The following is a 136,898-nucleotide window of genomic DNA, read 5'->3' on the forward strand; positions in this document are numbered from 1 at the left end:
GTGACTTGGTTTGAAAAGATAGGTGTCTGCTAAGGAAAGCAGGAGTCTCTCTTGAAATGGAAAATGTAAACCCCCTCCCCACTAATTATCATAATTTTGAAACTAAGGGGGACTCTCAGGTAAACATATGGGAGTAGGAATAACAGTTTTTTATTAGGGAAGAAAATAAAAATTAAATTAAAAAGCGGTAACACTGACAGAGTTAGAATACAACCTGACACCCTGTGGGTCAGGGTGTTGGTAGCAGTCCCATTAAATGGTGGCTGCAGTCTTCCTGCAGTGGCAGTTGTGGTTCTGTTGAAGCAGTGATCTTGTAAATGGTGCAGTTTTCTTCTGGAGATCTTGTGGTGGTGTAGATGGGCCTGGTGTTCCTCTGGGAATCCAGTGAGCAAAAGCTGCCTGTGGTGTTCTCAGTCTCAGATTTTATCCAGGTAGGAATGCTTGGCTCCTCCCCCTGGGTGGAGCATCTCACAATGTGATGCTGTAATTTTATCAGCCATGCAGTGAGACTCAATGGCCCATTAACAGCAGGCATCTCCCTGGAGAGAGGGCTGGTTGTGGAAGAGATAAAGTAAACTGCCCAATTAGCAGAAGATAACTGCCCCACCTCCAACAGGTGGGAAATAGAACACACACCCCCCAAACCACATCTTACAGCCCAGGACAGTCGGTCAAGGAGTGAATCAGAGATCTGAACACTGGTGTGTGGTGCTAGGTCACCCACCTGTATTCAGCTTCTCCTCCAGAATATCTCCCACAGGTCCTGTTTAGTATTGACCAACACTCAGCAAATGTCTAGGATAACCCAGGTCACTAAAAGTGGCTCTGGAAACCAGAATCTCCCCCTCTAGATTCCTGAGGACCTGCAGCAATGGCGTCACTTCCCATCTCCAGGGTTTTGCTGGGATGTCTTTCTTCTAGCTTTTAGTCTCTCTGAGGACAGCCACTCAAGCATTCAGGCTGTTCCCAGCACCTGGCTCACACTGCTGTCTCTCCAGCTGACAGAGCTGAGCTGCATTTCACACTGCATGAGCACTGCAGAAACCCTTGTTTTGCCAACACATTTATGTTTCCCTCAGTCTTGTAGGGCTTGAAAAGGCCTGAGCCCTGACCAAAACTAAGGGGTCTTTGAGCACTGGATGGCAAGCAGAAGCAGCAGGAGCAGGACAGCTCATGTGTTCAAGCCAAACAGGTGCTGGGAAGGAGCACTACGTTCCCACCTTTCCAAGACTGGGAGTTTGTGGTAAGACAGGACTGGGTTTGGCCAGCTGCAGGACCTGGCTATGCTGTGCTGGCCATTTGGCTCTGTGGAGGAGCCTCCTGCAAGCAAGGGGAAAGCTGTCTGCCTCCTGCTCTGCTTTCAAATGGCACAAACACAAAGGCAGCAGGACAGGCTGTGGGAGCGGGACAGCAGCTACCATCTGCCAGGGTGTTTTTATTAGTCCTTCTTGGCTTCCCAGTGTACATGGAGGGTCAACCAGTCTCCTTCACTTCCATCCTCAATCCTGCAGAGCAGTCAGGTGGTATTTCAGGTTTGGTGGGGATGGAGGGTAAGCACCAAAACAGGGAAGGCATTGTTCAGACAGGAGGTTGTGGTGGCATCGTTGATTTGAACCAGAGGGGTCAGTGCATGGCTCTTGCATCTCCCCATCCTTACACAAAATGTGTCACCCCACCACAACTCCAAGCCCCTTGAGTGGCTTCCCAGGCAGGGAGGAGGTTGGAGAGGCTCCATTTTGGTTTCCCCCTCTTTGTGCTGGGCTCTCACGCCCCCACTCACACACACACACACATGGGAGCTGTCTGAGGCTCTCTCCCACAGGCTGTCTCACGCTCTCACAAGCTCTGACATGAGCACAAAGACTGCAGGACCCATGTCTCTCAAGTGTTGTATGGGATCCCTTTCCCCCAGTGTCTGTTTCACACACTCTCCCTCTCTCCCTCACACTTGTGCTTTCAGACAACTTTTTTTCTTCAGTCTGTTTCATTTTGGCCTTGGTGGGAGTTTCAAGGCTCTGTCTTATTCACTCTGTTTGCAGTATCTCACTCCCTGCTAACCTCTATCACTTGGTTTGCTATATTACCATTTGGTTTGCTATATTACCATTTGATTTGCTTTATTACCATTTGGTTTGCTTTATTACCATTTGGTTTGCTTTATTACTATTTGCTTTGCTCAGGACTCAGTTCCCTTCCCTCAAGGAGGAGCCAAACCCTTATGGCTTATCCGAAACATAAGAACGTGCCCCATTTCCTAGGATTCACCAAGACATGCCTTCATTGGCAAATCCATGAGGGTTTTGCTTTAGACCCTGCTCTGTTTGGCTCTATTACCTGTCTGAAAGTGATGCTTCCAGCGTGTGACAGGCTCATGAGTCAACCTGAGCACCATGTGAGCTCAATGTGAGAACAAGCCATACTGTAGCAAAGATCAGCTCTGAAAGATTAACTGTTGAACTGCAGTTCAACTACCTGGAGGAACAGCTGATCCTCTTCTTCCTTACTGCACGTGTGGATTATCACAGTGGGTACTCGTATGCAAGGACATCATCAAACAAACCCTTAATCTTTGGGTTCCTTTTCTCCCCAGGTCACCAATGAGTGTAGGGAATGTTGCTTTTACAGCTTGGCCTTTGTGAAAATAGGAATTTAGGAATTTATATTTTAAGCTCAAGTGTCATGTCTGAAGATGGTAGGAGCAGCAAGGTTTGTGTGAAGGATCAGCTCAGATACAAGCACAAATAAATGGACAGCTTGTCAGGCCCACAGGAGGAGGTAAATGCAGCAAGTCCAAAAGGAGCTTGTCCATTTTTACTTTTAATTTGGCTTGTCTAAAAAAATTAATTTATCTCCCTCTATAAACCTTGCCTCACTAACACTGTTCCAACTTGGCAGGAATCAGAAATGCATGGATTCCTGCATGCAGCATCACCCCTCTGTTCTAACACACCATTAAAACACAGAAGAATTTCAGTTCCATCCTTTCCCATTGGCACAGTACTTTCCATGACTTCCTATAAACTGAGACTTCCATAGGGACATTGACATTTCTCCCATCCTCAGGCACTTCTCCTACTCACCATGAGTATTCAAAGATTATTTGGATTGACCTTGAAATGACACGAGCCAGCTTCCTTAGCACTGCTGGATGCATCCCATGAGGGCCCATGGACTTACACTTGTCCAGTTCGCTCAAGTATTTTCCGATCCTCTTCCACACAGGTGAAGTTGCTCCCTATTTTCCCCCAGTCTCTGGGCTCTGGCATTTCTGAAGGCCAGTAATGTTACTGAAGACTGAGCTGGAGAAATCACTCAATACCTCAGTGTTTTCAATGCCCTGTCTCACCAGGGCACGTGCCCCATTTAGCAGTCGGCCAGCATTTCCCAGGCCTTCCTCTTGCCTCCCATAATTTTGTATTCTTGTGATTTTTAAGGTTCTGGACAGTCATGGGGAACTCACCTGGAGGTTAACTCAGGGACACTCAGCACTGTGTCCCACGGGTGAGTAGTACATAGCGTGCCTGCCATCTGCTCGAGAGAGGACCTGCAGCTAATGGCAAACAAGGTCATTAGCAGATCCAGTATAGCCTGACACCTCCCAGCATCAATCCCACAGGGACTTCCCTGTCTCAAGACCTATCCTGGTTCAGAAGGGGCTTAGGGGCTTTCGGTCATGAAGACATGTGTTTCAACTTTTTCCTTGTCTATTTTCACCAATAAAATCTTGGGGTTTTTCTGTCCTACCACTTCCCATACGTACTCCTGTGTCAGCAATCATTGACATCAGCATTCTTGTCATGAGGCAAATTTTGCTGCTTAGAGGATTCCACTGCCCTGGTGCCATGCCTGTCCCTCTCTCATGTCATCTGATGTGCCTGGACTTGGTGACAACACCTGCCTATGTGGGCACTCTAGTCCCCAAGGCAAGCATGTCTCCAGAGGTATGCTGCCTTGTATGTTTTTATTCAACAAGAAACCCAAACTAAATGTAGTCCCTTCTCCTGTTCATTTGTCTGATTGCTGCTCTGTACCTTTTAACTTTTTTTCTACCTGTACATCCCACTTGCCCTTTTGGCCCACATCAAATAGTTTTAAGATCTGAATTTCATGCAGTGCTAAATGGTGTGCTGGGAGAACTGGAAACAGCAGCTGCAGAAACTCTGTTCTGAGTCTCAGTGCTGCAATGCTGGGAAGTTTCAAATGCAGCTCTTTTCCCCTCAGGTCTGTCAGATGATCTTAGTATCAGGCTAACAGTTACCTGGCATGTCAGAGCATTGCAGCAGCCTTGCTGGGCAGACCTTGGCACAAGGCTGACAGAGGTTGGATAAGACGTGCAATAATGCAGAAGAATGGATGTACTGGATTGTCATGAAGGTCCATCTGTCCCAGTGTTCTCCCTCTCCTTAATACTGGCCAACAGCATTTCAAAGACTTTCAGAAATTTGGTTTAAACATTTTGGCGAGGAATTTCATCAGCTATTTCTTTACTATGATACTTTTTCTTGAATTTTCTCTTAAGCTAGATGTTTAATTATTTCAAGGATACTCAATGTTCTCACTTGGGAAGGAATAGCCAGTACATTTGCCTTGTTTGCCTTCTTCAGATCATTTGTAATTTTAGAATCCTCAGTGGAGGAGAAAATGCAGACAGCTTTGATTTATGCTGATATGGCAAATTTTCTGCTGCTTTTCCACAAAATATTTCCTTCATTTGAAGAAAGGTCACGATCCCTGCAAAGATAAATTTGCTGCTTCTGCCTGCTGGTCACCTGGAGATGATCATACAGACCAGAAAACCTGTGCCTTCCTCCAGTGGGCCTTTTTCCTGCCTGAGATCCCAGCAATGGAGGAGTAAGCAGTGAGGGCTGCCCCATCTGGAGGATGAGAAACCCTGATTCCATGGCTGTCTGCAGGGAATGTTTCTGGCAAGAGCCTTCTGGATGTGTGCTGTCCAAGGAACCCTGGTGCAGATCCAAGGAATCTCTTCTGTGCAGATGGTTCCAGGTGGTGACAGTAGAAGGAGTTGCCCCATCAGGGGAATCCTTTCCTGCCCACCAAATCCCCTCATTTATAACAGCAGGTGGGAAGCCCATGCTCCACATCACAGAGCAGAGGAGCCTGGCTGTAGCCCCAGAGCCTGGTCACAGATCCTCACACAGGCAGCACAGCCACAGCCTCTGCAGGGCCTAGAGATTGCCCCACACCAGAACACTCAGCTTGGCCTGGGATCAACTGGGGAGAGACCTGGTGCCCTGCAGAGAAACACCACACCCTCTCAAGGTCTCTGCTGGAAGGCACATCCCATTGCCACCCCTCTGCCAGCTCCTCTCCCAGTCTCCTGCCTGTATGCAGCCTCAGTGTGCATCAGGATCCAGCTCTGCTCCACCATCCTTGCACCACAGGCTGTCCCAAGCACTGATGAAGCAGATGCCTGTTCTCCCCATCTCCATGGATCCCAACAGGGTTACACAGTGATTAAGCCTAAAATCCAGCTGTTCAGCTGGATCAGCTGGTTCAGCTTGGTTCAGCTAGATCCCAAGACATTTTTCTTGTAATCAAACATCTTGTGTCTCTCACCGCAGCACTGGCAGACTTGGGTTTTCACCCGAGATCTACCTATTAACTAGGAATCTTTGGGCTCTGGCTTCAGGGCTCCTGTTAGTGAAGCAAAAAGTCCCATGAGCAAGCTGCTAAAAATATCAGGATCACATGGGATTAAGGCTGTACTTGCTGTACATAGAGGTATGGTTTGTTTAATAGATCACTGAAACAGAAAGGCCTGCGGGATTCATTGAGATTTTCTTTCTCTGCCCACCAAAGCTGCTCTCTGAGTCATTATGTGTGGTGCTGAGTCTGTCCCCTGCCTGCAAGAACAGTATGTTACTTTCTCTCCTTCAGTCATTTCTGAGGTGATGCCTCTGCCCAAATCTGACTTCCTCTGTACTGCAGTCTTTGTTAAGAAATTCCAGCCTGTGGGTGATGCTCAGGCACTGCAGTAGGTCATCTCTGGGGTCAGGGTGTGGAAGAAGCTGGTTACAGCTGAAAACATTCAATAAGAGATCTGGAGATCCAGCAGGGAAATGTGTCTGTAGGGCAAGGTGCTTGATCCCTCCTGGAAGTACTTTCCAGGGAGGCTTTGAGTGTTCACCAGGCTCCTGTGTCTGATGGTGTGGCACTGTGTCAGAAGAGGCCCCCTGCCCTTCCAGCACACAACCACAGCCATTTCTGAAAGAGTCACTGCTGGAGTAATTTGGGCAGAGACATCACCTCTGAAATGACTGCAGCAGAGAATATCCAGCTGACTTGCACACTAAGTTTGTTTCATGCACTGATTGTATCTCAGCTTCCCCCCAGATTCCCCCTTCTGTCTGCCCCAGTGCTGTGCAGGTTGGCCCCACTGCAGTGCCTGGGAACCTCAGCAGCATTTTCAGTGCACATTGATGCAGAAATGCTCTAAACCTAGTTGTGAATATTGCTCATGAAAAAACCCAAGTTTTGGCTTTTTTCATCCCTTTCTGAACAATGAGCTGGCTTTTGCTTTTTTTTTTTTTTTGCCTTTTTTTTTTCTTTTTTTTTCCCAACCCATATGGTCAATATTTAATTTTTGGTGAATAAAGATATTTCTCACATTCTGTTTCCCTGTGGGAAACCATTTCCTTGCAGGTCTGGATGACTCAAGATGTGAGGAATTATATTAGACATTATATGAGAGGGGAAAATATGTGGATATGGGAGGAGACAGAGGAGGTTGAATGGAAGGAAAGAAATGGAGAAATGGGAAAAGGATAACATAAGATGGTGAGAGAAAATATTAAGAAAGTAGAGGGGAGGAGAGATAGAATAAATCATTATTCTCCAGTGAACAAAGAGGTGAGGGTCAGTGAAGGAAGGTGGAGAACAGAGAAAACAGGAAAAAAGGAGACTGCGAAGGGAGTGGTTAAAAATTGTGAGGAAAGCACAGTCTGCAGGAAAGGAGGAGGGAGTTGATGGCCTAGAAGGTAAAGCAGAGGTGAGAGGAGACCCTGTGTCCTGTTCTGACAGTGTTTTGGGTGACTGGCTGGTTCTCACAGGCAGCCAGGCAGAAGAAGCCCAGAGGTTTGGCTGCCATCATGTGCTGCTTCCCTCCATCCACCACACTGACCAGACTTGGGACTTAGTGGTGTGAAGAGAAACCAAGGGAGACAAATCTCTTCCATTTCCCAAAGGTGTTTCATGAACTCTATCTGGGGAACAAGGGATGTCACTTACCAAGAGATCCAGGCAAGTCCATTCCTCCCTCAGAGCCAGAGGGGAGTTCTTCAGTTTCCTCAGCCCCAGGATGGTGTGTTATGCTGTAACTGTGAACTCACAGATGTAGTGACCTTGCAGATTACAATTTTCAGTGGAAAGACTCCATAATATGCCAAAGTGATGGCTCCAAGGCCTTCAAGCAACGAGTTTCTTATTCCTCTGAGAAGGCATGGGGGTGTAGAGAGGCTGTGCTGGCAAATCCAACCACTTCAAAGCATCCCTGCATAGCAAGAATTGAAAGCAGGAAGGAGATCTGTCATCTAAATCTTCTTTCTGGGCTGGCTGAGGTGCCTCAGGCAGTTTCACCTTCAGGCACACACACTGCACAACAGAGCTGGGGAAATCAGTGCCCCCTTCTCTGTACAGCATCTGGGAGAGGGTGAGGGAGCAGGGTCTCCTTATCAACCCCAAGGTCACACCACCCAGCACACACAGAGTGAAGGCAGATGTAGACAGAGGAGCACTGAGACAGCAGGAACAGCAAAACCTGGAGCATCTCCTCTCTCCCTCTCACACTCCACCACTGGGCTGGTGCTCTCCCCCTGCTGCACACTCAGCCACAGGCAGGACAACCTTCTTAGAGAGGCAGGACTGGGCCCATGGTGCCTTCTTAGAGAAGCAGACTACTCATCCAGGAGCAGAGCTGTCATCTGGCAGTCTTAGGTGCTGAGGGGTTTCAGAGGTCACTCAAGCCTTGCTCTCTCTGGACATTGCCCTGGCAGTTCTACCTTCTAGCTCAGCTCCCTGCAGCAGTGGAGGGAGGACCAGTGAGGGATCTGGTACCCAGCTACCCCTCCAACATCAGACCACAGCTCTACATGAGTTTAAAAACCCTTCACCTCCACCCCACCAGTCTGTGTCCAACCTTGCTTCTCTCTCTCCTGAGTTGTGTGCTCCACCCCACCTCTAGTGCCACTAAGGAGCCAGAATATCCTTTTCCTGGCCACCACAACCACCATCAATGCCACTGACACCTCCTTGCTCCTCTTCCCCATAAGCACTGTTTCCTACAATGGCCCAAAAAGGAGGGCACCACTCTCATGGGGTATGATAATATGGCCCTGAAAAGCCTCTAATTAACCCTTATTATATAATTCACAGCTTCATCTGGCAGCTCCTGGCACAAAGGGCTCAACAGACAGAGTCAAAAATACCAATTATCTCCTTGGCTGCCACTAGAGAAGCAGAGAAGCAGAGAGAAAGAGAAACAGGTGTCACAGGTAGGAAATATTGTGGCTGACAGTGACACAAGACAGCAAATGTACAGCAGAGAAACAGAGGCAACAGCTCTTTCCCCACTTATCATAAAGGGATGAGAAGCTGGAATCTCATGTGTCTTCTGGCCCTATGCCCAATTTGAGCAAAGCCTAAAATGAAGCCCCTTTTCCTCCAGACAAGCAGGTATCATGACATTAAGCAGCCACCTTCTTTATCTGAAGGCACTCACATACATCAGGCACAGACTTTATAGATTTAACCTGCACCTCCTTGTCCTGCTGAATCCACCCCATGACACAGCTTGGCTTGGCTTGGCTTGGCTTGGCTTGGCTTGGCTTGGCTTGGCTTGGCTTGGCTTGGCTTGGCTTGGCTTGGCTTGGCCACCTTTGTCAGCTGCATCATTGTCTTGCAGCTCAGGACCTCGGTCCAATGATGCCATTTCTGGATGTTAGGAATCCCCAGTCATCAACTCCAGATGCTCAGGAAGGGAAAGAACAGAGTAGAAAGAAATCCCCAGGCGTGTGTTGTGTTCTGGCAACAGCAGGCAACTGAGGCAGGTTTGTGCCTATTTGCTCCCAAGTCTGTGGGCAAGTCTGACTCTTCCTCATGCTCCACACCTGGCTATGCTTTTCCCTCCTTCAGCCACTTCTCCCCAGAGGTCCCCAGATCCCCCCAGACATTCTTCAGGTTTCATCTTATTATTCAGGTTCCATTTGCGCCTCGATACTCATGGCAGAGCCTCCACTGTCTTTGGAGCTGGAGCAAGACAAGTGGGACAAGGCACCAGGCTGGAAAATTGGGTGCAGAAGTTGCAATGAATTCTTAATGATGCCCTTTCTGGCAACAGAAGGATGGAGCAGAATACTTTTCTTTTTTGAAGTGTTTCTTATTTAAAAAGTGATGAGGCCTTTGATTCATTTTCCACAGTAGCATTGGCTGGGCACCTGCTTACTTCTGCCTTGCTTAGCAGAAGTCACCAAAACAGCTCCTCGGACTCATTTTAGATCCCATTCCTTTCTCCTTTGGGAATGCATGTTAACTGCCAGTCTCTGAGGAGCCTGGCAATCCTACTGTAAGAGGTATCACATAACCATGTTGTGATAGACAGACCCTGTTCCAAGGAGCCTGACAAGGGAAGGGAAGACACAGATCCCTGTTGAATATTTGGGAAGCTAAGGAATGGAGCAGTTCTGCACACTGCCATAGTCCCACACTGCCATAGTCCCACCAAATCTATGGCAGAATCTCAGGTTTGTCCCTGTAGGGGTCCAGCAGTGATAGTGACCTAGCCATCATCTTAACAGTGCAAGGAAACCTTCATATAGGTATTCAAGTCTACATTTCATCTCTCTTATCCTTTCACTCCTAAATATTTCACTTTCAGGCTGGTTGGGTTTTCTTTCTCTAATTTTGTGTTTCCTTCAAGGGTCAGAAGGAAAATGTAGAGGCTGTTCAGTGACATTTCTCTGCTCCCCTACTACAGGTGAGCATGGCCTGTGCACTTAAAATCCCAAATTCCCTTGGGCTCTGCGTAGCTCTCAGTCTGTCCTCCAGCTCTGCACAATACACACATTTGTGTTTTAATTGAATAGGCATCCAAGATGTGGGGAAAGATGTTAGCCTGGTCATTCCCTAGAACTGCTCTCATCCCCTTGAGAGACAGCCCTCAGGACAAAGGTCAGCAGCATGACCCTCACACCTTCAACCACATGTTCACTGCCCTTCACAGCTGTTGGTTACTGGTTCCATTGGAGTCAACATTATCTGGAGAGGAGATATTCCTCACTCTGCTCTCTTAGGAGTCATGATGGCTCAGGATGCCCAGGCACTTAGTGCTGCAGAAAGTATCTTCTAATCCAAGCTGGCTATTGTAAAAGTCACCAAGATTTGGATGGGAAATCAAGACCCAGAAATGTTGTTAGCTCTGCAGTGGAAAGAGGATTGTTCTGCCATTCCATGAGGGATGCTCTTCCAGTGCCTACAGTCAGCCCAGAAGAGGGCAATGTTGCTACTTGCCTGTTGGTACCACAGCACAGAGGCACATGCACATGTCCACATGGGCAAGGAGATGACAGCTATCCCATATGACTTCCAGCAAAAGGCTCTGGGGCTAGGTCAGGTCTATCTGTGCTGCAGCAAATTATGGCTTGGATAAGTCACTGAACTTCATAAGGGTGGAAAAGAACCACGTCAGCACAAACCAACCACAAGAAAACACAAAACAGTCTTCCTGAGTCTGCAGCCAACCAAATAATGAGGCTGTGCAAAGAACCCCTGTTCTTCCCCAAGTCACTCTGGCCACCCTCATACTGCACACTGCAGCCACTTCCCTGTTCACAGTCCTGGGCCCTTCTCTCACTCCATGATGCAGACATCATGGTCCACCAAGCAGGTTCTGGAGGCAAAGGTCAGAGTGGTTTGCTGCAGTAACTGCAGTCTGTTGGACACAGTTACATCCAGAGGCACTTGAGAGAATTATGCAGACACACAGACACAGCTCACACCTCATGCCTTCTCTGGACACACACCATCTCATACAACAGTGTGCAGAGCAGAGGACTCCTAAGCTCTCTGACTGGAATCAACCAAAGGCAGTTTAAATACAAGCACTGCTTAACTCTTTCATCACAAATCATTTTGGCCCAGAGGGCTGGCTACAGTTCCTCCACGTCCCCTCAGCCCAACAGCCCTCACCTGGCTTCAGGACATTGATGATGTCTTCAGCCCTGACAATCTTCCCTTCCCAAAGCTTCCTGCTCCCCCTACACAGCATTTGCAAATACATCTTGTCCTTTCTCATCCCTGTGGCAGAGCAACCAAATGAAATGCAAGGACTGTGGAGACAAAATCGAATTTAGCAACAAAATAAACAGCATGGGGGCTCTCTACTGATTAGATTATGCCTCTTTATAATTTATGCATTAATTCCTCCCAAGGTCTGAGATTCCCTGTCTCAGAAGGTCTGAATCCCTGCACTGCAGAGATGCAGATGCCAGGAACATCACTTTGACTGAAACATCCACCTTTCCACCAAGCAGATGAAGCTCTGATTAACCCCAGAAGAGCTCCTCTTTGTTATGCATCATTGTCCACCCTCCAGAGATACACAGTCCAGCACCATTCCTTCCCAAACTCATTCTTTTCCCAAGTCTAGTAGAGACCATGTCAGACTGTGAAGCATGTGCCTGTAGTAGCATCTGCTCCTAGGTTTGCTCTCAAATCAATTCAAGCATTAATAAGAGTCATCAGCTACTGCAGCACATGTATGCAGGAGCTGTTGTGTCCATAGTCACAACTCCCTAGAACCATTAATTCCTGTCCTTTGCTACACAAGGAGCAGAGACTGTGAGCTCAGCACACTCAATAACGAAGCCTAGAAGCCATGGCTAGATTTGTCTAATCAGAGCTGGATGGGCAAGAGCAAAAAAAGAAACCCTCTGAGCCAAGGAGCCATACCACTCTCAGGAGAAAGTAGAAACATTAAGAAACAGGAGGCAGAGAAGAGACAAGACATGCAAGGGAATGGCTGCTATGTCACCATACACAAATTGGCCTAATTATGTGTATAAATGCACCAATAGGCATGGGTTTGCTGGCTGTATTCTTGACTTTAAATATTGATGCTTAGGAAGAGCTGAGATCAGGATATCTGCTGGTGGATTAGGCTACAGATTGCTCAGTCATTACCCACGGCTGGATCACCTGCCTTGGATTGCCTTCTTCCAGAGAGCTCTGGAGCTCAGACAGAGGATTTCTTGTGTAGGGCATGGGCAAGGAAGCTCTGCCTTACACCCAGGCAGAGCTGACTGCCTGCCCTGGGTGGGGCAGAACCTGGGTGCTGATTGGTGCAGGAAAGGACTGGTATCATGACAGACCTGATGACCAGGTGAAAATAATTTGGTGTCCAAAACAGGCAATAGCCAAGGGAAGAGAAACAGTGTGTTTGGGAGAAGCAAGTGACCAATGGGTGCCTGGGACAATCTTCCCATGTCCTGACCCAACTCTCTCAGTTTCACCCATACCCTGTTTCCTCCCGTCCCGTCCCATCCCGTCCTGTCCTGTCCCATCCCGTCCCTCCCATCCCATCCCATCCCATCCCATCCCATCCCATCCCATCCCATCCCATCCCATCCCATCCCATCCCATCCCATCCCATCCCACCTTCTCTACCAGACAAATCTGAAACACATGGACTCAGAAGCAGGTTTTTATAGTTTTTGCTTGTTGATTTTTTTTTTAGGTTTTTTCTTGGTTTTGTTTTTTTTTAAATAAGAAATTTATTGCAAATATAGAAATTGATTTTCTCCATACAGGAATCTCCGAGTTGAGGAAAAACGATTTCGTGCCATTCAGTTTTAAAACAGGAAAAGAAGGAAAGAGAGAAAAAAAAAGAAAGAAAAGAACAAGAAAGAAATACAATTCTAAAAGAAGAAAAGAAAATAAATTCAAAAAATAAGAAGAAAGTAAAGAACGTAACTCCAACTTAAATTTGTCCATACACAACCAGGGGGTCACAGGGTTGTTACGGAAGGAGGAACACCAAAGAGGCCACAAGGAGCCAGTCCCAGCAGCTGCCTCCCAGGCCCTTCCTTACATTCATGGGCTGACACCCCCTTCTCTGTGCCCGGCAGCTGCCCGCCCCTTCCCACCCCCTCACCCCAGACGCTGTGCTTGTGGATGGACCAGCCGTACCAGCCCTGGAGGGTCTGGCCTGACCCGGACAGGCTCTTCCTCTTCCCCCCGGGAAGGTGGAGAGCAGGAAGGTGGGACAAGCCAGCCAGGAGCAAGGCCTCACAGTGGCGGTGGTAGTTACGGGGAGGCAAAGGCCAAGCTGAACGCGTAGGGATGGGGCATCGGAGGGGGCCGTACAGGGGGAGGAGGGAACTCGACCCCTGGTGGGGCAGGGAGGAGAAGGAGCAGGAGAAGGGGGAGAAGGAGATGCCAGGCAGAGGATGCCCTCTCTCCACTCAGGAATGGGGTGGGTTGGGGCAGCCCTGCAGAGAGCTGCCCCAGTAGGATGGCCGGGAGAGGGACAGAGACACGTCCCCGGGGCGCGTGGGGGGACAGCCAAGGGCAGGCAGACCGAGAACGCCCCTCACAGTACAAGGCCAAAGCGGCTGAGGGACAGGGCTGGGAATGCGTGCGTGCATAGGGGGGACACAACAGATGCTCCCCTCTGTCCCTTCTCCAGGGAAGGACCCAAGAGCACCTGCTCAGACAGGGTGAGCAGGTCACGGCTGAGGTGGGGCAGGCTCCACCAGCCCTACAAGAAACCCCCATAGCCCGGTGGGGGGTGGCACAAAGTGTCCATCCCACACCAAGCCACCCTGAGGAGGTTCCCTCCTGCTCAGATGGTGGAACGGCAGCAGGCTGGCTCCAGCAAGAGGACATGACTCCATGAGGCTCTTCTTGACTGCATCTTGTGTGGAAGGAAGTGGTGATGGTGGAAGGGATGTTCTCCAGACTCCTGGAGGCTGTGTGTCCTTCCTCACGTAGCTGAGCTTTCCAGTCAGCAACAAGCATGGCAAGTGTGCTTTTGGGGCCCTGGGTCCAGCTCCTACCCATATGGCAGCTGCCCACCCTGTAGCACTGAGCTCTGCCCTACAGAGAGGGGTCACAGCTCATCATGAGGTCTGCTCAGATTGTTTTCTCCAGGCACTGCTGACTTATTCCCCACCTCCTCTCAGAGAGCCTTCACTCCTGCACTCAATCCTTTTCCTTGCTGTTCCCTTTGTCCCTTTATCATCCCATTCTTTCCACTGTAGCTATTTCTTCCCCAGGTCCTTTCAGCCTGTCCCTCTTCTACACCTTCTCCATCTCCCTCTACCTGTTACCTCCTTGTCTCACCACTCCTTGGTCCCACCATACCTTATTCACCCCTTCTGCCCCTCGTCTCTTTCTCAGCTCCTTTTCCACCTTCCTCCTGCATCTTCCCCTCCTTCCTTCAAGCCTGCCAGGCAGAGCCTCCCCCAGCCAAGAAGGCTGATTAGCATTGCAAACACACAGAAGCCTCCTCAGCCCGACATAATTCTTCATTTGTCAGTCATGAATATTTCACACCTGCCTCAAGAGGGATTTATTCAGTATGGAAGAGTGGGGAGGGGGAGAAGGGAACATGGCAGCATAAACTGGGGCAGCACCAGCAGATATGGGAAAGAGCTCTGCCCCACTGTGAGGAACAGAGTCTCACCTTCACTCTCCTGGGTGCAGGACCCCATCCCAGGCTTCTCCCCTAGGCTGTTCTTGGGGATAGAGGGCAGGTCTGTGCCCAACCTCATTCCTCACCCTCCACAATGTCCAGTGAACTGAGCCAAACCCCTGTTTTCTCTGCCAAGAGTCACCAAACCAGAAATAAAGTATGAAAGGGTTTGGTCTTGGTTTGGCCCCAGAAGTCCACTTTGCCCTGGGAGAAGGCAGCATTGAGGGTCTTGCCAAAGCCAAGACTTAGAGGCCTTAGAAACATCAGGCAGTCTCTCCACATTTTCCCAACAAAGAGGTTTTTGAGGCCCCTCCCTCTGTCAGGCCAGCCAGGGTGGAGAATGCATAGGATAGACCTAATCCAGAGGTCTATGCAACCAATAAGAGGAAGGTGGTGGGAGATCTTCCAAGTGATTGTAATCATCTGCACATCAAGTTTTCACTGTTTATCAGAGGTTTCCCTTCAGCTAAAGCACTCCACATTCCCTCAAGAATAACCTTGCTTTTTGGGAAAGAGCAACCAGGGCAAAGGGAGGGTGGTGACCGTTTCTCTTACAAGATCTATCTTGACAGGCCTCACTCCTGTTCCTCAATAACAAGGAGAAACGATGGCCATTAGAAAGAGCAGGCCTTTGGTATATAACACCTACCCCTTTACACACATGACTGTGAAAAGCAGCTGAGAGACCACGTTTGGAGCAAGAGAAAGAGTGACACTGGAAAGAAGAAGAAATGAGGTTTATGGGGTGATTGGTTTGGGGTACGTTCCCTCTCAAACTGGTAGGAGTCTCTCATAAAATCACATCAGAGATCAATGAAAGGAGCAGAGAAAACAGGGACAAGGACAGGAGAGACTTGGAGGGAGGAGGTTAAATTCCAACAAACTGGCACATACACAACAGGTGTTTGCTCAGAAAAATATAGTAAAATTGTCATGCAAATAGAACATTAAATCTGCTTTCCTCCAACAGGGCTGGCATCACTTTGTGAGCCCTTATCCTGAGGGAGAGAGCAGGACAAAGAAGAAGGGAGGAGGAAGGAAGGTGAGACACTTTGTTCCCCTTCCTTGCCCTCTTCCTCCCACAGAACAGTCCATCTTGTGCAAACTTCATCCAATGGTTTGAAATGGGGGCTACGGCTGGGAGAGAAATGGCTTTTCCCTCTTATCCAGCCTTACCCCACCAGAGAAAAAAGAAGGGCCTGATGATAGCTGTATCCCTGACCTTTCTTTTCTGCCTCATTGAGGTGCTGAGGGGAAAAAGTAGAAACCTTTATAAGTTAATGCTCCCCCTGAAGTATTGACTGAGCAGAACTGTTTACAAGACCACACGGCAGAGAAGCACAGGGAGGGAAGAGTTGGGGAGAGGAACAAGACTCCATCCCCCCTAGCCTGTCATCCCCCTTTTTCTGATAAGTTCTGTGCCCCAGCCATTAGTCTTTTCTTGGATGGTTGCCGTGCTGGAAGACCACTGAGCCTGCCCTGTGTGGTAGCTGGGGATATCTCTGTTGTGCCTAAGCATCTCTCACAGCATTTACCTGTCTTGGTTTGCTGCACGGCCCCAACATGGAGGGACACCTGCCAGCAGTGATGTGACTTCCCTTTGCGGCTTCCCTTCATCCTCCTGCACACGGGTGCACACACACATGTGCACACACACCCCTTCCTCTGGGTTGGATTGGCTCTTACCATGTGGAGTCAGTCCCACAAACACCTCTGGACTCAAGGGAAAATAATGCTTTGACTGTGGGAAAGCAGGCTGGCAGTAAAAAGTCTGAGGCAATGGGGTCAGGACCTGGCTTAGGATTGTTACCATCAGCATCCCTACAAGGAAGAAACTCCACAGATCTTCATAGGTTTACACTCTGGGGATACCTGCTCTGGTTTTCATGCACCAGACTCTGCCTACTGCTCCACCTCACTTACAGACAATGAAATTGTCATGTGTGGCCAAGAAGCCAGCTCTCACAGCTGGCATTGCTACTACCTGGCAGATAACAGGCAAGTTTTCTGCATGCAGAATGTAAATCCCTCCTAGAGAAGCTCCTACACCCTCATCCTTCTCCCAGGGCCCCCAAAAACACTGGGTCTTCTGAGGAGTGCCTCAAAGAGGAAATAACTACTCAGGGAGGGCCAACAAAACATAGGCCCTCACCCTCATTCTGATAGAGGTGAACTATGGTCAAGTGTTGGGCAGATCATGGAGAGGAGGCTCACTGTGCTGCATAAAGACAAGTTCAGCAGGCAGCCCTCCTGCCTGACAGAAAAGTACTGGGGGAGATGGTGTCAAGATTGTGCTTTATTGCGTTGCTCAAAAATGGGAATAAGTGGAGAGGGCAATAGGCTCATTGTCAACTCTGTGACAGATCTTCTATGCAAAAGGCAGAGGCTGGGATCTAGCAAGTGCAACTGGAATTTTGTCAAGACATGACAGTATCCCTAAGAAAAGTTTGTCACACCTGTGAGGATTAGGAGATTATGTGTTGTTCTCACTCTCACGAGGGCGTCTAAGTAGTCAAAGGAACACTGCCATCCAGATGCTGGAGTCCTCCTCTATCCTGGCACACATAGTGTGGCTGCACACCTAAGGGAGCTTCTTCCAGGCCATCCTTCTTGGGCTACTCCCAGGCCCCATTCTCACATCCCATTTGTTCCCTGTGCTCCTGTGTTCACCCTAGGCTGTCCCCTGTCCATGCCAGAACGTCCACAGCCTATACAAGAGAAAGACTCTTTGTGAGGCCAAGCCAGTAAGGTGAGCAGCTGAAATCCTGTTCTTCACATTCACCTGGAAGTGAGGAGGTTGGATGATACTCTTCTCATGGACACCCACCCCACAGCCCATGGTGTAAATCAGTTGGGAAGAGCTGCAGAGGCTTCAAGGAGAACTTGTTCTGCTGAGGTCCTCTCCAGGTCCCTTCCTCATAGTAAAGGGGACGTGAACAGAGAGTTTTAAACTGACTAGACAAGGGCAGACTGAGCATAGGCAAGTGGGGTGAGGAGGACCTCTGACCTGTAGCACTCGTGGAGAAATGGGAACCCCATACATCCCTGATAGACCAGACCTTCCCGCCTTTTCCTCCACCACTCCTTGAGGACCTGGCTTGCCATGCCAAAGAGAATATTCACAACCTGTTTCTCCCCACCAACTGGCAGAAAACTGGCTCTGAGAAGGCCTGGAGAATGCCTGTCCCTCCATATTGCTGGTGTTCATCAACAGCAATGTGGCAGGAGAAGGGAAGGAGGAAGAGCAGCAAGGGCACAGAGCCTCTTATACGGCAGGTCCTACCCACCTTGGTCCTTCACATCTCTTCTCCTTCCTCTGAGGAGGACAGAGGTTTGTGAAGTATCTGGACAAGAAGTTCAAGCCCAGGGACCCTTAACAGAGAGGATAGGGAACGGCAAAGGAAAAGAAAGGAGAGAACTTCTTCCAGCAATTCCCACCTTTTTTTGGAAGGAGACAGGAGAAAGAGAAAAGCCTCCACTGCTAAAGAAAATGAGGGAAAAAGTTAGTGATGGAAGATTTGGCATAGCAGGTGTACAAGGTGGACAAGGAATCTTTCTAAACCGAAGTCCTTCCCTCCCACCCAAAAGAAAAATCAGCCTTCAACAGGAACAGAAAGATGAATAGTTCACAGCTGAGTTTCATGCCCAGTGAGTGTCCATCTTTGCCCTTCTCCTGCCAGCACTGCCACCCACTCCCAGGCCATTCCCACCCACCCACATTCCAACATTGTTACCATAGTGTCAGTGCAGGGCGCTCCTCCCAACCATCTGTGGGCAGAACAATGGTCCCCGTAACACAGTAGAGACAATTCGGCGTGTGTGTGTGTGTGTGTGTGTGTGTGTGTGTCAGTGTGTGTGTCTGTGTGTGTAAGAGTTGTTGTAAACTTTAAGAAAAGGTTTTGTCAGTTTTGTATTTGTCAGGAGTATTTTCTTGTTGGTTTATTTTTCACAGTCAAGTGGCTTTTTTTTCTGGTTGTTGGGGGGGGAGGGGTCTTGGTTTGTATTGTTTCCTTGTGAGGAAGAGTCACAGCTTCTGCTGAGCAGAGACTCCTTTCCAGTAATCCAGGATGTCATGCAGATCCTCATCCTTGGCAAATTGAACTTTCTTCCGCAGGGCATGCCCAGCTGCCATGTAAACCTCCTCCCTGTGATGCTTCTTGTAAGGCCGGAATCGCTCCCAGATCTTGTGGGTGCTCTCTGAGGAGTACTCGGGGCTGGAGGAGTAGCCCGAGAAGTAGTGTCTGGGGGAGAGCTGGGAGTACGTGGAGTCTCGCTTGGACCGGGACAGTGGCTTGAGGAATGACACCCGCTGGCTCAAGGTGTCAGCGCTTTCCTCATAGTACAGGGCCGGGAAGGAGTGACGGTGCTCACTGCAATGGTAAGAAGGCTTGACCTCCAAGTGGTGGATGGCGCTCGGAGACACCAAGGGAAGACGATCCAAAGGGCTGTTTAGTGGGCTGCCCTTCTCAATGTACTTGGAGTCAGACTTGCTGAGTGGTGGGTGGTCAGGCACATCCAAGCTGAAGACCTTGGCGCTCTTGATGGAGCCACTAGAGGAGACACTGCAGGTCTTTCTGGCCACAGCAGCATCAGCACTGAGCTGGCGCTGCAAAGGGTGGTGCGAGCTTTCTTTGTAGGGTGGGGAAAGAAAGCTGGGCCGCTCTAGCCCACTCGAGGAGCCGGCTGGGATGGACTGGCACTCAAAGGCCATATCTGAGTCAACACCAGTCCCACCACCCAGGAAAGATGCTGTGTCCAGCTTGAGGGCATCAATACAGTTGTTGATGATCTGGTTGACCTTGTCTACCTCCTTGGCTATAGTAGAGATCTCAGCAGCTGAGCCTTGCCCATTGTCAAGCTCCCTCAGGTCCTCATCTCGCTGGGTTCTCTCCAGCCCATCCCCACCACCTGTCCGCACCTCAATGTAGTTACCTTTAGTGGTGACTTTGGGAGTCTCCATCCCAGCGTCCATTGACTTTGATGGGGGCAACTTCTCCCCAATCATGGAAGGGATGGAGGACATCCGTGAGACAGGAATGACAGGTGGCTCACCCAGCTTCTGGGAAGGATGGACCATGGTACTGGTATCAATATCTGATCCATAGCGCATTTCTAGAATGGTCTTTTTGACATTGAGTGACTTCTGTTTTTCCTCCTGCATCCTCCGCTTCCGCAGGCAGTAGTACACCACCCCCAGGACAATGACCATCCCAAAGAGGCAACCCAGGGTGGTCATAATATAGTGTGTAGTGGTGGAAGTACTGGAAATAGGATCCTCCCTGCCTTTGCTCCGGGTTGCAAAGGTCAGGCAAGTATGGTTGTAACGCCTGTTGTTGCGTATAGAGGCCACACAGAATGTATAATCAGTGTGGGCCTTCAGCTTGTTGACAGTGACATATTCCTTCTTGCTCTTCAGTGTTGCTATGTCAGAAACATAGCTGTTGTTGTATTGGACCAGCACATACATCTTACTGTAGGGCATGGGGATGGTGACCATCAGGATGGCTGAAGTGATTGTGACGTCATGTAGTTTGATGCTGGGACTGAAGGAGGAGTCAGTGGTGGAAGAGGCTGGAGGCTTGACTGAGAGGAAATCCCCAGGGCTGATGGCTGACCCCTCATCCAGATCTCGCTGGGAGTCAGGGGTGTAAGGAGTTGGGTTGACCCTGGAGAGGGAGGGGATGGTGCCCCCTCTGCACATGGACTGGAAGATGGTGATGGCATTGCGGTTGTGGTGAGGCCGGGGCACCAGAAGCGGATACCCAGCAAACTCCCGTGGAGTCTCACACTGGAGGCGGTCATAGTTCTTGGTGACGTTGTTGAAGAGAGCCAGCCAGTTAAGGAAGCCATAGAGGCTACAGTCACAGTTGAAGGGGTTGCCAGCCAGCTCGCACACCATCAGGTTGCTCAAGCTGGTGAAAGTGTTGCCCTCCAGACGGCTGAGGCGGTTGGATGACAGGTCAATGCTAATCAAGCTGGGGCACTCAGAGAAGGCAGTAGGGGTGACCAGCTCAATTAGGTTATGCTGCACAAAGAGGAACTGGAGGCGGGCCATGCCCCGCAACATGCCCTCTGTCAGGTTGGTGAGTTTGTTGTAGCCCAGCTGTAGGACCTGGAGGTTTGACTGACCCATGAAAGCCCCATCTTCAATGTAGGAGATCTCATTCTTGGTCAGGTTCAAATCAGTCAGGTTGCCAAAGCGGTTGAGGGAGGAGTACAGCACCACCTTGAGCTTGTTCTCGTTCAGACGCAAGTCGTGCACCGTGCTGTTGATGTGCTGGGGGATGGTCTCATAGGGGGGCTGGTTCTGGCTGCAGATGGCCAGCCACACATACCCTTTGTCCCCCTCAATCAGCCAGCAGTCACCTCGCACGGTGCCAGGGGAAAACCAGCAGAGCAGGGCAGCTGCCCACAACCCCAGGCACAGCATGGTCTGCAGTGGTGCCCTCATCAGGATGGGGGAAAAGAAATCCCCAACAAAAACCAACGCCAAATCTCAGGACAATGGCAAAAAGAAACTAGGGGGCAAGAACGGAGGTTTAACAATGGAAGGGAATGAGCACCCCAGTCCTATGAGATGTCATCACCATTATATCTTCTTGCCCTCTGGGTCAATCCAGGAGCATAGAGGAAGGGGAACACATGCAATATTCTTCCAGAACACTCAAAAGCTATGACCATGGATGTTTGGTCTGGAAGGGAACTACCTTGTGCTTCTTTTCTAAACAAAAATTCAGGCCAAGGATAATGAATCTTCTTTGATGCTCATGAGCGACTCACACACTTTTTCCCCTTTTCTCCCCTCCCACCCACCCCCCACCCACACCAAACCCACCCCAAAACAAACCCAAGTTCTCCCCCTCTAGTCTTCCCCCGCCCCTCCACAGTGTGATTTGGAAGAACAAGGCAGGGCTGCCTCCTGTGTCGCTCACGCTCCCTTGGTTTCTACTCCTTCTCTTCCTTCTTTCCTGGGTTCCCTCTGAGAAGCTTCAGAGCTTCGGATCAAACATGTCGAAAACAAAAATACAGAGAAGGAAAGAGCAAGTGTGCATGAGAGAGATCCATCTGTCACTGGAATCTGGAAAAGGAAACACAAAAGACAAGAAGAGGCATCATTTGGAAAGGTCTTTGAGATAAGTGTATAGACAGCAATGTTTCATGAGAAGAGGGAGATGGGGAGGAGACACCTTAAGGGGGGGTGCAAGCAAGAGAGGTGTGGTACTGCCTGCCGTGCTGATAAGCCTTTGAGGAGGGAACCCTCACAATGTATAATGTCATATCAGGGATATGCAGAAGGGTATCTGGGATCCCTTAAGTAGTGTGATCACAGCCAGGGACCCGGGGGAAGGCAGTGGCGTGGGAGTAGAGGGGAAGGGAAAGGAGAGTGGGAAACATAAAGCTGTTATTGCGGGGGCTCAAAACCCCTAGTGTAAACAAAGGCAAGCCCCAAGCACAGCCAAAGCCATGAAATTTCAGCTGCCTGGAAATGATGTACACAGAATGCATGAAGCAGGGAAAATGCAGACAAGCTTCTCCCTCTACCCCCCCCAAAAAAGCCAAACACTTTTTTCCTTTCCTTCCTTCCTTGATGCAAGAGGGATAAATAATTCAAACCACGTGTAACCACTTCTGCTCTAAAAATTGTTCCTGACTCTTGGTGCATGGACAAGGCTGTTGAGGTGAACCAGTCTGGCTTGAGCACAGTGGGGGGGGTGGGGAGCAGGCAGTGTGTCAAATACCAGCCTCCAGTCTCTCACCCAACAATGCCAGAACTCCTAATCTGAAGCACATCACCCATCTACCCCCCATCAAAGAGTGGTGCACAGTTTACACCTTCATACTTTACTACCTCTACTTTGGGGCTATGAACACTGCCCCTTTGTAAGAAAACACACCTTGCAGACAAAGTGACGTTTGCCTGTTAAACCACAACAAATGTGTTTCTGGGCTCTGGGCAAGCTCCTGGTTCTGACTGCAAAACACAGCCTGGAGCACCTTTCTCTCCAGCTACAGCTTCAACCCTTCTCCCACTGTGCTGAGACAGGAGCCTGGCAGGGGCGTCCTCAGGCAGCACAGAGGAAATAATTTCATACAGTAGATAAAACACTGTAGGGCACTCTGCTATCTTTTTATTATTATTAATTTTAATTTTGAGGAGAAAGGAAACAGTAAAAAAACAGAGAAAAGGATCCTTGGTTAATGAAAACTAAAGATCCCCTCTTGCCCCTTTTATTTTGGGGGGAGGCTGCTCACTAAAGATATCGCTGAAGCTTTTGCTGCAAAAGCTGAACCAATTTCTAGCACAGAGACACAAAGGGCAGAAATAAAATGAAGGAAGATAAATGAAGGAGGAGTGAACCCTTGAGGAACAAGGCTTACGTCTGTGGAGAAATCTGAGCTGATTTGGGTCTGTGGAATTACCAGGCCAGCTGGATTAAGGGATCAGAGATAGTGTCACAGAGAAACACTTAAATATTCAATAATCCAAAAAGTAAAGCCAAGACTGAGAAAGGAAGGGGGAGAAGAGCTGCACCAATGGAAAAGACAGAGAAAAACCCTCAATTCCCCACAGCTCATCGTCTGAGGCCACCAAACTCATGTCACTTATGACTGTCACATGATAGCCTTCAGCTGCTGCCTCAGCTTTGCCTCAGCCAGCAATGAAGCAGAAGGCAGAGGTTTTTACAGTCTGTTGATTTGTTTCTCAGCCTTGTAATCCAATGAGAAATAATTTCCTGATGCTGTTCCCCCAGATGCCAGCTAGGAGGCACATCTGGCTCTCCACAGGCTGGGACCCACAGGCCTCTGATATTCCTCAGCATCAGTCCCTGCCTTGTTCCTCCATTTCCAGAGGTGACTCCATGCAGAGACACAGCCAATTCCCCACACCATCTCTGTCCCTTTACCTTCATCTCTACCGTTCCTTCACTTTGCCTGATTTCTTCCACTGAACAAAGGAGTGGCAGATACTATCATGCTTTTTGCACTTTGGTGCCCAAAGTATGTCCACCCAGGCAGAGGCCAGGGGCACCCCCTGAGCAAGCAGTGGAAAGATTTAGGGATTAGAGATTTTAGCCACCATCATTCTCTGAGCATTCTGTTCTGGCCTGCCTGTCTCACCTCACCAATTACTCTGCACAATATCCAGCTCCATACAGTCACATCCCAGCCCACTTGCTTTGATCCCTTCTGCTAGGGCAGACTGCTCCAAAAGGTGTGCTGAAGTCACCATTTCCTGCTGTAGCTTGTTCATGGTGCACATGCACAGAAAGAAACTCATGGCCAGGACCATGTTCCTCTGCAGCGAGCCCAGCAATCCCTGAGAGCCACCCCATCCCACTCAAGGAGCTGAACTCAGGCAAGATAGAGAGGGTTTGGAAGGGCAGATGTCCTAGTAGCCTGGAAAGGAAAGAGATGGGCTAGGGATAGATAGGAAAAAAGGTGGTGTTTATCATTGCTGTTTGCCAAAACCAAGGGGACCATGCAGAAATTCCTGCTTCCTGCCTACCTCCCACCTGGGCTGTGTAGCCTTGCCTCAGCCACAGGCCACAGGAAGGATCAAGCCACTCCTCAAGCCAAACTCATTGGTCCCCTTGGGTCCCCAAGGTAACCATGTATGAGAAATACACAGACCTTGACATTCTTCTCCCAATGGTTCCTGTCACCCCACCATCATGCTGGTTTTGAGGGCACTGAATCCAGCCCAATCCATGGCCTACTGCACCCCTGCCCATGGCCCAGCACCCCATTTCACCTCAGCCCAACACCATCAGACCCTGCTACAACATTGCTGTAGGAGTTGTGGTCTCCAGTTCTACCACAGCCATGTCCTGCCCTCTAGGGAGCAGCTGCTCCCTGACCCTGGCAATCCATAGTCAAAGGGAGGCCAGGAATAATGAGCAGCACTATTGCACTCCTCTAACTGTCTACAGCCAAAAGAACATAAATCACACAGCACTGGAGTCCAGCAGCACAAGGAAGCAACACTCTGTCCTTTTTGCTGGCCTGAAAGGTGCTGACAATGGAGTTGGCTGTTTCCCTCTCTTGCTTCTCAGGCAACAGAGCAAGAAGGCACAGGACAGGGAAAGCAAGAATGAACAAATCCAGCATAGCAGAGAGCCAAGGAAGGGGGATGCAAGAGTTGTGGAGAACTTATGGGCAAGAGAAAGAGTTAGAACATGGGATATGTTTTATAAGGAAGGTACAAGATAACCACCTCCATGTGCTGGGCTTATTTAGTTGTAGGGTTCTCACACTCTTCAGTGTCACCAAGAGTTACAGCAAGCCCTTGGCTCCTGGCCATCCTCATGTATGTGTGAACGTGAAGGAACAGGAGTGACATGGCACCCATGAAAGCTGTGCTGTCCTTGGCTGGCACAAAGCCAGCCTATCAGCTCCCAAGTGATTTCCCTCTGCTTTACTCTCTATTAATGGATGTCCCAATGTTATTGGCATTTATCTATAGCATGTCGAAGAAGAGTAGAAGGCCACAGGGATAGTTCCATTGTTCAAAGGAAAGAAAAGAGAAGGGAAAGTGAAACAGAGGGTGGAAAGCCCCAAATCTGAGTCAGGAGGTAGGTGCCAATGGCCACAAACATCCCTTTGACTTGGAGCTCAAGGTAGCACAGGGGATGACAAAGGATTGAGGTCATTAGTGAGATGGCAGCATAAAGTACAGCCAGTGAAAGTATGGACAGGCAGGATAGGAGGCACAGAGGCAAACTGGAGCCTGAGGGAGTGGAAGGACCAAAACTGAGAGAGAATACAAGGCAATCAGAAAAGTCACATACAGCTGCAATTTGGGCCTAAAATTCTGACCTTGTCAACCTTGTCCTCTTGGGGCCCCATGCACTGGAAAAACCAGCACTTAATTCTACCATTGCTTAAACGGTGCTAAGAGCCTCCCATTTGAAATGCATGCATTAAAAACCTGCCAAACACTCTTGACTCCTCTTGGGACACCCCGAAAGCAGGCCAAAGCTCCTGCTGCTTTCTTAAGCTTCATGCTGCAGCTGAGCATTATCCCTCTTCCCAGCTCAGTGTGCTGCCTGCTCCTGGCAGGCCTCAGGGCACAAACACCATCTCCAAGGGACTCTGCCTCCTCTTCTTGGCTTTAAGGTCCTTCCAGGATTTCTCTAACTACTTTCTGAAAGAGGAGCCTGTCCTAGGGGTGCTTGGCACTCAAAACTCGTGCCTTTCTTGAAGGGACTCTCCCTGTCTGCTGGGTAGTTTCTGTAATTCACAGTGGTCTGAGCATCACTGCAGCCACCCTAAATCACCACAAAAGATTGTCCTTGCTTTTGCATCTGGCTCTCATGGAAGCATAGTGTCATGGGAGAAGCTTGAAGCACAGCTGTGGCACTCACAGGATAGCAGTCTCTTCCCTCTCAGGCCTGCTTCTAGGGAATTATTGCATGAGTTACCTTCAAGTCATGCAGCAAAGAACCTGTGACTGTGCCCATAGGTGCTCCAAAAGCTCTGACAAGTCTGGGACCAAGAGAAGAGGGAGCAGGAAGCCTGATGGCCGGTGGTTTTGTGGCATGGAAGACATTTGAGCATGCATGAGAGAAAGAGAGAGAGAATGCCTTCTACTGTAGATTCTCTGATGTTCACCAAGGGTTGAGCTCCACAACACTCTTTCCTTTAATGGGTCTCAATGAAGGTTTCTTTCTCACATTCTCTCTTCTCTAATTTATCCCCTATCTTCATAGAACACCTTGTAGGAATTTTTTAAATTAGAACAATTTAAGAAAGTTATAAAAACTGATTTATCTCTCAGTTCCATTCCAATGTACCATTTGTTTAAAATCAGCCCTATAGCTTCAAAACTCCAGAGGTCAAAGGAGCTGTACAGCCACTCTAGAAAGTCATGCGACAAAAGGTGCTCCCATGTCGCTAACCAGACAAAGCCTTCATCCCTTACAGAAGTTGAACTGAATTCAATGAGTCCTGCTGAAGGGTGTCTACTCAACCTTAGAGGCTCTGTGAATTTGGCAGTGTGCTGTTGCAAGAGAAATCTCATGCTTCAACTCTGGGCAGGTTCATTTCACTCTAAACAAATCCACAGTGCCTGCGGGTACAAAACTCGTTCCTCTGAAAGCTGGTCTGGCCCCACTGTAAGTGGGGAGGAAGATTGCAGATCCCAAACTCCAGCTGTCCCTGACATCTGGAAGCCCAAACCACTGGGATCCCAGCAGGACACTGGGAACCTAACAAGATCACAGCTGCTTCTCACAGGACACCACTGCAAGGATACTCACAAAGCTTAAATTCCAGCTAGCAAGGATGGGACCCTGCAGAGAGGAAGGGAAAAGGGATGAAATATGGGCTGCAGAACTGCCCCAAGGACATGATGCTCTGCACTCCTGCCCTTTGGCCAGTTTGGGGCATGGGAAGGAAGAATTCAGAAGGAAAAATTCAGAAGGAAGAATTCACACACCCAGGCTCAAACAAACACACTGCCATTGACTCCAAATCTTTGCTGGGACAAACAGCTTAAAGACTAACCGTGAAAAAAAACCCAACACATCACTGTAGATAAAACCCCTGCTCTCCCATCGTGCCTTCCCAACAGCGATTAGATGCCTAATTTGTTAGGCAGCAAGAGAGAGAGAATGGGAAGGCTCAAGGGAGAAAAATGAAGCGGCTCAGAAGCATGAAAGAGAGAGCTTTAGAAGCATAAATCTTATTTTAGAGTGATAAATACTGGCAGAAAGGTCTTTCATATGACTGTGGTTCCCTGGCAGGCCAGAAAGCCACTTTTGTTTTCCAAAGTGAAATGGTTACCTTTTATATTAATATGATTATTGAAGATTAAGGCGGATTTGCATCAAGCCAGCTCCACCCAGACAGCCTGCAGCAGCAATCCACAGAAGCGTGTACATGGGGGTAGGCTTGGGAAATAGCCTGCTCCAGGTAGAAGAGCATGTCAAGAGATTAAAGGTGCCACAAAAAATACTATCACCGATAAGGCTGCCTTCAATTCTCCCCCTCCAGAGCCAGGAGGGAGGCCTGGGAAACATACTTCCCTTTTCATCCCATGAACCCAGACATGGGGCAGTAGAAAGGCTAAGAAGGAATTCTTGCTGGCCATGGGGAGAGAGCATGTGGTCTGTGTGAGGCTCTGTAGGGACCTGCCATAGGGAGTGTGACAGCCAGAGTGGCTCTGCCTAGTGCACTGGTGTGGGTGTGAGTCACTGTAGAGAAAGACGTGGCCCTGTCGGCTCCAGGAGCCCAGGGTGGAGGGGGTGTGTGTGCGGAGGAGTCACTGTAGGTGATGGGGTGGATGTGTGGGCTGGGGCTGGATGTGGTTTAGTCACTCTGTGAAGCAGAGAACCGGTGCTGGTTCCTGGGGAGGGAGGAATTGCCATGGAGAAGCAGGCAAAGGCTGTTTGTGAGTTTATGTGCGTGTGCATGTGTGCTTGCATGAAGCAGGCACCTCGGAGAAAGGGGTGGGAGTGTTTGGCTGTGTGAGAGGCGCTGCAGGGGACGGGGTGGGAGTGCAGGCTGCATGTGGGCGTGCAGGGATCATGGGAGACAACCAGTGTGTGCCTGGGAGAAGGCTCCAGGGAAAGGGGTGGGAACACTCCTGCTGTGTGTGTCCCTGACGTGAATCACTGTAGGGAGCAGGGTGTGAGGGCAGGCTCTGTGCATGTGCATGTGCACATGTGAAGGAGCTGCTCTAGGGGACAGGGAATGACCTCTGCTCTCTGTGAGCTGTTGAGGGGTAAAAGGACAGGAATGGGAGTTCTGTAGGAGTTTGTGTGCACGCTGCTGCAGGTAACAGGCCAGGAGTGGGGGCTCTGGGAGCACGTAGCAAGCAGGGTGGGAGCACTGGTGCTGTTGTGTGCTCCTATGCAGCATGTCCAGCCATGAGACAAAGAGAGATCCTTGGGCTGTATGTGATATCACTGCAAAGATCCCCCACCTCCTCAGGGTCATTGCGATTGCCTCTGCTGTCCTGTGCTGGCCTTGGTGCCCTATTTCCTTCAACAAGTCCTGGCTCTCAGCAGTCTGACTATGACCAGCAGGAAGTTATTTGAGGGATGCCGCTCACTCAAACCAAGCATACCTCCAGTATTTCTGGATGCTAATAATATCCCCAGCAATCCAGTAGTGCCAGTTTAGAGGGCCCCCAAACATGCTACCCTGCAAGTAGGGTAGGAAAAGGGCATGGTCCTTGAATTACAGCTCACTACAGTCGCTTATGGGGAGGCCTCAGAGCCTAAGGAATCACATATGTCCTGGAGCAGCAATCACTTCCTGACATTTGCCCTGTGTAGGAAACCTCCAGGCCTGCAAACTCCTGCAGGGCACAGGCATTGGCATTCAAGCATCCTTCAACGTTCTCTCACCTTCCAGCCAACCTTGTCCTGGGTGGCCACCTGAGAGAGATTCCCTCACTGGCAATGAGACTCTCAGCCCCTCAAAGCTCTTCCTCTGGTCAGTGCATGCCTAGATTCAGCAAGAGGAGTAGCCTCACACTGGACAGGGCATTCTGTTTCCACACGGATGCTTCCACCTTCCTTCCATCCTCCACCCGCAGGCAGTGGCACAGCTCAGCCTGCTGGGGAGGGACCCTCCTCCCGGCCGGCTCGCCCACCTAGATTTCAAGCTAGCATCTGACATGCATTTTGACACAGCCGTGCCTCCCCTCTCTTTTCCCCACTACCTTGCCTTGTTTAGAGCCTGGTTTTTTCTTCCATTGCCAAAACACAATGACTGTTATAATTAACAGATTATCTCAGTGCGACAGCTGCAGTCCTTTGAAAATTAGGTTGAATAACAGGATCCTGCCGTATGGTAATTTCTTTTCATCTCTCAAATATTTTCTCTCTCTCACTCTCGTTTCTACCTCATTTCTATTTTTCTTTCTTTCTTTTCTCTCTTCCCTCCTCCTACATTCCACCAGCTCCCTGACTGCATGAGCAGTATCTTTGGGGTGACACAGGCTGAAGGGCTCTCTCTGCCTTCATCAGCTGTTTTCATTCCCCTTCTTTTACTACCACACCTCACAGAGAAGCAGTGCTTGCAAGCAGGTTCATAAACACGTCAGGAAAATACGTGCCCACCAGAGGCAGTGGTCAGGAGTCCTCTCTGAAGCCCCACTGGTTCAGAAAAGCACCCCAGAGAATTTCATGGGGAGGGGAGAGACTGGGATACAGTAGCCTGAACCTCTGCCTGCAACTTTGCCACAGGGAACTGAGAGCAATGTTGCAGCTGAGTGGTTTGCACAGAGTTAGCCAGGGTGCTCTACCCACCCACTACCCCTCCGCCTTCTTGCTGACTCAGTATCTGCCCCTGACTCACCACTTGCTCACTGAATGGGGACTGGCAGTACTTAAACGGCATCCTTCTCTCTGCTCAGGCAATAGCTCTGCCACTTACCACCCCCTTTCCCATTATCCACCTACATCTGTCTCTCTACCGACTCAATCAACCCAAGACAGCCAGAAAAGCAGCTTGCTGGGGATTCGGGGTTTCAGAACCAAAATAAGAACTGCTCCCAGCTGGACCCAAATTAGAGGCTCTGGAAATCTCCTCCTCCAGGACTAGAGATCCCCTGGCCCTAGCTGTAAATGGGACTGATCCATCCACAGAAGTGGCTGGACTCCTCAGTCTCTGCTTGGGCAGATGCACTAGCACACAGCATTTCAGGCTGTGAGGATGACCAGCCAGACATGTGGGATGGGTCTGTTGGAATGGCATCCGGCATTTGGCAACTGAATGGTTTCAAGTTCATTATGTTCTGGACTCAAGAAGTCTGCAACTTTGTTGTTGACTGCACCGGGAGCATTAGTTAATTATTGTCAATGCCTGGCTTGAACTCATGCAAAATACCTTGGTCCTGCACTGCTTCTTTCAGCCATGTCTGGAATCTATACAATATCATCTGTTACACTTAAACACCGCTTTTTCCTTCTGAAAAACAGGGAGGGATTTCTCCATACAACATGTCCATCACAACCTAACACACCTCTGCAGAAACCAGTTCCAGCTGGGTCCTGGGCCCCCTCCTGCCTCCTCAGCACAGCCATTTCCTCTCCTCCCATGGAGTTCCACTTCATTTATTTCTTTAATCCCAATTCAGTAGAACAGAAACTCTTTGTCACCATTATTCTGCCAAAAGCCAAGTAGTTTTATAACAAACACTCATCCATTCCATTGTATTTCAGCAGTCTCCAGCAATGCTTCTCCTCATCGTCCATGATCTCTCTCTTTTCATCCTTTGCCATCCTCAAGCCCGCATTTTCTCTCTGCTTTCACTCCAGGCCCTGTGATAGCTCATGGCATTTATAGCACATCTCCTCATTCATTCACTGTCACTTACCCAAATGTTACCTTCATTTATTAATTCTTCTTTTTTCTAGTAGCATCCCTCTTCTGAGTGCTTTGTACAGTCCTACTTACGTATCCAATAATAGTATTTTCCCAATGAGTGAGTCATATACCCCTTTGCTGACATTTAGAATTCTCCTTGTTCTTTGAAACACGTTTATTCATTCCCCATCTCTACAATTATATATGTCTACTCATGGTGTTGCATTTCCTACAGCAGCTGTGCAGCGAACAGATCATTTGTGCCAATAGCCCAGCAAAATTCTTTTTCCTCCTGGTACCTTGACATCCTCCATTTTAATTATGTAGGCCAAAGCTAATTCAGGCTATGATGCAATCAAAAATGGGGGACAGCTCAATTTAAAAAACACCCCACCCTTTCCTTTGTTCTTGCTCAGTCCAGTTTTCCATCTTATTTCCCCATCTATTCTCTGCTCTGCCTCTTTCGATGCTGTCAGTAGCAGAGTACATAGAGGCTGCAATTGTTATTGGGCCTCTGATTTCATAGGTACTGAAAATATTTTCAGTGAGAAACAAACTTTGCTTCTGACTGTTTCTGGGCTGAAAGGACCAAAAAAACAAAGGAGCATTACTCAGCTAATAGAGGCACATAAATGTCTTACCCACTAACCCACCTAATAGGTACTTCATGGCCAGGGAATGATGCTTATTCCCCTAAATCTCTCTCCAGGTAGCCCTAGAAAGCAATTAATCTGGCAGCCCCTCCTTGTTCCTCGCTGTGGCCCTATTCCTTCCCCACAGTTCTTTGTTTCTCTTTGAGTACTTAGTCACCCTTGCATATTCCATATTTTATTTATTCCTTGCTACTCCTCTTAATCTGCATAGTCCAAACCCTAAGCTCCAGAGTCACCCTGACTCATTTCCTCCCCAGGAAAAGCAACATTTTATATCAGTGGGAAAGCCTGTGATGTCAATCTGGACAGAGACTGATTCTGCACAGGGACTCCCTCATGATTATTTCTTGTTCTCACTCATTCAGGTCTCCATTTAGCAACACGCTTAAGCATGCACCCAACTGTAAACCCATGCAAGTCCCATTCAGCTTCTCAATTGCTTTCTTCTGCAACATCTGTGTTGATGGTTCCCACATCTTCCAAACACAACAGATTCTCCCTCTGTGCTTCCTCTTCCTAACCTCTCTGCTACCCACTCACCAACATCCTTCCTCTTGCTTTGAGAAATTTCTTTTATTCCATTTTTTTTCCTTTGCTTGTTTGGATTTTCTTATTTTCATTGCTTCCAGAGGAGTCCAGCTTGTAATTTCACCTCCCTGTTCCTGAGATTGCTATGTTGAATAAAACACTGACTTCCCCCTCTTCTCTCCAGCATTCTGAAATACTGAATTGGGCCACTAAGGAGAAAAGCTATTAGCCAGGACTGCTGTCTCTGATACTGAAACAGAGCTGGCAGCAATATTTACAGGCGACTTTGAAAGTTCCAAGGATGGCTTGTGGCCAAAGCTGATGATATCCACCCCCTCTCTTTTTTAATGATGTCTTCCTATGACTCAGTCTGGTCCATAAGTCAAAATAAGATTTTTTTTTTTTACCCATCTTCCCTTTAAGCAATGAGAACAAGAGCCTAAGAACAGAACGCTGTAGCATCACGGACAGGACACGTTACGTCACGAGTAATGCAACTTGGGGTGTCCTTGGTAGCTTAAAAAGAAGCAGAACAAAAGGCGTGTGTCCTCTTTCCGGAGAAATGAGTTTTGGCAGAGCTAAACTGGCAATTGCCTGAGTTTTCTAAACTTAGTTTTATCTGTAAGCAAAGCAAGAAACACGCGGGAAGCAGAGACACGGTGACCTCAGGGGCTCATGACTTCCCAGGCTCAGCAAGGAGCTGCCATGCCCTTTATTATCCGGCATTGTGCGGAGGCAGAGCCTGGAATAAAGGGACGGTGTCGGGGGAGCTGTGGCAGCTGTTTCAGAGGGGGCTGTGCTGTACCAAGCCAGCCTGCCCACACAGCCGTACCTGTGCCTCCAGCCACGCAGTCTGCAGTGACAAACAGCCCCTCAAATGCCTGAGGAGTGAGCAGTTCAGCATGAGACCACTTCATTTGCTCCTTCCCTTCCTTGTCTGCCAGTGGCAGGGAAAAATGCAAGTTTGGAAATTGGCAGTGTTGTGTATAGCATTACCAGGCTGGAGTTATACTGACTACTAGACTGCTACAGGAAAAAACAAACAAAAAAAAACACCAAACAAACAAACAACAACAAAAAAAAAACCCCACAAAACCCAAAAAAACCACCACCATCACCCAAAAAACAAGCCCCCCCCAAAAACCCAAACCAAACAAATTAAAAAAACCCAACAAACAAAAAACCAAACAAACCCAACAAAAAAAACAGGAAAAAATGGGAAAAAAATCCAGAAGAGGGTAGCAGGCTGAGAGCTGCGAAGAAGGGTGGGGTGTGAGCGGGGGAGAGCCAGGCAAGGAAATAGGGAGAGAAATGAGACAGTACTGTATCCAAGAGTAGATACTATGATGATGGGGACATTGGGAATATGATAGATAGGCAGGGAAGGAAGGCAAGCAGACAGAGGAAGATACAGAGAAAGAGACAGAGACGAGGGAGGGAGAAGGGAGAGAGAGAGGCAGAATTAATTTAGGAGGAATATACTGAAAACATAATCTTCTCAACAGAGTTAAAAAAGAGAGCGAGAGAATTAAACAAACAGCGACAGGAAACTGAGAAAGAATAACTTTTTTTTTATGAGCTTGTTAACATTTGTGAAGTTAAGTAACCCTAAATTTATGCCATTAATTTGCATGTATTACATTTTTTTTTCTGTGCTGCCAGTTTATAGTCTCTGTGAAACCTTTAAAAAGTGGCTTTTTTTCTCCTTTTCCCTTTGCCTGTGTTAATTAAGGCTTGTGATATATGTATATTTTTACACTGCTGCTGTGCTCTAGCATTTAATCATGAAATGGCCCTTTTTGCCTTTTATTTGGGCTGCTCCTGCCTCATCCTTTCACCTGCACAGAAACCTGAGGAGGCCTGCAATGGTCCACCCACCTGCACCGATCTGCAAGCATGCCTAGAGCCAGACTGAGATCCCATGATCCCAGGCTGGGATTCTCCCTGTCAAGCAAGGCAGCTTTCACAACAGGGAGAGGATCTTCAGCTGCTGAAGGGTTAACAGTTCCAATGCACTAGGGCATTCACATTGCCATACTGAAGCACACAGTATTTACACATCAGCAATCACTGGGGAGCCATAAATCGGATTCTCAGGGGAAATCCAGCCAAAGAACAGTGAGATTCCTAATGAAGGAAGTCACAGCCAAAGCTGGGGGAGGCACGAGTGACAGATACTCTCTAATCAGCTGCTGGAATAAAAGGGGATGCAGGTCATCCTCCAGGGCTAGAATTATCCAACCTAGGATGCACATAGAAAGAGCTACTGTAGAAAATGCAAGTCCAGTTTCTCCCCTGCTTCCAGGGGACTGCACCACACCAGTTCTCAGGGGCAGTGTCCCTCCTCTCCTCCCAAGGACTCTTCTTTCTGGGCAGACAGATCTCTCTCCTAAGCACATTGCTGACTTTGGAAGTGCCCAAGGCCAACACAAAGCATAGCTGGTGGAGCCCTTTTGGCAGCTGTCCCAGCGAGCATATTTCTGAGCTCAGCTGGACAGGAGTCCTGGTCCTAAATGTGCTTTGATTGCTCTGCTCCTCTCCAAAGGCTCTGTTTCTCCCAGCTGTAAGCAGAGTTTGCTGAAGCAAGAAGCAGGTTGCTAAGCCTGGTTTGGATGCTGTTTGGTCCTTAGTGGAGCTGATGGGACTCATCTTGTTAAAAGCCAGCTGAGCTGAACCTATGAACATTGAACATTGATTCCGACCTAATCACCCTCCACGGGAGACACAGCAGCTGGAGGAGGGAATAAGGGGGATTGCTGGTCACAGCAGAGGTGGTGTTACCTCATCCCCTGCAGAGGAAGCTTGTGATCTCCTTGGGGTCTGACTGGCATATGAGAGGTCTCTGGAGGGTCTCTGCTGAACTGGAGTTGGGAAGCAGAGGTAGGGGAGACAGACCAGGCTTTCCACACTGCCATTTATTTTGCCATATGGGGGTGTTGAGCACCAGAGAGGATATTCTGATTTACTCCCTGGCTTACTGTTGCTGTGGCAACAGGAGAAATACAGGCCAAACCAGGCTGCATCTGCAATGTGGTGGTAATAGGGAGTTTGGATTCCCATGTGTGTGTGTTTGTTTGTTTGTTTGTTTGGCTGTTACAGGAGCCACATGGTAAAAAAACACCGTTGCAATGAAAAGGGAATGAGGTCTGAATTGTACCCAGACAAATACACCCTCCTGTCATGCCAGAGCCAGTCATGCAGGCAGTTCTACTGACAGCACACAGCCCGGGGAGCACCAGCACACATGTGTGGCCTTTCTTCCCACCACAAGTATACCCCTGGAGCTGAGGGTCCTCAGCTGCTCTCCCACCCTTAAAAGAAGCTGGACTTCTTATTTCATAGGTACAAAGCCCCAGTGCACCAGACACTTTGTAGTTGGGCTCTGAAATGCAGCTAAGAGTCTAGGGCCCCCCTAGTGTCAGCAAGAGAATCTCCTCTGCTGTCAGACCCACACATCCCAGTCAGCTGTGATTCTAAGGGATCACAATCCCCCCACTGGTTACTGAGCAAATACTCCTCCCTGCAAATACTCCTCCAGCACATCGTAGTGACAAGTTCTTACCTCCCCCCACACACACTCACCAAGCTGATCAACAAAACAAACTCAGCCCTTTCTCAACACTCATATCCCCGATTGGGAGAGATGGCCTTCCTTGCCAACATCAGAGTGAGCCCTCAGGTCACAGAAGTGGCCTACCAGACTCCAACTGTGTGAACTTATGAGTCTGCCAGCACAATTCCCACCCCAGAAAGCAAGCTGTAGAGCACAGTTAAGCACAGCCTCTTTCCTTCCCTCTCCTCCAGCCTGCTGGAACCTGAGTATCCTCAACCTAAACACTGGCCTCTGGAGAAAGGCTCCATATCCACTGCATCCAAAACATTGGCCCCAGAGACCAGCTTTAGGTTAAGTGGAAGGAAGGCAGTTTTTCAACTGCCCTTCATGGCCCCCTTCTCCCTGCAGCACTGGAAGCACAGAACAGCTTTGTGGCAAGACAAAGTTGCTATTCAGCCCTACCATGATCTGTTCTTCCTTATCCCACAGTCCATAACAGGCTGAACATAGCATAGGTGCAGGGAAGAATGGCCACGTAACAGGACAAGGACATGGTTTGCTCAGGCATAGAGACTTTGGAGCTCCTGGAAATCAGACTCCTAATCAGCTTTGGTGGTCCTCTGTTGCAACTTTCGCAAAGGAAGGGCAAAGTCCATGGCAGAGATAGACTGAATTTCCTCAGTCTGGCAGAGCAGGAGCCTGTGAGGCAGGATTTCTCTATGAGGACAGCACACTTGGTGTTAGACACCAGCAAAGACAAGGGGTGTCACTGAAAGGCTCGTGATGCCAATAACCTGTTGGCTGCTGCTAATAGTGACACTGAGATTAAAAAAGTGTGGGGGAGGGGGGAAACAGAGGCACTAAAGTTGAGCTGGAAAAGATGAGGTGATGGAGATGAGAGGCTCTCCAGATATGAAAAGCTTCTCCAGAACATTGTGCAGAGAGGAGATTTCCAGCTTGATCCCAACAAGGAGAGCCACAGGGAATGTGTGGTGGCTGGAATGCTGTGAGTTTGCAGAACACCTGTCCACCCAGGGTGTGCAGGAGAGGTGAGACGGGATACAGATTCACCCCCCCTTGACTCCTGGCTGCCTTTTCTCTCATTATTCCTGAGACTCCATCTGGCCTCACTGTTTTTACACACATACATATTTAAAAAAAAAAAAGAAAAAAAAGAAAAAAAAAAGAAAGATAGAATAAACACTTAATTTCTAACCTAATCAGCCCTTCTCTCACTAATTAGCACCCTCTGAGCACATCCACAGGCTGTGAGAGACACTCTGGGGCTGATAATGACCCCCAACCTGCAGTTGCATATGCTGAAGGGTCAGCAGAGCCAAGAGCAAGCCGTGGGGAGGCAGGGAACAGACCAACCTCTGTCATTGTTTTTTTTCCTCTGAAATGGGGGATGATGGAAAGGGGATGTGTGTTTTTTGGCAGGGTCCCTTGTGCATGCATGTCTGTGTGTCTGTGTGTGAGAGAGAGTGAATATGTGTGTGCATGCATGTGTGTTGAGGAGGGGGAAGCTGGAGAGGTTTGGAGGGAGGGGACTGGAACAAAATTCTGGCACTGGGCCAAACCTGAAACACATGCCAATTTATGCCTCTTGCTGGTGGTAATGAAGGGCTCCGTTCAGGACACACGGGACACTAATTAAGGGGCTTCAAAGGCGGCTTTCTGCAGAGTGCTCTCTAAAGGGGGGCTGAGGGGAGGAAGGAGCACAAGAGGGGGGTGTTCTCCACTCAATGGAAGACTTCTGGCTCCTAGGGAAGGCACTTTTTCTGGCTGCTGGGGAAGGCACTTTTTCTTTCTCGCTGTCTCCCATAGCAACTCCTACCCGTGAGAGCTGAGAAGGTGCAAGCATCTGGCAGCTCCGGGCCAGCCCTCAGCAGCCAGCAGGCAAGGCAGGCTCCAGTATGCAAAGGTGGAAAAGCAGCATGGCAGAGAGGAAGAAAAGAAGAAAAAGGTGGAACTGGGGAGGCAAATCGGTGTAATTACAAAGGTAGCACCTATATCAACAGGAGTTGCCGTTCGTCTCCAGGGATTTGCAGGGACAAAGCTCTGGATCACTGCAGATCAAAACTCCATAGCTGAGCTTTGTCAACTTCATCCCATGGGGTTATTTCATAGGAAAGTGTGGGTGGGGCAGATTTTGAGAATAGGAAAGCGGGCAGGGCTGGGAACATGCCTCCATCATGTCAGTCTGGGCACAAGGGCTTAGCTGGGCACCAGAGACAAAAACTGCACAGGCACCCAAAGTGCTTTAACCCACTTCCAGGAGCTTCACAGACCTTGGCCCTACCACCTCTAAGCATTGCAGATTCACCCGTGGCTGTGTTCCCCTGTCACAGGAACGGAGCCAGGCCACAGAATGGGTGACATGACTCAGCCATGGTCACCAAAGCAGGTCTCAGTTCAACTCTCCTGCTTCCTACCTGTTACCTTTCCCTCACACCTGCCTGCCCTCCCTCCACCAGAGTAAACATGAAACAGCAGCTCTGGTGAGAAACAGGACTGTGCTGAGGTTGATGAAACGGGGACAGTGTGGGAGGAAAGAGAAGAATAAATTGGCAGGGAGAGCACCAGAGTGTTAGTGAGAGACACGAAGAAAGGATGAGTGAGAAAGGTGGTGAGGAAGAGAAAAGAGAGAATAGAGAGTTATCATGGATTATAGTCACTGGGCCATGCACCACATAGAGAAAGTGAGGGAAAGAAAAGAGAGGTGATATGAGCACATGAAAAGGAGAAGTGAGAAGTGTCTCACAAAGAGCAAGAGAAGCAGACGGCTTGAGACATGAGCAGTGTTTCACTGATCCTGCATGACAGCATGTTGCCTGCCATCACTCACCACCCCTTCAAGCTGCCAGAATGCCCCACAGCTTCCCTTGGTTTCAGACAGAGCTGTCTTCTCTATGCCAGGCAGTCTCAGCACCACACATGGGTCACCTGGACACAGCACTTTGGGAGTCAGGACCAGTCCAGCCACGATGAACCACAAGTACACATTATTTAACTAAGGGAAGCAGAAGGCTTTTAGTACCACTCTAATGCTTCTCCACAATTGTTTAGTTTTAGCTAAACTAAAGCTAGTTTTTCTAACCTTTCTGCCCTCTCCTGTTCACTGTCCTCCTATGCACCAGCCCACATTTAACTGCTTATTCCAGATGACCTGCTCCATGTCTCCCATGTTCAGTGTCACCCGGCCACAAGAACAGCCACCTGCAGCCCAGAGCAGTTCAGCAGGGCTGTGCCTGCCACTGGAGACAAGGAGGGAAGAAGCTCACCCTGGAAGAAGCGCCTGGGGTGAAACTGGATGAGGTGTGGCTGAAGCCAGTGACTGCCCAGAGCAAGAAGGATAGTGCAAGGCAGCTCTTAATGGCAGCTCTTGGGCAACAGGCTCCATGCATATCCAGAAATTCCCTGGTTTTTTCTTACTACTGACCAGCAGTAGTAAGAAAATGGTGAATCTTGCTGCCCAGCCTGAGCAGTTTCTGAGAAGAGGTGGTCAGGTTCCTAGGCAGGCAGAACTAAAAGGGGGCTGGATGCAAAAACACATTATGATGCCAGAATCAGCCCTGCAGCAGGTCTTGCAACTGCCTGGACTGGGAACATCTGGGGTCTGCTAGAATCTGCAGAGAAAATAGATCAACCTCAAGGAGGTATAGGCACAGTTTCAGATGCAGTTGCAAGACACAGCCTTGGAAAGGTTTAGCTTCATCACTGACCCTTGCCTCATCCAAGCATAACAACCAGGCCAGACAAGTTCAGGGCACTCACGGGCCTGCCTCCATCCATCTCACAGACCACCAAACACTTCCCCATCAGCTGCTAACAGCTGCTGAACCTTTACAAGGAAACCCACAAAAGATCAAAATCAAATGGGAGAACAGAGCTGATCAGCCTCTTCTGACCATAGAGGAAAAAACAGCCAAGACATTCAGGTTCACAGAAAGACACCAGCCTTAGTTTCCATGGAGAGAGGAAACAGGAGCACTCTCCAGCTTCCCCCTTCATCTCCCAGTTCTTCCTTCTCCCCCCACACCTCACCTTTCTGCCCTGTGCAATCCAAATTGGACACCATGCCAAAGACGAATAAACAAGCAACTAGTGAATCATTCTTATTAAGTTTGAACTTATTATTAAAAAAAAAAAGAATAAAAATGAAAAACATGAAAAGAGGGAGAGAAAATCAAAGCTGGGATTACAGGCTTAGCAAGCATGAGTGCATATTCAGCCTACACTGTTCCCTTTGTGACTCTGTCACACCGGTAGACTGCTAAGAGAGTTATACCATTACTAACATGACAGCATTGTCCTCTACAGCCTGGATTAGAAATCTCAGTGGCTGTGTGGAGGGGAAAAGTCCCTTGGCAGTGGCAGGCACTTGGCCTCATGATGCCTTCCACTCGCAGCATGCTGGCCAGGCAGGGAGAAGTATTCAATTATCAGACAGGCTCTGCCTTTTCCTAGACCAGCTTTCTTTCATTGTCTGACTGCTTTCTCCCTGGCCAGTGATGCCTGAGAAGTCCGTCACGCAAGAGAAACTCAAGATGGTCCAGACAATTACTGAAGCAGGCAAACTTCTCACAGCTGAACCCCTGCTCCTCCTCACAAATACACAGTCTTCTCCAATGATGGATGGGATTCAGTCTTGAAGGTGGTGAATATCTCATTCACCAACAGAGGACCTCCAACAACTGCCTGGAAAACTGGATCTCCTTGTTCTCTGCTGGGCAGGAACATCAGTCAGTTGTGATTCCTTCACATTTCTCTGGCCTAAAAATCATCATACTGAGCTGAGACTGATTGCCCTCATTACTTCCACTTCTTAAGCAGGACCACACCAGTTTTTAAACACATCAAAGACATGTATGTTGCTCTGATGCATTTTTCAAAAGCTTTCTCTTCCAAGTAATCCCCATATAAACATCTCCCAGAACAACACAGCAATCAGATAATCACCCATACCGTCATCCACTGTTTGTACTCTTTGTGATGTCCTTGGGGACTTGTCACAGACATGTTTTCTGAAAAATCCTTTCCTTAGGATTTTTTCTCCTGAGAAGCTGAGAGGCCTCAGGAACAAAATGTAAACAATGGTTATCTGCTGCTGTGGAATGCAACAGGTGGATCTGTGATTAGTCTCATAGAGTTGTTTCTAATTAATGGCCAATACAGTCAGCTGTCTCAAACTCTCTGTCTGAGACACAAGCCTTTGTTACTGATTCCTTCTTTTTCTATTCTTAGCTAGCCTTCTGATGAAATCCTTTCTTCTATTCTTTTAGTATAGTTTTAATATAATATATATCGTAAAATAATAAATCAAGCCTTCTGAAACATGGACTCAGATCCTCATCTCTTCCCTCATCCTCAGACCCCTGTGAACACTGTCACAGGGACGGTGTTTCCTCACTGGGACAGTGGTGTTATAAGGTGTCTGTGAACTGGCACGGATTGACAAGAAAAAGGCAGCTGGCAACAATAAATGCATCACCCCAGCCAGGATGCAGAACAAGGAGAGGTCATTGTGTAAAGTGGTCTCGCATTGCTCTAGCAGCAGCCAACATTTCAGCTTATGTGGCCACCACTGCAAGGACTCAGCTTTGGTACCACTGAAGGAAGATGAGCTGGATGCTGCATGAATTGGCTGTGTCAGTCCCTGGGTCTTCAGAGAGGGAAAGAGGAGCTGGAGTAAGAAAGGCAGCGAACTGAGAGGAGGAAAGAATTGGGTATGCAGTGCCTGGAGGGTGAGGGTCAGGACCAAGAGTAGCAGAAGGAGCTGCCTAGGACAGCTGCTCACCCAGATGGTCCCCAGTCTGTAGCCTTCAGATCTTGCCTTAGCTCCAGCCCCGTGGCTGGTGCCTGTGGCCTCATCTCCCCACATCTCTGTTCTGCAGCCAGTAAAGCCACTGGTGGGGCAGGCTCTGTACCACTACAGGAATTGGGGCAGGGACCATTCCTCACTCACAGAACCCCAGTGCTATTTTTTCTGTCCCAACCCAAAGAGACAAGGGAAAAAAAACCACAGTTTTTCTTTCCAGAGCTGCCCCGGGGCTAGGATACAATATTTTATGGCCCAGTTCTTAGCCTATTTGCATTTTGTATTTTTACTTCAACTGCTGTTTGTTTCCAGGCATTTGGGATGCCTAATGATTTTCAAAGCACTGTTTATTTTAATCCCTCTAATTTATTAATAAATTAGTTGGCCTCAAAGTGCTTGGGAAAGAAGGGCAAGGAAGTTGTTACCAGTGCTTTGAATAAAGCATCAAACTGTCATATGATCACATCAAAGCAACAGCAAGCAGATCACTTTGCTGGCTATATCATGATACAGCCTCATAGGTCCTCCAGCTTGGTGTCAGGTTTCTTCGTACATGTCACCCTGCAACACTACCACGCTCACCAACTCCAAGGATGAAGTAAAAAATAGCAATGCCCAGAGGCAGCTCCCTCTGAAAAGTCTGCCCCTTCTCACCCTCTGTGTGTTGTGAGAATGTAACATGCCACCGTGGTGCAGATAATATAAACCATGCTGACATCCACGTGGCTGTGCAGGCAAGGTTGTAATCTTCCCATAAATCACAGGTGCACTCAGCCTCCACTACACTCTCTTCAGCCCAGTGTTCTGTGGCAAGGCTACAGTTTCACACGGAGGACAGTCCCTGAAAAAACAGTGAGCATAAACCCTGTTAATCAAGCGAATGAAGATCTTGGAATCTCTGCTATTCAGTTCCAACAGGAATATGCCAGGTTTTCTCATCACAAGAAAGCAACTGACAGATCCTGAAAATCCTAGGGGCTGCCCTCAAATAGCTTTTCCCATCTCCAGGGAAGCTGTGAGTGTGCCCTATCATGTGTTTACGAGCCTGCCCCCATCTAGAGCCTTAAGACCACGTACAGTCTATTGCAGCTGACAACTTCATCACATCCTCACTGCTGCAAAGCCCATTTGCTCTCAGTGATCCCACTGAGATAAAGATCCCCTTCCTCCCTTCTCACGCTGACCTGTCAGCATTGAACGCGTTGGTCATGGGCTAGCATTTGCCAGGGACACGGCACTTGCAGGAAACAGAAGCCTCTCTCCTCTGTAGTGGCAGGGCTTGCTTCAAGTGTACATCTTGTACTAAAAGGTTGAGGTGATCCCACAAACAGCCCTCTGAAAGCAGCCTGAAGTTGCTGCTGGTTGTCATGATGAGTTAGTTGTGCTAGATGTCCTCCAGAAGCACCGTTCTGCCTGGGAATAGACAATGACTACTGTTTAGAGAGGGTGAACACATCCTGCCTGAACGAGCTGATTACAACAGCCAGCACGGCTGTCTGGCACGGTGGGGACCACCTGCACTTCTGTCCTCTCTGTACTTGTGGATAAATTGACAGAAACAGAGATGCCTTAAGAAAGGCAATGGTGGGATAGAAGCTCTTTCACATAGGAGGCAGAAAGAACAAAAACATTTTTGCAGTGCCAGTTGCAAAGCGGATTCCAGAGTGGATCTCCTTGCTGATATCCACAGGTGCTGCCAGTGCTAATGCAGCCTGAGCAGAAGTGAGCCCAGCCTGGCTCTGCACCCATCTAAAGGCAGGTGCCTGCATGCCCAGCAGATCAACACATTTGCAGGAGAAGTGTATCATCAGGAGTGCCAGGTCAGGCATCTTCCTGGGAACAGTGGTCACAGCAACAGATTTCTCCCCTCCCCACCACAGATTAGGCCCATAGCTCCAGGGACAGCTACAGTTCCTGCAGAAACATCACTGCTGAGCACTCAATGTGTATTGCCATAGCTCCAGTCACCATATTAATATTTTTGCTTCTATTCTTTGAGTAAAACCCCCCTTCTCTCCAAGCTGCATGAACCATCTGATGAAGGCAAGCCCAGGACCAAGGGCTGACTACCACAATGCAGGCTCCCCACCACTTTGAGGGGTGCCACCTTGCCAATAGAGCATCCCCCCTCCCTTTCTTCCTTCCCTAACTCCCTGCACTCCCACCACCTCTTGTCAGCACAAGAAGGGCCACGTGGGGAGGAACTGAGACTGCTCACCCTCTTTCCTAGCTGTTTCCTCTCTCCCATCTCCTCTCTGTGTGTGGACACCCTGGTGGCACCTATCCACTCACTGGGAGTGCCACCAGAGACATCATGTCTACCCTGCCCCTGGTACTCAACATCTGATACCTTCTTTTGAGGGCATATCAACCATTCGGCCTTTCCCTCTCACCCAGACCCCCAGAGTCAACAGGCAGTAATCCATGCTGTGCAGGAAGAAAAGGGATGGTATGAATACCAGCACTCCACTCTGTGTTGTGGATAGGGCATTATCTTCACCCTACAAAGAAGGTATAACTCTTCTCTTGGCTTGATTGTGGGCACTCAGTTGATAAAGTCAGGTTATTACCTGCATGCCTTGGCAAGGCACCAGTTCTCCTGTCTGCCCATCTTCCCTGGGGCAGGGACCCCCCTGCCTTAACAAAGCCTGATCACCCAGTGAGTTTGCCTGTGTGGCAGAGGAAATAGAGTTCTTCAAAACAGGATTTTAATTGAGTCCTCAGCTTGATGATCTACCACTTAAAGAGAATGCCAGGGTGGATGAACCCTGATCTTTGCTCTCAAAAAGGTGCACCAACAAGTGTAAGGACTTTGGAGAGAAATAACAAGGGGAACAGCATCTCTTGGAGCCTTCCCGAGAGGAGCATAACCAGCTCATGTACTTAATGCTTTAACCTTTCTCATTCTCCCCACAGATCTCTTGGTGTCTTTTCTTCTGTTGCCTCTCTGATCCCTGAGCAAAGAGCACAGCCTTAGCAACCCAGCCTCTGCAGGGAAGCCCAAGAAAGGCCAAACCCTCCAGGATCATGCCATACTTGTCTAAGGGCACAGGGAAGAATCATTTGCCTCCAGGATGCTTTCCCCAGCAGTGGCAAACACTGCGACCTGGGGAAAAGGAGCAGAAGTTGGCCAATATAAAGATGCCTCCCCAGGCCTCCCAGACAAGTTGAAAATGGTGGATTTTGTGAGTTGGCCAAAATTTACTATAAATTTATTAAACCTCACAAAATTATTCCACAAGGATCCTTTCCAGCGTTCACTTTAACTGTACTTCATTGTTACATTTCACAGCTACACACCAGGTGCTTTTCTGCTGGGAAGAAAGGAGGACTGTGAAAGGCCTATCCATGAACAGGAGACTGCTTTGCACAGAGTGCTGGTACTTCTTCTCCGTGCTCCTCAGCAGGAGTGCACAGTAATGAACATGCTGGGAAAGGCTAGCAGCACTGAGGCATGTGGCTCTTTGTGTAAGAGATGCCAGCCAAAATGAAGAGACCATTCCTGCATTAAATCATGCTCAGTGTATCCATAAAACTGGTGGATGCAAACATCCTATTGTGAATGTTCACATGTGTCATGCCCACAGTGGCCTTGGGACGTGTCCCCAGCCTGCGAGGGTTCGAGCGAGCCCGACAGGGGGTGCGTGTGCATTGTCTGGCTGCCAGGGCACCTGCCCACTGGGGAGCTTTCCATCTAAACCAGCTGACAGCTGCTCTCCTGAGTTTCCTGGACACCAATAATGTTTTCCCTTTTCTAATCTCCCCAATGTAAATCCATTCACAACGAGTGCCTGGAGACTTTTAATTCCATCGGCATTAAACTCACTAAAACCTCTATTACCAAAAGCTTTTAGGATTTTTCTCAGAATCTACAAGTCAGGTTCATAACATGACAGAACTCCACCTCTCTAGGGTGTCTGAGAAATTAATTCATGCTTTCTAAACGCCAGGATCACTGACCAGACATTCAAAGTATCCCCCTTGCCATTAGTAAGCTCGAGTTGCTGGTACAACAGAGCTCTTGCCAGGGACTGAGCTGTCTTCTGAAACACCCCTAACAGTCTGAGAGGAGCCCCCTCCCTGTACCAGGCAAGAGCAGATCACCTCACAGCGAAGCAGTACCAGAGGTTCACTGATGCTGTGTTAAAGGGAGGTGGTTTATTTCAGTGCTGCTTTGCTGCATTCATAGTGTGAAGGTCTGGCAAATGCATCACAAGACCAGTGCTCCCCCCGTACCAAAATAAGTGAGAAGAAAGTGTGGTCTCACCTCAGTGCTGCACACAGGCAGGCACTGTAAAAGCACAAGGATTATCCAGCTACACCTCAGCAGAGAAGGTGGCTGGGTGCCGAGACAAATTCAAAGTGGTTTTGGTGGAGGGGTCAGACAGCTGTGAGTCAGTGAGTGAGGTTTCTAAATGCTGTAATACTCCAGCGATGGTGCATTTATCCTTTGGCCCTGGAGGTTCATTGGCTGCTGTAATAGAGCAGAGAGATGCAATCATCTTTTGATCCCAGAGGTCTTTTTAGGTGCTATAATAGAGTAGTGATGATCAAGCCATCTCCAAAGCCTTGGGGTTGCTGGCACGCAGTATGGGTGACGTCAGTGTCTCTCAGCCCCCACAGTCCCCAGCTCCTGGATTCCAGGAGAGGTGTTGAAGGTGTTGCTTCCAGCCCAGAGGTTTGCAGGGGCTGTGGTGATGTCAGCTTGACACACTGCCAAAGCTCCCTCTGGCCTCACAGGAACTTTTACCCACGTGGAAAGGTGTGATACTGACCCCGGGTCTCTTGGCACTGAGACACAAGCCTGGCTGCTCCCACTCTATCCACATCAGCTGCGGTGGGTGCAGCTCCAAGCTACCCACCAAAACAAATTACAGCTCTAAGAATACAAGAGAGCTCACAGAGATCCAGCAAAGAGCAGCATGCAAAGATGATCCCCAGTGGTTTTTTGTCTATTTCCCTGTGTAAGTAGTCCCTCTGCTCACACCTCATGGACTGCCCAGGAAGGAGACATACTTACAAAGAGTCTGGGATTTGTGTGTAGCTACACATGCATTTGTAGCTAGAAATCAAACAGGCTAAGTTAGCCAAGCTGTTGAAGATTTCAGCATCCTATATCATGGACTCAGGAAAAAAAAGAAAATAAAAAGAGCAAGAACTAGGACCATGCTCCTGGGTAGGGAGTGCTGGACAGGGAAGATATGTCTGTAGACTCAGGTCCTCGCACTGAAGAGAGGAGAAAGTAGTCAAATAAGGTTTCAGGGTTACCATAGGCTCAGAGATTTCTCATCTCCCTTCAGCCTCAGCAGATTTTTAATTCTGGGCTCCAGCTTGGCCTGGAAATTGGAAAGTTTGCTGGATACCCTGCTATCCTGGCACTGATTCCTGTATCCATAGTTCAGGCAGAAGATGGAAGCACGTGTAATTTCCCAGGAATATCTGGGAACTTTCCAGGTTAGGTTTCTGATCTGAGGCAATATCAAGAATTTAGGTGGGTTTGCACCTTTTCTGTGGCAGGGATGGGGTTTGGTTTTCCCCAGAACTGAGTTCAAACTCAGAGGATGAAAATTCTCCTTCATACTATGGACTTGAACATGATTAGACATGAACAGAATTTCACTGCTCATGTCCCAGCAGGTAAGATGTACACAGGGAACAATCATTCCAGGTCAGAGAAATGTCCACACTGGCTCTCAAGAAAAAATATCACAGGGATTTGGAAGAGAAAAGGTGGAAAAACATCAAAGCAGACAAATGAGGGACAATGTACTCCTGTCTCAATTTTCTTATTTGCTGCTCTGAGTTGCAGGCTAATATGGGCTCTGAAGACTGAACCTGCAGGTTCAGGCTCCAAAACTGAGCTCATCCTTAGTTAAAGCTCATTGGGGTACTCTTGTTCTCCACAAAACACAGAAGTCCACTATGAGCCTTCCTAAATTCTTGGACCTGACAAATTCTCATGTCTTTAGACCTCCACAATTCAAACCTAAAATCCTATACAAACCTAAACCCCATACATTTTAATTTCACTGTGCATTCCTTCACTCCTAGGTGATGAGGAAAGGAAGGACAGATATCCTCGTATGTCTCATAATTTCATTTCCTCCCACCATATGCTCCCAGTCTGCTGTGTGACACCAACAGCCCCTGTCTCCTCCCTATCTTCACTTGGGGGTGTTCACAGGCTTTCTGTCTCACCTCAGAGGCCCTTCAGTTCTCCAGCATCCCTTCAGAAAAAGGCTGACCTGGGTTTGGCTTGCTATTCCAAATGAAGCAGCACTGCAGGTGTACCAAGAGCTCTTCCAGAGCCCTCTCTACCCACAGCCTCTGCATCCAAACAGCTGATTTGCCTGCTCAAGGGCATCACAGCATGGGGCAGAGCTCTGCAAAGACATTCACCCTCACTTTCATTTGGCTGATACTCTTGATTCAGCACCTTTTGGGTATCTAAAGAGTTTTGAGTGTGCCCTGAACACACATTACTTTGAACATACCAACATTCAGTTTCATTCACCAGAGCACAGTGTGTTCATTTAACTTAGCTCTCTTTCCCAGGCATTTCCCACAGCCCTTTCTGTCCACAACATAATAATTTTGTCTCATCTGCTGATTTCCATATGGCATATCTCTCCTCCCACCTTTCCAATTCATTAAACAATAAGGTAAATCACAAGGGATTTAGAAGAGAACCTGGAGGCCACATTAACCTTTTGCCATGGTGAAACTTGACTGTTTAATCCCCTCATTCTTACAGTCTCCTACTCAGTTTTTGATCTATGTCAATATTTTGTCTCTCACAGACTGCTTAGCTTCTTTAGCAGCTCAAGTGCAGGATCTTTCAAAAGCCTTTTGGAAGTCTAAATATGTTATATCACTTGGTTCTCCTTTATCCACTGCATTATTGACACATTCAAAAAGTTGTAGGAGATTAGCATGATGCAGTTTTCCCCTGCTGAACCCACGCTGGATAGGCCCTATCAGACCACACTCTTCCAGATGTCTTCAAGCACTGCTTTTTAATTATCATTCCCACCAGTTTAGCAGACACAGATGCAAAGCCTACTGATCTTTAATTCCCCGGATCATCACTGAAGCCTTTTTTTAAATATAGGTACAACATTTGGTCTTCTCCAATTCCCCGAATCAGTAGCTTTTTTTTTTTTTCCACAAGAGATTGCATATTTTTGTTAGCAGCTCAATCACTTAAGCTCCTTCCAAACTCTCGGATTTAACCATCTGGACTTGATAACTTATTGTTCAGGGAAAGGGGGGGTGGAGGTTTTGTAGTTGTTGGGGCTTTTTTTCACTGGGTTTGTGGGTTTTTCATAAGTTGCTTTGTCCCAGCACCCATTATTCTAGCAGAGTATTTTCCAACAGATCCTCATCTAAGCAGATATAGGAAAAGAATCTCACAAATACTGTTGGTAGGGACAGCTGATACAAGAGAAATCATAAGAGAATTCAGCTCCCCAGCAACATCCTAAAAATGGAGATACTGAGTCACTTTAAGCACAGGAGGTGACTGGAATTGATCAATGCAAGTTTTCTTGGATAACATCCACTCTGTTCTGACCAACCAGGGTAGTTTTGCTCATTTGTTTGGGTCTCTTGCTGAATAGTGATTTCCATCTTGACCCCAGAAGATTCAGGGCAGGAACAGTGCTAGCTTGATTACATACAGCCTAAGGTGTGATGAAAAGAAAGTGACCTCAGTGATGGGGGATGCATGAACCTGGGAGGAGATGAAACTCAGCAAGGATGAAAGGAAGTAAATCAGAAGGTGAGCATAACATTGCTGGGCTGTTAGCTCCAGTGATTGCCTTTCAACTGCATCAGCCACAAGACATGAAATGTAATGGGCAATGCTGGAGAACTCAAATAAGCAGCCCCATTATATGAGTATTTCTCCCTTTGTGCCAAACTGGTTCTCCATAGATTTCACCATGCTGGCTGGCTTTAAAAGGCATGGCAGTTAAGAATGGGGCACAGTCCTGAGGCCCTGATGTGCCACTCACTTTAAGCCATATCTTCTGCTGGTCCTACAACGGGGAGTCAGGGACGAAGCTTGAGATGGAAAAGAAGCACCCCCAGGTTTATGTCACAATGAACACACAACCAGCTGTGGATACTTGTTCACCTGTCAACCTGCCTGCAAGCCAACACTGGCATTCCAGCTTCTGGAAACCATCACAGACCCATCAAAAGTGACACTTGGAACATTTGTATGAAATCTACCTACCCTGACAGACTTGGCATTCCTACCTTACCTGACAGATACGTACTCAAGTATATTTCATAAAAGAGGAAGAGAAATTTCCATAAATCCCCCTTATCTATTTGCTGCTGTTCAGTTCTTGTGGGACATGTTGATGGGACAATTGTAGAAAAAACTGTAGAAAAAATTGTGTAGCTTGTTGAATTCATTCCCTGCAGACATTGCCTATGTGGGGCAATGTGGCCATAAGTTTTTCTGGGGAGCCGTCTAAAGGCAAGTCTGTGCCTCCCTCTAAGGCCTCACCAACATCCCTCCAGTACAGAGCAAGGCAGTTCTCAGCAGTCTGGGCAGCACATTCACTTCCTCTGACTCCGTGGGGTGAGGGCCAGGAGGACAGAGGACATGAGGAGGGGTTTCTCAGCCATGTTCCCTCCTCCATATTGGGAGCAGAAAAATATGCACAAGGAGAAGGTATCTCAGAGCAGGACAATCACAGGCTGGCTATTCCCTTAATTAAGGGGGTGGTTGAAGATGAGCAGTTTACTGTGCAGAGCTGGTCCTCCTGCCACAGAGCTTTTGAGACCACATCCCTGCCCAGTACAAATATCGTCAGGTCAAAGTCTAGTCTGTAATATCAATATAAGATACTTCCATACCACATTGTGACTGCAGGGGCATGCTGCTCTCTTTCTGCCTGCCTTTCCATCCCTTTTTTCCTTTGCTGCTTCTATCCTTTTTCTCTTAGGTCCTCCCTCTTTCTCATCTCAATGTCTGCATCCTCTCCATGCTCTGTGTGTCTCAGATTCCCCTTTCCCTCTTCAACACCTCCCTCCACTGCCTGCAGGTCTCCACTCCATGAAGCAAGACAGGGCTCACACTGCGATGAGACAGAGAAGGAACTTGGGGAAGAAAGAGGTCTTCTTCCAACTTAGCCCAACAAGATTCCCCAGACACCAGACACAGCCCTGCTGAAGGTGCCTGTTTGGGCTGAAATGAAGCAACATGGACACTCACACAGATGCTGTTCTACTGCACAAGGCATAAACCAGGCAGGGAGGTAGCACAAATCCCATCCAGCTGCTCTTCTAGCAAGGCTTTTGACTTGTCTCCCTCTCTTCACACGCACTGGTCTGTCATGTGTGTGTGTCTCGGGGCTGTCCTCAGCCGCCTGGCAGTGGCTGTGCAGAGGGTGCAAGGGGGAGGTGAAATGACGGGGGTTGGGGATGGCCAGCTGCCAGTCATGGCCTGTACCAGGGTCCCCTCAGTCCCCTGACACACACAGACACGTGGCACGGCTGCTCGGGGAGGCCCAGCCAAGAAGCCTGTCCTTCTCCACTGAATCTCTACTCTGTTTCCCAAGTGACAAGCCACAAACTCCCTTTCTCTTCCCAAACAAACAGAGGCTTGAGTGAATCCCTGCCTCTGCCTGGCACGCAGCCCCTGGTCATTACGGATTCTCCTGCAGCATCCAGCGCCTGCGAATGACAGCACTCAGCCATGTCAGCAGAGGCCACAAGCTGAACCTCCCTGTCCCCACAGAATCTCTCTGTGCAGCCTCAAGTTCTGCTCCTTCACATCCCTACTCCCCAACCCCCTCCTCTCCCACTGTGTTTGTGGCTACTGCCTGTTCCATGTCAAGGCAGGGGAAGCTGTGGCACAGCATGGTGACCAGTGTGAGAGTTTGCTAGGATTAGGACCCTTAGCAGCAAAGATTAGGACTCTACTAGTGACATGGTAGACACTGTCATCTCTTGACTTTAACCTCCAAAAGCTCATTTTGCTGGGATTTACAGTAAAACTGACTTCAGACTGCTAACCTGGTCAACAAATTCCCTTCCTAATCACCAGAGACTTGCACACATCCACACAAAAGCATGAGGCAAATCACCCCTCACTACCTTCCTGCCCTTTGGCCCTTCAGCACAAACAAAATTACCTCCTTCAGAAGACAAGCACCTGAGTGGCAGACCTGGAACAAGTCCCTGCAGCATAACAGTGAGGGTTTGCACTCATACTCTGTCCCAAATGAGCACCTGCCTCCAGTGGGGCTGGCTCAGCCTCCATCCATGGTGCAACACCATTTTCTGCCAACATGATCCTATAAGGAATGATAATGCCTCTCCTGGAGCCTGTGCACTGACCTGTGGAGTGGTAAGGGCTGGAGAATAACATTCTCCTGCTGAGACAATGCTTCCCTCTCCTTCCTCTTCCTTTTCAGCACGATGTCTGCCCTCCTCCCAACCAATGCCATCCTCTCCAGCATCTGCCTGGTGTGGGACAAGGCTTGCTCCCAGACTGTAATTTAACCCTCTTTCAGACTGGCTTGCCTGACAGGAGGGACTGAACCAGGCTGGCTGCAGCGTGCAATTACATCTGTCAGATTAGCCATAGCATGCATGATCCGGAGCACGTGCCAGATGTGGCGCACAAACAGCACTCAGCCAGCACCAAGAGAGGGTTGTGCAGACAGATAATACCCAACACAACATAAATCTTGCCAGTACAGAGTTAAGCCAGCATTGTTTTCTAAACAAATCTCAAACAGCAGAGTAAATTCATACTGGATCAGCATTTTCTACCATGTAGCTGCAGCAGTTTTGACCCAGTACCAAGCTCCCTAGAGCTGGATTTATTGTCTTGTCCACCCTGAGCCAGTGCCAAAGCCATGTCCTGAGAGGACTGAGGAATTTAACCAATGCCAAATTACTTTGGAGGCTCCATATGGGAAGAGCTTGCTTTCTTCTGCAAACTCCTCAACAATGACACCGAATGTGACTGCATGGGCACGCTCCCTGCCAGGCTCCAGCCAGGAGGAAGAATGACACATCAACAACACCACGGTCACTTGTCACCCGCAACACACGCCTGCGCGCGCTGGAGGGTGTGAACCACAGGGGAAAGGATCACTTCACAGTATCACCAGCTGGCTCCAGCATCCAGAAACAACCCCACCAGGCAGCATCAGCCCTTCCCAAGGCTGACCAAAGCTGCTCCTGCCCGGCATGGTGGTCACAAAGGAGGAGAAGGGAGGAACAGGAAAGAGGGAAAGGTAGGGCTCAGGGCACCCCAGAGAAGGAAGAACAATAGCAAGAGGCAGGAAAGAGAAGTTGAAGGCAGCAGTCTGTGTAGAAGGGTAGGTATTGGACTAGTGGGTCAGGGGGCATTGAGGAACTGCAGATGGGGAAAATCAATGGCAGGGTCCTGCAGCAGCAGCAGAGAGGTGCAGTGGAAGATGCACTGGAAGATGCAGTGGAAGTTACCTCCTTGTCAGCATCACCAGGTGGGACCTGGGCAGGAGGGAACCCATCACCTCCTTCAGGGGACACCACACCAGCACCACTGTTGGGGCTGCACAGTAGCACAGACCCTGCCAGTCCCTTCCCCTCAGAGAAACACAACAGCCCCCAAAATCTGACTCTGAAAAACTCTGGTCTCTGCCAGAGTCTGTTCAGAGCCTGAAACTACAGCCTGGCAGGTTGCAAACTCCCAGACCTCCCCTTTAAAATCCACTCCTCTGAGGTTACCCAATACTTTGCCGGCAGCTCATTGCTTTAGGGTCTATTTTGGGGAGAGGCATCTCCAGGCACGTTCATGCTCCTTGAGGACTGGCAGCACGTCTGGGCCTGCCCAGGCACTGGGAGAAACAGCTGCTCCCACTCCCCTCCCACCCCCACACCACAGCAGCTCCAGCAGCATGGAGACATGGCATGGAAATAGTGCAGCTGATCTTCCTGCTTTGCCTGCAGAGGAGCTGAGGAAAGGGGCACTGAGGGCAGCCCCAGGCAGCAGGAGGCCCTTTCAGGTGCTCCCAAGAGCTTTGCGCCCCAAAATGGGTCAGGCTCGGCACAGGGCCCCTTCACTGCCTGTGCAGGGCACACAGCGTTCCCAGCTTATGAAACACACTGTCTCCAGTAGGAAAACATCCCTTCCAGTTGAGAAGGAGCACCAGGGGACAGCAGATAAGCAGTGACAAAGAGCATGCCCATCACCCCAAAAGCTGTGGCAGGCTGGGCTGGGTATTCAGAGGAGGTACCTGGCTAGGAAATGGAGGCCGGCATCTTCTGTGGGGAATTGGAATCCCCAAAATATCTGTGAGATGAGGAGGGAGGGGGAATCCTCCCCTCTATGGCCCACTCCTGGTAGCATGATGCCCACTCCTGCTCTGCTGCAAGCTGCATCCCTGAGGTGACCCAGGCCAGGGCTGCGGAGCCCAGCTTTGCTGCTGGCCAGGCTGCAGCAGAGTCAGCCTGGCTGCCCCTTCTCCCGAGAAATAGGGGAGGTGGAGGAAAATGACGAATGGAGAAGAGCAGACAGGTGTGTGCCCAGGGAGGGGTGGGAAAGGGGCGGAATGCACTCGGGACTGCGTGCGGGGGACCTGCAGCACATCCCTCGGCTGCTCTGCAAACAACCCCTCCCTGCACACGCATGCAGAGCTGCAAGGGAAGGGGCTCACAGGGGAGGGAGCAGCTCTCCGTTGTGGGGAGGGCGCTGATGAAAGCCTAGATTGTGTTCACAGCATAGCAGAAATCCCTGCCCTTCTCCTCCCTCACACCTCTGGGGAGCGAGGAACGAGAGGGAGGGAGAGCGGGTGGGATGGAGAGAGGCACAGACAGAGGTGCCGAGGTTGCCTTACCTCGCAGTGCCTGCGCTGGGGGTGCCCGGCTGCGCGGGAGGTAAATCCAGGGCTCTGCTCTCCTTGGCGAGTGCTGGGAAAGGTCTCTGTTCAGTCACATGAAGGAGTGGCCTGTGAGTAGGTGCTCCAGCTCACCGCTCGATCGAAGCTGCCATGGATTCATTGCGAACGACTTCGCCTTCTGTGAGGAGAGGAGGAAAGGGGAGGGAAAAAAAAAAGGAAAAAAACCACCAGCTTAAGACTTGGAGGGTAGATTCACTTCTTTCTTAGGTTTCCAATGGCAACTGAATATGCCACATATGAAGATCCAGGGTGTGTGTGTGTGTGTGAATGTGTGTGTGTGTGGGAGGGACGGAGAGATGCACAGCTGCTGAGTCCACAGGCAGTGTAGGGTGTGAGCTAGTCAAGGCGTATCGGTGATTATGGGAACAGACAACTGGACACGGGCAGCAGAGTAGACAGACAGCCAGATGTAAAGAGACTGAAAGCATGGGAAAGAGGTTCGCCTGTGTGCTAAGAGCCTGGCTGTCCCACTGCACACAAAAGGAGAGAGCACCTGACCCAGCTCAGGGCAAGGTGCTGACAGAGCTGCTCCGGCAGAAGGTGAAGTGTGCCTACACACACGGCCACACGACACACACGCACATCACCTCCCAGCCCACACAGCCACCCAGGCACACCCGCTGCAACGACACTCTGCACACTCAGGACACACACACACACACACACTGGACACACACACACATTTACTCACTGGTCTTTCCACACCACCTTGCACACAACCCCTAAAAACTCAGAGCTCCTCTAAAGGATGAGGTGCTTTACTTCTTCACATACACCCTGCACCTACCTACAAGGTTGCACATCTGTATTAAGATGCACACGTGATAGCTCAGACAACCATCATACAACATCACATCAGCTCCATCCAGCCTATTCAACCACTCCTATAAGTACCCAGCAAAAACATTTTATACAGCACAGCAAATAGTGATCACTGCACAAATGCACGTGGAATACCCAAACATGTCTACCACCAGCTCCTGACCCCTTAAACAAAACTCTCACTGCACAAACACACAGAATTTAATGATCCCACTCCCATAGCAGAGAACAGAAAAAGTGCCATGCACACACACACACATCCATGTCAGTGCAAACACCACATTAGCAAATGATGTATCTGTAAGAAAATGAGGGCACGTAAAACATCCTCATGCACTCAGGAACATAAGTCAAGCAAGCACCAGTGGCTGTATATCACACACAAATATACTCTGCTTATGAATTGCCTGCAGCATACAAACTGATTGTATCAGATACTGGTACCTACCTAAACTCAGCCCACACAGTGGCATAGCATCCTTCTGGATCCTAAACATTAGCCCCAGACATATTCTGTCACATGGAAAACACAAATACTCATCAACATCCAACACAGGCAGACAAACACAAACTAGACGTGAAACACAGGCAGCCAGCACCACTCACCAAAAAAAAAAAAAAAAAAAAAAAAAAAAAAAGACATTCTTGAAAGTTATGAAGCTGGAACTCACTTTGGAGACAGCTGTGTTATTCTGTGCAAGTGCACAGGTGCAAATTCACACACACACTTTCCACTGCCACACCAAATCTGCTTTAACTGCCCCATCTATGGATAAGATATTCCCCTTCTTTTCTTCCACACTACTGCTAATTCTGCCCATTCTACAATCTCCCATGTGTCTGTCCATGGACTAGAGTTGCCACTCTGGGGGGCAAAGTCTCTGGAGCAGAAAGCCTGCAAAAGCAGCCACACTCATCCCTTCTCTTTCCCTCCGTTCTGGTGTTAGATGTGCGTAATTTGCATGCAAAGAAGAGTGTGCAGTCCCACCAGCCCCGAGTGCTCTGAAATTGGCTGATAGTGGCATCAGGGGATGTGACTGCAAAACCTAAGCGTGGCAAAGAAGTGCATAAATCCTTATGGGAAGTTGAGATTTGGCCAGGAAGGCACCGGCTTCCCCCAGGCCCCAGGAAAGACAAAGAGGTTCCCGAGGTGGGAAAGAAGGGGCAAGGGAATGAAGGGAGATCGGCCCAGCACCAGGGACAGCACAGCGAGCACTCCGCCAGGCTTGTTTAACAAGCTCGGCAGTGTCACAGCGTGATGCTGCCAGCGATGACAGACAACAATCAGGGTTTGACATCAGGGCAGGCAAGCATACCTGTGTGCCCCTGGGAAATGGGAAAGGCAAGGGAAAGCATGGGCTTTGCAGTGGGGAAGAGCAGCTGTAGCTTATATGGCACAGGGGTCCATGGGTGCGCTGGGATCATTGGAGCAGTGGCGGCACAGATAAAAAAGGAAGAGCTCACAGGCAGAAAAAAGGCTGGCATAGGCGTGGCTTAGACACAGGCAATGCGGGGGTTGCAGTCGGGTCTAGCCCCAGCCACATGAAGGAAGTGTGAAAAGAGTCCCATAAGCTCTTGTCCTGTGCTATTGGACAGCATGAGCTTCCAGCACATATGGATACACCTCAGCGTAGGTCAGAGGAGTATGCATTGCAATGGCCTCACACACATTACATGCCCCAGCAGCCTCAGCGCCTTCCCAGTTCATGTGCACTTTCCACATTCTGGCATGACAACTCTCCACTCCTCAAGGCCACCTACTTCAGCACACTCCCCCCTCCCCATGCTTGCACCAGATCCATGTCCATGTGGCAGCATCAGAGGAGCCAGAAGAAACATGTAGGGAAGCCCCCACTGCCACCTCAATCCCAAACAGCCCCTCTTCCCCTCTGCCTTCACCAGTGCCACCACCATTCACTTTTCTGAAGTGCTTTGAAGGAGTAGAAATTTCCTGTCTCTCTCAGCTAAGTATGGCCCGTGCATCGAAGCAATTTCAGCTCGCTAGTAACGTCAGTGCCTCAGCACTGTGCTCAATTGTACCTGCGTGCCTCTTCCCACAAACATCCATTGTGCATTACAGCAGATGAATAATTTAGGCTAAAAGGGGACAAGTGAGAGAGTCTTTTGGGTCTCAGCAAGGCACATGTACAAAGCAGAATGGAGATGGAGCTGCCTCATTTGGTCAACGCTAACAGATGCTGCCAAACCTAGAAAAGCCACTATGGCCTGAAGAGCTACTTGGGTTAAAGTACGGTCATGAGGGCAATTTAAAGAGGCCTTTGGACTCAGAATTTCTAATAGGTGCTGAGAGTGACACAGAGGTGTTGTGTGTGGATGGGCAAGGAGGATCTTCATCTCTGAGACACTTAGCTCTGACCTAAGCAGCTGAAGAGAGCCACTAGTGGAAAGGGGAACCATCATCCTAAACTGACTGGCAAACCATCTGCTCCTGTGCTTCAGAAGCATGGAAGAAGTACTATGACTAGCTAAACAAGGGAAAGGGGGTTGAGAAAGCACAGCAAACAGGAGCTAAGTGGGATGCAGATGTGTGTTTGGATGTGCACTTTGGTGTTCCTCTCAAACAGATGCCACATCACAGTTTTGTGGTGGCATGCAGGGGGACCTGGAGGACACAAACACGGGTCTGTGAGTGCTGCCCTGTGTGAGCCCATCTGCATAGGATAATGTTGGAAGGGGGCAACATGGACAATGCGGCACCACGTGTGCAGGAATGCGTGGCCTCTGGTGAGACCTGTGTGTTGGTGCTGTGCATGTGCCTGCTGTGGGGAGTGGATGCCAGGTATGGATGTCTGGGATGTGCATGTGTGCATCAAGTGCTGCAGTGCAGGCTGAGTAGTGACTGTGTGTATGAGTCTGCTCCTTGCTGAAAACACTGGTGCATTTGTGAGGTGTCAGGGGGCGGTGGGCCCCCTGCCTTGTGTGTGCATGGCAGCCTCTGCCTCGGTGAGACACTGGTGTGGTACTGCAGACCTGCAGAGCCTTGGGAAAGCAGTGCAGTGCAGCAGCACAAAGCTATGGGAGTGTGCATGTACTGGAGAGCAACCCTGGGAGCATCCAGGTTCCAGGGATGGGATCCCCTCTCTGGATGGAATAGTCCGTCTGGCTCCTGCACTGCCTCTCCTCCTGGACTCCGCTTTCCTTTCTCGCCTTCCCTCAGCTCCCCTTGCTCACTGGCAGCAGCATGCTCTGCCCTGGGAACCAACTCCCACTCACCACACTGGGAGGGAACTCCTTTCTTAGTAGCTCCCTGGTATTTTCCCATACTGAGAGCCAGAAAGTAAAGAAAAAAACTCACTGGGCAACCTGAACTGGACCCATTTCCTTTCCATGTCCTTATTCCTCTTAACTGCATTAAAAACTCACAGATTTTCACCCAAACTATTAAACTTCCACCCCCAAGCCCCAAACACTACAAACCAGACTCAGCTCACATACCTGAGCTGTGTCAGCCATGAGCCATCTCAGGCTGACACAGCTCAGGTAGGGCAGCTCAAGGTAACAGAGTTAGGAGAGAGCAGTCCCTGTAGCTGGGAATATGGAGAAGCTCCTGCAGCTGCAGCCATACCTGTCTGACTTTCAGCTCCCCAGCCAGAATCACCCATAAATGGGGTTGGAGTAAGAAATTTCATGCAGGAATTGCAGTCAGCACAGCTCAACTCACTCTTCTGGAGCCAAAGCAGCACGTCTTAGCTGCTCTGTTATTGCTTCTATCAGAAGGCTAAACCTTCAGCCAGATCCCACTTCCAGGGGAAGTTCCAGGCTGGGTTCCAAAGCATAGAGCCTGTCCACTTGGAGCACATCCTGGGGCAGTGGGACTTGAGTAAGAAGAAAACCCCAAAGACATTTCTTTATTTCTTTAGCCAGTTCTGCAGATCACTACCTCCCTCCCAAACACCCTGCCCAGAGCTCTACTGTTTGTTCTGAGGCTGATCTAAATTACTCAACTCCCCAAACTGAAATGCAAACAACTGGCCTCCATTTCAGGCTTTGCTTTTGCCCTACATCCCACTTGGCACCTATTCCCTCCGGAAGACAAAACTAGCACAAAGGAGCCACGTGTGAAAATATGCACACCTTCCCGGGAAGGCTCCATGGGCTCCCAGTAATGCCCAGTTTCACCCAGGACCAGAAATATACAGTTTTGCCATGAAATGGAGCCTTCACGCTTAAGTACCATCTGTTTCTTTCTCAACTGCAGTCCTGAATCTGGGGTATCCCCAAACTTTACTCAATCCCATGCACTGAAAGCCTCATCTCTAAGCTCCATTTTGAGCCCTTTGTCGCCAGTTTTCTTCTGAATTCAGCCTTTCACTTAACACATGAGAGTGTTCCGTACCAAATCCCTTCTCTGATGTTTTCTCCACACCATACAAGATGACAGACTGGGAAAGTCTGGCTGTCTGATCCACTGCCTAGCAGTAGTCACGACCTACAGTGCAGGTCTCCAGGAGGCAGGACAATATTTGCCAGATATTTTTTCCCTACAGAGGAGCCCTGCTCATGGCTTAGACAGTTTGGGTGACCTTTTCACTGCTGGCAATCACAACCAGGAAAATAGCCCTCTGTGCTAATATTTAAATGTCCACCATGGCACAGAACCAGCCTCAGCACCTACTGCGGGCTCTCCCCTGTGCAGCCCCACAGCATTGCTACTCCAATTCTTCCCTCACACTGAGGTCTTTCCCTCCAGCCTTGCATCCTTCTCTTCCCTGTTCAGCTTCATGAGCAGCTCCTGTCGATGCTTTTCCCACATCCTGCCCTGCAGCCCTGCCAGCTTTCCAGGCCCCACCAGGCATGCAGAGAGTGAGCCCCTGATTACCATTCAAGCTGGATTCTCATTAGGCTGAAATGCCCCTCCAGGAGATCCATTAACAGTCCATAAGGTTAACTTAATCCAGCCAGTCTTGTGTGGTCTCTGCCCAAATTCCCTATTACATTAACAATCTTGAGCCTTAATTAGCATGTGAGGCAGAGGTGGCATTATTAATGGAGATAATATGGAGCATTAAGAATAAACAGGCCAGGCTCTCTCTCCCCCACCATGCATGCAAATCCTCTTCTGTGCAGAAACAGCATGAGCTTCCCCCATGAGCAGCACACGTGAAAGGCTGGGGTGCCCCAGACCAAAGACAAGCCCTGGAGCATACAGCCAGGCTGCTGCAGGAGGATGATGGGGAGGAAATGAGATCCCGGAGTGACCCTTCATCTGCCTGGGAGATGAGGGGCTGACAATGGGAAGACCACAGCGTGGCAAGTCCTGTGAGGCAAATCCTTGCACCAGGAAGGAGCAGTCATGTCCTTGGCTAACCCAGCCACCCCATGTTTCTGGGAGGCTTGGCAAAGCAAGGCCAAGGTATCTCTGCACCCCTGCACATTGAATTCATGCTGCCATGTGCGTGCACACAGGATAACACCATGGTTGTATGGCTCAAACACCATGGGCAGGGAGGGGATGTCTGTCTGAGGGGAGCAGGCTGCAGGAACCAGCTGCAGCTGTGCAAAACGCTCCTCGTGAGTCTCCTTTCTGACCACTGAGCCCCAGTGCACTGGGAATACAGGGCAGGACAGAGGGGCTTCAGCTGAAGGAGAGAAGCAGTCATTTGAGGGACCAGAGAATAAATGATGGGGGTTCCAGCTTGGTGCAGACTGACCATGTGGTGGGGAAGGGACAGGTCCCTTCTGACACCGGCTGGTGACTCACTGCACAGGTGGCTGCTCAAAAGAGCTTGGTCATTACAGGTGAAGGGTCAGTCTGGGGCAGACCCTGTCCCAGGCCAGGCAGAGCCAGCACGAGTTTGAGTAGAGGAGGGGAGGACTGGTGCTGCCAACAGCTGTGAGGGGCTGGGGCAGCAAAGGGTCAGAGATGCACTGAGTATCAGCCAGGAAAAATTGCAAGCATGACACTTTCTTCTAATACAAGCACTTGCAAAATCATAAGGCAAAACAGGGGAGGAGAGAAGCAGAAGCAGCTAAGCCAAGGAAGCAGAGCCTAATGACAGGACCTCTGGACTGCTAATTCGCTTCCAGCAGCACCCAGCAGGATGGGGGCAAGGAGAGAAGCATGTCTCAGGGACCCACAAGTGCAGGGAATGGCTTCCTGAGTCTGGATTGTCCCTGAGGTCTGACCCATGCTGTTCCAGCCTGGCTCCGCTGTGCTCAGTGTGTCCCTCCGGGCTTTGCAGCAGGGCTTGCACCGAGAACAACCGATCCCTGAAGCACAGAGTGATATCCCTGTGCCTGGGCCCTGAAGCACTCGGCCAGTGCTAACTAGCCTTGCTTAGCAAGGAGCAGTGCCTCAGGCTGGGCTCTCTCCCAGGGCTGCACTCAGCATCACCCCAGCTGCCTTCACATGCCCAGAGGTGCAGCAGAGGCCCTGAGCAGAGCCCAGCTCTTCCACTTTCCAGCACAGCAAGTTCCCACTCCCCCAGGCCCACCAGCCAGCCCCTGCCAAATCCATTTGTCCAATCTTGTGCTTTCTACTAATCCTGTTGAGCCATCCTTTAAGTTGCTCTGAGGCAGAGATAGAAAAATACAAAGATGCCCTAAGAAGCTTCCCCTGACCTTGCTCAATTCAAGATAAAGGGCTACAATTTAAAAAATTACAGTGAGGGTCTGTCACTGATCCATTGCGTGGATTTAGGGGAAACAAACACAGGATGCAGCTAGTGCTAGGTGAGCAGACAGGGAGGGGAGAAAGGTTACAACCAGCATGGGGGAGGAGACAAAATGAAAGAAAGGACAGAAAATGAGAGGGGAGGAAGAAAAATAACTTCTCCCTTGCCATCTCCATACTTGACTAATGGTAGAAAAGCTTTGTGCATTCATGATGTTATACAATGTCCCACCACCTTTACTGGTCTGTAAGGAAGAGTGAGGCAGCTGTACTCTCCGTGGTGTGACCAGGCTGGGGACAGGGTGCTGGGGCTGGAGATGAGCTCCTTGCCCTGTAAGAAGCATCCAGTGGGGTATCTGACTAATCTTTAGCAGACAAGTGCCTGCTAAAGAGATTGTCATCACTATCTCTGCTTACGAAGTTGTTCAGACTTTTCTTCCTCCATCCCTTCACCCTCCCTTCACAGCAGACCTCTCAGCTCATCTCCTTCCCTTCCTGACAGTGCTGTCTCTCACTCTCCCTGCTGCTTGCCCTGGCCCACATCACATCTGGCAGCATCTAAACAGACTTCCTACCACCCACCTCAGTCCCCTACAGCCCTTTACTCAAAGGTTACTCAGAACAATTTTCCTCTGTAGGAATGTCATAATGTCATTCCAGAATTTCCTCTGTCATAATGTCATAAGGACTAGTGACAGTACCTTCTTTCTCTGTACCCTCCAACATTTGTTCACCCCACAAGGGCCCTTTGGTCCCTGGCATGAGCCTGTTTCCCCCTCCTGAACCTATTATTTTTGAAGAATAGGTTGGATCGCTCACAAGATGGCTGATATTTCATTTTCATTCTTCTTTTACAGGTATGTTAACCAGAAAAGGAAGCTTAAAGAAGGTGTACATATCTCATAAAAAATGCTGGAAAACTGTTAACAATGGATGAGGAAAAGGCTAAAAGTACTCAACAACATTTTTTGTCTCAGTCTTCAATAACAACATTTCCTCCCACTTCTCTTGAGTGGATGGACAGGAGGATGGGGACTTGGAGAGCAAAGTGCTTCCCACTCCAATTTCAGGTTCATGGGCACCCAAGGAACCTGAACATACATAGGTTTATGGGCCCTGACAAGATGCATCCCTAAGAGAATAGTCCCAGTGTAGTTGCCATGATATCTAAAAAGTCATGGCAGTAAAATGAAGTTCCAGGTGACTGGGAGAAGGGAAGCACTGTACCCATCTTTAAAAAGGTAGAAAGGAGAACCCTGGGAACTACCAACCTGTCAGCCTCACTTCTGTGCCTGGGAAGATCATGGAAGATCCCCTTCCTCTTTTTCAAGCCTCCTCAGAGCCTGCCCACTTCTATCTTGATGACCAAGGCACCTTCAGCTGGTTTCAGAATTTTTGCCCAGCTTGTTCAGCTCCTCCTGTACCATGTATGGGCACTGCAGCTGACTGAAACATTTTCACCTGAGTGGGACCTGGTGCAGCTCATTGCTGTGATGTCACTTCCCACCCAGCAATGCCCCATGTCCTGCTGCTAAAAGCTACACCACTGTAGCCAAGAAGGATGCAGAGAGATGAAAGGTGAAGAGATACAGGAAAAGAGACAACAGAGACCATGAAATGAAACAGGTCTATAACACCACACATGACAAAGGAAGGGCAGGGGAAAGAGGTGTTAACAGCCTCTTCCCACTCAAAGATCAAGGGTCAGGAAATTAAACCAGAAAGTTACAGGTTCAAGACAAACTGCATATCTGTGCTGCACCACTTCCTACTGTGAGATTCTGAGGATGCTAAAACTTATCTGACCTCAAAAATCAGCAGGACAAATTCAGGGAGGAAATAAATCCACTGAGAACTAAAAGTGCTCAACAGATCTTCCAGCACTGGGTCTTTCAAATATACTGAGGCTGAAAGGGTGTTCAGAGGAAGTGCTGCTACACAGTTGTCCTGCCTATATGCTATTCCTTTTTTCTGCTGCAGCTGGAGATACTGCACTGGAAGGATCACAGACCTGGCTTGGTAAGGTCCTTTTTGTATTCCTATGGCTTTCCATAGCTAGGCTCACCCAGAAGTCATGGGGAAGTGTAGCTCTGAGTAACAGTATCATTTTGGTGCATCAGATCATTTTGGAGATGGATGGACAAGGCAGCAAACGACATAGCTCATTCCAAGAAAGATTTTTCTTTTTCCCTGACCAAAAGCTGGAAGGATGTCAGGTGTCATTTCAACCAGTCATTCCAGTATGGATCCTTGTTGGGAATAAAATCTCTGCTTGAGCCCTAGCTCCCTCAATGCCTATTTCCAGATTTTTCTAAATCCCCTTTCCCTGTGTTGATAAACACAGAACTCTTTAAACAAACCATCTGTAACAGGTCCAACCCCCTTGAATTCCCTTCCATCTCCCTGACCTGTCTATCACACCATTCATGGCAGGCTCTCCACACTAATCCTTTTATTATGATCTCGCTCAATTTTCCTGGCCTATGACTGCAATGAGGAAAAAAGGGAGGTGTATTAATCCTTCTGACCTTGTTGTCCCAATTCTGGGCCATCTGTGACTAGGAATTCAGAGGAGGGAAGTCTGATCCTCCTGACCCCACTATCAACCCCTTGCTTTGGGAGGTTCAGTTTGTACTGTCCTAGAAAGATGTTGTGGAAAAGCCCCTTTTCACTTACAGGTACTTTCTATGAGATTGCTTCCTAGACTACCTTTCCAGCCAGAGAGGATAGAGGGAATAATGTCCTCCACCTCCATCAGACTCTGTTTACTTATTCCTCCTGTATCACCTCTCTGCTCCCTCAACAGCACTGTCTGTGGGTTCTTCCCAGCCATGAGACAGGGAATCAATAAAAGGTGAAAGACAATCAAACATCTCACAGAATTTCCCTGGCAGTGCTGCATATAGAGAGGAGGCCTTGCAGCTCACTCCACTTCCACCAAGGGCTGAGTGTAGCCTGTTCCCTCTACCCCTTCCCACCACCATGTTTCCTTGCTGCCAGCAGCTGCATCTCCATGAACCTGCCACACTATTTCATAGACAGCTTGAGGACTCACAGCAGGAAGCTTGCATGTATCCTCAAGAGACAAATATTCTCCTCTTTGCTCAGCTTCTTCCATACCTCTGACTTTGCCCATTTTTTCCCACTTTAAACAATCTCCTCCTTTCCTTGGTGTTTACAGTCCTCAATACACACAAATTGTTACATATCATCGTTTAGTCAAGCTCTACATATTTTGTTCTTTTAATCTCTCCTCATAAATAAATATCTTCAGCTCTTTCATAATTTTTATTGCTCTTCTCTGAACTCCCTCCTATTTATCACCTTCCTTCAGTTAGCACAGCACCCAGGTCTGTATGCTAGGTTTTCCAGACTGATCTTACTAAGGCCTTGGAGGTAACATGAATTCAATCTCCCTAGTGCTTCAAGGCTTGATGTTTCTGGGTGTCCTTGAGTTTCTGGATGTCAGGTAAGCTGTCTCACTTCATACAGGTGGCACCAGCTGATACAACTCAAGGCTATCTCCCCAGAGAGAGGAGGAAGAAGGTTCATGAGAGGTGGGGAGAAGAAGATACATGGAAAGGTGGGACAGATGTCCTGCAGCTGAGCAAGGGACACGACTACAAACTCTTACATACTCACACACCTCAAGAAGAGACATCAGATCCTGGATATGGAAAAGGTACATATGCACACACACATAAACATGTGTTCACTCCACAAATAAACCCCGAGTGACCTGCATCACACACGAGTGCACACAGGAACACACACACAGGGATAATGCCACGAGGCAGGAATGACAGCCATGTGTGTGGAGACTTTGGGCATGCACACGTAACCGGTGCACACAAGAGGACAGGACAAAATCTAGCAGAAAATGGTGCTCTCCCTGTTCACAAACATACATGTTCTCATGCATAAACCAATGCTCCCAGAGAAAAGATAGCAGCTCATGGAGTCCTTATAGTAGCCTAAAAATACACAGGCAGCTCTGACCCATCTGGTCTGCAGATTGAGCCTATGAGCCATGGAAAGAATGAAGACAAACATATGACACCTTGCCTTAAGGCAACTGGTAGCACATGCATCATACTGAGCCAGTCTTCATATCTACAGACCCTTCCATAGTGATTACATTATCACCAAAACTATTCAGAAGTGAGGTGAAAGCTGAAGACCACAGAGGGGAAGAAAGGGACTCTCTACAGGGCAGTTGTGGCAGAGCTAGGGATCCTGCCTCCTACTCTGTGACCTCCCCTCCCTGAGTCATGTTACTGATGATCCTTCCTCACAAGGATGTATTTGCTCCATCTCTCTGCTATCAGACATCCAAAGGAATCAAAAGCACCCACAGTTTCTTGCAAACAGTCTTTCCCCTACAGCTTACCGAAACCAGACAGGTATTAACATTTTGTGAGTGTCAATGTATAGAGAACACAAATTCTTGGCCCCTAGACACATCTTCTCATTTCTGTGAAATTCATACTGCACCATCAGCTCCCCAGAGCATCACCTGGAAAGAAATTCTGTACTAAAGGGCTGAAAAAGCTGGAGATGTGCTCCCCAGGGTGATTGCAGACAAGAAAGAACAGCCCCAGCACATCAGTCAGGTCAGCACAGAATGGGCTTCACCTTCAACAGCAGAACAGACTCACCTGTGGGGATTTGATCCCATGCCTATCTCCATGGCATCTGATGCTATGCTGTAGGGCACCATGTAGCCACTGAGACTCCCCACACCAGTGATGCCTAGAGACCTTTAAAGACTCCCTGCAAGTGGCAACATCTAGGGACAAAACCCATCAAGTCACTCACCTCAACCTGACTCCTGGTAGCTTGTTTGCCACCTTTTAAAATGCCATGGAAAGAGTGACAACTGCCCTTCCCTCCTTCTGTACCTCAGCTGGTCAGCTGGAACTGGGTTTCCTCTTGGCTTATGAATGTTGAGAAAATGAGGTCATTTCTCCTCAGTGACAGAAAATTATTTAGTGAGGAAAGCAGTTCATCTCAGGCAATGGCTATGTACCCCTGAAAACTACCCAGGAGACCCTTAAAGGGAGGTCAGGGCAAAGCAAGGCCCGAAACCAGCACCAGCTGGGGAGCACAGGAGAGTCAGGGCACAAATGCAGTGCTGCTAAAGTGGGGCTGTAACTGCTGCCAGACCAGCTCACCACTGAAGCAAACACAACAGCAGTGCCACAGTCATTGTCACCTCCATAGTGTCAAGCTTGACTCATCTGAGGATTTAAATACAGCAGTAATCTGGTTCGCAGCTGTGAGAAACTCATCCTGACCCAGGAGAGAGAAAGGGCTGGAGGTGGGTCACAGCCCCGTGGTCTGCTCCCTGAGTTCTGCATTCTCCCTTTCCAGACCACAGAAGGGATTTCAGTGCCCCACTACCCTGGCAAAAGAGGTGGCTCCCATGCCTGCAGCTTGCCTCTCCTTCAGTAGCTCACTCCATGTCCTCCCTCACCCTCTCCCCACACAGAAAGGCACTGGGGGACACAATGCTCCTTTGGAACTGCTCAAGCACCTGCTGTAACTCCAGTCTGGGCAATCCTCACCAGCAGAACCTGCAGAGCTACCAGGCAAACTCCAGCTTTCCCCATAGCTGCCAGCAGCCTGGGATCCCTCACTGCTCAGGACAGCTCTGCTCCTCCATGAAGGAGAAAAGTAAAACCACCTCTGTTCCCAGAAAAGGAGATATTTTGCTGGAACGCATTTGCTCTGCACCTAAGCTGCTGCTGTCTGCTCTGGTGCAAAGGCATGGGCAAGGGCTGCAAGTGTTTTTTGGGACATCACATCCCTTTACCAGAGCAAGGCAGCCCTCATGAGCTCACAAGAGTGTGAGGACAGAGGTGTTCCCTACATGTCCTTTGCCCTCCCTCACACTAATAAAAGGAACAGCTTAGCCCAGGTCCATGCTTACAGGGGACCAAGGGAAAAAAAACCCACAGTATTTAGGATGAAGGAGAGAGCAGCCAGGTCTCTGTCCTCAGCAAATGTGCTGATATTTTCTAACACAGCTGATAAGAGCACTGGGTGGTTTCAACAGGCCCTGATATGACCAGTAGCTTTTTTCCCAGGTGGGCAGAGCTTTTCACCACTCTTCAGCAGGGTCAGATGAGGCAGCTGCACTCTGCCTGGAGCTGCATCTGGCTTCTGACATGACCCAGGTAAGAACAAGCACCGCGGACATCATCACAGCTATGCTTCCCTCCCTCTGCCTTCCCTGCAGTTGTTACCTTTCCCATTTTAACTGCAAGCTGCCCCCCAGCAAAACCTCCACCTCTGTAAGCCCCCCTTCCCCAAATGCCCTCCCTATCCTCTGAGTGGCTTCTGCTCCACAGCGTAGCTTTGCACCAGTGCAGTGGATCAGACGGCACATTCCCAAACACCCATTTGCCTGGAGCTGGGGCAGAGTGGGAAAGGCCATGCATGCACAGTTCTTCTCTTGGTGTTGTAGTTTTTGATGGGGGAAGAGCAATGAAGGCAGTTTGCTTCATGCCCAACAAATCTGCATGCTTTGTGGGATGGGTGCCCTGAAAGCCAGTCTCCCCCCAGGGAAAACAACGGCGTGAGGAGGGTGGCAGGTGGGGAAGGGGTTGGGGGTGGGGGGAAGGTTGGTAGGTTGGGGAAATCAGTGGGATTAAAGTGTCTGCTTCTCACCCCTGGCACTGCATCGGCACCCTTCCACTCCCTGCACCTTCCTCACTGCTGCTGGTACGGTCTGCACAGAGCAGGGAGGCGAGAGGGGGGCTGTATTTAAATATATTAATAATGCATGTTCCATGCAAATGAAGCTTCCTTTGAATATTACATTAGCGATGCTGTCAGGCTGCGCTTCTTGGGACCCAGGAGTGACGGGATGTGTGGGGACCCGGAAGGGGGGGGTGTGAGAAGGTAGGGCTCACCAGAAATTCCCTCATACCCCAACACAACCTCCTTCCTCCCCCTCCACCCCAGCTCCCCCACATTACACACACTCCCACTCCCTCCCATTCTCCGTGCATAGCAAATTCCTTGGCTCGCAGCATGCAATGCCTCCCAGTCCCCAGGCCTCTCCAGTGGCATGGGTCCCCCCTCCACTCCCTACATCATCTTTACCCCGCTCCAATCTCAGCAAAGCTCTCCCTGCTCCACAGCTTGGTTTATAGCTCTGTGCCTCCAGAGTGGGGAGGAGGGTCCTGCTCTGCAGCCTTTAGGGGGAAGGAAGGGGAGCAGTTCCTAAGTCTGGCCTGCACCGTGTGCACCCCTTTTGTTTGCACCTACTGTGCTCGTGTGAGCCCAGAGTGGGTGCCAAAGGGCCTGTGCCAGCTATATTTGCCCGCAGCACAGGAGCGATGCTCTCCCTCCCCATCACAGACACCCTGTTTGTTCCCCAGGCACTGGGAAGGCTGTTTGGTGTCTGTGCACAGCCAGCCCAGCTCTGTGCACACTCGGACGCGGGACACGCACACGTGTGCTGCATGCACAGTGCAGGGCTGGGGCACACCAGCACACACGCGAGAGGGCATTACGCACAGCAGCTCCCGAATGTGCTGCCTCCTGCAGTATTAGCTGATTTATGCTGCCTTTCCCCAGCCAGATCCAAGCTCTGGAATGGGAGCAGCGGCAGCTGTGCACTCCTGCCTGTCCTGGGATGAGAATAGGATGCGCCTGTTCGTCTCTCTCCCCCACCCCCCATCACTCCTCCTTCCCCCTCCTTTTGCTCCCATTCATTCATTCAGCTTCTCCTCCCCCCCCATCCCATGCCCCAAAGCAGGAAGATCCTTATGCATAAAAATGTGGGCATGCTTTCTCTGGTGGAATAAACGGGCATGCAGACACCCTGCAGGCAATACATATACACTTACATATGCATTCTAGTAGCTGTCCTGGGCCCCTACATAAACACCCGGCTCCCACCACCAGCACAGACACATTCACACACCCTACAGACACCACGCAATGACTTTTCTGCAGCCAGCCAGTCTCCCAGCAGAGCAGTGTAAGAGCAGAGGAGAGATTTACTCACTCCCTTGCATGCAAACCAGGCGAATATGCACACACCACACAACGGACAGACACACAGACACAGACCAACCACTGTCCGCAGAGGGTCCCCTGCAAAGTTTACAGAGAGACAGGGAACAGGGGGCTGAGGGATGAGACTCACTCCTTTTCTGTCCCACAACTGCAGGCGATACACAGAGAGGACTGTCTGTCTGTCTGAACAAGCACATGTGTGCATGTGTTTGGGGGGGTATATACACACACCTATAGCTACAGCTATACATGGATACACACATGAACTCACACAGATCATATATTCACATCTATTCACACATATCTATATTCACAGATACATGTACATATACATACATATATCACCTCCTTTTGCAAGGTCCAATTAGATGCAGACGGGTCAAACCCAGCTGTGTGCAGCAAGCCCTGAACCTATTCAGCATCCCAATCCTAAGCAGGGCACACGCACACGCACACACACACACACACACACGGTGAAAGGGAGACCCGTCTCCAAGCCTCTCTCCCTCCCTCCCATCACCCCATGTAGGCATAATCTCCCCCCCCCCCACAGACACACACACCCTGGGCCACTTCCCCATCTCCTTTGCACTCACCCCTCGCCTTCATCCTCGGATCAGAGGCATCCAACCCCCAGGGAGTGCGTGCACAAGCTGGAGGAAAAGGGCAATCCATGCATCCTGCCCTTCTCCCCCTTTTCCAATCTCAGCTGCTTCTCCGAGAGGCAACACGGCCGGCAGCCGGGAGCCGAGGACACGCGAGGCAGCAGCACAAGGACTGCACACAAAAGCGTGTCACACACACACACACACACACACACACACACACACACACACACACACACACACATACTCGTACCTGCTTCTGGAGGGGTGACTGCTCCCAGCTTCCATACGGGGCATGACAGAGACGAAGTGGAGGCACAAAAGACCCCGGTCCTTGAGCAGCTTGCAGCCCTGCAGATGTGTTTGTGCGGGGGGGTGTCCCCCACTGGTGTCACCCCTCGGAGCTGTAGCGTTCCCTGCCCCGCAGCTGGCTCATTCCCGGCCGCACCTAGGCAGCGCTCCCAGCCATGCACACGCGCGAGCACGACAGGCGGGGATGGAGCAGCAGTCCAGGGAGGGCACGCACAGCCGGAGGATTTGCTGCCTTCGCCGCATCCGCATCACTGGGGGAAGAAGGCAGAAAGGGCTGTATTGGCATTTAAAACGCAAGTGATTAATTCGCCACAGGCTCGGCTGATAGGGCTCAGGGACCAGAGCCGGCGGCACTGCTTCTCCCGGCTGGGAAGGCTCTGACAGGCAAAGGACCCTCTCCCATGGAGCCAGTTCCGAGCTCTCCTCGCCTGCACAGCCACTGCTCCGGTGCAGGCAGAAAGGGGTGGGCCTCCACCGGAGACATGAGCACACGCATGCAACAGCTGCTGGGAACTGCACACACACGCACAAACACACACACAGACACAATTCCCCACAACAGCTGCTCGGGAGCTACAAACAACACACAACAGCTTCCCGGGAATACACACAAACAACAGCTGCTGGGGAATCACACACAGAGGCTACAGCTTCTCAGGATTAAGTCACCCACATGAAAATACAACAGCTTCTAGGAACCACACAGCTACAAGCAACAGCTGCTGAGGAGCTACACACACACACACACACACAAATACACACACGGATGCATACAACAGCTGTACACCTACTGACACAGGTACGTGCAACAGCCATGGGAAACTACACCTGGATACAAGCCCCTATGTTATTTGCTAAAGAAATTGACACATAAAAACGTAACAGGAGGTGGAGAAAACCTTTCATCCACACACAAACACATGCATGTGACTGCTCTGGGGACATTGTCTATCACACACCTCCTCAAATCACCACCACAGAAACACAACAGCTCCTCAGGAAGCTCCTGGAGCCATATACCCTCCTGTACATCTGGAAGACCTTCCATCTCCCTCTCCCCAACCCCACACATGCCATGACCAATGGAGATCTTGCTCACAGTCAGAAACAAGCATCCATGTGCACCAAGTGTTGGGGACTCAGCCACAGCTTGGCCCCCAAATACTTCACACAGGCAATATCTGCTAGGAAAGCACATTACCAAACACAGGGTCACTCTTAAGAAATTACTCCCCAGTTCCTTGACAGAAAGCAGAAGCACACCTGACAGACATAAATAATCCCTGCACAGACAGCAAGACCACAGCTGAAGGGACACGATGCACCCCTCACATTCACCATAGCAGTGGAGGGACTGCCTGGCTCACTCAGAGACATGCACACATGCAACAGCTGAGAAAACTAACAGACATTGGATGGGCTTCCTGGGATGTACAATCCAGCCTCCTGCTATTCCAGGCAACCACATCATACAGTCTTGCTCATAAATGTCTCCAGGTCCATCTGAGTACTGTGAGACTATTTGCTTCCTGCTCAGAAGCTACGTTGAAATTAAAAGCCTGCCCCAACATCTGCATTTACCCAGGCCCAATTCAACCCCACATGTTCCTGGGCCAGCTGGCCACATTCTTCACCTGGGCATGCATAGAGGTTGCAAGAACAAATGGAAGTGCCCTGAAACCTCCACTCCCACCTGAACAGACACCTGCTGCCCCCCTACTTCACACAAACATAACACACACGCAACAGCTGGGTGAAGAGCTTCCCCTCAGCATAAATACCAACATGCTTGCAACAGCTTCCAGGTAAACAGACATCTAAGCCTGCCACCCTCAGCACTCATATGCACTCAGGTACAGAATATACAAACATGTGTAACCTCTAATGGCAAACTAATGATTTTCTTCATGCAGTCCAGAAATTGAAGAAGAATTAGGCTGACACACTCACACACCACTGCAAGCAGCACTGCTATTAAATATATTATATTAATGGCATGAGACTGCAGCAGGGGAGGTTTAGGTTGGATATTAGGAAAAGATTTTTCACCCAGAAGGTGGTTGACACTTGAATAGAGTCCCCAGGGAAATGGTCACAGCACCAGCCTGACAGAGTTCAGAGGCATTTGAGCAATACTGTGAGCCACATGGTGTGATTTTTGGGTTGTCTTGTGCAGAACCAGGAGATGGACCAAATGTTTCTTGTGGATCCCTTCAAATTCAGGATATTCTATTCTATTCTATTCTATTCTATTCTATTCTATTCTATTCTATTCTATTCTATTCTATTCTATATTGTGACACCCATTGCCTCTGAAGAAGCTCACCTGTGGCCCACCTCCCCATCCTTCCAGCTAATAAATGAGCACAGAGCAATGTAATTGCTCCATCTGTCTCATGCCTGCAGCTTTATAGAAGGAAGGTGAGCTCTTTTGACCCCCCTGCATGAGGGGTCATGCATAATCATCTCATGTAAATCCAAACCCAGCAAGCAGAGGACTGCCCCTAATCTTCTCACAGGCCTGCAAAAGCCTCATGGACAGAACACCAAACCAATAAATCTCTGCATGGGGAGGCAAACAATAAATAGCCCCAAGGGAATGAACTGCCTCCCTCAAAACACAGGCAAGTACAAAGGACCCATCTACAGAACGAGGCCCAGGATCGCAAACATCAGCTGCGTGGCCTGAAGAAACAAGTTGGCCCACTAGACACAAATACACAAGCCATCAATCCTCTTGAAAATGACACATAGGAAGCTTGCTGTGCCCTCTTGTACTCCAAACCTGCAAGCCCAAGTGGGAAAAATCACCCAGACACAAAAATACACACATAGACCCACACATTCCTCAGGCAGACGGGCATGCAGCTCTGAGGACACTTCTGGATGTTCCCTGGACCATCTGCAGACATCTGTTCCCAGTGGATTAAATGCCAAAACTACTCACACCTCCCAGAATCAGAGAAGGAAGCTTGTCTTGGCAACTACAGGCTCAAATTTCCTTGCCTTTATCACTTTGGGGTGTTATGACTGTGGGGTGTTTCCTCCAAGCTCTTTTGAAGCTAAAAGCTAAAGGAACATAGACTTGCTTCCATCTCTCTCTACTTCCTCCAAGGACAGACAGTATCTAATTTTGGAGGGTGTTGAAGTAGGAGAAAAGGTTTCCAACTCCAAATTAATGCAGGATTTGTTCCTGCTTGAGTTCCTCCAGGATCATCTTGCAGTCTGTTTGTGATGAGTCTCCCAGAGGCTCTCCTGCTGGCACACATCCTTTCAAGACTCAGAGGGGCTAGGGCAGGATCCTTGTACAACCAGGGCTTCTCCTGGGGGGCAAACGGTACTTGCTCATACTCCCACTGACCCAGGAACAACACTTAACTCCAGCAGAACAGAAGTGCCCCAAGAGACAAGCAGAAGCAAATATCACATTTCCAGCAGTGTGGGACGTTTGGGTCCTCAATCTGATTCAAAGCCAGTCCCTCCATGTGTATTTGTCCCATTGCAGATGATCTGGATGGTACAGAAGCTCACCCCCATGTTTATTTTGCAGAGGCTCTGACCTTGCAAAAAGCCCTGGAAAAACTCTGTTGTTTTTTACTTCACAAATAAAAATAAAAAAAAAATCACTGAGAGAGGAAAAAAAAACCTCCTAAGGACGTCATAGATACTTTAAGTCATCTGCAGAGGTGCCTCATTCCCTATGTCCAGCGGTACAGAAAAAGAATCACCTTCTAATTCTTTTGTGCCAACGTCTTTGAGACCACTACCTACAGTCAGGCCTGACCTCTCTGCCCCCTTAATGGGGATGAAAACAGCCCCAAAAACCACTTTGGTTTATACCTTTCTGCTGAGCTCCTGCTCTGTTGGGCTGCTACATCCTCTAAGACTGGAGATGCTGTTAGGGGTGAACAAGGGAGCTGACCTTATTAGAGCAATTCCCTAGTGTTTTTCCAACATATGCCAGGGAGTTGTTAAGTCCTAGAACAGCCCAGAATCTGGGAATCTCAAAAGTGATGATAAAACTGATTTTTTAACCCTCTCTGTCCCGCCTAGGGATTATCAGTTCTGTGGGGATGGTACCTACACTCCACGTAAGGAGTAGGGGCGGGGAGTGCAGCCAACCATCCCCCTCTCACCCATCACCCTGTGCCGTTTATCCCCAGCAGGAGGGAGGGCCGGGCAGGGAAGGCAGCCACGCAGTCTCCTGCACTACCTGCGGTGTGCTGCCAGGGAGGGGAGCCTCGCTGGCAGCGCTTCCAGCTCACCGAGCCGGCGGATCAGCCCTTCTCCCTCTCTGTCTCTTCCCCTGCCCATCTGCCCGTGTCCCACCGGGGCACAAGTGGGTCCCACGGATGGGGAAAACAGGCCAAGGGGGAAGGCTGGGCTCTGCCCTCGTTGCAGTCAGAATCTCTCCACTGATCTATACTGCGGTGAGCAGTGACAGATTGATTTTACGGCTCTGCTTGGAGCCGGCCGCTGGCCCTGGGCTGTGGATGAATCAGCTTTCTCTGGTCCTTGGCTTTTATTTCATTATTTTACTGCAACCTCGCTCACAGGCAGCTAAAGAGGGAGCGACAGGGAGAAACATGAAGTTGGCAGATTTCCTTCCCTGCTCTTGTGCTCCCAGCCTCCCAGCCTGGCTTTGGGACTCCAGGAGGAGGGAGGGAAGCGATTGTTTTCCAGGAACTGACATCTATCAGGAATAAAGACATGAGGCTCCTTCTGCATGGGCAGATGCATGTTGCAGTGGCTGCGGGAGACAGCAAGGACTGCACAGGCACTGCACAGCATGAACGGCTCCTGCTCTGCTGTGACAATGACTCAATCCTTGCCAAATGGAGGGGGGCCCAGTTTTCAATGCAAGGGACAGCATGTTTGGAAATAACAATGCACTCAATCCATGAGTGCATTGGGCACTAACCTGCTTTCAGACTCCAGCATGGAAGTGGTTCCAGGTTCTCTTCTTATAGCTGTGGACGTAGAGGAGGGGGCAAGGGCTGTACCCTGCTGTCCCCAGGAGGTCTCAGAGCAGACACTAGGTTCTCCTGGAATGATGTAGCACCTCTAGGTATGGAATTGACTTTCTTCCCTCTCCTGGCTGTGGTTGCTCAGAGAAAGCTAGTTTTAACTCTCCTGGTTCTTGTACTGTCAAGAAGAACAACAGAGCTCAAGCAAGAATAGAGCAACAAAATCAAAGGGCAGAAAGGTGTTGGGTTTTTCCAGCTCTGACCTGGAACTACAGTGGGACAGCTCAAGCCAGACTGTTGAAGCAGTCTGGAAACAGAAGAGCAGAGAACAGTGGGACCAACCAAAGTGCAACAAATGTTCCTCTCCACACCCCCAACATCTTAGGAGTGAATAGGAGTGAATATCTGCTCTATCAGACTTGCTTCTGAAAAAATCTCTTTGTCAGAACTGAAGATCTACTCAGAGGGCCCCTCACCTTTGCTGGCACCTGCTCTGTAAAAGGAGAAATAGCCAAAGGAATCCAACACTAGTTTGGCCTGCTCCAACCTTCTTCCCACACACTCATGTCCCAAGGGGGACACATCACAATGGGTGGTACTTCCATTGCAACGGATTCAGGACATCCTGGAGCTTTCTCCTGCCTGATTTCAGATCTCTCCATCAATACAGACCACCTAGGGAAGGAGTGTTCCTCAGAGGACAGATGTCTGAAGACAGACAGCTAAAGCATTGTGTCATTGGGCTCCCCCAAGCTCACACATATCCTTTCTCTCCACCTGCCCCTGCACAAGCATCAGAGAGTGGCCTTGAAGGTGGCCAGGACAGCTCAAACCATCAGAAGGCAAGGGTCTTTTGATCTGCAAAGATCAAGGTGTGGGAGGGGAAGGGAGGGGAATCAAGACAGGAAAAGCAGGAGAGGCTTCCCAGTGGTCTGTCCCAGCAAGAGGGAGGGAGACAGCAAAGTCCATCTCATCCATTCTGTGTAATCTTTTAATCTCTTGGTTTTTAATCTTTCACATCAAGAATGAGATACATCATTAAGAGTAGAAGAAATCCCAGTTGGAAGGGAGATGGGGATGGTGAAAGAGACAGAAAGTCCTCTTGCTTCTAAGTCTTCTGCTTTGTTCCCTTTCTCTATGTATCTCTCTCCCCTCCTTCCTTTTTCCTCTCTGCTTACAAGCAATAATATAGGTGACCTGACAGACACAGAAGACACTGGGGGCCTCAGCAGCTGGAGGAAGGGCAGTGCCATAGCCTAGGTGTGGTGCAGGTCACGCCCTCCCTTGGTGGCACTCTGTGGTGACACACAGGCATGAGGCTCAGTGTGTCAGCTCCTCTTGAAAAGCCCTTCTGCAGCCAGAGAGACAAACAGCAAACATTGCCAGCCAGGTTTCCTCTTGTCAGAGACAGGATGACCTGTAGAAGCCAGCCCACCCCTCATCAGGAGAGGAGAGACAAGTTTTTGGAGGGCAAAGGAGGACCTGGTGGCACTGACTGACTTGTCCCACAGCCTCAGGCTGGGCACTCCACATCTCAGCTTCTCCCATCTGTCCAATCCCGTGGATAACAATCCTCACCTCAGAGGGTGATTGAAAGAGGTTAATGAATTAACACTTGTAAAAGCTTTAGATAAAAGGCTAAGGATTATTACTGTTGTTATGCATGGAAACAACTCCTAAGAAGTATTTCCCATCTCATCCCTCCTTCGAGCCTGGGGGATCATCTGACACAGATCCTGCCACACAGGAGCTCCCCCAGAGATGGAATTACAGGGAGCCGGCTGCGGGCTGCCAGACACTAATCAGGGGAAGACAAATTGGGGCCACTCCATCAACCAGCAACGTGCTGGGCTCTGGGGCTGAGAGCCTCTCCACTCACTCTCTAATGACTGGTGACAGATCCATGCCCACTCCTGTCGAAGTTCAGCAGGAAAAGGCTGCTGACTTCTAACCATGGCAAGCCTGCCCCTCCTCTTGCCCTTTCAAGGCTGTCGACTGACCCAAGACAGATGCACAAGGATTTGCTTTAAGGAAAGCTTGATCCCCAAAGGAAACTTCTGGGCTGCTGGCTTGCAGTAAGATTCAGGAACAGGCCAGACAGACATTCCAATCACAAGCATAGGAAGAGACTAGCTGGGATCAGATTTCGGTATCTTAAACCTTGAGCAAAATGTTTTCTAGGCTAAGGATGAGAAGTAATTCAAAGCAGAAGTCTTAACATTATACATCTCTCCCTTACACACAAATATAACCTCAAGGGAGAAAAGCCCTTCCTAACTTGCCTGCTATAAATACACCAAACCACTTTAAATGGCTACGTTAAAAGAGAGCTGGTAATTTGATAGTGGTCTCCACTTAATTAGATTAGGCTCTTCTTGAACTCAAGGGCTGAAAGCAGCTGATCCTCCTTTCTTTTTCAGTATTACCCCATCAGCTGCCATGCAGGAAATTATTGTAGTCACCCATGTCTTGGGCAGCTGGATCACCAACCACATCTGTGCCACAAAGTGCAGAGCTCCAGGTCCCAGGAGAGAGTGGCTGCACCAGCACAGTGCCCTGTCTGGGCTGCTCAGCAGTGCTGAAAGTAAACAGTGCTGTGCACAGGTGATGACAAAGTTCTTCTGTCACATCTGGGGCACAAATCAGCCTCTCTGCACTGCAACAGGTGGGAATTACACTTGAGCTAGGCAAATAGCAAACAGCACAGTCAGTCCCCTCTGCAAAAGGAGACCAGAGGACAGCACTACCTTGGTCTTCTCAGGAGACTAGAGCATTTGTTAATAAACCATATATGCAGCCAGAATCTTTTTTAAAGTACCTTGTTTGTCTGACTTCTCACTTAGAAAGAAATAAGTTATCTGTTTGTAGGGTACTGGAGCTAGTTGCTGGGGTCTGTACCTGATCATCATTGATAATAAGACAAAAAGTCACTTGGAAGGGAGAGGCAAATCTGTTCTGGTCTTAGGACAGTGACTTGACTTCATCAGCTCTTGGGATTTGCCAAGCCTCCCCAGCAATGCAGTCAGCCAGCCATCACCTTTCTCCCTGGAGTCCAATCCAGTTCTCATTCAAACTGAGAATAATTGTGGCACTTCTGTTAAACTGATGTATTGAACTGATGTCTTCCCTATCCGGGTCTTCCAACCTTTGCTCAGTGAACTTTATTCTGTCCCTAGCAGGGCTGCATTCTGCTCCCTCCACAAAACACCTCCAGATCTGGAAAATTAAAATTGCCAGACCTTTTGCTCTCCTTCAACAATGGAGAAAGTTTGGTTTAACAACACACAATTTTCTATTCAGTATGTTCTTAATTAATAATAAAATATGTGTCAGGTTGTTTTGTTGTGGTTGTTGCTTTTTTTTAATCCTCCTTTTTTGTTAGTTATTCAGTTTGATTTTTTTATTTTACCTCGTTAATGTAGTGGTGATTTAGATGCAGTTTCCTCTCTCTGCTGCACTTAATGAGTCGTCAGCTTTATTCACTCTCACCCGCATCCTCATGGGAGCATGCTTTGATTTTCTAGTGGGTGCATGAAAACACAGATTAAAGCAATTAGACAGAAATAATCTTAGGGAAAGGGGAAAGAGATCCAGAGCACCTAATTATACCATTTTAATCAAGATACAATTATGCAGAGACTTTTATGGATTATAAATTAACCAAACTCCAAAGGCAGAAAAAATATCATTTTAAATATGGTTCATTATGCTTGTTGTTTCTGTCTTGTGAGCTCTCTCAAACTGGACTTCAGGGTTCATTTAGAAAAAAAATCTGGACAGGGCCGTGCAGAAATGGAGGAGAAATAGACTTAGAAGACCCTGCTTGCTAGGATCAGGGTATGGAAATGGCTTCTGAGGGAAGGTGGGGAGCCACAGCATGTTTCTCACTCACTGATCTCACCAGTCTTTTCACAGTGAGTATGTGCACCTGCTGGTTAGCAGGCTGGCTGAAGGCCTCCAGCCACCTGCATGGCTCAGGTAAGGAAAGCCCCAGTTCATGTCTGGGTCTTGCTTTGCCCGAAAAGGCTGTGCCAATGAAGGACTGTGGGTACTGTAGTCTAAGAAGCAATTTTCCAAGCTACAAACATTCCAATTAGAAACACAGTGAGTGGGCAAACAAAACACATCAGGCTGGATGTGTTTTCTTCTGAACCCTGGAGGAACTTAAGCCAGCTGCTCCAGATTTATAGCTGCTCCAGATTTATTGCAGCAAAACCACAAGGCACTCAGGCTCTCAGAGCACGTAGGAAGGTGCTCTGCTCCTGCCATCTCTGCAGAGGAGACAGGGAGACCCCCAACCCCCCAGAACTCCAGGGAATCCCAGTTTCCCATGTAGCTGTCATACTGACTTTATGATGGGGAAGGTGTCCAGACCTCAGGCAGGAGCAGGAGGCCAAATCAGGCACCTCTGGCTCTGTGGCTGCAGCCCAGTGACATCTGTGAGGCATCCTGCTGGTCACTTGTGCCACGAGCACAGCTCCAGCCATCCCTCCTGCACTGCGTGTGGAACTCCTTGAGCTGCTTCCAGGTGATGAGGAGACAGGAGAGGGCTCACCGCAGTGATCCTCGGCTCCCTGAGAGGTTTGCCAAGTCTCCTGAATGGTTTTGCTGCACTGCGGCCTGTGCAAAATACTTATCCAGAAGAGCCTGCTGCCAGGCACCTCTCACAGGGGCATCTCAACCCACCAGGGCTCGTCTCCATGGCCGTGGGCATCCATGCCATGAGCAGCAGGGCTGAAATGGCTCCTGTCTTCTCCATTCAGGGTCATGCTCTGATCTGCCCAGGACCAGCCATGACCATTTCCCACCTGCAAGTCAGTCCTGCTGACACTGTCTGTGAGGTGAGCATGGCTAGGATGTGCCCAGAGCTGGTCTGCCACAGTGGCATCACCAGGATAGGCAGCTGGGAAAGGAAGGGATTGATGGGTCCTACTATTGAGCCTGAGGCTCCAGGGAGTGAAAGACAGCTGCCCTTTCACTCAGCTGCCCTTTGCCAGAGCTATGCCACTGCCTTGGCGGGGAAAACCCTGGGCTGTGTGTACAGGGAGACAGACATGGGAGATTCCTAGGACTTCTCTCCCTTGCATCCTCCTCACCGATTTTTTCCTTCCCCTTCCGGCAGGGATGAAAACACGGCTTGCAAGGCTGCTGCACTTCATCATCACCGCCTCCTTCAGCCAGGGCAGAGCCCCTCAGGGCCGTAGGGTTTCGGGGGCGGCCCCGTTCCCCCTCTGAGGGCTCGGCCTGAGCGGTGGTATCGGAGTGCCCTCTGCTGGCCCCATGGCCGGACTATCTGGCCGGCCCGAAGCTCGCACACCCCCCAGCAGCCCTGGAGAGCTGGGCCTCGGCCTGCCCCCACCGTGCCCCGACACCCCTGCCATGGCGGGCACACTGCAGCCCACAGGAGCCAGCCCACGGGCAGCACGGAGCCCTGCCCGTGCTGGGACAGAGCTCCAGAGGAGCCGGCATGGTGGGGAAGGGGGACAGAAATGACTGCAAGTCAGCAATTGCTCTCCTGCTTACCCAGTGCTACGGTGGCCTTGCGGCAGAGACTCTCTGTGGGATATGTGCCCCATTCCGTGGAAGGAACAGTCTGTCCCATCCTCCTTAGCCCCAAGAGGCACAAAAATGAATTGTGGTGAGAGGGGCAGAGGAAGAGAACTCTCTCTCCCTTCAGGCTTGGTGCCATTTGTTGACCCTGTGAACGAGTCTCCACAGAGCTGGGGCAAAACATCCCGACCATTTACCTGTTCCAGGTGGTTGGGATCTTCCATCACACTGGGATGTGCGTGCATCTTATTCTCTTATTCCTCATGCCAAATCTTCCTGCAGAGCTCCCCTAGATAACTCCCAGTGTTTTGACTATGCCAACCTTCCACGGTGAAACTGGCTGGGAAGACTGGAAGCCTAGACCCAGGACACCAGGATTCAGACCCACCTGTGGATTCCTGAGTTATGCTAAGAAAGCTCCCAAGACTGAGTATGCAGAGTGGGGGTCTGAAGTCCCTGTGGACCAATGCTGATTTAAACCAGCAGAAAACATGCTGTCTCTGGCCTCTGGAACTAAGGTGACATTGAGTTGCTCTCAGGAGTGGAGAAAAGGAGTGAGATGACAGTCCAAGGAGCTCGGGTCTCTCTGTGGAGCTAGTCACTGGGTGCTTCAGCACATTAGCCTTTCAAGCAGGGATCACACTGACCTGACAGATACAAGGTGAGCTAATTAGCAGTGCTCTTCTCAGGCTTCTTCCAAGCTCAGGTGCTGCAGAAATGCTGAATACTAGGTCTAGTTATGATCCAGGACAATTGTTAGTTGGAAAGAGGCAATAGAGAATGGTTATCCAGGGAGATGACTTGAGTTTGGGTCTGGGGGTGTGTTGAGGTATTTGAGGGCCTCTGAGGGAGAGATGCAGCAAGGTGCTGAACATGCCAGTATGAGCAGGCCTGACAGAGCAGAGTCGAGTCCCAGAGGAGCCCTGGAGGAGAATCCCTGAGGAGAAATTTCCTCCCACATGTCATGGGTAGGCAGCTGAGCCCTGCATGCTCTTCCATCAGGAACTGCCCTTTATAAATATTACAGAACATTGACAGCAAAAAAAAAAAAAAAAACATATGCAGTGGAAGGAGGGTTTTTTAATGAAGAAGAAAAAAAGGTGTCCTGCAGCCTCATCAAGGGGAGCAGTGCTGCATCCTGCACTGGAAGAAAACATTCAAATTGCTTAGATATGCAGTACATCAAAAGACTTCATCATGGGACTAACACAAAGTGTTGCCGCCCTCACTGGGACTCCTTGTGGTCTTGAAATGCCATGCATGGCAGCTCTCTGCCAGGGAAGGAGTATGACTGGATACCATCCTTTCCTGGCCTTCATTAGAGTAATGTAAAAAATAAGCTGACAGCATCCAAGGTGAGGTAAAAACTTCCCTTTCCCTCAGCTTTTCATTAAGCACCGCTGAAACCACTGCCCTCTCTCCCTGTCTGACAGTCATCTAAATGTCGAGCCACAGACAATGAGGAGCCAACCTCTGCTCCTATTAACCCAAAGTGCTGGAAGGATTGCAGGGCAGAAAAGCCATTTTGCCTGGTAAAAATATAAATGTCACTTTACAGAGGACAACTACAATTTGACAGAAAATCCAGTACCTCTTCCAAACACTTTGTGAGCTTTTTTGGATGCCATGCCATGGCTTGTTGAGCAAGCAAGGTGGAACACAACTGCTATTTTTCCAGACCTATCCACTCAATCTCCATCTGCAGTCCATTTGTCTGTCACTGGATGGGCCTGTCACTGCCACAAGGGCTCCCATTTTAAAAAAGCACCAAAAACAGTGAAAGGCAGCCAAGACCTCCTCACCAGACAAATTCAGATCCGTAAGATATTGGCATGGACCCCATTTTCCATGATCCCCTGGCTAAATCCCAACCAGAGTGGTGTCAGGGAGTTCCCTGGGCTCCTCTAAATGAAAATTATTTTCTGCAACTGAAATTGAGATCCCATTATCCCACGCTGGATCACTTCCAAGTAGCACAGAAGCCTTCAGCCTGTTTTCTCACCCACTAGGTACCAGCTCTTACCAAGTAAGTCAATACCCTCTCTTGTTGTCCTGCAGCAGTGCTGGGCAACAGCTACAGGGACATCTCAGGGTTTGCAAAGCTACCAGGGGGAAGAAGCCTGTGATTATTTCTGTGCCATCAAAACTAGACCTTAAGGAGAAGAGCTGAGAGAGAGGAATCCACATTGAAGTCCTGGAGCAAGCCCTGACTACAAAGCTCTGCAAGCTTCTTTTCCTCAATGCCTCTATGGTCTTCTGCCCCATTCCCAGCCTGGTTGTTCTGTGTTGGCACAGACCATATGAGAAACAAAAACCAGAACTCTTCTGAGATATAGGGAATTCTTTTTATCAGAGCTCTAACCAATCCACCCATCCATTAATCAGTGACTCCCACTGTCTGCCAGACTGTTTTAATTCCTTTTCTGTGAATGCTTCCTGCCTTCACCACCCTTGAAGTTCCTCCTTAGATCAGGTGGAAGGCATGGGGCAGTGTGTGAAATAGTTAACTCCCCTGCTGAGGATGCCAAACTCCATCAGCCGTACCAGGGTTCCAAAAAAATAAGAACACTCCAGGTATTTTGCACCCCAGGGCAGAGAGGGCTCTCAGAGAAACTCACTGTGGGAATAACCACAGAGAAATAACCAGGAGAACAAAAAAGAGATATAAAAAGGAAAGCAGAAAAATGCACACATTTGAGGGCAAGGAAAGCAAAAGAGCAATGTGGAGATGCAGAGCAGCAGAAAGTGAGAAGATAAAATGATATCCACAGAGACCTGTCTATAGGGAAAGAGAAGGGGAGGGAACCATATAGATGGGAGAGCACAGCTGCAAGAAAAGAGAACACAGGGCATGGAAGGGAAGGGGGGAGTCAGACAGGGGAAAGGGAGGGATCTGGAGAGATTGCCTGATGTCAAATCTGATAGAAAAGAGGATTTATCTGCAAAAATAACCCAGATCTAAGCCACAGCTTCAGAGCAGCTGCGCACACAGCCACAGCACTATTTGCTCTTAAGCAAGAGAAAAAACGTGCTGGTGCAGGTTCCAAAGCAAAGCAGCGTCGTGCCACACCAGGAGGCTGCCCATCCCAGGCTGCCCATCAGCATGGACTAAGACGAAGGGAGGCGAGGCAAGGCAAGGCAAGGCAAGGCAAGGCAAGGCAAGGCAAGGCAAGGCAAGGCAAGGAAAAGAAAGAAAGACGAGGCAAGGCAGAGGAAGGCAAGGGCGAGCAGGGGCGGCGGGTCGGTCCCTGTCCAGGGTGCTGACCAGAGCCTGCCGCCTCCAGACCCGCCCGCTCTCCTCCTCCTGCCCCTTCCCGTCCCAGAGGACTGGGGCCACTCTGGGGACTGCAGGCAGACAAAAGCAGTGTGCTTCCCGGAGCGAGCTGAGCAGCGGGGAAGGAAACACACACTCACCTACAAATAAAATATATTTTCCCCATTCATCTCTGCTGCCAGTGTTTTCAGCAGTGGGGCTGGGCTTTCTCAGGGCAGGTCTGGATGACCAGCAGTGAAGTGCTGGATCCCAGGCAGTCAGAGATAGAGATGGGAGGATGAACTCACAGCTATCCCACCTGCCCCTGATCCATCCAGATTACATGACCAGGAACTGGCAGTCACAAAAGCACAGTGTGTGTTGGCCCATGTTTGCCACCAGGGAGCTTTTGGTGGAGGGGGGGTTCACTTCATGGCCTTGATGCTTACAAAAAGCTGACTCTGAAAAGAGGTCCTAAAACCGTGGTCCACCCACAGGAGGACAGCTGCTCTGTCCACACAGCAGTTTGAGCTGTGACTGTGGCCTGCCAAGTCATTTCAAAAGATGAAAGGGCTGGAATGGAGCTTGGCCTCCTCCGCCCTCAGCTCTAGGATGTGTCTCTGCCTCTTCCCAAACACATCCTGGCCTCACCAGGCCATTTTTGTTCCAGAGAATTGCAAATCAGCTGCCCCACAGAGGAGAAAGCAGTGCCCAGGACCCTGACAGAGCTGCTCAATGGGCATCTACAACACAAACAGTGTTGGCACAGCGCTGCAGAACAAACCCGTCTCCTCAAGATCAACCAGGTACCAGTGCTTTACAATCAGAAACTGGGCTTTCAATTCCAGCACTGACAATCTGGACAGAACAATGTGTTTTAAGAGCCAGTTGGACAAATATCTGATGGAAGGGGTACAAGGTGGCTGGCCCTGCTGCAGGATTAGATAACCTCCTGAGAGCTGAATAACAGCACCTCTCTAACTCTCTGTGATTCTAATATGTGACCTAATCAGAGCGCAGTTTCCAGTCACACAGATCATTGTGCTACCAGACTAACAACAACACAAACACATTTTTCCAACACTGAAATCTTGCTTATATGTCACATGTAGCAGGAACTTGATATGGAACAAACATGATTCATGCCATGTCCATGCAACAGCAAGCACGACTCTATAAGCACCTTTCTCCCAGTCACTGCAAGAGGCAAAATGACCTCCAGGGATGCAGATGCAGGGCATCAGCTGGGTCCCAACTCTTCTGTCAACCAAGCAAATAAGGAAGCTTTTAATCAACTAGGCCCACATTACACAAAGATGCACTGCCTGTCAGCAAGCCAGCCCTGTCTTTTGGGATGACTGAAGCCAGAAAAATAAACCAAGAAGAATCAGAACAGAACAGCACAGTCCCAGGTTAGCTAGGATAAATTACCTGCCTTGTGGCATCTCCCCCAGCTCTGCTCTCCTTGGCTGTGCTGTGCCCAGTAGCTTGCTGGCTGAGTAGCCATCCCTCTCTGGTGGCCAGTGCCACACATTTAAGTTGGAACATTATTCTCCAGTTCTAGGAAATTGGATTAAGGTTCAGACAATACTGACTGTTATTTACCTTTGATTAAAACCAGCCCTCCTCCCTCCTGGGCCAGAGAGACCAATGTTGCTGTTATTTACTCTGCTGCCAAACCTGGAGTTCAATCCCTGCCCTGCGGCACTCAATAAAAGTCAGCGCAGAGGTGGGGGTGTGCAGCAGGCAGGGTTGAGTGGGTGGAAGAGGAGTGATTATCCAGGCCACCATGTCCAGTTTGTTTCTTTTGCAGTCAGACTCTGGCTCAGCAAGGACTGGGGTGCTCAAATTGCCTGTCTCTGTGGCTGAGGAATCCAGCCAGGGTGATCCCAAGCAAGCCCTGTTTGGCCCCAAGCCTGCCTCTGGTCCTCTCCCTCAACAAATCCCCACTTCCACACAGCTTTCCTTTTTTTGTGTGTCCTTCTTTCTCTCTCTTCCTTTAGCCTCCCCTCTCTGCCACGACCTTCCCACCTCCTCTTTCTGCCTTTTCCTCTGCTCCCACTCCTTCCCACCCTCTTTCCCCCAAGTCCCTTTCTCATTCCTCTCATTCCCCTCCTTCCCTCTCCCCCACTCTCCAAGCCGCTATTCCAGGACAATAGAGCAGATGGCAGGCTGTTTGTTTTATGTGTCCCTTTGGAAAATCAGCTCAGCTGTTGAATCTGCGACTTTTGCTAAAAACAGACTCCGTCCAATACAGCTGAATGCCAGGCAGAAAGGAGAGGGTGTGGGGGGAGCTGCTCTCCCTACCAGCTGCACCAAGACTCTGTCAGCATCCCACACCATGGGAAACAAGCCTGTCAGAGAGCCCAAAGAGGAGCTTCTGCCCTGGCAAGCAGAGAGCTTGGCCAGCTTCTACAGTCAGCCTCACTCCACCAAAACTGATGGTGATGTGGGAAAGGTGGGGCAGCATGGAAGGGGCAGACTCTTGTCAGCACATCCATCCTGCTCATTGCCCCAGCCTGCTGCTTCTCCCAGTGTTCATGGAAGCTGAGTTATGTGGGGTATGCTCAGGCAGAAGATCTAGAACAGAGTAGAAGCTGATGCTCTTTGCCAGCCCTGTATCTCCTCCTATGCTACTGGGAGAGCCATGAGTGAGAAACCAGCAGCCAGTAATGAGTGTGTGGAGAGGGGAAGACAGTCCTTACCTTCTTCCTTCTGGCTTTCCCCTCTTTTTTTTGAACCCCTAAGCCCCACGGTACTGGTCATCAGGCCACCATTCATTATTTGCCAGCACAGCCATGAAGAGGATGTAATTTTTTTTTCCTCTGGTTCTTTCTCTTATCCAAACTGCTTGCTTCATCCCTCATCTCTCCCTTCACATGTGCTTACACCAAAAATCTTTCAGATCTTCATGGTATTTCTGGGTGGAAAGGAAACTCTGCTCCTGAACTCTGCCCCTTCCTGGCCCAAAAAGCATCATCTTCTCCCTGCTTAGACATAACAATACTGCCTCATCGATCCTGTAAGGCCTCTCCTCCTTCCTCACACCCTGTCCCTGCTTGCAAGTAATTCAGAGTAGGCACCCTGTCCAGCACAAAGTACAGGCTTGCCTTGGCTCAGAACCAGGACTGCTGGATTCTTTGCCAGTGCAATTGCTGGATATTTCATGGCTTATCCTCTGTCTGATACAACGTGGCCAAAGGCACCAGCTGTGGGCTCTCTCTGTGCCCCACTTCTGGGTGGGATGGGGAAAGCAGGGTTTCAGAATAGCAGCATCTCTCCCCATCCAAACGCCCTGTTTCATCGCACTTCTTCCTACACTGCTAAAATCAACACTGTCTTGTTTTCAAGCAGTGGCAGAAGGGTCAGGGGCAGAAAATCCTGTTTAATTTGTTCTTAAAGTTCACTAGGGATCAGATGCAGCTCCCAACAAAACCAAGAGAGGCTTAACCAAGGCGCAGTCAGCTGTAAAATCGGAAGAGGCTCCTTAGCCTCACAAAATCTTGGAAGGCAATTTAAACACAAGAGATAGACAAGGAGCCCATTCTTGGGGTCTGTAATTAATCACTTACAGTTCAAAGAGGGAGAGAGATTAAGTTCCCAGCTTTCTTGGAGTCCAAGCTGGATCAAGCAGGAAGGGAAAAAAAAAATCTCAGGCTGTCAAGGAACAGCCTTAAGAGGCAATGCCATCTGAGCAAGAACAGCTCAGTTCTGCACTCCTTTAACCTCCCAGGTATTTAGGCAGAAAGTCTACAGGAAAAAAATCCTGCACCAGCTGGTGAGAACAGGCACAGTTACTTTAACATTTATGATGCTGCTCTTCTTCCTGGCCCTGCTTATGTCTATGGCAACCCTTGCACCCTCTTCGGTAGAGCCACATGACAAGCACTATTTGGCAGAGGAGAAAGTTCCAGTTAGTCTGAGATTCCATCTCAGGCACCAACTGCTATCAGGTTCCTCAAGGAAAAATATAAGGATGGTCCATGCCTCCCTGTGCCCGTGCACTTACTGAATGGAGCAGTCACTCACCCTCCTTCAATTTTGCATCCATCCCAGAAGTGTGCAGAGCCAGCTGTCAAGTCAGGTTTTTCAGAGATTGAAGACAGAGAAATTTAACAAATTAACTAAAAGAGTTGCTCATCCCACTCTGGACTATCTGAAAAGGCTGCATTGTAAGCAAGGGCAAAGTAAATTAAGAAGCTAAATCTGTTGTAAGCAAGTGACTGTAACACTGGTGAAAAGCCACTGACTTATCTGGAGTGTTACTAAAAAAAAAGAAGAGGTTCAGGGCCAACAAAACTGATCTCACCTCTTCCAAGGTGGACTCTGTCTCACAGGCTGGCATCCTCAGTGGCATTGGTGAGCTGCAGTTGCCCTGATCACAAAAAAAAATCCAGACCTGAGGGGCCAGGCAACACCCCCTTTCCTGCTCCTGCTGGGCAGCCCCCAAACAGCACTTTCAATGCACTGCTAAAACTCCCACACTCCTCCAAGGCATTGCTCGATGGTTTCTTTCCTTCCAATCTCCTTTCTTCCTGTTCCCATTTCTCATCCTTTGACTTCTGTCTGATAGACTGCTCACCTTTTGAAGGCTGCTTCCTTAGCAAGAAGCCTGGGGAGAGAGCTGAAGGCTGCAGTCTGGGTACAAGTTGGGCAAATCCCATAGTGGCTCAGGAATCTGCTTTTTCTTTGGCAGCAGAGCTGTTAAGAGGAGTTGGCACCAGAGACAGAACCATTGTCTATTGTTGCTATTCTTCTCTCTCCCCTTCAAGTCTTTAGCAACAACTGCATTTTCCCACCTATTACAACTAACTTCTTTTCCCCTAAAGAAAGGATAGTCATTAGCATTTTTTTTTTGCACTGTCAAATAGGACTTTTCTTATAAAAATTCTTCACGCTAAGGGGAAAGTAAAGAAAAGATATTGTTAACATGAAAGCCTTACTTAATATTTTACATTTCAAATACTGTAACTGCTTTTTTTCCCCTCCTCCTTCTCCTTTTTCTGACTTTTCAGTATACAGTTTAAACATCATTAATAGTGTTGGTTGCTATGGTGTTGGGCAGGCAGAGGTGTCTGTACTTGAAACCTTGAACTACACTTAATGTTGTACAACAGCAGGGTCATGCCAATACCCTTGACTTTGACCCCATTTTTCCCAGTAAAATATAAAGACCATGTCTCCATCCCTTTTCGTTCTTGAGAGAGTTTTTTTTTTCTGCAATGAGAAAAGGGAGTGTGAGCTAGAGAAAGGTAGAGATATTTAAAAAAAAAAAGAAGAAGAAGAAGAAAATACAAATTTAATAGACCCAGTGGAACCTTTCCAAAATCTTTGTTACATCAAGAGAAAGAGAATAAAAGAAGACAGCCCCCTGAAAAGTTTCACATGAGATTGTTTCTCATTTTCCCAAGCAGCTAAACATTTTAATAAACTAGGAAAATGAGACTGTAAAACCACAATATCTGACAGCAAGCCCCAGGGGCAGGAACCATTACTGAAACTAATTTTAACTCATGTTTTAACGTTGATCAGATTTCATGCGGTGAGCGTCCCATTAAGCTGTCTCTCTGTTCTTAGAGAAAACCTGGTTTCTTTTGTCGACTCAGAAGCTATTTTCTTTCCAGCCTATTGTCGTCACAGGCATAGCAGGACTCTTCTGTCATTCATTTCTCTACAGCCCAAGAGATGCCCTGCCCCAGACATCTTCTCATCTGTTCTGTTTCCTTATGAGACAAGACATTTTCCACAAAAGTGGCACTTAACTGCTCCAGCAACGAAACCAAGTCTTAAACGGGTCCCCATGCAGCCACTCAAGGATTCAACCCATTAAACATCTGATCTTCAACCATGCAAAAGGCACCAGGTCAATTCAGACCAGCTGAAGCCAGGATCCAAAGCAAGCTTTCAGTTTCTCTGCTTTGCTTTTACCCCAGGGAAGTGAAGCTGCTGTACCAGTTTCCTCACATGAATCACATTTTGCTCTGATTGTCACCAGGACATCTACAGCCAGGACCAGCTTTTTACCTCAAAGTCTCTATTAACATCAGCTGAAAATCTGAATGGGGAAAAATGATATATCCAAGTAGTGTAGGTTTCTCTTGAAGACTAATTCCTTCTCACAAAGCCATATTTCGTCTTCTGGCCGTGCCCAAACCACTAGTCCTGTGGGGCAGGACTTCTTGGTCCTGCATCCCTCTTCCAATAGCTGTGTCCCTGTTTTGTGCCATGTGGATTCTTGGCTGGCGTAGCCATATGAGCCAAGGGCTTTCCACAACTCAAGGAATGGTCACTGGCATCAGCTCGCTCCTGTGCCTGCTCATAATGAACTTATACTTCAAAGGCGTGTTGTGCAACAGAAGAAAGCAAGGCTGTGTGCTGCTGCACAAGCTGACTAAATGCCAGTGAGAATGACCAGGTTGGAAAACAGCTCTGCAGGCACCTGCCTTATCTTTTTTCCAAAAATTAAGTGCTCGTTCCTTTCTAGATCCCCCTTTACAGAGGTGGAAGGTCTTTCTGACGCCTTTCCTTTAAACTTTCTGTGCACTGTGTAGGAGATGCTGGTGCTTGGGGGTGGCAGGAGGTGACAGAGTGGCCGGTTTTCAAAACGGCAAAGCCACAGTGACAGTTGCCTTTGGCTCTTCCAGCCCACCAGCAGCAGGTTTAGTCACATCAGCAGCATCAAAGCTGAGCAGCTCTTTAGAGAAAGGGCATTTGTCCTTTCATCTGGAGATTACAGGATCTCTCACAGATCCCAGCAGTCTGTTTTGAAATACTCTTTAAAGAAAGATACCTGTTTGTAGAACCACCTGCCATTTAAAACAGCCTCTCTGCCTTCCAGGTTTCCTTGCAAAACCCTCCCCCAGCCACTTAACTGTGTGTACAAGGACAAAATTATGCCAAAGTTCATTCCCCAGCAAGGACCATTGCCCAGCTTTCACACTGGGCACTGTATTGAGAAAAGGACCCTTCACAAACATGCCAGAAAGCCTGTGACCTATTTGGGTCCACTCCTTCCCTCTGTGATGCTCAGCAGGGAGAGCAGGAAGGCAGAAAGCTGCTATTGGCACCTGGAGGGAAGCCCCACAGAGATAAAAAGCTCTTTGCCTTGCTGTTTCCATTCCATCATGACTTAATTTTTTTGGTTGGGGACAGAAAAGACTATAAAGCTGTAACCTCTAATCCGCTCCTGGGCGCTCCTTCTCCATCTCTTCCTTCCTCCTCTCCTTCAGCCAGCTCTAATCCTTTATGTCTCTTCTCACAGATAGGAGCTGGACTCTAATCTCAGACGACAGGTTGGTAATTAGAGCAAGAGATTAGCCTGACCCCACATCAAGAAGGTAAAAGGAGAGGAATAATGCAGCACCATACAAGATCAAACCTTCAACATTCAATGCAAGACCCATCCCCATCTCACTCAGTTTCCCCCTGGCTCCCTTACTCCATGCCCTCTTTTTTGTCCCAGCAGAGCAGAGGATTTCTGATTCTTTGTACTTCCTGTCCATCTCCCCTCTGTTGAGCAAGGACTATACTTTTCCAGGATTCATTCAGCCCAAAAAATGGTCACATTTTTCATTTCTATAGACTTTGACTATGCGAGACTCAACAGGTCTGTGGCTGTAAAGTGTGGGCAGTAGGGAAAGCACCGATATGGAGGAAGAGGCCCTGCTCAGAGAGCCTGGAGCAATGACACGCTGCCACCCACCAGGAGCTGGGCACCAGGTATGCACACACAGGGCCCTTCTAGTCCAGAAAGATGCAGCCAGGGCACAGAGCAGCAGCAGCAGCAGCAGCAAGTCCTCATCTCTGCTCAGATGCCCAGCAGTCACTATCCTATTCTTGATCTGCTCAGAAGGCATACTGCTCCCATCCCTTGCACATCTCCCAACTCAGATGAGAAGCTCATTCATGTGTCCAGCCCATCCTATCCATCTTTGGATCAGACCTTGTCTCTTGTCCTGTGTCACCAGTATTGAGTGAGGACCAAGAAAGCCATCACAGAGCACCACGACCACGAGGGTGAAGGTGAAATTGGGAGCACCAAGCTTCTTCAGTGTCCCACTCCCTGCAGGTGAACAGGTATCACCTGGACCCGCTGCAGCTGAGGCTCAGGCATCACCAGCCAACAGCCTGCAGGCACCAGGAGGTGTTGGGATAGAGGTGGCAGTGCAGGGATCGAAACCTGCTGGGGAGAAAGCAAATTAAGGTCAGAGGACAGCTAGAAGATGGGAGGCCTCTCCCTCTCGCCCCATTCCATATCAGGTGCCCACCCTGCACCACAGAGCTCAGGACTGTTTGCTCACCCTAAGGTGTCTTTTCTCAGCAAAGCCTCCCTCTGATACCCAAATCCAGCTCTAGCCCATGGAGCCCAAGCCACAGCTCACCCTGATCACAGGCAGGGAGATGGGCACTGCACCAGCCCCTGCTACATGGTTCTGCTGATGCTCTTTTCAACACCTAGCTGTTTCCCACCCCTCCTATCTCCAGCTAGGATCTTCCTACTCATGCTCTGCAAATAACAACTTTAGGTTTGTTCACTCAAAGAGGAGAAGGTAAATCAAAGAACAGTTTTGTTTGCAGTCAGCCTGAAGTGAACCTTTTTCTTTTTTCCCTTCAGTTTTCTCAGCAAAGCATAAAATGAAAAAAACAAGCAGAATTTCCTTCCTTGAGTTTAAAAGAACATTTCTGTTCCTGTCCCTGAGGTAAAAGGTTAGCTTGTTCAGTCTCAAAATGGGAAATAAACAGCAATACTTTTGGCTTAGGCATTGTCCAAATAAAATGTTTTAAATGCTTCATTTCTTTCCACTCACCCAAAAAGGTTTGCAACGTTTATAACCGTTCACAAATAGCTTAATGCTGGGGTGCCCTTCACCCAATAAGCCATGTGACTGTAAGGTTCCTGTCCCTCCCTCCAGCCCTCCTGCACCCCATTGGGCTGCCTCCCCTTCCCAGCATGTTGTCTGAGGGCTCACACAGCAGCAACATCCAGAGCACTCATGCCCCATACCTTGAAGGATCCTCCTGGGGCAAGAAGGGGCCACTGAGCTCAATGACATTGAGTTTGTTCTCAAACACACCATAGCTGAGGGTGACCTACAAAGTAGCAGTGAGAAAGGAGTAGAGAGAATGAGACGAGTTCAGGAGCAAGGAATTTGCTGTGGATGACAAAAACTCCCATTCTAGTTCTTTCTCTGCTGGCTTAGCCTCTACCTTCCACATCTCTTCTGTTTTCCTTCCATGATGGTCCACCCTACTAGTCCTTTGTAAGGCAGAGAGAGTGCCATGTCAAAGGCCCTTTCCCAATCAATCATCATTTCTGCTTGTCCTTGTGCCACATTCTCCCAGGGATGCCCTCAATCCTCCCATCACTCCCCCTACATGTGCTCCCCACCACTGATCCCAGGGCACTATGACTGGCAGCTGTGCTGCTGGCAATATCTGCTCCTTATTTCAAAGATGCATTTGTCAGGAAAGCCTCCCCAGAAGAGCAGATGATTGATTCAATGCACATCAGTGCCATCAGTGGAACATCATGCCTGTAAGCTTCCTTCCACTCCTTCCTCACACACCTCCCTCTTGCTTCCCTTCCCCTCCTCACCTGCTGCATGAGCTGAGAGGTGGGGATGAGCTGCAGGTTCTCCAGGTGGGAATGGAAGAGTGCATTGGGAATCAGCTGCCCACCGACTTTGCACTCGATGATGTAACCCACGGTGCAGTCATCCGGCAGGCGGATGAGCTCCGAAGTGCTCAGGAAGTTCTTGCCACTGGAAGAGAGTAGGGCTGCATGGGTTAGGAAAAGGGTAGGGGCAGATGTAGGCATCCACTTTGGCAGGACATTACTGAAAACCAGAGTAGATCCTGTAACCAGGCAAGAAATCCCTGAGTTCCAGCTGCACATACTCAGGAACAGGCTTGCTCTTTCACCATTCCCAGCCATGCTGTCCCTGATACATGATCCAGGTCCTTGGTAAGCTGACGCAGAGAGCTGACAGACTTCACTGAGTCATTTCTCCACATGTTTGGTGAAGTGCACTGAGCCCCTGGGGGTCACACAAGCCATCACAAGAGAAACAGTGGGAGCACATGGCAAGGTCCAGGGGGAAGTGAAAACAGGACATGCAGCTTGGATAAGCCATCTACTGTAATGCAACACCACATACTTGGCCACCTTCTGATGACAGACTAAACCCAATTTTAAGGCTTCGGGAACTGGAATTATTTACACAGTATGAGACACTGTCTACTACAACAACTCCCAGCAAACTGAAATGTGTTTTAAGCATTTTAAAAACAGTAGTGGCAGATTTTATGCCAGGTCAGGCATTGTCTATCTGTGCCACTTTCACTTTACCCTAGATCACAGATCATCCTCTTGACTGGGTCTACCATAAAATACCTATCATGGGATTTGGCTAAAACAGCCACCTGGTGTGGATCAGATCTGTCCTTCTGGGTATGCTCAGATCTGGTTAAGACTGGTTAAGGCACAGCCAATGCCCACCAGTGTACATGCCTGGGGTATAACGTAGGGCATCATCTTGTTCTAGGCTGGGATAACACCTTGGGACCCACCTCTGTTCTGTATGCATCAAGCTGAGGAAATGACAGTGGACACCTGAGAAGCCAAAGAAGGTTTAGGGTGAGGGAACATAAAATTAGCTCAGGAGGGAGGTATGGACATCTGGAAAGAGGCAGATGAAGGGGAGATGAGATCAGCAGATGGGAAAAGAGTCACACGAAGCCGAAAGGGATGGGAAGGAGTGTGAGGAATAACCAAGAGCCTTAAGGAGATGGGGAGAGAGGAGTACATCATCCTGTGACCATGTTTACTGATGTGCCTGCTCTTGCCAGTTTTCAGTGAGTTGGCAGACCCACCCACTACATCCTTCCTCCAGTCTCACATCTTGCAGACGTGCAGCACGCGGCACTCTGCACCTTTGCAAACACCACATGCACAAATCCAGGGCTGACACTGCCAGGAATTAATGTGCAGCCATGTTGCTCATCCCCAAAGGCTCCTACGCTCCCCAGCTCACCTGGCCCAGGGCACCATCTTCCTCGCCAGCTTGCGGCTGATGCAGAACCCAGCCCCTCCCGTGGCAAACCAGAAGCGCACGGATTTCTGGAAAGAAACACCAGAGAAAATCAATGGCAGAGGCTCAGGTAATACCATACTCCCAGAGGTGGGAATGCTGGAAACCCAGCTTTGATGTCAGGACAAACACAGCCCTATTGTCACCCCAGCCCCCTGACTGCTGCCCAGAGGAAGGACTTTCTCGCAGTACAGCATGGATTTTCACTTCCTCATAACTGGAACAGCCAGTTGCTCCTGCTGGCAGCAACAGGTGGGGTGCCTGGGGCAGGCTTTTGTCTGTCAGACATGTACCCAAAGGCAGAGCAGCAACGTGGGACTCTGCCCCTTGGACATTCAAATTTAGTCAACACCTAACAGCCATGTATAGACAAGATGGCAAGTTTCCAGCTGCTGTCATTCCTCTTGGGACCGATCTCTCCTTGCAATACTGTGCTGGTTTTGGCTGGGGTAGAGTTAACTTTTTCACAGTGGCTGGTGTGGGGTTGTGTTTTGGATTTGTGCTGAATACAGCGTTGACAATACAGAGATGTTTTTGTTATTGCTAAGCAGGGTTCACACAACAGCCAAGGTCTTTTTTGCTTTACTACTGCCACACTGGTGAGGAAACTGGGTGTGCAAGGGAGGTTGTGAGGAGACACTGCCAGGACAGGTGACCCCAGCTGACCAAAGGGATTTTCCAGCCCATATGACACCATGCTTAGTTATAAAGTGTGGGAAGAAGGAGGAAGGGGAGGGACATTTGGAGTGATGGTGTTTGTCTTCCCAAGTCACCATTACACGTGATGGGGCCCTGCTCTCCTGGAGGTGGCTGAACACCTGCCTGCCTGTGGGAAGCAGGACTTAATTCCTTGTTTTACTTTGCTTATGTACATGGCTTTTGCTTTCCCTGTCTTTATCTCAACCCACGAGTTTTCTACCTTTTGCCCTTTCAATTCTCTCTCCACTCCCTCTGGTGGGAGAGTGAGCGAGCAGCTGCGTAGGGCTTGGCTGCTGGCTGGGGTTAAACCATGACAAATGTGAGCCAGAGCACCAAAACACCCCACTGCCCCCAGTCCACCTCACCGCCCCAGGCTGTACCGTCTGGTTGTTTGGCAGCATTTCAGAGGCCCAGATGGGTCGGTTCAGGCTGGGTTTGCCCAGGTAAACATCCTGTGTCTCCGCATAGGAGGACAAGAGCTTCAGGAGCGCAACAGGGTTCAGGTAGTTGTCATCGTCCAAGTGGCAAAACCAGCTGGGGCAGACAGGAAGACACAAGAAGTTTGCAGTAAGGAGGGTGCCTCTTGCCCTCGGGGGTCCCCCCACGGCAGCCCTGCCCCACCTCAGGCCGCTGGCCAGGAAGGCATCGAACTCTGCAGCCATCTTGCAGGACAGGGCCAGGTGGCTGTGCTCAGCAGAGCAGTTGGTGAAGATCACATGGCCACCTGCCAAAGGAGGGAAAACTCAGAGCCAGCCCACTTTGCATGGTCACAGGGAGGACATCTGGGCAGGAGGGAAGGGGTTTGTTCACAGACAGTCTCCTCATGCCCTCCCAAAAGGCATCCAAGCCCATGGAGACACAGGTTCCACTCCTCCCCCTACCAGGAGATGAAACATGGACAGAGCCAAGCAATTTGGCCACGACTAGAATGCCTGCCATCCACACTTCCACGCTGCCCACTGCCAACCATGATGCAGAGATTGAGGGGCTCTGTCATGTGCCACTTCTACCCATGGATGCTTTAAAGCAGACAGCACCCTGCCTCCAGCTGGCTGCATGCCCTGGGGTAAGCCAGCTACACCAAACTATCACCACCACAGGACACAGCAAGGGGCCTGTTTCATTGGGCAGTGCTGGTGCAGGACAGCCAGCCCTCACACCAGGCTCCTCTCAAGGCCAGGACAGCTCAGGGGCTGAAGGTAGAGTAGGGGCTGAAGGTGGTGTCATAGGATAGGTCATTACCCATTCTCCTTTTCAAGTCATCATCTTCTTCATCAGTGAAGATGTAGGTCTGGGGAAACAAGGAAAAGAGATTACTCTTGAGGATGGAGCTGGTGCTGTTCCTGGCTGCCCACTTCTTCCTCCCACAGCTGGACACACTTGACATGGTTACCCCCCCTCCATGCTCTGCTGCTCTACCCACTCCCAGGCAGCAGATGAACAGAAGGATGGCTGTGCTCCCCCTTCCTGCATGGCACAACCATCAGTACTTGTGTGGCTTCGTTTTCACCCCCAATCCCACTGCCTTGGGACCAGGGGACCCATGACACTGAGTGAGGGGGCAAGGTAGCCCTGGATTAGGTGTCAGTGGTAGAAAAATTAAGGCATTGTGGTTAAATGATGCTTGGGTTAAAAGAACATCTGCTTGTGTGTGAAGTGTGCACAGCTCCCTGCCACTTTCTGCCCCCTCCTCCTCCTCTTCCTCCACTCCCAGGCTTCTCTAATCCCCCTTGCTGCCATTATGTGGCACAGCTCCCCCTGTTCAGAGCCAGGCGAGGATCAGGGCTGGTGGAGAAAAGCTTTCCTCAGGCAGAAAATGAGCTTTCATGAAATGAAAAAGGAGTCGCGAGCCATAAACAGCCTCCCCACCAGCTGCCCACAGGCTGGTTAAACACAGCACCTGCACAGGCACAAAGGGAACAAGGCAGGCAGACAGCAGCTGCAGGAGCCATCACTGCTCCCAAAGGCAGGGGGACACGAGTCTCTACATCTCCCCACACCCACCCAGCATTTGGGAGATATCCCTATCTGGAGGACATAGTAGGAGAAAAGTTGTGTATGTGAAAATAAGGCAGTGAAGGACCCTCAGAGATACCTGGCTCAAGCAGAGACAGCAGGATGGTTTCCTGATCTCAGATGGATGAGCTACAGGGCTTGGTGAATTACCCTCTGAGAACTGAGCTGCAGCAATGGAGCATGCAAACATTCCTACCCCACCCCACCAGTAAAGTCTCTTAGTTAACACCACTTTCAAGGGGATCATGTGACAAGCAGCAATTAGCCAAGTCTCAGGTGAAGGAACTGCTCTGGGTCAGGGGACCATATCACAACCTTCAGGCAAGGCAGGGATTGTCAGCAGCATGGGATTTCCCTTGCCAGCATGTCAGAGTTAGAAATTTCCACTATGGCAAATATTTCCAATTCAAGAAAAACAAAATCTGAAGCCGTTGAAATTTTCTGACATTTTCAAAAAAAACCCCAAGAAATATTGTTGCTGGAAATTACTTGCTTACAGATATAAAACCAACTTGATATCACGTGTCTAACAAACATCACATTTGACTTAAAATAACAAGATGCATCTTTTCCAAATTTTCTACTTGTAAAAATATTCTGAGGTTCCCAGTTTTCCCTTGATGCAAGAGGAGAAATGTTGGGGTTTTTTTTGCAGACATCCAACATGTTCCTGTAGAACCCAAGGATGAAAGTACACTGTCACCACAGGCAACACCAGACTGTCCAAAATAACTGGGAAAAGGGAAATATGAGTGTGGGGACCAGGCAAGTCCAATTTTTCTGGCACTTTCAAACTCTGATCTCCACAGCACACCTGGCTGTGCTCAAGCAGTGCAAAAGAAGATCACAATAGCAAATGCAGCTGACTCCATCCTCGTCTCACCATCCCTCAAACACCTGAAGGTGGGAAATCTGGCACAGCAGCTGCTGCCAGAGATGAAGCACAGAAAGTATCTCTCCATTCTGGAGTGGAGAAGATGTCTGTGTAGGAAAGGATGTCTGCTGGACAGCAGTGCAAGCAGTGATAAGGAGCCACTGTGTCAAACAGTTTTTTCTGGCAGCTCTTCATGAACAGAAGAGCCCAGGCAATGGATAAATGCTAAGCTTTGAGACCTCCTCACCCCAAATTAGAGAAATAGCCTAGCAATAAAAAATTAGCAAAAAGGAATAAAGATGTGGAACCTGACAATCCAGGGCCATGTTCATCGCCTAAGCTCCCAGGGTATCCTTCCTCTATGAAGAAACCCTCTCCAAAATGCAAACACATCAACAGGATTACTGTTGTGTCCTGCACAGAGAACAGATTCAAAATCTGGGGTGGATTCACATCACTGAAAATCTGAAAACCAGTTCAGGATGGGACATTCAAAGGTTTCATTCCCATTGGCTGGGTGTGTGGACTTCTAAATGGAGGGGAAGTGCTAGAAATAGCTCACATTACCAAACCACACCAGAAAGCTGGACTCTTCTCCATCAAAACTACTGGGGCCAGGAGTGTAAGTCACTCCAAGATTCTGTCCAGCTAAACAATCATCAGAACCCCCACTCCTATTTAGATTAAGCTTTTGCTGAGGAAAAGGCCTTTCACTAAAATGGCTTTCACATCAGTCTCCAGCGGAAAGTTTGTCATGGATCAGTTCTCAGGAGGCAGAGCATGGTCCAGCAAAGAGTGCCCATCTCACACTTCCCCATCTCTCACCAACTGCATGTCTTCAGATTAAACTTCAGAGCAGTTTCAGAGACAATCTCTCTCTTATTCTCTACCCCAACAGAGTCCAACACAGAGGATTTTTAATTCAGCTCCCATACAGTCTGTCCTTGCCATCAAAACCACAGCTGTTCCTGCCTCCTGTTACAGTCACCTAGGCCTGACCTGGGAGGTCTGGATTGCTTCCTCCAGGAGGAAACCATGCAGGTATCCTGCTCTGAAGCCAGGCTTGGCATCAGCAACACAGCCAGCTGCTAAAATTTCCCTGCTGGCCACTGGTGGAGAAACACTCACTGAATTGGTCTCCAGCCATGACTGAGGGCAAGTGAGACAGTAAGAAGCTGGATCAGCCCTAGGAGAAGGCAGCCTCTGCACATCAGGACTTCTGAGACCTGAATTTCTCCAGGACTGGTTCCTAAAGCCTATGTCTCTCCATAAGGACTCAATAACAAGAGGTCTGGTGTACTATTCCTGTCCCCACAACAATTGAATGTCCTTTGCAAATTGAAAGCTGTCCTTTTTTTGCTAAGTGAGGCTTTCTATATTGTCAAATTTTCCAAACTAACCATTTCCTGGAAACTTAAAAAACCCCTTAAGGAGGAACATATTAAAAAAAATGTTTTTGACTTTCACGTACTTCTCTTTGCCTCCCTTTCTGCTCCCACTCCCCTTCCCTCAAAGCCATTTTGTAAAAAAGAAGAAGAAAAACACAGAAAATTGAGGAGGGAGAAGGAAAATATCAAGCTTGCAACGAAAATTGGTAACACTGAAAAAACTCTTTTAAAATGAGTGACACTCCCATTCTATCCTTCCTTCCTATTTCTCTGCTCAGTCTGTGTAGCTTCCCAGAGGCTGGCAGCAGCATGGAAAATTCAACACCTCTTCCAAGGTTTGGACACCACTTGCATTCCAGAGGGAATCAGATGAGTCTGGGGAGCTAGTATCTAATTCCTGTCATCAGCAGAACAGCCAGGTACTGATTTGTCAAACAAAGGAGGGACAGGTGAATTGCTCCCTAAAAACCCACTGGGAAGGCCCCAGGAGCAATATCCTAATGCCAGTGCAGGCACGTGGTTGGGTTTGGTTTCTCCAAGGAGCTGCTGGGCTGGAGCTGGCTGGAGAGGAGAAGTGCCTCTGCAGGAGGAAGCGGGGCATCTCAGACACTGAGAGGGACACGCAGCCAGGAGAGGAAGCATGCTCAAAATAGGACATGGCTTCCTGTGACGACCGCAGCAGGCCAGACAGTTGCAGCACCACGAAGTGGAAAACCACCCTTACCCAGCAAACCCTGCACTGCTTCAGGCACTCTCCTACCCAGCACCTCCGCCCCCATCCCCTTCTTCTCTGAGGCCTGAATTTGCCTTATAGGCACCCATCACACACAGGCAGAGGCAAAAAAAACCCCTTCAGGGCAGCCATAGGATTTCTTCTTTCTTGAGGAGCAGCTCTGCGAGGGAGGGAGCAAAGCACCAGAGCTCTGGGGGAGTGCTCCTGCCCACCAGTGAGCCAGCCTGCACAGCACCACTAATGTGGTGCCCTGTATCAGTTTCTCTAGCAGGAAGGAAACTCTCCGAACTGTTTGAGCAAAGGATGGAAACATCAGGTCCCCAGTTTAAAAAAAGAAAAAAAGTCAAAAATACACCCACATCACTTCAAGATCATGCACATGAAGGTATCTGCCCAAGAAGGGAAAGTATGGACTGTGCTGATGTGCTGGGAGGTGAACAGGGCTAACTACAGGAGGTCCTCCAGGAGCCTGCCTGCCTTGTTCTCTTGCCCACTGCACTGCACCTTTCCAGGGCAATGGGTGCCCAGGCACAGTGTAGGCACGCTGACAGGGCCAGGGGAGCCTGTCAGCCCAAAACCCAACAAACCTATGGCACCAGGAGAAATGGAAAGCCACCATTTCATACAGACACAGGCTGGTCTGTGCATTCAGTCTGGCGTGGCATCTTCACCAGCCCTTCCCAGGAAGCAGCTACTGGTGAAACCATTTTGCTGTGTAGCATCTCTCTTTGAATATGAAGTGAGAAATAGAGAATATGAGGCAAAGTACTGAGGGGCACAACAGTGCCCAGCCTCCCCTTCCTCTGGCTTTTATCCCCTTGCCCTGACACCCCATGCCTGCCCCATTACTAACACCTTCTCTCTAGTCAGAATCCACACACTCACCTGTTCGCTGGCCTGGGATATCCACGTGTCCAGGAGCAGCTCCATCCTGCTCTGGTGAAACCTCTTGGTTGTCTTCACAGCTATGAAAATGTCCTCAAGCGTCAGGCTTCCCTCGCTCCTGTATCCCTCCGGAGGATGGACTCTGAGGTCCTTCTGCTCCCTGCCACCAGCCCCCTCTGGGCTCCCTCGGCTCTGTCGCTCTGGCTTCTCCAACATCCCCTCCCCGTTCCCTGAGTACTGAGCCGCTTCCCGAGCCCCACGGTGCCGCATGGAGAGGAGGGCCACGCTGGCAAGGACGACTGCAGCTCCAGAGACACCGCGGAGGAGCCGACGGCCCATGGCTCCCGAACCGATCCTGCCGCAGCCCATATCCTCCCGAACGGGACAAGCTCTGCTGCACCTCCACGCGACGCTGGCTGCTCTTCTCGAAGCCTCCGAGGGGGCAAGATTTGTCAAGAGCAAGGTCTGAACAGATGTGGTCGAGGAACAGGGTGGGCAAAGACCAGGAAGCCAAAGAGTCAGCCGAGACGAAGGATCCCGCTGAAGCGGGGGGGTTTCACAGACTACGGAGAGCTCAATGACCCAGCGAGGCAGGGACACACGGCTGGAAAACACTCCGAGGTGACAGCACGTGGCTGGCACAGGCTGCCAGCAGGAAAGCGAGCATCCCTGCTTCCGAGGGAGAGGCTGCGTGTCCCAGGCAGGGTGTTGAGGGGGCGGCAAAAGAGATCAGAGCCATGAGGGGGAAGCCTGGACCGAAGGCATCAGAAGACACCAGCGCACAGGGGCGAGCCGGCGGCTCCGGCAGCAGGCGGGCGGCAGGGACGCGGTGCAGTGTGCGGCGGGGCTGCTCGCCACCTGCTCCCCGCCGCAGCCCCGGCTCCCGCCCGCAGCCCCTGACCCTGCCAGCCCCTGCTCCTGCCCCGCAGCCCCTGCTCCTGCCCCCGCAGCCCCTGCTCCTGCCCCCGCAGCCCCGGTTCCGCCTCCGGGCACGGGGCGGGGCGGTGGCCCCGGGGAGGAAGGATGGAGCAGGAGGAGGCCCGTGTCTGACAGCGGGTTTGCCTCACCAGGGCAGCCCCGCTCTGAGACACCTCCGAGGTGACAAACGGCAAGTCTGGATGACAAACCTGTTGCCTGACTGATTTCCCCGCTTCTCTGTGACAGCTCGGCCCGATCTCTGCGGGCCTGCTCATCCCCCTGCTCTTGAGAGAGGAGGGGACGGTGACACTGATGTGGGCTCTGGTGAAGTTAAGGTGCGGGGTCCTCTGTGGTTCTTGCAAAGAACGATTTTTCCCCAGGAATTCCCTTAGCCCCAAACTTTTCCTATGGATACAGGTCTGAGTTTGCTGCTCCTGCCTTTCAGTCCTAGCTTGCCTCCCAAAGCAGGATTGTGTATTCCTTGCTGTCCCTCCTGCCGCCACACCCCAGCCTCTCAAGCTGGGGTGTGACCCCCACTTCTGACACCCATCTCCCTAAACCATGACTCTGCTCCAGAAGGTCCCTTTTCCTCTGCCTCCAGCCCTGCAACCCCCACTAGGATATCCAAGGACATTCTGCTGCCCAGGTGGCTGCAGAACCAGTGACACGCACAGGAAGAGGTGCACCGGCAACCAAAAGCATGAGGAAGGGTGTACTGCCTCCCTTCCAGCTGTAGAATCACAGAAGGACTTGGGTTGGAAGGAACCTTAAAGATCATCCAGTTCCAAGCCCACTGCCATGGGCAGGGACAGCTTCCCCTACATCAGGTTGTTCAGAGCCCCATCAAACCTGGCCTTGAACACTTCTGGGGGAGCACAGGTGGGGGCAGAGGGTGCAGTGTCACTGCTGAGTTTATATCCCACCCAGGTCCTTGCCCCCTGCAAGAACTGCAGCCCCTGCAGGGCTGAGCTCATCCATTTGTCCCTTGTGGTTTTCGTGCTATCCAAGATGTTGCTTTCCTTTCCCTAGGAAAGGAAAGGGAATGTCCTCTATCTTTGGAAAACCTCAGAGACCTGCAGGCACAGCAGCAAAGTGGCACCTCCAGCTCCTTCCTCATCCCCCACCTTCACCACTGGTCTCCCCTGAGCCACTTTCACTTCCAGCCCACTGGGTGCCAGCAAGGGACGGGGATATCAGAGGATAGAGACAAGGACAGAGACCACCATGGAAGGGAAATTTTGGGGTGAGTACCACAGATTGCTGCATGCTTTTGCTGGTTCAGTTAGACGTGGGGTAGGTGACCATGCAGTCCTCTTCACACTACCTGCAGGCCACTTTACAGAGTAGCCAGAGAGATCCAGAGAGACCACCAGCCCAGGAGGGGGGATGATATCCATGCCCCCATCTCAGCTTCCCTGTGCAGCAAGCGTGGGGACAGCAGGATGGGAGTGCTCTACATAAGCTGCTGAAATCAGAGCACCTCCTCAGGGAGCTACAAGCTGTGGGCATCCAATCTCAGCATAGCAAAAAAATAAAAATAAAAAGTAATAAGTTGGGGCCCAGGAGAATTGGCAGGGGTGTGGAATGGCTCCATGTTGAAAAGGACACCCCGCCCCATGCACATGTCAGATCATGGGGCCTTATAACAGAGGGGTGGGCAGCCTGCCAGGGTCCCTCTGTGCCACACTCCCACCATGTGTCCAGCCACAGGCACTTCCCAGGCACACAGGGAAGATCTCCCTGCAGGGCTAAACCCATGTGCTCAGTTTCTCCACATCACAGACATACTTTCACTCTGCCCCTGTCCCTGGCTACAACTTTTTACTTTTGTAAGGGAGAAACCATTGAATCCACTTCTCTTCCCTCCTCTCCAGTATTTCTCTAAGTCTCAAAACTCCTGCCTTCCCCTGAAGCAAGAACGTCTCCAGAGCATCTCCCATATCCCTTTGGAGAGTCCCTGCAGGTTTTATTTTTAGATCCCTTTGAATACTGATGCTTTCTTACACTGATTTGGGGCACGGGGGGAGTCATTCACCTTCAGGCCTTACATTACTGCAGGGATGTGAACCTGGTGTGACTGGGATTGCTCACACGGCTGGCCAATGCTCCTGAACCAGAAATGAACCTCCCTGAGTGCTCCAGCCACATGCCAGCAGCCTCAGGCACCTGTAAAGGAAGCTTCTGTAGCTCCAAGGCATCCTGCAGCACCTCACAGCTCTGGCTTAGGAGATCATTTGGGAGGCACAAGTGGGGCACAGGCAGGGCCCCTTACTGATAGCCCCAGCAGACATAACAAATACAATTCAAAGCTACCTCATACAGACCATGGTGCCAGGAAACTCTGCTGGGGCAGGGGGCCACTGTGGACTTCCCAGGGTGACACATGTGCCACCTCAACAATCCTCTCCCTGGAGAGAGAAATCTTGCTCTCAGTGACTCTTTACAGGGGTTTGCACAAGGCTGTTACAGCTGGTAATTGGTGCCCAGGGCTGCTAATTGCATTGTGCCTGTTACCTAACCCGTGACTCATTCCTCCAAGCAGGCAGCCACCCACCTAGGAGGTAAAAAAGTTGGGCTGGAGTGTGCAGGGCAGAGAGGGTCATTTATGTTTGCCTTGGAGCCCTCTGCTCCACCCATGTCCAGAACAGGTTAAGGCTGGATTTTTAAAGCCTCAGGGGAGAGAAGCTGGATAAAGAGAGAGCCTGGAAGAAGCCTGGGAGCAGGGGAGGCAGTGCCGCTGCTGCTTGGCTAGCTGGGCAGTGCCAGCCTGCCTCCCAGAGCCTCCCTTTGCCTCCCTTTCCCCGTGGCTGAGAGCACTGATGGCCCAGGGAAGTGCTGGGGATGTGATTCTTTGGGAGGGCAGCAAGGGCTGAGCTGGGTAAGCACATGCTGACTACCCAGGGTGGAGGGGCTGCTTTTAACCCCCCATAGGGCTGGGCTGGTTCCCAGTGCCAGCAGGAACAAGTTTGAAGCCCTGAGTCACAGCGCCTCACACACAGTGTTTTCCCTGAATACTCAAGCACTACTTTTGCCCAGCAAAGATGCAAATTCCAATCTCCAAATCCATGACAGGGTGAATGGGAACTTGTTTTGGGACTTGTCTTCTCATCAGCTCAACAAAAATCCCACTTTGTTTGCCTGCAGGGCAAGCACCCTCCCCGGGGACTGGCTGTGCTGGAATGCTCAGGCTGCATCCCCTGGAGTGGATGCCACTTGGGAGCTTTCATCTGGAGCCCTGTGTATGCCAGCTCCCCCTTCCCTGAGAGAAGAGTTGCATGGCTCCAGGGCAGAGCGAGGATTCTGCTCTACATTTTAGTGACTGCAAGTTAAAAATCTTCATTTTCTTTCCTCCCTCCTTCACTCTCGTCCTCATAAAAGACACAGGCAACTGGTTTAGAGCCTGAAATAACACCTCACAGGGGACTCGTGAAGATCAGCAAGTTAATCTTTGCTCAGAGCTTCACAAATGCATGCCACCAGCAGTGCCAAACCACAGGGGCAGGGGGACACAGAGGGGACCTGACTCTGGTGCTGGCTGCCCATCTTCTCCCACTGAGCCCAGCATCAGCAGACTCTGCCTGACCTCATGCCCCAAGAGCCCCAAGCCTCCCAGAGACACAGACTTCATTATCCTCTGGCCTGCCTCAGGAAAAACCACCTACCACCACAACCACCACCTCTCCCCAGCATGGGTATCCTGGCACCTCTTTCCTATGGCATCTGCTAATGGTGGCTGCATAACAGGATTTGGGTCCATGCAGTTTAAGTGAGCACTGCTGTGGCTGCCCAAAGCCTCCATCTTCCCCCTGCCAGAGTCTGAACCCACTCTGGCCCCATGTCAGGGTGAGAACCCCACCTTGCAGGGGCACTGTCCCCCTTTCTCCCAGCAGCATGGCTGGGCTCAGTCTCCTTGCTGCCCCCCGGAGGCTGAGGTAGCTGGCTTGTCACATCATGCCAACCAGGGCATGGAGGGATGCAAAGCTCTAGGGACCCCAGCCAGACACAATTCAAAACTCAAGTGAGTTTTTCCCTGACTTTCCTAAAGCACTCTGACCAACATCAGTGCTGGGGAGAGCAAGGGACTGAAAACCAGGGGCCAAGTAGAAAAAGGAGGGGACTTAGTCTGTGGCACGCTTAGCCTGTCCTCTCCCCACACTTCTTGCTGCCCTACAAGAGCAACGTCAGTGCTCCCTCCCTCCCCTGGAGGGCTGGGCAGTTGGGTCTCACCTAAAGGAGGAGAAAAATATCCCATTGTCCATCACCCACACCTTCCCAGTAACACACAAGCCCGCAGCCTGCCACCCATTCCCATTATGAATGGTATTTAATTCTCCTTTACAGGCGGTTTGCCAATGAAAGGCTCCATTAATAATTTACAAGCAATAAAGAGTACAGCTCTACAGCTCCTATAAAACGAGGGTTTGTTGCAACCGGAATGTCACTCCAGCCGCCGTGGGTCACAGGTGTATGACCCATGCTCCCTGTGCCTTGGGGCCAGAGGCGAGGTAGATGGGAAGAGACGACCCGGAGCACACGGTGACACCGGGCAGGGGAGATGGAGGTGACAGGAGAAGAGCTCAGGAGCTTGAAATCTGTGTGAGAAATGCTCCTAGGCAGCCTGACTCCACACAGTTCCCCTACGTTCCCTGTCTGTCAGTCTGACCACGTACAAGGGCAGCCCAAGGTGACAGGGAACAGCCCACAGGGGTGCTTTCCACCATAGTGGTGGAAGATGCCTTTCCAATGAAATACAGGAAGCTCAGACAGGGGAGGCACTGTTATCTGTTACTTCCTGGCTCTTGGTGGCCCTCAAGGGGGAAGAAAGGCTACCCTGAGGAGCCTTTAGCTACCAGCATCCCCTCAGGGAGGAAGAACACACTACCTGGAGGGGCTTGGGAAGGCAGGGACCTCTGAGAGCAGCTCTTGGGGACAGTAGGTGGCAGGAGCCATTCTGCTACCCCCCCATTCACTCTTCGCCCTCCTCAATCCACAGTGGGCGGGTTTGCTCCTGGAAGATGCAGCCACGAACCACCTTGGGCAGCTCCTGGGCATGGCTCCAGGCGTGGGGCTCCACCCGGGCCCAGGAGCAGGGCAGGGTGTGGAGAGCCCGCTCCAGAGCGCGGCACATCTTCAGCACCTCCGAGTCCCGCTGGCCCGCCTTCCCCAGCAAGCTCCTACGGAGAACAGGGACAAATGTCACCCTTGGCATAAAGAGCCAGGGTGGCAAAACCACCCAGGAATGTGCTCACATGTACAGAAAGGAATTGCTCCCCTCACAGCACTGAGCCCAGCACACACATCCAGTGCTCTCGCCTGATCCTTGTCCTGTCTCTGATCAGAGACCAGGGCTTCTCTCTCCTCCTGTGACACCCTCCATCCATGCCATGCTCTCTCCTCACCTGAGTCCTCTAACGTTCTTCTCAGTGACCTCGACATGGATAACGATGGGGTATATTTCACTTTTAATTAGATCCCTCACACCCTCAACTCCCAGCTCTAGCAGGCAGTGTTTATTCTGGAAAGGAAATTGAATAGATTTACTGATTTAAATGGAGAAAAAATAACCCCGGCCCCTGACAGTTACATTAAATCAAACCCCATACTGTGCAATATCATTGCTTTTCCAATACTAATTCAATTAAAAGTGAGATTTATGGACAGTGCCAATAGAAAAGGAGAGAATTAAAGAGCAGGGTCACCCACTCCATCACTGCCAATCCAACCCAAGAGCTCACTGGACCCCTCTCTCAGCCACAACTCATCTTCACATCCTCTTTGTCATCTCTGTCACCCACAGCCTCACATTTCTGCCCTGAGCAGAGCTGTTGCCACTTTGTGAACATGACGAATGTGAGAGCAGGGAGGTCACTTCTGAGTATGGCACGTTCCACTACCTCCCCCACAAATCCCCAATTCCCATTTATTTTATCTGAGCTTATCAGAGACTCAGGGAAATGTCCATATCTGTTGCTCCACAGCTCCACGACACCTTGACCTGAAACACTCTCCAAATTACACAACCCCCAAGCAAGCAGCTCCTTTTCTATCACCACAACACTCTCCCTCTTCCCCCACTCAGCTGCCCCCTCCTCTCCTCCAGTGTGAATGAGCTGCCCCATCCTGTCCCTTTCTCCCCGCACCAAAAGCCTCAGCACCTTCTCCATTGCCTCCCGGATCATGTGGATTCGTCCGCTCTCCCTCTGGTCCTGGCGGCCAGTTCTAGGCACAGGCTGCTCCTGAGCGTGGGTTGTGCTGGGATCCCCTCCTGCCAGCTTCTCTGCAAGCCAAGAGAAAATAGGGAGAGAGAGATGTCAGCCCCTTCTCGCTCCTGCACAGGCTTTCTACCTCAGATCCCACACACTGACTGCTGCACTGGTGCTTATCAAGTTCAGTGTTTACAGATTCTGGAGAGCAAGACTAATTATACAGCATCACACTTTGGGCATGGATCTCCTGCAGCTTTCTGGGAGGCAACAAGCAAGACATCACAGCTGAAGACACCTTGCATGGCAAGAACAGCACCTTGTGTTGTATCACAGCAGCCTAAGCTGGCTCACAGACATTATTCACCCACTGCTACACTGTCCCAACCCCTCCCTAACAGAGCATGGCAGAAAAATAACCACTTTATCCTGCCAGATAGGGTTTGAGTGCTACACAGGCTTATACACAGCTCCTGTAAGTGAGCACCACGGCTGGGGAAGCAAGAGGAGTGGGTGTATGTTGGGTGAGTGGGAGGAAAATGGGTATGAGCTGAACCTCCTCTTGCTGGTGGGAGCCTGCTCAGAGGCAGGACAGCACACAGCAGCCAGCACCAGGAAAGCAGCAGAGAGGTGATGCTGGGACAGAGAACTGGGGGCAGAGCTGGATGCAGCAATGGTCAAAGCAAGGAGAGCCAGGTGCCCCTGGTAACTCCCAAAGGAGGCTGACACAACACACACACCCAGACCTGGCTTGGGAGCCACTGGGCCTGCACTCCAGTGTGGCTGAGGCAGGAGCCAGGCTTTACCTGCCCACCATGCTGCCCTAGGCAGCTGCCCACACTGCCACAGAAACATGAGGAGGCATCATAAAAAGGCTTTTAAGAGCTGCTTGTCCCTAAGATGGAAATAAAATAATAGTTTTAGCAGAAGGCATGTTTGGAACTGGGTCCAGAGCATGTTCCAGTTATACCAGGTTCCAGGCTGGCTGGGCAACCTCTGCCTGGTGACACAGTACTTCCCAGGCAGACCTGGATCCTGCAAAGCCGTGTTTCCTTTGCAGGCTCTCCTGGAAGATTGAAAGAAAATACTGGCAGCAAAGAAAAGAGAAATGGCTTGGGGCTCATGGATTATTTTCCTTCCCTCGCAGCCAGCAAAACTAGCAGGGGACAATGGAGTTTTTGCCCTCAGTGTAAGCTCCCAATCACAGTAAAAGCTTGGAAGCAGGTGCCCTGTGCAGTGTGAGGGGAACCCTGCAGAGGGCTCAGCAGGACAGGATATATGGCCAAGTCACTCAGCTGAGAAGCCTAGCAGCCAAAATTTTCAGAGCCATCCTTCAGCAAACCAGAGATTTTTCACTACCTCTATCATTACCCCGCAAACAAATAAACCAACTCATTTTTCAGTCCTGCAGTTGGCAAAGGGAGAACTCTAAACACCGGGAAAAGAGAGCACTGGAGAAGTGAGGAGGAAGGAGGAAACAGGGAGTTGTCCTCTCTGAATATTCCCTGTGGGAGAAATGCCCTTTCCCCAGCAGCCTCTTCAGCCATGTGTCAGCATCACATCTCCTGGCAGAAGAGGGGGATAACAGCTCCAAGGTTGGAGCCTCCTATTCCTGGGCAGGAAGAGCTGGCATGAAGTCAACCTGCAGATCCCACATCAGCGAGGGTTTTCATCTCTGGGAAGAGCCACCCAGAGCAGCAAGGCAATGCTACACCACTCAAGGGAAGAGAGAAGAACCCCATGTCTCAGGTGACCAGTGTAGCAATGCAATGCTACACCACTCAAGGGAAGAGAGAAGAACCCCATGTCTCAGGTGACCAGAAGGGAGGGCTGGCTTCCCAGTGGGCCAAAGGGATAGGACACAGTTAAAAACAGCAGGGAACATCTTGCAGACACTCAGCCCAATGAAGTGACATGTCAACAGGCATTACATGGGAAGACCAAAAGATTCCCACACATATCCTCTGAAGAGAGATCTCATGGGCTTTTCAAGACTCCGATGAGACCATAACTCAACCTTCCAAGAAAGGAGCAGCTCTTCAGTGAAACAGACTGAGCAGCCACATGTTTCTGCCTACCTGCTGGGCACACGTGGAAGTCCAGGCGAGAGGTGGGCAGGTCCAGCAGGTTCCTGATGAGCCGTGGTGCAATGCAGCTTGGCAACAGCACCACGGGACGGGGTGTCTTGACCACCACAGGGCGCACCAGGCTGTAAGGCTTCAGGTTCGTGTCTGGGTCTGGAAGACAGCATTGAAAAGAGAAAGCCAAAGGTGAGAACACAGGAGACCAGGACAGCCTACAGACCACCCCAGCGTTCTGTACCACCTCCTCATCCTGAATCATGGAGGCACCTACCAAATCACCTTATGTCCCAGGAGAGACCCTACCCTGGTTACAACACTCACTCAAGGACAGATACCCTGGATGTAGACCCCCTGCCCATTTTCTGGGACTCCCTTGAGTTACGCAGCAGTATATTCTCCACAAAAAGTTGGATGGCCAGGGGACAACTGGGTCTCCAAGGGTGACAGAGCAGGCACAGGGCTAACAGCTCACCTGAGCAGGGGTCCAGCCACAGCTGCTGGGGAGGCTGTTCTGGGCTCTTCTGTGGTTTGGATTTCACCAAGCGCAGCTGGCCCAAGGCCCGTTTCTTTAGCTGAGGAGAAAGTGAGGGCAATTAGGCTGAGAGCACTGCCCTTTTCACACACAACTGGCTGCAGAACATCCTCTGACAAAAAGGATGGAGCACCCTTACAAAAAGCAAGGAATTAGGACTGCCATCCATTAGGTTCAGTCTGGGAAGTGGGGAAGTGGTAGAAAAGCAGCCACAGAGCAGTAACACTACGTGGCTTAAAAACTTTGTTTGCTAACCCATCTGCCACCTCTGTACAAGTTGGTTTACCAACAGAGTGGGGCAGATTGTCTCTGAGGTGGTGAGATGGCCATGGGCACACACCACAGCTATCATCATCCGCTTCTTTGGCTTACAGTATTTCTGTGGCCTCTCTGCTGCCCAGGCATCTGGCGCTTCTCCTGGATCTTCAAAAGCTGATGAGCCCTGAAAAGACAAAGAGCTTGCACTCAAGCAACTCCAGAAGCCCCAGGGACCATAGCCTGCAGGGATCCTCTTCACCAATCCCACACACCTGCTGAAGCACAGACATATCAAAGCCCTCACTCAACCTCCCAGTCCCTCAAATGCTCCCAAACACTACCACACTGGTCCCTGAACAAGACTTAGTCATGCTACACCACCAAGAGAGCCCCAGGACTGCTAGGGGATGGCCAGCACAGACAAGGGGCAGGCAGCCCCTGCCTCCCTCCTCGTGCTGGTTACCTGCTGTAGTTGGGCACCGTGCCCTTGTCCAGGTCCCGCAGGGTCAGGGGGTCGACGCGGGAGCAGTACCACTCCAGGCGGCCCCTGTGCATGGTGTCCGTGACATGCAGGATCTCCCGACACCTCACGCACAGCGCGTACGGGTCCGACGGCTCCAGGAGCGACACGTTGGTGCGCACATAGAATGAGTCCCCGGAAAACTTCTTCCCTTCCTCCAGGGCTGCCCGCAGAGGCTGGTATCCTGGAGCACAGAACACAGGGCACCACAGGTGGGGACGCAGTAGACAACAGTCACCAGTAAGAAAGCCAAGTCCCCAGCACAGTTGTGACGCTCTGGATTGGGGTTGGGGTGCAGAGGAGGCAAACAGACAGAAGGTCTGTACCTCTGTCCCGAAACTCAGAGGATGCACAAGTCACACCAGAGAGGGAAAGCTACTGGAGCTATGGCCAACCCCTGTGTCTGACATGGTGGCCTAGGACCAAACAGGAGAGGAGAGAGAATAACTGAGATTAATCTCCAGATTTAGGTGGAGGGTCTAGAAAGGGAGGCAGAAAGCTCAGGTTCAAAGCTGATGTAGCTGCCAGCACCTTACCTTCTAGGTCAAGCTGAAAGATGAGACTAGACGGTTCATCCCAGTGCAGCAGGCTCAGGTAGGCAACCTCCCGTGTGCAGTTCTCCAGAGAAAGCACCTCTTCCTTCAGCAATGGCACCCTCAGCTAGCAAGGACCCGATGCCGTTAGACCTAAGGGCTGGAATAGCACGCACCCCCCAGGCTCCCTCACCCATCAGGGTTACACAAAAGGTTTACAGAGTGAGGCAGGTCTGGGAAAAACTGTATCTGAGGACCTGGCATCCTCAGTCTGCCTCTGGCTGATACCTGCTGCCAGCCATCACCCAGTCTGGATGGTGGGCTGTGAAAGGAAACGTATGTGTGCATGAACATGTGTGGGAGCAGGAGCACTGGCTTGTTTTCAGTTACAGGTGGGATATTAATTCAAGTAGTGCAGCTGTATTTCAAGTGGTGTCATTCTTGGCAAAAGAAATGCCCTTCCCTCCTTCCAGGAGCCTTCTTCAGAGCAATTATTCTCTGTAACTCAGGAGGGTCACAAAGGCCTGAGAAATCTTGCTCCAGAATTGATTGGTTTGTGATGGGCATGTGCAGGATGCAAACTGCTCTGAAAAGCCACAAGGTGACAGACACAAAGGTGAGGGACACAAAGGTGTACTGGCATCTTAATTGTGTGACTCATTTTTGTTTCTCCCTTCCCACAGCTCAAGGAAGGGTTTCAGAAGGTCTTGGCATTTTTACATGCACAGGTACACTCAAGTACTATGAGACCTGGGTGGGTGTTTGTGCTGTGTAAGCTCTAGACAGGGGGCAGCCCTGGAAAATAAGAGAAATAGAGGTGGACTTCAAGCTGGGGAGAGGTCATCTTGCACTGGGGATCACTCTGCACTCCTTGCATCATCTCAGGTGCTCTGCAAACCCACAAAAGGAGCCCATTCCCAGACTCACCTCAAGGAGCCGGCACCCTTCCCTGAGTCCTGCTTTTTCAGCCTGTGAGCCCGGCTTGACCCACTGGACATAAATTCCTGTCCTGTTCCCTCCAAGGATGGAGATGTCTGCTCCAAGCCTCTTCTCCTGGGGTGAGGGGTGGCTGGGATGACCCACACTAGTGAGCTGCACCACCAGTGACCTGGCAAGGAGAAATGCCAAGTCTGGCAACTGAGGTTTACTGCCTTTTCTAAGAGCCAGTCCCCCAAGCCTTGTGTCCAGCTACAGCAGCACAGAGCTCGTGACTCACTAGGGCACACAGAGCTGACAAGGCCCCACAGCCTCTTCTATCCCACCAGCCCCACCACCAAAGCCAAGCTGGGTTCCCACAGTCCTTCCCCACCTAGGCACTTGCATGTCCAGCCCAGAGCAACATCTCCACCCCTGCCATAACCAATAGGATGGTGCAAAAAATTGAAGTCCGGCTAGGAAGCCAGGACTGTAGGATCTTCATTTCTCGCCTCTCCCACTAGCAAGAAAGGGCCTGCAACTGCAAGGGAGGGGCAGAAAGGAAGGGCCTCCCAAGAATGGTCCCTGGCACCACAAAATGCCCCCTCAAGCACCACCACAGAGTGCCCAGCTCAGAGAGCAGCAGTCACCTCCTGGTGACCTCCTTGCGGCTGGAAAGCGTGGACAAGCAGATCTCCGACTTCACCCTGGTGTAGGTGCTGCTGGAAGAAGAGGAGAAGGCCCCCAGAAAGGTGCCAGGAAAACTGCTGCCTAGGAAAGAGCAAAAAGGAGAGGGAGCACTTTACCTGTGCTAATGCTAGAGGGAGCTCATGCTCTGGGGGTGGCAAGGGTCTGCCATCCTCTCCTGACCATTTTCTAGCATCTAACTGGGAAACTGAGGTTGCAGGGAGGCTTTGAATAGTCATCCTTAATAAAAGGGTTTCCCGTGTTTCCTGAGAACAAGCAAATATTTGTTCCCTTCATCAGCATTTTGGTCAGAAGGCAGCAGCAGCCAGGGCCACCTGGATGTGCCCAGAGATCAGCCACCAGCACCCACCACAGGACCTGCCAGCACCAGGAAGCAGGATGCTCCTATTCACTCCAGGAGACTTACAACCCATCACACAGGTAGTAGCAGGTGAAGGGAGCATCCAGTAACACCTCAGGGCAAAAGTATTTCCCTCTTCTATTACCTACTCCCCTCAACAGCTCTCCATGAGCCAAACAGAGCTGATGCAAACAGCTACCTGCTCTGCAGAGGAAAAGCCAGCTTTTCCAGCTGCTGTGCCTGACAAGGCACGGGGGGATATGAGGGGCCATTGTACCAGGCTACAGGTTCAGAGCCCTCACAATGAGCTGCACAAACCAGAGGTGTGAGGGAGGGCCACTTGTCCAACCCCTCTCCCCACAGCCCCCACTCCTTTTTAGCTAAGCCCATTGAGGAAAGCCTTGTACCTGTTCCATCTTCCATGCTGCTAAAGGAGCCACAGGACAAGCTAGAAAAGAGACACAAGATGGATCTGTAAGGTAGTGGCTTTTCCAAAGCCTGTTTGCATTCCATTCTCAATCTCAACTCCACAGACTTCCCCACCACCCCCAAGCACCCCTGGAGCCACCACACAACCTCCCAACAGCCCTTCCACTCAGTTCCCACTCCAGGTTCTCTCATAACCCTGCCAGGCATCTCTTACTGGACACCAGGATGCCGACAGAGGAGCCAAGCAGCCCTCAGCAATCACCTTTTGTGGGGCATGCACCTCTCCTCCCGCTGCCGACGGAGGATGGAGCCGATGCAGGGAGGGAAGGGGAAGGTGGAAAGGCGGTTGATATCCTTCTCACTGTCGGGAGTCTCATCCTTGGGCAGAGTGAGAGACATGCATGCTAACACCAACACCCAGCACCATTTCTCCCCTCCCTTCAGGCCAAGGGAGCAAACAGCTCCTTGGCTACCACAGCCCTCTTTGGGATAATCCACATCCCTCCAAACTCCTGGGGGCACCTTGTTTTCCCTAGCAGATAGCTCAGCTAGAGGTCCATGACACTGCATCCCCATCTTTTTGCAAAGCACAAGCTGTGGGAGCAGTAGCAGATGAACAGACTATACAAACCTAGTCCTTATATTTCTGTTTTAGCCACCACACACCCAGAGGTGTGAGTAACCTGTGGCACTGCCCATTTCAGGGTGCTCTGGGACGACAGTTCAAGGAGTCAAAGGAAAGAACCTGACTCCATTAAAAACACGATGCTGCTACAGAGTTCAAAAGAGTCCAGATTTCTCCTCCAGCATGTGTAGATTAAACAGCATTTTAGGGAGGATAGCATCTTACACAAGGCTGTTGGTTTCTAGGGTGTCATATGGAATGAAGGGTTTTCACACACTTTAGGGCAGGACTGGCCAGTTTGTTAGAGACTGAGAGCTTCACATCTGAGATCTGCTCACACCTTACACACCAAGTCTCACGATGAAGCCACTCCAATGCCAGTATGCCCTTCCTGAGCAGTGTCTCCACTACCTCAGCTGAGGGCCAGCCTCACGTGGTCAAGCACTCACCATGCTCTGAATGGCTGAATCTCCTGGGAATGGGGTGACAGAAGTCCCCAGGGTATCCATGAGTCCATTTGCAGGGCTGTCTATGAGGCTCCAGGTGCTGCTGAGGTTGGAACAGAGGGAGTAGGAAGAGCTGCACATCTGGGAAAGAAGGGACTGCATCATCCCATTTGCATCCTCCAGAAATCAGCCCTGACCCCTTTGCCTTCCCTCTTTCCCCTTCCTTCTAGCCACCCTCACCTTGCTGAGGCTGCGGCTGCCTTGGCAGCGCTGCAGCTGTGCCTCCAGCGTGCTATTCAGCCCTTCTGCCTGGCTCAGTTTGCTTAGGAGCTCATCCCGCTCCTCCTCCAGGGCCCGCACTCGTTTGCGGTACTGGTCCTTCTCAATCAGGCTCTGGGAGTATTGCAGCTGCACCCCATCACGGCTCTGGATGGCCTGCAAGGAGCCAGAGAGCGAGAAAAGACACAGAACCGCACTGCTGATCCACACCTCCCACCCTGGCATGGCTGCACGAGATCCACTGGGGAAGGAGAGGTATCTAGAGCCCTGTTCTTGCTGGGCAGTCACAAGCAATTTACCTGGTCCCGCTCTTTTTCGATCTCCTCCAGCTGCAGCAGCACCGTGTTCATGCGATGCTTGTAGAGATCACAGTCCTTCTGCAGAGTTCTGTATTTCAGCTGCAGATCTTCCACCTCCTGGAGGTACTGGTAACAGCAAGCAATGAGCATTAGCTTTCCTGAAAGCAACTGCCTTACAGCATCCCTCCCCTCTCCTCCAGGCCCTGCTTGGTGTGCAGGGACAGAGGTGGTCATGAATGCTCTACCTTATCCCTCAGCTCTTCAGCCCACTGCAGCTCATTCTGCAGGGAGTTGAGTTTCTGACAGAGATCCTGCCGGTCGTCTTGGGCTTCCTTCCAGTCATGCTCCAGGATGTCCAGGAGGATCTGCTCAGAGCCTGGCACTGGGCCCTCACCGGGTTTCTAAGAGGCAAGAAGGCACTGTAACTGCACCACAAGCACCAAGGGAGCAACAGAGCAGGGCAGTGACCGGCAGATTGAACAACTGCCATCATCATGCAGCATCAATCTGCTGTGCACTCCAAAGCACAAAGTCACACTTGTGAGCCCAACCAAGAATTCCAGAGCAGGAAAAAAGCACCCATCACTACCTGGACACAATGGCAACCATCACAGCCAAGCAATATGCTCGAAGGATGGGACAGGCCAGCCCAAACCAACAATTTCCCCATCTTTCCAGTGGCTATGTAAACAGCACTGGAGATGGCCCAGGAAAGGAGGTGACCTGGACCCTGCCCTGCCCTGGCAGGTACCTGCAGCATGCCCTGCAGCTCCTGCAGCGATGCCGTGAGCCGCTGGTTCTCAGCCCACAGCTCAGACACGGTGTCAGGCTGGCCCCGCTCCTCCGCCTCTCGCTGGGGCGCTGCCGACGCCTGTCTGCGCAGCAGGCTGCACTCCTCCTCCAGGCTGGACACTTTGCATTTCAGCTGGTCCACCTGCAACCCAGGGAAGAAACAGTCTAACACACATGGCCCTGCACCTCTGCCTTACTAGGAGAGTGAAGCAGAGAAGGTGCTGAGAAGAAAACAGGTCTGGAGGCAAGTAAGGCATGGGAGGCAACCACAGGCAACCATGTGAAGGAGTGTCCTACTGCTGGGCTGAGGTTAGAGCACAGCTGCACTCAAAAGCTTCCCCCTCAGGGAAAGGAGGAAGAAGCACTTGCACAAGCATATTCAGGATCATCTCTTGGTGCAACAACTTTCTTGCTACCCCGAGGGCATCCACAGTGCAGCCGGACTTGACCGTGGGTGGACGGGGGACCTCTGGCGCGCAGCTGTGAGTAACTCAAAGATTCCTAGAGCAGCTGAGAAACAAATTCACAGCAGCAAAATCCACTGGAGGCTACTCAGTGTGGGAGGCCACCTCTGGCCTGGGAGGTGTTTGAGGCTCAAGCTGCTGGAGGCTGCAAAGTACTACAGGGGCATCATCATTCCCTGGCCTGGTCCCACCTTCCTCCACCAATATGTCTCATCAACAGGAGACAGCAGAGGACAGTGACTTTTAAGGATAAGAAAGGTCCTCCCAGACCTGTAATGAATGATAAGATCGATCAGAGAACCAATTTCACAGGTAAGGCTTTGAGAGGAAATGGGACAGGACAAGCCTATCAAAGCCACCAAGAAGCACTGCCAAAATTACAAAGGAGGGATTCAGGAACTGAATTACTTCTGTGAATGTGCCCAAAAGACCTACAATGACTTTTGGGGACCAGACACTTCTGGACTCAAGACTCAGGAGGGGAAGGCAAGCTGAGACTCTGCTTCCAGGGGGATTTCTTCAGCCCACAGTTACCTTCAAGTGATTCATCTCCCTGTTCCAAAGAGGCCCAGGGGAGCTGGCATTGTCAGGAATACAGAAAAAAAGGTAGGGGAGGATCCTGCCACTGGCAGAACAGAATGAGGTATGAAAGGAAATCACAAGGCTCTGTGAGAGGTCCAGGCCCAGACTGGTAGGGGGAATGCCAGGAGGCAGCAGAGCACTTAAAAACACAGGTTATTAATAGGTTCAAGGTAGGGCTGTCCTTGCCCAGGCAGGAAATGGGTGCATGTTTGCAGGAGGTGAGAGCCTGGCAGCTGGAGTGCAGTGTCATGAATTCCTGCAGCTATGCAGGGCATGAGTCTTACAAACGTCATGAGAGACACGAGGAGGCGGTGGGGAGTGGCAGGGGGAATGGAGTCTAAGCCAAAAGGCTCCTAAGCTCAGCAAGGCAGGCTGGGCAGCTCCAGGCAGCACACATACACACCCAGTGTGAGTGGCTACACAGCCACTGGCCTCCCTAAGGAGAGGAAAATGCAAACCCTTGAAGGGGAAAAAGTAAATACAAACACACAGCTTGACAGCGTGGAGCTGCCCGCTGCCTGCCTGTGATGCCCAGAGAGCAATGCAGGCAGCACAGGCAGGAGCACACAGGGCATCTTGTGGTGCCAGCAGCCAGGCTGAGCATCAAGGGATGCCAGGGAAGACATCAGCCCTGCTTCTGGCTCCTCTAGAGATATACCTCCAATCACACCAGGTGGCAGGAACTGGTGATGTATCTCCAGCTGCCCCCAGTCATGGTGAGCCTCCTGCACTGTGCCCATGCCTCAGCCTCTCTGCAGGGCACATTTCCACCAAGAGCAGGGCAGGATCCCCATCACGCATCCTGTGTGCCATCAGCTCCTTCACGCTCTCAAGCCACCACGTGCAGACATCTATGGGCCATCAGAGCCCCACCACATCCTGCTGCCCACCCCTGTGCTCCCTCCCCAGGATCCCACCAGCAGCTGCAGGTCCCTGCTCCGCAGCACGGCCACGTTCTTCTCCTCGCAGAGCTGCGCATAGCGCATGGCCATCATGTAGTTCTCGTCCTTCAGCCTCAGCAGCTCCACGCTGTTGGAGTCCCACTCCTCTCTCAGCCGCTGGCAGCGCTCCTGCACCTTCAGGAGTTCCTTCAGCTGCTGTTCCAGTCGGACCTGCTCTTGCTCCAATGCCTGGTTTTTCACCTGGAGCTGGTGTTCCTTCAGCAGGTGCTCTTTCCGCTGAGCCCTCACTTTCTTCACCTCCATCATCAGGAACTGAGTTAGTCCTTCAGGGCCTTCCTCATCTGGGGAGAGAAAAAGGAGAACCTGTTCCTGGCTGCTGAAACAGGGGTAACCCCAAGAAACAGATCTGCCCAATGCTCTGTTTTCCACAAGGGGTGACAAGTTCTCCTGAGGGTTTGCAGCCCTTGCTGTCCCAGGCTTATGGCACCAGTCTGTCACACCTGTATACATGGCCCCCTCCCTGCCAGTTCCAGAGTACAGAACTGTCCTCACACACTGGCAGTATGAACCTGGTTTTTAAGAAGACACATGAACTTGCACAAAATTTTCTGGCCCTTCCCATGCAAGCAGCAGCTGAAGGGAGAACAGAGCACCTGCTCCTACCCAGGATTATAGAGCAGCGCTGGGCTGGCTCCCTCCCCGTGAGCCGTGTGTAGTGCTCTGGGTAGTAAAACTCCAAGGATTCCAGGAAGGCTTCGTAGCCTCGCTTTCCACGGCGCCGAAGGATGTCCATCAGGTAACCTGGAAGAACAGATAAGATACTTAAGTAGGATGAATTCCCTGCAAAACAGAGGACACTGTGTATCCTCATTTCATGATATGAAAATAGCATCTCCATCAGTTTTACTTCCATCCACAAAAATGGGAGTGGCGAGAGGAGGGAGAATGAGGTGAGAGCACTGCCCTCTTCTGTGTGCATGCAGGGGGAGGCCCTGGGTACAGAGCACCTCAGAGAACAACAAAGCACAGTGTGTGCAGCATCCACTCTGTGTCAGAACCACGCTATCCCCCCCAAACCAGGCCCATCCAAGTGCAAGTTTGTGTCTTCTCCCACCTGTCTGGTTGCTCTTGCAAGGGAATCGGCAGGAGTTCAGCACCTCCTCCTCATCCTGCTCGTCTATGACACGGCACTGGCGCAGGTACGGCGTCAGCTTGGCCGGGTTCAGGGAGCGGGTCAGCTGGTGTCGGGCACTCTCAATCTTCTCCCAGATGGTGTCCTCCTCCTCCTCCTGCTCTGAGAGGCTGCTGGCTTGGAGAGGTGCATTCTCCACGGCTGGAAGGATAAAAGGAAAGGAGAAAATGATGAGGAATGATGGAGAAGCACGGGTAGAAGGCATAAGTAGGCATGGGACAATGTGAGTCCAGGTATGATCCTGCAAATGATCCATTTGTCCAATCTTCCAAATGGGACACAGATACGATAGAAAATATTTTACACACAAATGGGTTCAGGAGCATCTTGAGTGTCCACCTAGAGCCTTAGATATGTAGAAGGCAAGTGGTGCATAAGGGAGTTAGAAGCCTATACAGTAGGAAGTCTAGAGAAGATATAATCCTTATCTCTCAAACATTCTTAAATCCCCCCAGCCATCACACACCCTCCCTTTTGTCCCATCCCTGAGAACGAGAAACTCTCAGGACCAAGAATTTTTGCAGCCTGGGACGTGCTTTCTCCTCCTTGGAACTGGAAATTACCCAGCAAATGAATCCCTGGCACTGTGCAGCAAGCATTGGTGACCAAACAAGTTCTCAAGGGCACCATCCATCCCACAGAGAAGCTTGGCTACAGGTACTGGAATCAGCAGGGAATCATATGAGCATATCTTTGTTGTATCTTCCACACAGCTGTACGGAGCCCTGAAAATATGTAGCAACAAGGCAAGCACTCTGCCAGCCAAATAAAGCAAGAGAGAACCCCTCAAGTGAATGGCCAAAACCTCTCAGAGCCATGGTGAAGCTGCTCCATTAAGTCCTAGAAGCTGTGATGGAGCAGGTATGAGCAATGTGCTCTCTCCAGCTATGGATCAACTCAAACAGTGTTATCTGTTTTCACTCGAGGAATGAAGTCTGCTTCACAGGCCACCACAAATCCTTTTAGCTGTGAAGGCAAAGCACAGCAAAGATCTCCTGAGACTTAGAAGGATTTCTCCTCCAACGTGTGCACGGTTGCCTGCTGCTGTGCTGCTGGCATTAAGTCTAGCTTTGGAAGCCAAGGCACACAAACATCCCCAGGGGCAGGGCAGAGGTTCACATTCCATGGGGAAAGGAAATGTCCTAGTCTTTTTCCTTTTCTTTGGAAATTTGAGGGTGGAGTTCTGTTTGTTGGTTTCGGTTGGGTTTTTTTGGTTTTTTTTTAACTTGTGGTGCAAATTATAGTGTGCTTTTTCAGACTGACAGCCAGCACAACAAGGAGGATGGCTAAGAGAGCTGTGCAGAAGTGAATCCTCCAGATACAAACACAAGAGGCTTGGGGTCTGATGGATGGAAGATAGCAGGAACAGAGAATTGTTGACACCACAAAAGATTCCAAAGTGTCTCATTTTCTGCACCAAAGAGTTTAGGAGCCTAAATACAAATACAGATATGGATTGTTTTATGTTGAATAAAACCAGTGTTTCTTGCAGCAACTGAACTCTCATTTGAGAGTCTTGTCACACAGACACAAGTATGCTGGAGGAGGACACAGCAGCAGGTCACAGAAGTTGAGCTGTTTCAAACTGTACAGCAGATTTGTCCCTTTAAGTCAAACTCTTTCTCCAAGAAACTCAAGCCGGCTGCACAAGCCGCGACCAGCTTCTCGGCAGGAGGCTGGGCAGAGCTGGAAAGGGAGAGGGAGGGAGAGAACGAGAGGGGAGGGGTGGGCAGAAGGTTCCAGAGCCGGCAGCCCCGCTCCCGCTCCCGCCCGGGCTGCCCCCCTCCCGCGGCGGGCGGAGGGAGCGCTTCCCTTTCGCGGGTCTGAAGGCGCCCTTCGAGAAACGCCGAGCCGGAGGCCATTCCAGAGGAGGTGCCGGGCGAAGAGGATAAGGAGCGCAGACATCCCCCACCACCACCACCGCTCCCGAGCCGGTGCCAAACTCACGTCCCGGGGCGATGCCGACGAGCTCCGCCGCCTCCGCGGCACAGGGGCCCGGCGGGGCTCGCCGACCCGGGAGCCCGCTCCTGGCCGGGGCTCGCCGCCCCCGGGACCCCGTTCCTGCCGGGGCTCGCCCCTTACCTGCCATCCCCGCTCCCCGCTCCGCTCCGCGCTGCCGCCCCGCCGCCCGGCAGGTGTGTCTGAAGCGCCCTGCCCACCCCCCGCACTTTCCCACCCTCTTTCCCTGCCTGCCTGCCTCCCTCCCTCTCCCTCCTCCCCTCCCTCGTCCAGCCGGCTGGAGAGAAGCCGGCACCCCCGGGCTATGCAGAGTTCGGCTCTGCCCACCCCCGGGGGTCGCGGGCCACTCACCGGCGGGGCGGGGGCGGATCCCCCTCGGCCACTCCCGGGTCCTGAGAGCTCCAGCTGCTCCTCACCTGGGCGAGCCAGGGAAGGGTTTTTCTCTGCGTGCGTCCTGTCCTAACCCACCTCGGTCCCCAGCCCCGGGACAGAGCTGCTCCCCGGAAGGATGTGGCTCGCCAGCCACTTCTCTTCCGAAACGCCCCCGACGGACCGGCGGGGGAAGGAGGTGCCCGCCTTGGCCAGGACCCTGCCCGGACGGGATGGGGGTCTCCTCGGCAAGGCACAGCCCCCCCGCGCTCTTCCACAAAGAAGAGATTCGTAAGGAGAGGCTGCCTTTGGTTCCAGGGCTGCAGAAATTGTGGCCAGGCCACCCAAGCTGTAGGCTAGGTTCTGGACTGGAGGGGGGATCCAAGCAAGGGGAAAAAGTTGAGAGTGTTGGAAGGATGCCTGATCCAGGTCAAGAAGAGATCCCACAGGCTAGATTTTGGCCCCAATCCTCAGCTGTGTCCGTGGGTGGAACTGGGTGTGGAGACACCCCAGGGCAGTGTGATGGAGATGTACTCCAGGGCATGCAGGGGCTTGCAACCTGGGCCAGGCACAGTGGATGCTGGGAAGCCTTCCTCTGGTCCAAGTGGCCACAGCAATCCCAGGAGTGGACCTGCATGTCCACAGAGCATTCCAAAGAGTTTGCACAGAGTACCCTCCACACCTGCCATGTACTCAGTTGCCCAAATCTATGCATACCACTGGACAAAGAGGGCTCTGGGAGAGATGGAATTGGACACCAACATCAACCCTCCCTCCCCCTTCAAAGCTAAGATGTTCTTCATTTTCTCTAGCAACCCTATTTCACTCTCATTTCTTCATTCTCAGCTGTGTCAGACCTCAATAGCCAGGCTATGGAGAGCGGGCTCTGTACAAGAAATTCCCAATGCATTATTGAGCTCATAAGAAATGGGAGTTCCCTGATTCTCCCCAGCCTTGGAGTCAGCCCAGGGTAGCACAGAGTACTGCTGTGCATCCCTCCAGGCTCTGAACATAACATGAAGGAGGTCTGCACTGCTCCTGCCCCTGCCAACACACTCAGAAAAGGGAAGTGCCTTTAGCACCCCACCACTGCAGCTTCTAGACCCCACCTTTCCACGGAAATCTTTCTCTCCTCATTCACATAAGTGAAGAAGCAGATGTATGAACTGGGCCACCCTTCCCTAAAGAATTTCTGCTGCACCTAAACTGAACATCTTCATTTGTTTCTCCTCCAGGGCCAATGGCAGGGTTCCTGCACCAGTTTCAGTGAGGTGATTTGAGGGAAGGGAGGCTTCCATGAGACCCTTTCCCCATGCTGCATAGCTCCTGTCAAAATGAAGCACAGCCACCACCTGGGAACTGAGAGTGCATCTGTGTGATGCACAGAGCACACAGCCATTTTGTTGCAAAATATACACAAATACTGAGCAAATGCCCAGCATGTGCACAGAGGTGGAGCTTTCAGCAAACTGCCCTTGGATGGCATCCATCCCAACAGGCACTGGTTGACACTCTGAGCACATGGATTTGTTGTTGACTCACCCACCCTGAGAGGGGTCCCAACAGCCCCTCCCCTCCCCTGTAAGCCCAGCACTGTACAGCTCCTACACAGAGGGCACATGGTGACCCAGGAGCACCAGCAGCAGGGCACAGCTCCTCTCTCCAGCCCTTACCTCCAGCCAGAGGCATCCAGCTGAGTGATGAAAAGCAAGTACAAGCAAGGCTGCCCGCTGGAAACCCATTCTGACTCAGCACATGTCAATTTTTGCCTGCTAGGTATGCTCTCAAAAACAACTCAGGTCTCTCTCTCTCCCTCTCTAGTGAAAAGACTTCCTGAGCTGAGTACTATGTGGTGATAGAAGATAAGATCTTCACAATCATGATAAAAGTCCCAAAGCAAGAGTTGGTTTCTCTCATTCACACAGAGACCAACACAAGGCTGATGACAAAGAAATCCTCTTCCTCCACCCACCCTGACCCCACGGGCAGTGGCTGCACTGCTTTGTGACTCAGAGCACTCAGACATCAGACAGAGCAGGTCTCACATCAAGAACAGCTAAAGAAATATCTTCACCCTAGGTTGCCCACGGAAGAGTCTCAGACATCCAAGTCCAGGGAAAAATAAATAATTCAATAACTGACTGGTACTGCAATAAGGGCAGGTCCTTAGACTGACTAAGTGACTAATTTCCATAATTTTTTTACAAGCTCTATTACCTGTTCTCCTTCATGGAGAGTCTCTGTACTTGACAGGTATTCCACAAGCAAGAAGACCACCCCTGGCTCTGGGCTGGGTAACTGATTCCAACAGCTCCTGAAGAGCAATAATACATTCCATGTTTGTTTTTTTTGGCCAGGGTGTGGGGGCACAGGGATGCAAAGCTCATGCTTTGGAGGGAAGCTTCAGTTGTATAAGACAACCCCAGTTTGCTGGAGATACACAGTCCCACCAGACTGTACATGCTCACAGCCAGGTATCACATTTCCAAAACAGCTTTAGCAGCAGCACTTGCTTTAGTGCTGGCACACTTGAGTTCACACTAGGAATGACACGGGGGTGTTTGGGTGGGGTTTTTTTTTGTTCTTGTATTGTTGGTTTGGTTTGTTGTTTTGGGTTTTTATCAAATCCTAACCAAAATAGTTGCACTGGTGAAACTTTCCCAGCCACACAGGCTCACAGAGGAAATCTATAACAAGCTAGCAAATGGTGAGCCATGAGTCCTTTCCATCACCAGAAGATGGGCTTAGCACACATGGCCACAGAGTGTGGCAGCTGCTGGGTTTTCTGCAGAGCCTTGTGGTGTGGGGTGACACTAAGAGGTCAGAGGGACCTGCCAAGGCGAGTGAGCCCGTGCTGTGGAGAGCTGGGCTGGCCATGCCTCAGCACTGCATTGTTTGCCCCTGCCTGGAAATAGCTTTAGGGAGGTCTGCAGCGGGGCAGGAATTCAATAAATTCCTGATTGTGTGGCTAAAATTCCATTGGTACAAAGCTCAAGCTGTGGTTACAGATGGTGAGCCGGTTTTGGGAAGCACAGTAAATTCACAAAGCTCAAACTGCCTACCCACAGTGTCCAGAGTGTGAGCCAGTCAGAACATCTTCAGCAATATATTTCTTACTTGGTCCTTCTTTTTTTTTTTTTTTTTTCCTCCTTCCCCAATCGAAATAAGCTATTCTTCTTGCAGCCTGGTGATTTGCAAAGACTTAGAGTTTCCATTGAAGTTTTAGGGGGGAGGTTTGTTAACGTCTCTCCAGGGTGATCTCCCAAGTCAGGTTGAGGAAGTGAGTTTGAAATAATTCCCCTAATAATAAAAATTTCCACCCTGCAATAGCTGTCCCAACACGATTTGATGTCATGAAAAAACTCTGCAGTTTCTGTTCCTGTGTGGAACAAAATAAATGCCAAAAACACAAAAGGACTTGTGAAACAGAATAATCGACTCCAACCTGGTCTAATTGGCTCATACACGGCTTCACGCTGGATTAGTTAACACACGGAGAAAAAAAGCTTCTCTTAACGACTCTCATCAAACTCAGTGTTTATATTAACAGCCTTTGCAAGGACTTTGACTACCTGCTCTTCTGCCTGACACTTTTAACAGCAGATATTAAGACCACAGCAGCACTGACAGTGGTTTATTCCCTTCACAGCAGTGGCTGCAGAAGGGAGGAGGAATGAGGTCCCCCCTCAAAAAGCGAGTGGCCTTTACAGCAGGAAGGAAATGCGTGTGTCTGTGTGGAGATAGCAAAACAAGCAAATATTTCCTTCAGCATTCCTCCCCCTCACCACATGGACACACCCATCGCCTGGAGCTACAGGAGGCAAAAGCATGTGGGAGCCCTTTGGTAAGGCATTAGCAAGAAATCTGTGTCCTCCTTAGGGCACCAGAGGTGTGCAGGGTCACAAGGAAGACCTGAATTAGAGCAGAATGACGGGATTAGAGTCACTGGGATGAGCTTTCTCGCTCCAAGGCTGCCCGGCTGCCCCTGGCAAAGGGGCTCCGACTCAGCAGTTGCTTTATTCTTAAACCATTATCCCAGTGGGATTAGTCTCAGCTTTTTTCCCCTCGCTCTCCAGAATACAAGCCAACCAAGAGTCCATCTCAGGGGTCATTGTGAATCTGGTTGGTGACCCTTTGAAAGAGGACCATTAAAGTCTGCCCTCGGCTGCATAAGAAGGGTCTGTGAATACAGGTTACAGTGAACACAGGGGAGCAGTCTGGTCTCCCCAAATATGACCCACTCTGTCTAGAAACTGGGAGTGAATTCAGTTCTCCAACAAGGGATCCGCCTTTGTTGCTTACTGGGCTGTGCGCGAGCAGAATTTGTTTCTCAGGGAGAGGAACTACATGGACTGAGGGTGTACTCACAAAGAGTGGGTACCTGCTTAGAGAGGAAAACAAATTACTGTCCAAGAGGAGAGGTGGTGGGGAATGGAGCCTAGAGAAGGAACAAACACAACGGCATTTCAACTGCAGCCAGCAAACTCACCAAAGCCAGCCCGTCTGCCTTAGTGCCTCCTTGCACGCCAAGGCTGCAGCCACCAGAGGTCAATGTGACCACATGAACCTCACCCAGCTGCTGGCTGCTGCACCCCTTAGAAACTGGGACGTCGAACACACGTATGAAGTAGTGTTTTCCACCTCTTAGGACATAACTTTGGGACAGATTTGCATGTAAACCAACATTCAAAGCATTAATCACAAAAGGGCCCCAGCATTATCCTGGGAAAAAAAGAGCTTGGGAATGACAATGTCTCCAGTTAGCATCCTGCAAGCCCACTGAATTGAGACTCTTACCTGGCTGTGGCCCCCACAAGTGCTCGTGACACCCCAGACATGTCTCAGTCCTTCTGGTTTCAGTGTCACTCCGGTATTCTCACCAATCCCAGCCTTGGGAGCAGGAAAGGGGTGGAAATGGGCAATCTGTCCTTCCCGCTTCTGCTTTCTGGGTTATAAGTCTGTCATAGTGAATGAGGTCTGCCGCAGATCCAGGCTGGCTGGATAACCAAGTAGCTGACTTGCAGCAATGGGTTAAATGGGTTAAATGAGGCAGGGTCATCAGTCTGGGTTAGAAGTCAGAGAGGGATGATGAGACTGCAGAACATGTGAAATCAATGTGTCTAGATAGCTTTGTACCAGCCAGCCATTCCTCTGCACTCCCATGTGTACCAGTTCTCCTCTCTATCTCCCCTATATCCTCCCCTAGACCTCCTCAAACAGTCACCGAGAAGCCCTTTCCATCCTGGCCTCCCAACCCCTCCATCACCTCTCACCTAATCAGAGCAAACAGAACACTCCCACTCCACCCCAGCAGAGCTCCAGCCTTGTGGGATGGACAGGTTTCCCCAGACAGCACACATCATCCTCTCCAAGAAGACTCCACTGCACTGCAGGATCACCAGTGACCCCCCACAAGGCCAGCTGCCCAGACCAAGTGTGTTTCCACCATCTCCCAGGAACACTAGCTTAGGATGGGAGCAAAGAAGCACCAAGAGGCAAACCCTGGCAGGGCAGCTGAAGGCAAAGATACTGTGACAGTGAGAACAACCAGCTCAGATGTCATCATGGAGATGAGCAAACTGTCTGTAAGCAGCTTAAATTCAGAAGAACAAATTGTCACCAAGACATCAGCTGCTTAGCTGGCAGCTCTGCTCACCCCCATTCAGAAATACTCTGAATGATTCAACAGGAGAAAAGGAAGAAGAATAGATAGAAAACACCACTTCCATCTTCCCTTCCTCTTCTCTGAGGTGATCCAAGTCCAGTATGGCTCCTCTCCTGAGCTGGTACATAAACATGCTCCAGGGTGTGCTGCTGCCAGAGTCCCTGGGTCAGTGTCAGCCTGAGACTGGCCAGATGCCGATGGAGGAGAGGCAGGAGGGGTGATACCATCCCACAACGCTCATACTAAACATGTGCCATATCAGGGAAAGGGACAGGTCAGGACTATATCAGGAGCTTTTCCTCTTGGTTGGAGAGCAAACCTGTCCAGGACATGAAGAGGGGAAAGAGCTGAGTAGATGCTAAGAGGACAAAGTCTCTGTAGAGAGGGCAGAGAGCAGCCAAGTGCTACCATCGCTTGTAACACTGCTCCAGAGCCAGAGGGTGTCACCACCCCACCAGCCAACCCTTGGGGAAGGAGGTGGTTGGGCAAAGCCAAAATGCTTTGGGTCAGCCTGGCCTTAAACTGGAGCCCTTGCAAAGGGAAGGATATAGGGAGCCAAGGGCTGTGCCTGTTCCTGACCCACAGACGTGCCAGGGCTCCTTGCTTCTGACTGTGTGACCTTTCCTAAGACCTTTCATGGAATGGCTTTAAAATGCCAGAGAGCAGGTTTACATTAGATATAGGAAGAAATTCTTAACTGTGAGGGTGGTGAGGCACCAGAACAGGTTGCCCAGAGAAACAGTGGATGCTTCATCCCTGGAAGTGTTCAAGGCCAGGTTGGATGGGGCTCTGGGCAACCTGATCTAGTGGGAGGTGTCCCTGCCCTTGGCAAGGGGTTTGGAACTGGATGAACTTTAAGGTCCTTCCAACCCAAGCACTTTTATTATTCAGTGATTCTATGACCTACACTGCATTCAGCTATTTGTATCCTGCAGCTGCTGCACTGAGCCAGGCCCGGGCTTACTTGTGGGACTGCAAGGGGCTCCCATCTGCCCCTGTTAGTGCTGCCTAATGGTGTGTCCTACAGGGCATCCACCAGAGGTGGCACAGAGCACACCTCCACCCACGCTCAGCATGAGCCAAGGACTACAAACCAAAGCTGAGATATGGCAAATTCAGTACAGATGTGACCTAAGCCAGAGCAGTATTGTGCCAGAGGTGAAGAAAAGAGCTTGGCATCTTGGACCTCATTTCCTCCTCCACATACCAGCACGGCCACACCAGATGCCCTGCAGGATGTGACCCTAGATAACATGGAAGGTCTGTATGGGATCTGTTCTGGAGCCATCGTGGCTGAACAGGCACACTCCCCTAAACATTCCTCCATGCCTGGCATTCCTAGTGCTCCCCATTCCTCCATCCCAAAGCCAGAATACCCAGCTACCTCCTTGTCTTGGCCTGAGTGGGTCTTTGCCCTTTAGACCATCCCACAGATACCAGCATCAGCCAGAGACAACCATGGGAGGAATCAAATCCTGGCATGTAGCAGGAGCTGTTCCTCACTTCCCAGGAAGCTAACCACAGTCTCTCCCTTAGAGCAGAGCTTCACAAGGCCCAGAATGCAAGCCTAGCCCTCCCTGGAGCTGGATGCCCATTTCCCCTGCAAACAAGTCACACCCTGCCACATAGATGCAATCCCTGGGCTAAGAGTCGCAGACAGTCTCTTGCTGGAGCCCGCCCAAGAGCAATGAGCTTTCCAAGCCCTTTCCCTTTCTTGGGGGTCTGATAGTCACATAAACAGGAAGAGCCTGGCCCTCTCCCTCCCCCTCGCAGGGCTCTGCCTCCCTCCCTGCTCCGCGGCGGGCGCCGGCACGATGCAAGGCCCAGCGCGGGGCTGCGCCCCTCGGGAGGAGCTGCGGGCTGGCCCCTGACCTCCAGGCTCCGCATTTCCTGTGGAGCCCGCGAGGGAGACGAGGCCCCTTCTTCCAGACGCTGGGGCTGGGCGTAAAGGGGCCTCTATGGGCCAGCCTGCGGGGAAAAGGAAAGGTCATGGCGGTCCTTTGCCTGCAGCAGCCCGAGGTCGGAGGAGGCAAAGATGGCAGCAGCCCCGGTGGAGCTGGGAGCGTCGCTGGGACACAGCCGTCCAGCCTCAATGACAGGGTGAGGGCCCTGCTCCCGCCCCCGCCCTGCAGCCAGCTCTCCAAACCCTTCTTTATCTCCCGGCGTTTATTTTTAAAAGCTTTGTGGCCTTCTGTCCCAAAACCAAAGGCAGCCACACCAGGTCTGGGCTGCTGCCCAGGAGGAACAGAGCCCGTGCCTGCAGGAGAAGGGTGCAGCTGCAAAGCCCAGCATTGTTAACCCTCAGCAAGCTAAACCCAGCTGCAGGAATAGGTGCCCGTCCTAAAATTGCCTAGGTGGGTGTTACCCCTTTCCCCCAGGTCCCTCTAGAGAGGAGTAAGCTGAGATAGGCGTCCCCAACTCCTCCTCACATCTCCCATGGGTCATGACGGGGAACAGGACTGAGATCTGCAGAGGGAACCAGGAAGAAGGACAGAGCCTTGCTGAAGGCATTCAGTTTAGGAGGCATATCCCTGTCTCTGGGTCCCCATCCACACTCGGGCTCTGTGCAAGCCCTGGCTTCTCAAGGCCCAGGATGCTGAGCACAGGTGATGCCTGCTCTTCACAACCTGGCAAGAGGTGCCGGATGCCTGGGGAGAGCAGGGAGGAGGGAGGGATGGCATCCCGGATGGAAACCTCTGGTATGCCTCTGCACAGATCTCCACTCTGCCCTGGAATGTGCCGGCCAGCAGCATGTGGGAAAGTGGAGGCAGCAGAGACCTTGGATGTGTCAGCTCCCCGGCTGAGTAAACAAGAGGAGTCCTGGCAAGAATTCAGCCCCAACTATCCAAGACCTTGAAAAAAGGGGGCTGGAAACAGGGAGGTTCTTCTGTCCCCTTCTTGCTCAATCTTTGCAAAATATGTCCTAACCTCTCCCCTACCTTGGGTGCTAACACCACCTCCTCATATCCCTAGCAAGTCTGGAGAAGAAGTGTGGGGAGAGACTCTCCCTGCGGAGTTTCCAGCACCATGCTGTTAGATCTAACATCCGGGAGAGACACTACCTCAAAAGGAGGGTCTGGAGAAGAAAGAGGTAGGATAAAAGGATTTATCACCCCCCACCATGCACACATATCCATGCCCCTTGGCAATCTCCCAGACAGCAGGGAGCACAGAGCATGGAGAGATCTTCCACCAATACTGGCAGTGCCTCAGGGAGCACAGTGACAGCCGGGACAGAGGCACAGTACAGCTCCCAGACAAATACCTTCCCAGCCCCACCTGGGGACATTCCCATTGGTGGGTGCACGCTCCAGCCTCACTCCAGGTTTCAGAGGCTCAAGAGAGGCTGACAGTGCATTCCCCAGTGCTGGTTGGAAACGTGTTCCCACTGCTCTTCAGGTTGGCAGCATTGCCTCCCTGGTCTCCTCTATAAAGTGCACCCACTGTGAGTCAGCCCCTCATCCCCTCTGCAGCCAGGCACAGGACCCTGGGGAAGAGGGGTGGGCTGGGGAAGGTCCCCCTGCATCCTGCAGTGGAGCCCATCATCTCCTGGGGGCTGAAGTCCTGCAGCAGTGGCGCTAGGAGGCTGTGCCTTCTGGCCACCATCCCGGGTCCCCTATCGCTCCTCCGCAGGCGCAGACTCCCGGAGAATGAGCCATTGTTCCCCAGCCCTGCAGCCTCTTCCTGTCCCTGTAGGGCTGTGAGACAAACAAAAGCAGAGCCAGACGCCATGGGGAGGAGGCTGGGTCTGCACCCCTCCTCCAGATCCCGCAGCAACCCCACAGGCAGGCAGGCAGGCAGATGGATGGATGCCCGCCTTGGGGGAATGGGCAGGGACACCCCTATTTTTAGCTGCTCCTGCATCCCCACCCCCTTCCTTCCGTGGGCCAAAAATACATGGGCTAGATGGACAGGCAAAATCATTAGGATAAAAGAGTTGTCCAGGCCTTGTGTCCAACCACGCCCCTGGCTTTCACCTCTTCCCTTTGACCAGAATGGGTTCCCCAAGCACGATTTCCCACTCCCAACATGGATGACTTATCTCTTAATCCCCATTCCTTATATCCCCACATCCTCTCTCTGTATACTGTACTCTTCCTCCCCCCTGCATGCCACTCCCCCTCTGCTCTATGGATGCATCTCCCATTCCTTGTTCCTTGACAGTCCCCTCTCCCATGCCATGCCAGCCCTGGGGACCTAGTCCCTTCCCTTGAAAACCCACAGCTCCTCCTTTCCCCAAAACACCTTTATGCACCTCCTCATGCAATTCATTTCCAAAAGGCCCTTTCCTCATAAAGGCCCAGAATTTCCCACTCACCCCCATCCCCTCCTTCCCCCCCGGCATCCCTCCTACCCTCACCATCTCCTCCTTTCTCTCCCCACCCCAACAACCTCCATCCCAGCTCCTTCCAGCCTGCAAGGGCTTTAAACTCCTGTAGATGTGCTCCCCCTCCTTGTCCTGCCAAGGGAACGTATTTGAGGGAGGGCAAAGAGATTCTCAGATCCCCCTGCACACAGAGAGCTGCTTCTCCAAGCACCAAATTTGTATCGGAGCCCTCCCCCCAGTCCCTCCTGCTCTGACTTTTACAAGGTCTGTGAAAAAGAACTGGAGAATCAAGGGTGGGGTTGTTCTGGGGAGATGTAGTCTACATATATAAATATATATCTTTATATTTACATCTCCTTTCCTAGTACGTGGAATCACAGAAGTGTTTCCAGGCCACAGGCAGCTGTTCCTGGATTACTTCTCGTTTATGCAACATCCTCCCTCCCCCTCCCAGCTATGTCCCAAACTCCCCCTCCCTCCCCTCTGTGCCCATGTAAAACTTGGAGGGAAAGCATAGATCAGGGTCTGTCCTGGGGTCTGTCCCTCCATCCTCACACCCACCACCACCCCACAACCCCCACAGCAGCCCTACAGCATCCCACATCCCTGGCCAGCAGACAGGAATAGCATACCAGGAGGAAGCCGGGGAGTGTGGAGGGAGGAGGAAAGATGAAAATATTTGGGATAGGAGGAGATGGGCAGAGGGAGGGAGGCAGCCCGCCAGCAAGCCTGGGAACTCATCCGTGCCTCCTCCTGGGCTTTGGCAAACCCCGAGGCTTTGAGTTCCCAGCCCTGCTCCCAGGGGAAAAGCACACACTCCCCCCTTTGCAAATCCCACAAGCAGGACGTGGTCAGTCCCATTCCTTCAGCCTCCCACTGCTCCAGGGGAGGGGAGGAGCTGGTGGGTAGAGTCAGAAGTGGGTGTTTACAGGGTTGTCCACCCCACTTATAGCATGAGTGGGTCTAAGCCAATGCTGCTGCCTGCCTGGTGGTGCTCACCACAACCTCCCTGCTCTCCTTCCCCAGTGCAGCACAAGGATTCTGGGAACCAGAGCACTCCAGCCCCTTTCCCTGGTTATCTCAAAGGCAACAGGCACAGTGTGGGGAACTCGCAGCAAAAATGGGCTGAGCCTGGCCGAGCACATCTGGGGGTTCAGCCAGAGGAGAAATCACCCCAGTGGAGAAACAACAGGGCATGAGGGACCCAGTGCCTACAAAGCCAGAGCTGGCATCAGACCAGGGATGCTCTTGGCAAGACGCTGGGTGCTTGCACCTATCCCTTGCCCCAGGCTGTCACCTCCTGCCACCACTCTGGCTCGCTCACCCTGAAACCGGCTTTGCCTTCAGCTCATCCCCAGGGCAGTGAGACATGGGCTGGAGGCAACACTGAGGGCCGTGGGCTGGGAGCAGGGAGAAGGGACCTGACAGCCCCAGGGTGAGGGGGGAGCTGGATGAGCCATGCCAGGCAGGGCAAGGGAGCTCTCTGCACCCCCATCCCCATCGTGGCAGGGTTCTGTCCCCCCTGCTGCTGGCAGTAATCCCCATACCATGTGGTATGTGCCCTCACGGCCCCAAGAGAAGAATGGAAACATCTGGAAGTCACCTGCAAATGAGCAGCACTTTGAGTTAATGAGGAAATATGAGCCAGAGACCCTGGGCAGCAACAGGATATCTGCTTCTTGTGCACTGAGCAAGGCACCCCCTTCCCAACGAGCCCCCTGCCTGCCCGCCCTCTTCAGGAAGTTTCCAGCACTGTTGTGCTCTTGGAGGTCCATCCCTGGAAATTTCCCAGGCAAGGAGGGCAGGTGGGAAGGCAGCAAACTGAAATGGCAGGGAATATAAACCCGTGGGTGAGCACCCTGTCACAAGCTGGGATGCCCTCATCACCTTCTCTTGGCTTCTCCCAGGCACCAGGGAGAGGGAGTAGAGGGATTTTTCTTTACTGAAGGGGAGTCCTGTATCAGTCTCCTTCAGGCATTGAGCCTGTGAGTGGAAGGCACTGCAAAGTGAGATAGGATGAGGGAGTGAGCACCAGAAAGTATGGGGCAGAGACTTCAGCCCCCCCACATCCATCCACTCCTCTCCTCCCCATCACATTCAGTCATCCATAAGACCTCAACCCTGTGTTGGAGGGATGAGTGCTGGGAAGATGAGGGGATGCAATTTGCACAGCCTTGTCTTTGATGTTGTGGTAGTTAAAGCAAATCCTCATCTGGGAAAGCTGCTGGGCCACTTGTCTGCTCCATGATAAGCCCAGTAGCCAATCTCTCTGTCATGGTGAGACTGGTACTGCTGCCTGGGGCTCAGGGTTACAGATGGGATGAAAGATTGGGGTGACTGAAGGTAAATGGGGTAGCTGGGCTGGGAGGGGTCCAGTTCCTGCCCAGGGCACCCACGGGTGGTACAGTGACTCTGCAGCACTCTCCGGCCTCACAGCCACCTCTCCTTTATCAGCTGAGGTGGATAAATAGGCTGAGAAGCAGGATTGAATGGACTGACTTTCCAGGCTGTTGTATATAAAGAAGGGGGTGTAACCAAGCAGCCAGAGGCCAGGATGAGTACTGAGACGCAGAGCTGGCACATCCCCTGACCCTTGAGGTCACCAAAGTACTTCAGTGCTAGACCTAGAAGTACAAAAGTCAGAGCTTGGCTGGCATGGCTGCAACATCACAGGTTTGGGGAAGGATGATGAGAAGGCATTTCCAGATGCTTTCCTGGAAATGAAGCCCATCCTGGCCTGGAGCACAGAGATACTAGGAGTAGCACTGAGAAGGAGGCAGTGGAGAGCTGGCCGCTCTGCAAGAAGCAGAACGTGGCCCCTGTCCCATCTGGAAAAGATTTGTTCTGCATTCTCCAGTGGAGGTGGCTGCCGTGGCCAGGGCTCTGCTTCCTGATGCAGCCTCTGCTGCAGGGCACAGGGATGGGGGTGAGGGAGAGCCCCTCAGGCAGGGTGGGGGGAAATGCCCTGGCAGGCCATGCAGAGGGAGGAGACCCAAAGAAAGGGTCTTTTCCTGCCTCTCCCTCCACCCCAGTTAGCTTCCACTGAGCAGGACCTAGGGGAAGGAATGCCTACCATACCCCTGGCAAGCTGGGAGGATGCATGTCATGATTTCTCCTCCTTTCCTCACTGATGGCAGAGCTCATCTCCTATCAGAGCTAAACGTCCATCTTCCTCCAAGACACAGACCCGCTTAAAGTACCAACA

At 50.6% G+C, this 136,898-nt stretch overlaps 3 protein-coding genes and 1 long non-coding RNA gene across 5 annotated transcripts; all 4 read right to left on the reverse strand.

Annotated features, from left to right (window-relative positions):
- Positions 1 to 12,699: 12,699 nt before the first annotated feature.
- On the reverse strand, positions 12,700 to 21,485 carry ELFN2 (extracellular leucine rich repeat and fibronectin type III domain containing 2). The gene has a single exon (XM_066551113.1). The coding sequence runs from the start codon at positions 21,156 to 21,158 to the stop codon at positions 18,732 to 18,734; it is 2,427 nt and encodes an 808-aa protein (XP_066407210.1). The 5' UTR covers positions 21,159 to 21,485; the 3' UTR covers positions 12,700 to 18,731.
- Positions 21,486 to 21,605: 120 nt separating this feature from the next.
- Positions 21,606 to 71,505, reverse strand: LOC136557364 (uncharacterized). The gene is made up of 3 exons (XR_010783758.1): positions 70,839 to 71,505; positions 54,431 to 54,611; positions 21,606 to 21,785 (listed from the first exon to the last, which is right to left on the reverse strand). It is a non-coding gene; the product is annotated as an uncharacterized lncRNA (long non-coding RNA).
- Positions 71,506 to 92,751: 21,246 nt separating this feature from the next.
- On the reverse strand, positions 92,752 to 102,691 carry MFNG (MFNG O-fucosylpeptide 3-beta-N-acetylglucosaminyltransferase). Its single transcript, XM_066550169.1, has 8 exons — positions 102,353 to 102,691; positions 97,699 to 97,747; positions 97,078 to 97,180; positions 96,837 to 96,990; positions 95,701 to 95,786; positions 94,263 to 94,428; positions 93,672 to 93,757; positions 92,752 to 92,846 (listed from the first exon to the last, which is right to left on the reverse strand). Exons 1-8 carry the CDS (start codon positions 102,689 to 102,691, stop codon positions 92,780 to 92,782), a joined length of 1,050 nt encoding a protein of 349 aa, XP_066406266.1. The 3' UTR covers positions 92,752 to 92,779.
- A 4,925-nt stretch (positions 102,692 to 107,616) lies between these two features.
- CARD10 (caspase recruitment domain family member 10) lies at positions 107,617 to 123,469 on the reverse strand. Of its 2 annotated transcripts, XM_066549999.1 has the most exons (21): positions 123,456 to 123,469; positions 121,296 to 121,514; positions 120,845 to 120,982; positions 120,197 to 120,522; positions 118,193 to 118,375; positions 117,687 to 117,842; positions 117,442 to 117,567; positions 117,104 to 117,298; positions 116,867 to 117,004; positions 116,055 to 116,170; positions 115,771 to 115,811; positions 114,966 to 115,086; positions 114,328 to 114,508; positions 113,404 to 113,527; positions 112,811 to 113,051; positions 112,462 to 112,531; positions 112,030 to 112,129; positions 111,552 to 111,710; positions 109,426 to 109,547; positions 108,670 to 108,785; positions 107,617 to 108,444 (listed from the first exon to the last, which is right to left on the reverse strand). In XM_066549999.1, exons 1-21 carry the CDS (start codon positions 123,460 to 123,462, stop codon positions 108,237 to 108,239), a joined length of 3,087 nt encoding a protein of 1,028 aa, XP_066406096.1. In that variant the 5' UTR covers positions 123,463 to 123,469; the 3' UTR covers positions 107,617 to 108,236. The 2 variants fall into 2 exon arrangements, with proteins under 2 accessions (XP_066406096.1, XP_066406095.1); XM_066549998.1 differs by lacking the exon at positions 123,456 to 123,469 and having other exon boundaries at positions 121,296 to 121,578.
- Positions 123,470 to 136,898: the final 13,429 nt, after the last annotated feature.

This window comes from Molothrus aeneus, chromosome 5 (genome assembly GCF_037042795.1).
Source record: "Molothrus aeneus isolate 106 chromosome 5, BPBGC_Maene_1.0, whole genome shotgun sequence".
Taxonomy (NCBI): domain Eukaryota; kingdom Metazoa; phylum Chordata; class Aves; order Passeriformes; family Icteridae; genus Molothrus; species Molothrus aeneus.

Excerpts from the sequence above, each read along its gene's own strand:
- ELFN2 (XM_066551113.1), bottom strand. The coding sequence starts at position 21,158 with ATGAGGGCACCACTGCAGACCATGCTGTGCCTGGGGTTGTGGGCAGCT.
- CARD10 (XM_066549998.1), bottom strand. The coding sequence starts at position 121,578 with ATGCCTTCTACCCGTGCTTCTCCATCATTCCTCATCATTTTCTCCTTT. Across the intron at positions 117,843-118,192 it reads AGCTGCAGGGCATGCTGCAG|AAACCCGGTGAGGGCCCAGT; the intron begins GTACCTGCCAGG and ends CTTGCCTCTTAG. Across the intron at positions 112,532-112,810 it reads ACGGTGCCCAACTACAGCAG|GGCTCATCAGCTTTTGAAGA; the intron begins GTAACCAGCACG and ends TTGTCTTTTCAG.
- MFNG (XM_066550169.1), bottom strand. The coding sequence starts at position 102,691 with ATGGGCCGTCGGCTCCTCCGCGGTGTCTCTGGAGCTGCAGTCGTCCTT. Across the intron at positions 97,748-102,352 it reads TATCCCAGGCCAGCGAACAG|ACCTACATCTTCACTGATGA; the intron begins GTGAGTGTGTGG and ends TTGTTTCCCCAG. Across the intron at positions 92,847-93,671 it reads CCCCAGGAGGATCCTTCAAG|GTTTCGATCCCTGCACTGCC; the intron begins GTATGGGGCATG and ends TCTCCCCAGCAG.